This window comes from Solea solea, chromosome 1, assembly GCF_958295425.1.
Source record: "Solea solea chromosome 1, fSolSol10.1, whole genome shotgun sequence".
NCBI classification, from domain to species: Eukaryota; Metazoa; Chordata; class Actinopteri; order Pleuronectiformes; family Soleidae; genus Solea; species Solea solea.
The window spans coordinates 6,712,770-6,834,665 of record NC_081134.1 but is presented as its reverse complement, the minus strand read 5'-3'; the positions used below and the strand labels follow the sequence as shown (position 1 = coordinate 6,834,665).

Below are 121,896 nucleotides of genomic sequence, written 5' to 3'. Positions count from 1 at the left end.
CAAAAACTTTGTGGTGGAGGATTTCAAAGTGACTCACACACCAGGCCTTACACAGTTACACATTAGGCTTTAAATGAAACTTTACATGTTTATCATAGTGTATTACTGATTATTGTCTTGGAAGTCGTCTCTTTGCAGCCATTGTTGAGACAGTGGGAGTCAAAACATCCCAAGATTTTTCTTGGGATGTGTTGTTTGTGTTGGTTTGTGTTGTTATTTTGGAATATTTGATATTTTCACCCTGTTGGAGCTCCTTCTCGTCTCGTCTTACAGTCTAAATATGAGAAATAAAACTCAAAAGCTTAACTTTTTGTTGATCTCGACACGTTTAGGTGTGTTTAGGATTAGTGACGTCCGACTACGGTGGCCTTCACATACCAGAAAGAATGTTGTGCTTCAAAAAGCAAAATGCACACTCCGGCTGGTTTTTCAGGTTTGGGTTTATGCTTTTTATTGTACTTGTAACACTTGTACAAACATATTTAATGGGTGCTATACTCAATTTTTGCCAATAAACCCTTTTTAAAATGTTACACTTCAGGGGAGGAGGATGAGACCGGCAGTCAGTCGTAGTGATCACAAGCTGAAAAGATTGTCAACCACAGATTTATGTCAAGTGTGAACACGGTTACTGTGCAGCCACTAGAGAGAGAGAGACTGTGCAGTAAAGGAAACGGCAGTACCCATGAGACTAACAGACGGAAGACGGGAGAAAAATCAACAACACAACACAGACTACACACATGGTTTAACCTGGGAGTGAATGCTGTTGTGACGGGTGAAAACATGCTTATATGACGCTGCAGCGTGGAATGATGAAAACGAGTAAAACTGTCTGGAGGAAAATGTAAAATGACACATCAATATTAAATAAAGCTGCTTGTGAGAGACAGGAGATCATACGGTTTGGTTGTTCAGATGTTCTGACTGAGATGGGATGTCGATGCAGGGTGAGTATACAGGGTTAGGGTTAGGGTTAGAGGCTCCTGTTTATGCTGTTTATTGCTCATGCTCTGGGGAAAAAGACGTGTTGTCACTTACATGCTCTAAGAGGAGGCTGTGCACTTCTCAAACTTGAACTTCTAGCTATGGCTGTGACTCGTTTTGAGATAAAACATTAGGAAGAGTTTTTTGAGACAATGAGAGATGGCGGCGACGGAGTCTGATATGTTCTTTTGTGCCTGGTGTCACACGTGGGAGCCAGCTGCGTTGGTACCTGCTTGCGCGCGGCCATCTTCTTCCAACACCTGAGTGAACGCCTGAGCAGGGGAGGGGCTTGAATGGCGCTGGCGTCTCATGAAGGGGAAGACACTGAGGGGGAAGGAGAGAAGTAAGAAATCAACACCATGGTAGAGTGTTTCAAAGTGGGAGGAGAATAAGGAGGTAATGTAGATGTAGTGTCACCTTTTTTTGGTCTCCTGCGGGACAATAGCTCTGGCCAGCATGTTCTTGTACAGGTCAGACTTAAGATATCGCGGGTAGGAGTCCTAAACACACACACACACACACACGCACACGTTTGTACTTCTATCTTTTTTAAGACGATGCCTAACACCAACCTATAAAAGGATAGATTTGTTTTTGTTTTTTTTAAGTACAGTTGTGTCACTTCAGTAAATCTGAGAGCAGTTAACGAGCTTGACCTTCCGGCTTTTTAAGATATTGTAACTTAAACAGTCATAGATTTTATTAAGTGAGCCTTTTTTGTATAATCTGTATTTCCTTCGTTCCTACATAATGCATTAAATATCTGAGCATTGCAAATACAGTATAATGTAATTCACCAAGAACCAATTGTGCAATATATACAGCTTTAGTTACTTCCTGTTGAGTCCTTTTAAGGTGAATTTGCTTATGAAATCTTTAAGCCTCGCAACAAATTAAAGTGTTTGGTTCTGAAGACTGGGGGCATGTTAAGTTTGGACTTTCTTAAAGGACAAACACCACTGTGAATGAGTGGTTTTTGCCATAATTCCAATTCATACAGTAAATTTTTTTGTATGAATGGCACTACATAAAATCATATAAGTGTTTTACACAGGTTTAAATAGTAGGATTTGACCTAAACCTTTGGAGGTTATCAGGGTGAAGTGTAGAGATGATGCATGCATGGTTACAGATGAAATAACCCTGCTTTGAAGTGTATGTGATTTGTCGCGAATGGTCCGAGAGCAGACCTTTTTCATGAGGAAGTAGATGTGCATTTGTGCGGCATCCATAACAAAGCGATGTGGATGTTTGAGTCCCTCCAGAGTATGAGCCATCGTCTTGCTGTCAATGTTGACCCAGCGCGCAGCTCCGGGAGCCAGGAAAGCTCTGAATCACACACACACACACACACACACAAGAGGATAAAGGCTGGTCATGAACCCGGTGGTAAATGTGCAGGTGAGTGTGTATTTCTCCACAATTGTGCGCTTGTACACTCACTTGTACACCTCTTCCACTTTCTCTACGATCCTGGAACTTTCTCCATGTCTGATATTCTCACAGGCCTGCCAGAAACACAGGTTCTCCGCTGAGAGCAGAGAGTCAACGGGACAAACAGAGTGATGAGACTTTGAGCAGCATGGACGGCCTCTGTGGAAATGATCTCTCACACAGTAAAGTAAGGGTGGGTGAGAAAATCCCTCTCCTGCCATTTGTCCTTTACTGTCCATCTCACTCTTCTGTTTTTCTTTTCTCTCCTTTTCCAGTCTATTCTTTCCATCCACACAATAACTATATTACTTTTCCAATGACGCAGTCCTTCCATCGCTCACTAGTGGGACTGGAAAATGTCATGAGGGGAAATCAATTAACAGTTAAAGGGATAGTTCGATAGTAACCGTTTTTGTACCTGGACACCTGGGACCAACAGATTTTAGCCACTTAACAAAAGGTTCACCTGATAAAAGCTGTGTCAACATCTCAATAATATTGTCTGCTGCCCACAGCACACAGGAGCTAATCCCCTGCTGCATCTGTCAGTGCAAATGTAATATCTTGTGACTTAGGTGTTTGAAATTCTTTGTTCAAATTTACCGTAGTGACATAAACTTGGGGTTCAAGGTTTGTTTATGATCCCAAAAGGGCAATCCTTTGTTCTTACACCAGGTAAGGCTGGGTCAGATCATCGAAAGCTAACCCTCAGATATTTGAAGAGATTCATACTTATCTCCCTCACCGCTGAACTCTTTCTCCAGGTAGGTCATGAACTCCCGTCTCCCCATCACGTCATTCAGAAGCTCCCTGAAGCTGAAGCTCCAGCGCTCCACTCGCAGACGTGTCGGGGTCGGCACCCTGCTCACGCAGAAACACACACAAGCGCAACAAAAATAGCACTGGTGACACTAATGCCGGCGTTAAAGGTTGTCTCCTTTGGGCAGAAATGGAATGGACAATAATCATATAGATTTTTTTTGGGAATGTACAATAATAACAAGCCCCCCCCCCCCCCCCCAAGACAATTACATGTATTGATGGTTATCAGTAGCTGAAGAGGATTTGAATAAATTATGTAAAATTGTTTCAAAAAAACTAACTCAAGCATTTTAAGCATTTTACATGAATTGATACAGTAAGGGTGCTAAAAAGCTCAAACGAGGACAAAAAGTAGATTCCGTTTCATTCACGTTTACTGCAGTTTGCAGCTATTGTAATCTGTGTATCATGACGTGAGTGCTTACATTTCTGCGTTCATTGACCAGTGTGCAGAGTCATCGGAGATCCAGGGGTTACTGGGAAGACACCCTTGCATAATGGGATCATGGTTCTGGTACTGCTCACTGAAGTTCACAAAACTGCACACACACAGACACACACAGACACACACACACAACATTATTGTATTAGAGTTGCAGATCATGAGAGGTAATGGCCACTAATTCCAGCTTGCCTTGGGAAGAATCCATTAGTGGCTTTTACAGTGAGGGAACTAAGCCCTGTGTGTGTGTGTGTGTGTGTGTGTGTGTGTGTGTGTGTGTGTGTGTGCGTGTGTGTGTGTGTGTGTGTGTGTGTGTGTGTGTGTGTGTGAGTGTGTCCTATAGAAGTAAGGTTGAGTTCAGGCGGCGTCACATCCATTACACCTTATAGGTATCTGCAGATGTGAATGTGAGTCTGCATAAGTGCAACACTTATCATAAAACCAACACGAACCCCTCCAGGCAGATGGATGACTTGACACGATTTCTTCCTAGGCCCCTTCTACAGGCTTCAATCTGTAAACAAAGACAGAGAGCACGCGTACACACACACACACACACACACATATACACAAAGTGAGTTTTAAAAACACACACTCACTTAAAGTGATGGCACATGAATTCTGCATGATGTTTACCTCGCTTTTGTAGTAGTCACTGTTCTAGTTCTGTAAAGAGAAGTGTGATCACATTAGGTGACACCCTGACTGCTTTGCACATGAATACTTTACAGTCACATGAATGTTAATGGTAGAACACAGATTCACCCTGTCACTATGTGTTCAAACTGAGGTGTTCAATATTAAATCAGAAAAACTCATGACAGGGCCCTCAATGTACACGTGTGTCTGTAAATATGAATCCGCTGTAGCTCCCTTTATCACTTACTTTGAAACCATTGCAGCAGTAAGAGGCAACAAAAACAAGAAGCAAAGACAAAGTGTGATGTTTTATCAAATGAAATACTTCAGAGGGTAATATAAAACAGGAAGTAAAGGTTTGTGATGATGTCACTGACCAGTGTAACACGAGAGCTGAAGTTATTTGGTCTTTCTAGACCCACGTCCAGTATATTATGTGCTCCAGGCTGGAAAAATAATATACATAAAATAGGCACTGTAATAAATGTATGTTTTTCAGAGTGTATGTGTTCACTGTGTGTGTGTGTGTGTGTGAGAGAGAGAGAGAGAGCATGCTTTTATCCTTCCCTGAGCTTTCCACTCCAGTAGCTCTGACTTTTATTCCCTGGTTTCTTTCTCTTTCTCCATGCTTTTGTCCCTAATTCATAAGGACAAGACAAGATGGAGTCTCTCCGATCCCTTGGCCTCTGCTTCACCCTCTTCTCTCTTTCTCGCTCTCTCATTGTCCCTCTACAACACATGCAGTCCTTTTGTCTGTTATCTGAATGCAAGAATCAGATGAACTGCAATGTCATTAACACAACACATAATTAAGGACAGGAAGTGATGATTTTATCATCACAGAGTATCATCTCTCTCCCTCTCTCTCTCTCTCTCCCTCTCCCTCTCTCTCTCCCTCTCTCTCTCGCTCTCTCTCTCTCCCTCTCTCTCCATTTCTCTCTCTCTGCTGTTCAGCTGAAGCTTTTACCAGATGGATTAAATATTTTATGCAGGCACCAGACGGGAGTGCGGGTTAAGATTAGAGGAACCTCTGACTGTTTTATATACTCCAATATACACTTTTCTATTATTTTGTGTTATTTAACTGATAGGATAGTATAGTATAGTATAGTATAGTATAGTATAGCGTAGTATAGCATAGCATATCATTCTTCAGTACAGTATAGCATAGAATAGTATAGTACAGTACAATACAGTACAGTATAGTATAGTATAGCATAGCATAGCATAGCATAGCATAGCATATAATAGTACAGTACAGTATAGCATAGAATAGTATATGCTATATACTATATGCTGTACTGTAGTATATACTATACTACAGTACAGTATACTATAGTATAGATAGTATAGTATAGCAAAGCATAGCATATAATAGTACAGTACAGTATAGCATAGAATAGTATAGTACAGTACAGTACAGTATAGTATAGTATAGCATAGCATATAATAGTACAGTACAGTATAGCATAGAATAGTATAGTACAGTACAGTACAATACAGTACAGTATAGTATAGTATAGCATATAATAGTACAGTACAGCATAGCATAGAATTGTACAGTACAGTATAGTATAGTAAAATGGTGAAGCTTAATGTAGTATTAAATGAAATAGTACATTACAATGAGGTATAATGTAGTGTAATATACTGTATGGAGTAGAGTGTTAAGAAAAATGAATAAGAGCTGAATAGTGTAGAATTGTGAAGAATAAAGTAGACTACAGAGTAGAGGACTAGTAGATAGAGTGAAGGTGAACACACCTGTGGTCTGTTGATGAGCCAGTAAGCCTGCTCCTGACATTCTAGAACAATGCGGTCGGCCTTTCTCCTCTGTTTGGATGCTCTGAACATAAATCACACTGCCAGTGAGTGAGTGTGAGTGGAGGGTGGGGGTGAGTTTCTGAGGGGTGTGTGTGTGTGTGGGGGGGGGGGGGGGGGGGTGTCTGAACATACCTGAGTTGTTCTCTCGCCTGCATCACCACAAAGTCCCAGGTGTGGTTGATCCTCTTGTGCAACAGACTGTACCTCTCCTAAAAAAAGACAAAGAATGATGACAACGGCCTGTTACTGCAAACTTAACACACACACACACACACACACTTCCCTCACCTTTTCATATTCCATCAGTTCTCCTTGTTTTCTAATGTTCTTTTTGGCCAAGTAGATTGCTGACAAGAATAAAAAGCAACAAAGACAGAAATAAATTGAATTGAATTGATTGTTAAAAACCAGACTCTGACAAGTGAAAGTTTCTTGCTTTAAATGTTCTGAGATGCTTTCCTTACAGGCCCTCTCTTATGCCTTTGATTGACTTTTTTCTTACCATAATCTATTTCTGATGCAGGCCACCGGGTGCTGGTCCAGAAGTATGGAGTCTGAGAAGAACAAGTGACATTTTTATAAAATAGTGAGTGTCATGAAAGAGTGAGATGAAAGAGTATAGGGGCGACCCTTTAGCCAAATAAAGATGGGGGGAGCCAATAGGAATAGAAGGAACGTGTTCATGTAGGATGATGATCTGACCTGGAAGCGGTACGGCGTCTCGTCGGCACGTAACACGAGAGATCTTGGTTCCCTTAGAGGGTAAATGTACCCATATCTCACCAGCATCCCACCGAGGTGCAGAGCCTCTGAAGAAGAAGAGGTACACAAACTAATGAGGGGATTGTTTTCATCTCTCCAGGAGATCACCAGGGCAACTGAACATCTTTTTCAGATATCTATTAATAGTTCTCAAGTTGGCGTAGTGGTTAACATGTCAGAGGAGGTTCTCAGTAATCCAGGTCATAGTCTTTTTCAGTAGTTGGCTGGAGGCGACTGGACTTGCTTAAGGTGCATGACTTGAACAAGGGAGCATGAAGTTTGCATGTTGTCCGTGTGTGTATGTGTGGGTTTGCTCTGGGTTCTCTGGTTTCCTTCGACAGTCCAAAAAGATTTGGGGATTAGGCAAATTGGACACTCTAAATTGACCGTGTGAGTGGATGGTTGTTTGTCTCTATGTGACCTGTTCAGGGTGAATCCCATATTACCTCCTATGTCAGCTGGGATTGGCACCATGTGGAGGATAAGCATTAGAAGATTAATAAATAAGTTTAATTATTCACACATGTTTTCTTTCACCCTTTAACAAACTGTCAGGAATGATAAATTTGCTTTGCTCCAGTTATTAAAAAAAAAAAAAAGCATCACCAATCTTCAGCTGAGTTGTTCATGGGTCCTACTTTTTTTGACTGACAGCCACTGAAAAGAGCTGCATTTTAATCAGCACTCGCATCTGCTGACTGACTCTTCCTCTGCCTTCTTTCTCCAGAGGTGGAACCCTCCACAGGGACCTTAATCAAACCCAGGTCATCAGGGTGAGTTAATCAAACTGGGATCCTCTGGGGTTCGCCGCACTCCTGTTTACTGGAAACAGCGGACGGTCACAGACATCTCCGTCACGTCAGCGTAAGAGAAAACACCATATCCTGGCAACACATTGTGGCAACAACACACAACAAGCCGTTCACTGCGAAACGGAGAATCACTGCAGATCCATACAAAATCCTTCATCACATACACACACACACACACACATACAATGCACAGTGGGTATAAAAGCAGCCACTTACCCTCCTCACACATTCTGTATTTCTGGATCAGCCAGTCAATGACATCACGGCCTGCAGACAAAGTAACAGAGAGAGAAAGTTTCTTCCTCCATGCTGCAGAGCATGGGTTTCTCCCAAATTCACTCTTGCATTATGTATGACTGCTGAGGCAAACATTGGCTCCAGTGTACACGCACACACACACACACACACACACACACACACTACCTGTCATGGCGTGTGGAATGACAGTAATAAGGAGCCTCTGGTTTCTCATCTTGATGCCCATGTCAGGGTCCTGCATGGCCACGATCAGTTTCTCCATCTGTAAAGGGAACACACACACACACACAGATTTTCTTATGTGCTTCTTTATGTGTGGAATCTTTGTTTACAATCTTCAATACAATAATTTCTTATCCATAAACTGAAACAGTTTGATCTATTTAATTAAACTGTAATTATAAGACCTCATCAGCAGATTGTTAACAATAATTGAACAACACACACACAATATGTACAAAATAACACAAAACATTGTAATAATTCACTTGTTTTCATTCAGATACTCACTATAACAGTTCTTGTGTCATTCGGTTTCACGCAGGATTAAGCATGTGCGTTCAGTTTAATACACGACACCACTATTAATATTTCACCCGAAATAAATAATAATAATAAAAAATAATAATAAATAAAAAGCTTTGTTGACTTACTTTTCTAAAGCATGACATTTGCTGTCGGTGCCAGCCTCCTTTATCCATGGTGTTGATGGTCATCTTGCACGCTCTTACTTTGAGATCACACTCGACGGGACGGTGGTAAAGTGCAAGACAGAAGTGCTGTCGGGAGCGCGCATCGGAGAGTGCACCGCTGTTTCCTGTTTTTTTTTTTTTTTTTTTTTTTTAATTCCATCAAGAGGTCCAGTGACGGAGGCGCGCCCCCGTGTAGATTAGACAGGATTACAGTGTGCCAGTCACTTCATCATGAATTGTGTCTGAAATTGTGTATTTATTACATGTAAAAAAAAAAAGACAGCTGTTGTCTATCCGCGTGATATAGAAGCACATGAGCAAACACATGTGATTTTTGTCACATTTTATTCTGTGTGAGGCAAATTTATATATTTTTGACAGAACTGTTGTCTGAGTTCTAACAAGCTAATTTACAACATATAATAGTATTTATTTATTATGTATTAAATAGATCTAATAATAATATGAAGTCATTTTACTGGTAAAAACAAACAAATAAGCAATAAAAAACAACACAAACAACTTACCGACATGTGGGCCACCTCATCTTTTTACACAAAGATTCCAGAATTCTGAGAAAAAAAATCTGAATTCTGAGAAAAGGGTCACAATTCTGAATTTAATCTCAGAATTCTGACTTTAATCTCATAAATCAGTCTGTTTTATTTTTTAATCACAAATATGGCCATAATCCTCTTCTGTACTATGTCAGTGTTTGTTGTTTGTGGGTATATCATTATTAAAGCTTGTAACAGACAACAGCAAAAATGTATTAATTTTCCTTACATAGAATTTTATTTTGTTTCCAAATTGTTATTATTTTTTATATAATGCCTTAATACTCTTCCGTAGTGACGCATGCGCTCTTAGTGACCGTCTTTGTTGACATTTTTAACCAGCACATGCGCCGCCTCAATGAAAAGTCAACTGCTTTATTTTTGTCCCACGCTGGCATTCGTAGACAGGAAGTCGTTCCGCTGACGCTCTTGGGATCGTTCATAAGTCTCACCGTTAGATAATCTAGTAAGTATGTCATGTTTGTAAAATTAGAGCTCGACTAAATGCAAGTGTTTGTTTTTTAAAAAGTATTATGTGACAATGAAGAGAAGCGGGATCTGTTGCGGAATATACGAAAGCCTTTGTTTAAGCTAACCTTGCTAACACTAGCTGTAGCGGCAGCAACTATAGTTAACATCTACTTAAATGTGGCAATGTGTCTTTCGAAACACTTTATTTTATCGGCACGTTTAACCTTTACCTTTTCATATCAAGAAGGAACTTCAATAAAAACACAGAGAATACGAAATGCACAGTTAAAAGACAGGGCACGTAAGTTCCAGTGGCGTAACATGGAATTTAAAAAATCTAAAATATCTGATATATATCATGTATGTATGTACATATACACAAACAAACACACTATATATTTATACATACAGTATATATACGTAATGTAAACTTGTCTGTATGTTTGTAAATAATTTTAATACCACAGTTGTTACTCAGGAGCAAACCTTAATCTTTAAAAACATGTGCATGCCCTATTTTGTACTGTTCAGCCCACTAGTTTTGAAACAATATTTCAAAAAGTCTAATAATCTAAATTCTTGCAAGAATGTCATTAACCAGCCAGACGATTTTTTTGTGAAGCAGGAAATAGCATTGACACAGTTAACACGTTGGCGTTAAAAGTAGATGTTTTAAATTGAAGGCTATAAAAGTTGAGTCTGTGACATCGTGACAGAATTTTTCTTTGATTGCCAGGTGCTAATGGGTGACATTCGTCAGTCACTGCTGCCTCGGGATGTGCTGAGCGCAGCCAAGGAGCTGCTGTACCATCTGGACATCTACATCTGTAACATGGTGCAGTCTGGGAGACAGCCACCTCAGGTTGACTCCAAGACCCTGGAGCTGATAGAGGAGTTTATTCTGCATGCACCCAAGGACAGAAACACACCTGGCAGGGTAAAACATGATTGGTGTGCACAAACCCATACAAATACAAACACAAGCAGCCATTAATCTTTCTTTATTTCTTACAGAGGATGAGTGCTCTCCAGGAGCTGCAGCTGTTGGAGATCATGTGCAGCTGTTTCCAGGAGCAGAGTCGTGACACTGTCCGTCAGCTGATGTTCTCCGCCCTCTTCAGTCTCCAAGGCAACCAAGCAGATGAAAGCCGCATGGCTCTGTTAGGCAAGTTGGTCTCTATGGCAGTCGCTGTGGGCCGGATTCCTATCTTGGAATGCACTGCCACCTGGCTACAGGTGAGGATTTACACAAGTATACCTACTTAATTGTTTGATGTGAGAAAGTCTGTACTAAATGTGGATGTACTGAATATAAGCCTGTGGTTGTGTTTGTGTCCTGCAGAGAACGCACCGAGTCTTCTGTGTGCGTCTGGCACAGGTGCTGGTCGATGACTACTGCAGTATGGTGCCAGGCTCAGTCCCCACCCTTCAGAATATCCACAGCACCAGTCCACGCTTCTGCTGCCAATTCATCACTGCTGTCACCACTCTCTATGACCTCACGTCAGGTATTGCCGATAGTATTTGACAATGCCGAGTCCCAATCCGATACTTGTATCGTAAGGAGTAGCTTCCTATGAGCTAAACCAGCACTATTTGAACACATATCATTAAACTGCGACCAAAATGTTTTTTTAATATCAGAAATATCGGCAGAATCTATGCATTGTCATCATTTTCTTCTTTAAAAGCTAAATTATTTCATCATTATTTAATTTTTTTAATCCCATTTGTCATTTTAATATTCTTTTGTGTCTGTGTGTGTGTGTAGAGGAGCTCACCCCTCCAATAGAACTCCTCCAGATGATTGCGTCGTGGATCCAAGATGACCCTCGTCTGGTCCTCATCACCTTCCTAAACTCCCCCCTCTCTGGCAGTCAGCCAATCAGCTCACTCGATGTCACACCTTTAGGAGGGTTGGTGCGTTGGTGTGTTAAAGCACCACTGGCTTTCAGGAGAGACAAGAAGGTGGCGCTGAGCAGTGGCAGCACTGAAAATCACCAAGACGCTGGTCTTCTTTTCTCTGCACTTCATTTAAGTGTTTTACAGGTTTGTAGGGATGCACAATATCGAGTCATTCAACCAAATACAGAAAAGCCCCTTTCTCTGAGCCCTTGAATTAACATCACAGGCCCTCACAGAGTCTGTGAATGTGTGTGGTGATCACATCATGCAGGGCAGGCAGGGGCACAACTGAAAAGTGGTAGTGACTTGAGAGTTTAATGCAGTTCTTAAGTGAGCTATTTTGTGAACTATATTGTAAAATCCTAGGTCCTCCAATAATACAAACCAGTTTCCCTCTCCTGCTTCATGTAGGTCTTCATGTTGTTGCCAAATATACTCAATGAGAAGGGGCTTTTCGGCCGCCTGGCGTTGCTCCAGCTGGAGTCCTTGGCTGCGCTGACCTCCGACCTTTCCAGATTGTTGGACCAGGCTGACAAACATACGCATACCTCATCTGAAGACATGCACACATTGTCTCAGCTGACCCTGGACCGGCTGGCACAGGCCCTCCAGGTCGCCATGGCCAATAGAGCGCTACTCTGCTCAAGAGGTAAGTGTGTATGATAGGCGTGGAAGGGTGAAACTGGTACAGAGGAGGTGATTAGGGAAATAAAGAGGACGCATAGACTGAAGGCTTGGTTTATAGGCTATAAAGTGGGCGATGTCCTGGCTTGGTGCCTCACGCAAGTATGAAAAAGGCTTGAGGGAGTTATGGAAGGAACATTTGAGGATGTTTATGTATTTAACTTAACTTTAGCTGTAGCTTTTAATGTAATTGAGAAATAATGGACCAGTGAACAGAGCACCATTTAAAGAGATACAGGTTTAAGCTTCAACATATGGTTAAATAAGACACAGATTTATTGATGAGATGGTTTTTTTCCTGCTGTGATGTTTGATGACTGCTTTCTACGTGTCGTATTGTCTCTACAGAGGATCTGAGAGCCATTTGTTCCCGCCTCCCCCATAACAAGTAAGCGCTTTTTGGAGTTTTTTAAGAATACATTCACATCCACTGAGAACTTGTATCGTGTCTCATAATGTCACAGCTGAATAAAATAAAATATAAATAAAATGTATCCAAGCTCAGTAAACTAAGAATAAGGAGTAAGGTGGTTAAAGTTGATATCAGATGCAGAGGTAAGACATCATTTCAGGCTACTTTGAAATAAAATAAATAGGGATATTCTCAACCTGTTGTGAATTAGGTGCAGTCACAACGCACACAACCATCAAACTGTGTCACTTTGAGTTGCATTTTCACACATACTCATACTGTTTTTAAATGAATGCAAAGACCTCATTTCATATGTACACACTCAGTGCAAACCGTTTATTATATTTACATATAGAAGTCAACGTTGACATGAAATCCCATGTTAATCAGAACTGTTCTGCCCTGTTACGACCAGACCGAGGGGAAAACCTGAGCCTGAATGTGGAGACTCCCTTTTTCAAACTTTTAAGAAACTTCCAGCAACGCACTACAACACACCATTTGAAAGGTTTATTTAAAAATTAGCACAAACAGTCTGGCTGTGAGTGGTTCAAGGGAACTCCACCGCAGGACCAATCAGCTAAGACACCTGCAACTGCATATGTGAATGGGTATATAGAAATCTATTGTGCACCATGTACTTTATCTATTTCTTGTCCCATCATTCCATTCATATCTTTCTCCATCTTCCCTTTTTTTTTCTTTATGTCCAGTTTGCTCCAGTTGGTGCTGTCAGGTCCGGTGATGTACTACAACAACATCCACACTCCTCCGCTGGCCTTCAGCCCACATGCAGCTCATTCCCCCATCGCCGCACACCCCGCGCACCCTGCACACACCCCGCTCGCCACACACGCTGCCCCACACCCTCAGTATCCCGGTCAGCCTTTCATGACAGGGATGCCCTTTCCCTTCCGACCAAGCCACTAAATGAAACAGGGCCTGGCTTTGTTTGCAGACGTGTAGGTGTGTGTGTGTGTGTTGGTGTCAGTATTTTTGAATTTTTGTATGAATGATTATTATGTATTATAATGTTAAACATATTTGCATTAGAGAAGGATTGTTAGTCTTAAAATGTGTGTTTAATAAATATTTTTGTACTTCACTCGTAGATGCTGTACTTCATTCAACCACTTGTGGTCGCTGTTGTCAATGTCTGTGAACAGGCCCTCGTCATTTCAGGCCTTCATTTGAATTTTCTAGCACTAAATGACACAAAAACACAGCTGTGGTGTAGAATTAAACGTATGATGTGTAAGATTCACCAACAGCAGTTGGTAAATTTGCATGTTGAAGCTGAATATTCCCCCTCTCTCTTCCATTCTGACCAAAGAGAAGAACCTATGGTAGTCTTCAGTTGCCACTAAAACTCAAAAGGTGTTTAGTTTAGCCATTAACAACATGGTGGTCGAGCAATTCTTACATTTAGGTAATCGTGTGTACTATATTGTAATTAAACAAGCTTTTAATATTATAGTGCTCTTCGGGCACCCAGACTAACATTTGCACTAACAGAGGCTCATATATGAAGAGCGTGCAACTACCTAAAGGTAAAGTGTTCCATTACATCATCAAATACGTCAGAGTTTTTTGGAAACAAGCCCTGGGTGCCAGAGCTCGGCTGTGTTTTTGGGGAGATAGTGTATCGTTTCTCTGCAGCACAGTGGCAAAAGAAAAAAGGGTTGTTCACCCTTCCGCGGGACCTCATCTGCCCTCATCCAACACCAGAATTGCATCATCCACCGTGGTCTCTCTCTTCTACTTGAGCACTTTTGCACAAGTTATACGGAGGATGTATTTGACAGTTTGGTTTAAGAATCCCAATGGACATGATTGACGTACCAACAACAGCCTGCTTGTATTTATTTATTCATCCTTTACTTCCTCATCATCCACTAGTGTGTGTGCTGAAATGTTAACGAACACACTGACAGACCCTTTTGTGTGCTGTTTTTGTGTATTGTTAGAATGGTAATGACTCACTACTTCCTTCTTTTTCTTTTTTTTAGCCATCCATGGCTTGCGGTGTTGCACCTGTAACTTCCTCCTACAACACCAGAACAAATGTAGCTGCCCTGACCGTGTCACAACAACATATGAAGAACTTTACTGCATTTCATGTGTCACACATTACATTGTTTGTCACCAGTGCACTGTGGCTACTGTTGAAGGCTGATTGTGTATAAGATGCTGTCTGTGGGCTTTCTGCTGCAGAGCCAATGGGTGCGACAGTGATAAGGCTTATCTTTTCTGCTAAAGTGATGCTTTAACTGTTACACACAGGGAAGGTGACAACTGATAACATGTGAGTGATATGAAGATGGGATCCAAAGGAAAGTAAAAGCTTTGTTGCCGTTAAACCATACAGGTGGTGAATCTGTACTAGATTCAGTTTATTACCATTACACCTTCTGATATACTTTATTATTTCACCCTAACCTTACCAGTTGTGCAACTGCTCATGCATCTCTATTACTCGCCACGCGCCTCTTCTCTGTTGGATTTTCTTCGAAATATAATAGGCTGAACCCACAAGGCGCCAAAAAATACAGTTATAGTGATCCAGCCAATATTTCACTACATTTCAATTCATTTCGATTCCAATTATTATTATACTAAATATTTTCTCCGGCCAATAATATCTACACCTTCCTGAGGCACGTAATCATCTTTAAAGCTTCTGCAGTTTCTTCTGCGTATTTGGTTCGACCATCTACAGTCTACGGGGCTTTGGAAAACTGAGATGAATTTAAAAAAAACGTGCTGCTTGGAGATGGTTTTGTCTGTGTTTGCACATTTAAGAGGAAATCTGTGTGGTTCTCTGCTGGTGTGGGTTGTGGGGGTATGTCTGTGTCAGCAGCTGCAATAAAAAATTTTTTTTTAAAAAAGGCCAAGCACCAAATATAATCCACTGATGACTCATAAAGCAGACAGACAAAAACCTTCATTTTTAAACCCCAAAGCCTGATTGCTTGTAACAGATTTGCTTCAGATCTGCAGTCTTTTCACAGGTGTTTCATCTTTTTAGACACAAAAACAACGTATGGAAACCACCTGTGGTTTCGGAATGAAACAAGCAGCTGGTAATCTGTTTGTCTCAAAACAAATCTCTTTCACCTGGCGTCTGGAAATCATGTAATTTCTGTTGTCCTCTAAGTGAGTATATAGCTGCAGCATATACACAACACAATGTGTCATTAACAGGCCCATTTTCATCAGATCGTTCACCAGAAGAAGGAACCCATCTAAGATGCTAAATCCCAAGCTGTGGTTGCAGTGAGACCACCGTCATTTGCTTCTCAAAGAGAAAACCACTCACTCAGTTTACATATTTCAAAGCCTGATCTCATAATTGTCTTCAGCACAGTAACAAACACACCAGAGGCTTTTCACGTGGCTTATGGGGATTCACAAGCATCATGAGAAACGGAAGGTGCTTTTCTTTCTCATAAACAGCCCCCCCCCCCCAACAAAAACCCCAACATCTCACAGATGTTTGTGACCTCTATAATCTAAGATCTCTGTTCTACAACAGAGTGTTATAATACCCACTGGGTTTATTAACAATTTCAAACGTATCCGGCTTGTTTACATTCCTCAAAGACCAAGACTTTTAATTTGAAAAGGCTGAAGTAAGAATTTGACGATGTTCATGTATATAGAATATTTGGAGAATGTCCTTATTTTATGCAAAAACAGAACCAATCTATTTTACATCATGTTTGTATTTTAATCAATTTTTTTTACACAATGTCAGGCTTGCACTTAACTGGCGTCACATCGTCACCTCATGTGACCCTTGACCTGTAAACAGGGCAAATGTTTGAAAAGATACAGGGCACAATATAAGATTTCTGAACCATTTTCCTGCCATTTCTGTAAACCTAATATTATTTGTGAATAGTTGAACCAGCCACCCTTTGGAGCTGCAGCCTGCTGCACATAATACATCTTAAGTAAAATGCTTGAAAAATCTCCTTATTATCTCCATATTAATTCACATCATATCATATCAGAATTCGATAGGAGATTTATGAAGGAGTTCTCGTTAGGGCTGATTTACAATACCTTGTCCCTGGTCAGGCCTTTCTGTAAAGAAGGACATTATAAAATCCATGTACATGAGTTGAATTTATGCCAATAGCATTCTCAACAGTGTGATATTATCACATAAGATAAAATAAGATAATACTTTATTGTCCGTTTGCACAGAAAAGTGTCTTGTATTCACCATTCTGACATGCGTAGACAGACATAAGACAAAATCACACCCAAAATTTCCACAATATCCACTTTTACATGCAGTATCATAGTATACTTCCACGTGTTCTGTGAGTGAAAGTGTGCATGTGTGTGTTCTCGTGTATATTGTGTGTTTCTTACAGCACACACACCCACACACACACACACACACAGGCTGTACTGTGTGGGAAAAAAGAAACCCAGTCATTTCCAGTGAAAGTGTCCTGAGAAAACATTTCCTCTGCCGCTTTCACACAGTTGGAGTATTGTTATGGTGACATGAGTAGCGAGTACGGACTCTGTGGAAACCTTCTCGACTGCTGTGCCGTTCACCTCAAACGTACAGTATCTGTTCCTGAGTTAACATCTCACAGCTGAGGGAGTTATCCCTTAACCCTGCAAGAAGACAGTTCGAGCACCAGTGCATACATCAGCGCGTTAAGCAGTGATTATACGTCCTGGCTACGGTCTCTATGGTGATTTCACATTCTTGGCTTGGCGATGGCATTAAACTACAACAACGACTTTGCTGCAAAAAATATGCTTGTGAACTTTCAGGACTGTAAATCCTCTAAAGTGGGACTAATATCTCCAGGAGACGGCAGAATAAAATCCCATCGGGTCCACTGTTTAGTCAAGAAGAAGATATACAGCACAGGAATCATGGCTTTCTTGTGCAAGAACATACTGAACCTAAAGAGTTCATCAGAAACATTAGAAAGTAGGAATTGCAATAGTCTTTTTAGTTAAAAGAATACTTCACCAATTTGCATTTACCTTTATATTACTAGAATAGGGGTAGTATTTTTGAAAAATTATGCTTCCCAACCTCAGTTTTCCCTGAGTCGAGAAATGTCTTCATTCTTTTCCTTGTTACTTGCCCACCTGTGACACTTGGTCCGAGGCTTGAAACTACAACGCTTCTCTTCACTGGTTTCCAGTTCATTTTAGAATACAATTTCAAAAGTCCTTGATACTACTTTTAGAGCTTTGAATGGTCAGGCTCCTTGATACATTGCTTATCTGCTGCACCTTGTCTCCCCAAGACTTAATCTCAAGTCAGCAGATAACAAAGTATAAAACTAGAGGAGACTGTAGTAGCACATAGATTTAATTTGGAATGCTTTACCTCTCACATTGAGCTGCCTCAGTTGTGTCCACTCTTAAAAAAGACCCAAGCTTTTAGTTGAACACGGGCTTTAAATGATTTGTAGAATAGAATAGAATGTTTTATTTAAATAGGCAAAATAGTGTTCAAATAGTTCCAATACAAATAATACAACTGATGTGCTGTAGAGTGTATATAATAGCTCATTTATAGCTATTGCTAGTTTGCAACACTTGGTCCTTAGTTGGGCTTTTACTTGAACAGTATAATAACATATATACATGATCAACCACGTTAAAACTACACTAAAACACAGAACGACATGCTAGAATTACATAACACATTAAGATCTAGATGCACATACATAAGAACTACAAGCTAAACTACATTACACACTCTGTACTTTGGTTGTTCTTATTAATTTCTTATAATTTCATTGTAAAGCACTTTGTGATTTATATCTATTACTTAAAAAAAAAAAGGCATTGTATATGGCTGCCAGGAAAACACCTGTTTTGTAGGCCACAGCAGATGTCACACAAAATGTGGGAAAATTATACAGAGGCAAAAAATAATTAAAAACACAAGAGCTCACTCCATCCAATAACTGGTTTGCACAAAATACACATTACCCACCTGGCACCTGGTATAAACATACAATTACAGAGGACACCCAAAAGAGCAATTATGGGGACAGTAAGGCAACCTCACAATATTTACTCAATAATCAATAATTAAAAGTAAGAGTAAATAAACTACACTGTTAAACCAAGCATTAAAAAAAAAAAAAAAAAAATCACCTGTTTACAAAGATTTACTAATAATTTACCACCGGTGGCGACTGCTTTGCTCCTGCCTACCACCAAAGCCCAATCACAGGACTTGTTGATGTCTGTAAAACCCAAGAGGGATTTCCAAATTTGCACTTTAAGCTGACATTGTAAACGGAACCCAAAAGGTTATTACTATGAAGCATTGCTACAAGCAAAAATGGCCCCAGACATCTTAACTGGAAAATAAGAAAAATTGTGTGTCTGAGTCTGAGTCTGACCCTGGTGAGCAAAAACTAATCGGCCCACGATTTCCTTTCCTTCCCCACAGCTGATGTTTTCACAGCTGCAGCCTGAGGTGAATGTTCTTGTGTGGGTATGTGGGCACTGGGTACGTTGGTATGATGTTTGTTCTTGTTTCAAGGTGAGCAGCAGATGAAAGTCGCCAGTCTGTCTGTGACACATGGGGGGTTGGGGGTCATCCAAAGTAATCCTAGACTACATCCCAATCTACATTATGCTTATTTAAAATATTTATAATTTTCTTTTAAATCTTATATTCAAGGAGATGCTTTCTGCAGTCAATCAGACAGTGATATTATATATATATATATATATATATATATATATATATATACATATACATATATATATATACATATATGTATATATATAATATTAATTTTCATGGACAGCAATATTGTGATATATCAACCCAATGAGGACAAACATTTTTTCTGAATAACAAGAATAAGGTCATGCAGCAATAATCAGATTGAGACTAATAATCTGACTTTATTTGGAATACGCCATTATTTTGAGTATGATATTTACAGTTGCTCATCAAATATTCCATTCATATTCCTGTTTACATGTCACAGAGCCCAGTCTGATTATGATTAATGTCTATTATAATGTCTACATAATCTCATTATTCATCATTATTATTATTATTCATTATATTGAAATTTTACTTTGTATTGTGTCCTTTTTGCCGATGCATTTACAATAATTGTTGGTCTCAATTCAATCTACTTACATTTTTAATCGATCCAGTGGCTTCTTTCATTTTTAATCTTCCTGTTGCTGTGTTTGTTATTGAATGGAAACACCAACAAGCTAATTCCCTGCCTACTTAATCTATTTAACAATAACAGATTCTGATTTTGAATATGTTTTACTTATGTTTTAAAGGGATAGTTTGGGTTCTTCAATGGTGGCTGTATGAGGTATTGAGACATCATCAACACTAGGGCTGCAACAGGCGACCACTTCATAATCGAGTAATCTGTCGATTAGTTCCTCGATTAATTAAGTGCTTGTTTGGTACGTAAAAATGTCAGAACATATTGAGAAATGTTGATCAGTGTTTCTCAAATGTCTTATTCTGTCCACAAAGCAAAATGATTCAGTTTCATTGAGTCGTACAAAGCAAATAATCCAGGAAATATTCTCATTTAAGAAGCTTAAAAATCAGAGAAACTTGTTTTAATTATTGAAAAAACACTCCGATTAATCAATTATCAAAATAGTTGACAATTCATTTAGTAATCAATTTATAATCCATTCATCGAATAATCAATTATCCTCTCCATTAACCAATGTGGAACACTGTTCTTCTCCAGTGCAAACTATACTCCAGTCAAAGGAGGAATCTCTTCAGGAAACTTGGAGCAGAAGGGGAAACGCTTTTAAATCTGGATTCTTGGATTAAAACAAAAACATTGATGGATTATCTTCACAAAACAGGATTATACGAAAGGGTTTGATGAAGGTCTCAATAACAACCAGTAGGGGCAGCAATACGCCATAGCTGCGTCTAGCCTGCCATACTAAAGAAGAAGAAGAAAGGGATGGCGGAAGTGAGACAGAAGCCGCAGCCTATAAATACAAGCAGCGAACCAAGGGCACCGCCACCTCGTGCACGAGAGCGCAGCCGGCACAAAAAGCAGCGTGGAGCAGACACTCGTGTCAGCGGCTGTCACTGCAGGACTCGGTTAGTTTGAGCTGTGTTGAAGACAAAGGTGAGCGTTTTGTCCTCGATAATATCAGAGCTATAGCTTCGCTGGAGTTGGTGTTGCGTCATACCGGATTGAATTAACTCCGGTTAAAATTCAAAATGTGCGGGGAGGAACATAAACCTAGTGTTTTTTTGTATATATTTAGAGCATATGGTTATGACGTTGTGTTTAGCTCATGGCTGAGACTGTGTGCAGCGGTGGCGATATGTGCTCCCGGTGCTTTAGCATAGACGAGGTGTCATTCACTGCACGTTGCCTTTACAACTCAGCGCCATTACGACTGAAGCGGAAGTCACGCTCGGTAAGTCACTGAGTGACCGCCTGTCCTCCAAGGTAACGATGTTAGTGGACTGTTTACTGACCTTGGCGGGCAGCAATAATAAGCTGTCGCGTAGATAAGCGAAACACGCTATCTTCACGCTGTTAGACATCATACATGACCTGTAGCTTAGGCTCTGTCAACATTATGGTGACGTTATCGATGCTAACTAGAACATATGTCAGGGCAGGTGAAGTGGGCTATCTTATCTTATGTGATCTTCAATTACATTGTAGGTTTCAGAGAAAATCAGTGAAAGGCTTCCCTCAGTGTATCTGGATAATCACCCATTAAATTGACATTTTTTGTCCCGACATTTTGGACTGATGTCTTTTATTACATTCAAACAATACTCAAAATTGTTCATCTTAAATAAACATATTTGGAATAACCCTTATGCAGTGTCTGTATTTTGTGTCTGCACTTTTATTTCTTATATTATTTTAATGTAGAAATCAAAAAATAAATATATGAAATTGAAAATTAAAATGTGGGTGATGATACATTTTAATGCAACAGAACCTTATAAACAAAACTTTTAATAAATAAAATTCGCCTATCCACTAACGTTTAAGGCCAAAAAGCCCAGGAAAGGTCACTGAAATTCATCTATCGATCTTGAATTATGTTGCGCACACAGAAATGCGACCCAAACCATAACCTTGGAAGTAATGGAGCACCTATGAATGGCTTCCTCATATGACCACATGGTCGTCATTTTAAAATGTTGTTTTTTACTAAGAATAACTCCTTCAAATGTGCCATCTGATTTCCAAACACTGCTTTATGAAACATTTCACAGATCCAAGTTAAAACGTTATTGAATGAAATTGCATTTATTGCCCATGTGGTACAGTGTTAACCAAACCTTTATATCCTTATAAGATGACACCTTTTTTTTTTCTTTTTTTTAAGATGGCAAACCATCATGACCCAGTTCACTTAATTATATTTTGAAGGTTTGTGACATACTTTAATAATGTCAGACGAACCGCCAGAACCTGTAATCTTTATATGGCATCTTAAAGCTGACGCATGATTATCGTCTCCTCTACATAGTATACAACTGTGTTGCCTGCCATGTCTGCAATTCTGACTGCTGCTACTGTTTTTAAGAATACTTGTGCTGGCCTAGTAGATGGAGTTTGCCTGCCTCACTGTTCCACCTCTGGCTCAGTTTTTCATGAGCTTTTCCCAGTGTGACTCTCACATGATTTACCACTACACAATGCCTCCAACTCACCCCTGACCCCCTCTCCCCACACTCTCACCATTTCTTTTCATCTCCCACACTTTGCCCTTTTCGTTCGCCTTCATTTCTCTTTCTTTTATAACTGTCCTCTTTTTTTACACACACAATTTATTTTTTGTCTCCCATGCCTCACTTTTCTTTCCTCAGCAATGTTTTAAATAACCAAGATAATAAGCATTATAATCAGTCTGTTTCATTCATGCATTGCTGTGTTAATGAATACACAATAGTTAAAGTAGCTGTCCCTTCAGTTAACTGCCACATTTTGGGCAATACTCTACACAGGAAATGTGTGGTGCAAGTTTGTCAGCTGCAGGTTTTTTTGTTGCTCACTGGATGCGTGGCTCCAAGTAGCAAACGTAGCTCTAGCTGTAACAGGAGAAAAATAGTTCTATCACCAAGTAATCAGTGTGGCTCCTATTGGAATGAAGAAGTGTCCTGACCAGATCGACGCTTGATATGATTGAACCCGATTCTATTAAGTGATTTTATGAAATGTGGTCTCAGATTACTGCAGGTGACCTGAGGTGTTGCCAGGCAGTTTCAGTTACACACAACTGCAGTAAATTGCAGGTTGGAAACAGGTTAGGTGTTAAACAATAGAATAAAAGCTGTCAAAGATTGCAATAATTATCATTGTCATGTAATACTGTAAAGGAGAGCATAGGTAAATAATATTGTTTGAGGTTTAAACTACCCATATGTTTGTCCTGAACAGCAAAATAAGTGTGTGTTCACTCATTGGTTGAACTCTGTAACTGGTAGAGTGAACAGCACACCTCTGTAACTCTGAGTTTACAGCACTGATGTTGTAATATTACAATGAAAGTCTTCTTGCTGCAGCTTAAGTAAATAGGCTGAAGCAATGCTTTTTCTTCAAGGTTTCTTCAGTTCCAAGTAATTTGCATTGGAGGCATCTTTTGAAACAAGTTTGATCCTAGAAACTGGATTTGAAATCATACGTTGCTCACGGACTGTTAGCTTATTCTTGGGAAGTAGTTTTTGTGCCGTTTTTCCTGTCTTTCCTCTCCTGATTTGGCAACACGTTTTGTCACGTAGCCTTCATCAAGTTCATAAAAAAGTCAAATGGCCACATCAGAACACTGAACTGCAGTACATGAGTTTTGCTAAAATAGTAATAATGAACGTTATATGGTACATAAAATGTGTGTGTATATGGTACACTGGTTATAACTACACACCCTTAAACTCCTTCGTCAACAGCTTTTTTTTATTTTTTTAAACAGGTCAGGTCTGCCTGTGCCCTTCCCAGAAGGGTGTGACTCAAGTTCACTCTTACTATCTATGTTGCACACGTGTCTCTAAAATCATTCAATGGAGATACAGGTCCTACCCCTTGCTTAGTTCAGAGACTGATAATAGAGAATATATAAAGTATTTTCTCTTTGAACAATATTGTGCGTTTGTGTACAATTACACCAGTATATCTTTTTTTTATATGTATGTATGTGTATATATATATATGTATGTATATATGTATATATGTGTATATGTATGTGTGTGTGTATATGTATGTGTGTGTATATATGTATGTATGTATGTATGTATGTATGTATGTGTATATACACATATGTGTGTATATATGTATAAATGTGTGTATATATGTATATGTGTGTGTATATGTGTGTGTGTGTGTGTAATATATATATATATATATATATATATATATATATATATATAACACATATATATATATTACACACACACACACACACATATACATATATACACACATATATACATATATACACACACATATGTATATGTGTGTATATATATGTGTGTGTGTAATATATATATATATATATATATATATATATATATATATATATATATATATATATATTACACACACACACACACACACACACACATACATATACATATATACACACATATGTGTATATACACATACATATATATATATATATATATATATATAAAACACACACACACACACACATTTGTCTCCATATTCAATGGCTAATCTTATTATAGTATTAGCTCTGATAAGGTCTGGCATGTTTGGTATGTAAGATTACAGATGTAGCTCTGCCTGCCTTGGAGGGAATTTGGCTCCCCAACCAGCTAGTCCTGGCCTGAATCATTTCTAACATTTTTTTTTTACTAGTGGCACAGTCTTGATGCTAATCGTTTTCCTCTTCAACTACTTAACCCTGTTTGGTGAACTTCAGAGCAAAGTTATTGCTACATCTAGTTGGCCAAAAACAAAGATGTCAAATGTCCTAATGTTGGCGGTACTTATGTATGAGCTAAGTTAAGGTATGGCAAGACTCCACCATCTCTGCACCCTCATTTTCTTGGAGTGGAACACTTTATCTTTGCTGTTGGAGCTCAAGGCCATTTCTTTGGCACAGCCCTTAGGGTTCGCTGCCTGCCTGGTGGTTTGTGTCCCCTTGACATTTGTCCACACAAGCTATCCTCACGTGGTGTCCAGTTTAAGCTCTCAGTGGAGCTGGTAAAATGGACTGTGGGGCCATTAAGTGTTTTTGTCCTACACTGAAGCTGCAGAGCACACTACATAATTGCTGTTGGGAAAGCTTAAACTTTGTGGCTGTTTTTTTTTTTTTTGTCTTTAACTTTGTTCTGTTACTGAAGGCAATTTGCATAGTTCATTTAGCATGTGAAAAATAAATTAATAAAGCTGAATTGGACTACTCTTAAACTTAAGGGGTTTTGTTTTGGCCTAGTGGCAGCAAAGCTGCATTCTTAGTGACTTATTCAGTCCAAAGTTTAATGACATTAATCTCTGAAGCCACATACCTCTTGCATACAAGGTCACAAATTAAAAACTGAGTTTAACCTTCCTTGGCCCCTGATAAGATTTGGTGTGTTTTGAGAGGTTTTTGTCTGTTTTGTTCTTTTGTGAAGGTCAGACAGGGCAGGAGAGCAGTCAAGATTGCTCTCCTAGTCAAATCATTGTCTGCGCACCATAACTGGGATAAGGGTCTTTTAAGGGTTTCTTCATTCATGGCTCAAGACGCTGGCTCTTCATGACATTTTTTTGGGTGTCAACTTGCTACAAGGCTCTGGTTTATAACTACATGTTACTGCAGGCACTGGTGGTTTGCAGCACATATTTAAGAATACAGTAAGAATAAGTTATGCAATTAAATGTCAGTCAACACTGGCATGATGACCAGGCATTGGCCAGTCCTTCAACAGAAGTCATACGGTGTCTTTTTAATGCGAATGCTGCTTTGAGCTGACTCTACAACACTACATGTTTAAAAATTAATAAAAATGTAAACCTCCATTACCTCCATTTATCCTGTAGCTCTCGGACTGAGACTAAAAGCAAGCTACACCATGTGACCAGGAAGATAAAGGAATTGAAATCTCTTTTTTAATATACTCACAACTAGTCAGACTAACCATTTGGCTTTTCATAATCAATCAAATAAAGCAACATTCACGCCCTTCCGATGAAGTAGCATTGTGTTGCTGCTGGAATGGTAATGGTAGATACAGCAAGACTGACAGTTTAATCAGAGGGACAATAATACACCAAGATTGTGATACAAAGTAAGAAACACTGCATCTTGATGGAAGAGCAGCACTGTCTCCAGACTTAAACTTCATGTTGGAAAGATAATGAAAAATTGCATTTCAGGTTTTGTTCTCTAGGTAACCTGAAATGTCCTTTTCCTTGGCTTGTGTTTGGATCTAAAACTTGTGGGAAGCTAGGTATGTTTTCTTCTGCTGGTGTAGTTCACATGGTGTGGAGTCTGCATTGACCGGCACATGAGACTTTTTTTGTGCATTGAAACAGAGCAGTCTTTCTAATTGGAAGCAAAGGAAACCATAGTGTGTTTGGACAAGAGGTGCAATGTGGTTGTTGGACACCCTGATTCTAGAACATGAAGTCAAACAGTAGTGCAGTGTGTGGGTAAAAAAAAATCCATGCCTTCAGTTTATACTCAACTGTTCGTGTAGAAAACACTTCATTTATAGAAGTGTGGCTTTTTAGTTACCAAGTCTATAGTGTACCAATCTGATTTTTTTTCTTCTCTTTCTTTTTCAGTAACCAGTGAAGCAACAATGGACCAGGCAAGGTCAACGATATTCAAAATTGTAAGTATAACCAACATTACAACTTGCTTCAAGGGATTATCCCTCATCATAAGATAATTATGACTGACTGAAGCGTAGAACTAACCAAAATTGATTTAGCCAAATTAAAAGTGTAATCTTGAACTTGGAAAAAGTAATCCGATCTTGAAAAAGCTTTTGAAACATGTCATCTGAAGCAAAGAGGTCCTATGATCCAACTTGTGTCCTGTTTTTACAGTTTTAACAACAAAAATGCCTTTTTGTTTTTTTAAATCTTGATATGAAAATATCCTCATCACTGTTTTTTCCACCATTACAGATTAATGGGGAGCCACACTCCTACACACGTTTCAACTTGACACAAAACATGGAAGGTGATAACAGCCAGGTGGAGATGAAGCTGGCGTCTGCTGTGGATGAAGAAGGTGGGGAAAATGGAGTTGGAGACCATCTCAATCACAGCCCCTCTCGTCAACCTTATGTGGCTCAAAAGTTGGGACGCTCACCCAAGAACCTCTGCTTCTTGGCAGCTGCTACTCTCCTCATCTTTATCATTGGTAAGTGGGTTTGCTGAATGGCAATGCTATTTTATAGTATGCTTGTATCTGTACAAAGTGTTTTGTGGAGTTCCACAGGGCTAAACCTGAGATCCACTGCTTTTCTTTGTTTTGTTGTTTCCTTTGTACTTTTTCCTTATTGTCATTGACTATATTTGATGGTTTCTTAAAACTACTCCTCCTTTCAGGATACTTGATTGGCTACCTGGTGCATCGAAAAAAGGACTTGTCTCCCGTCACTCCAGACTTTTACCCTGGTGAAAAAACCTCTCCCATTATCCATGAGACTGGCGCAGCCACTCCTATGAACTGGGACCTTGTCAAAAACCTCTTGGCTAAAAAAATCAGTCCATCTAGATTGGATTTGGTCTTCAGGTAAATAAACCTCCACGTACTGAATGTAGAAGCTGCTGTGAGTTATTATTACTCTTGGAAAATGTCTATTTGTATTGTGTTGTATTCATTGGTTCCCCTTTTATCCCCCCCCCTTTCCCCCCATCGTGCTTTGTTTCCTCTTACTGTAGGAAGTTTAGTAGTTCCAGCCACCAAGCTGGTTCCACTGGTGATGAAGTTCTTAGGACCATGGTGGTGGATAAGTTCACAGAATATGGTATGAAGACCTGGACCGATGATCACTATGTTAAGGTTCAAGACCCCCCAGCTGCTGGCTCCAATAGAATTGTTTTCAAGGGCCAGACAGAGCGTCCAAAAGGATTCCTGTCCTACAGTGCTATTGGAACAGTAACGGTAATCTACATAATAAATTAAGATAAAGTCTTAAAAAGAAAAATAAAGTATAAAGTGCCCTAATTTTATTTTTTTGCCACAGAGTACTGTTGTGTATGCACACTATGGGCGGCAAAATGACCTCATGTCGCTGGCCAAGAAACTAAACATGAATGGCAAGGTTGTTTTGGTCAGAGCTGGTTTAATCACTTTTGCTGAGAAGGTGGGTGTTATTTTTTTATTTATTTTTTTAAATTAAATATGGCTTTAATATTATAAACTGATTATAGTGTATGAACTAAAATAACAACATTCTGATTTGTCCCTCAAGCTTCCCAACATCTGTCAGTTACCTTTTCCTTTTTCCTGACAGGTGTACAATGCTGCCAAAATGAATGCATCTGGTGTGTTGATCTATGCAGACCCCACTGATTTGTCTATGGAAGAAAACACTGAGCTCTTTGGACATGTGAGTGTGGATTTTTTTTCTTAAGTGATATGACATTTTACATGTAATAACATTTACTTTTGGTTTATTTTGGATTTTTAATACAAGAAATTAGACAATTTTAGATTTAAATTTTTTTTACCAGTGGGGCCATACAGTGCATGGAAGACACTGACTTACATTAAATGCATTGTTATTCATGAAACCAGTTTCATGAATAAGTTTACCAGGGGTGCGGTATCATGCTGGAAATGGGTAAAGTGGTCCTAAAGGGGAAACACTTGTAAATGCACAAAGGCATCCAGACATCAGTCATGCCATTGCTCATTCTGATGGTTGTGAAAATGATTTGAAATTTCGAGCAGGTTTCTTAAAATGCTCACAGAGTATAGTACATAGTTTAAAAAAAAAAAAAAAAAAAAAATCCTCAAACTTCAAATAATAGCACAGGATATATAAACTTAAAGAAATCGGTCTCCACACTGCCAGGACAATGAATCTGGAAAACAATGTTGACACTCTGTCACAGGTCCATATGGGTTCAGGAGATCCCTACACCCCTGGCTTCCCCTCCTTCAACCACTCCCAGTTCCCACCTGTCCAGTCTTCGGGCCTGCCAAAAATCCTTGCTCAGACCATCACTCCACGCATGGCCACCAAAATTATGAGGTACGGCTCAAACATGTTGTGAACCACCACGGAAGAAATGCTCTGAGAATGATGGCTTATAAAGCTTGCACAATGTTTATTATCTTCTAATAGGCAACTTGGGGGTCAGTCTGCGCCAGCAGAATGGGGAGGCGTCAACAAACTGGGAGATGAAAGTGATAATATTACTCTGGAAGTCAACAACGTTCTCACTGAGAAAAAGATAAATAACATCTTTGGTGTCATCCAAGGACTTGTGGATGCAGGTACAGTGAGATGTTCACAAGAGACACTGTGATCAGGAAGTTGGCTCACTGAAATGAATGCTTGTTATCAATGTCTTATAGTTATTTTGTGTTTTGTTTTTTTTTCCTGTTCTTTTTAAGATCGGTACGTGGTGATAGGTGCCCAGAGGGATGCTTGGGGCCCAGGTTTTGCTGCATCTACTGTTGGTACTGGCATCCTTCTTGAACTGGCACGTTCCATTTCTGAAATGGTGGAGTATGGTGAGTCTCAGTTGTCAGCTGGTGTTTTGATTTTATAATAGTGTACGATCTTAAGGCCGAGCACACTTGTTCCTACCTCATGTATGTAATAGAGAAGCTTAAGAAAGTCTCGAATAGGCTGACCTCTTTGTTGTTCTCTTTGACAGATGGATTCAAGCCAAGGAGAAGCATTGTCTTTGCGAGCTGGAGTGCTGGGGAATATGGGAATGTTGGCACCACCGAGTGGTTGGAGGTGAGAACTGCACAATGATTTTTGTTGTTGTGAAGTTCTCCATCTGCAGCTTTTAATGCAGTGATAATCCTGCTAAATTGTGTGTTTCTTTTTTGTATAAATAGGCTCATCTGACTACTCTGAACATGAAAGCTTTCACCTTCATCAACCTGGATAGTGTCGTTTCAGGTAAGTTACTGCCGTGATTGGAAACATTGTTAGAATTGTTGTTTAATTCATGTGGAGCTAAGCATATTTGAAGTGGCTTTAACTGGAATTGACTTGAGTGACAGCAGTGTATTTAATGGTTTTTGTCAACCACTTTAAAATGCACTGCTGGTAATGACCTTTATAGTTGATAAGCTGTAACTTTAATTTTTTCTCACCACTCCTAGACTGTAATCTCAAGTGGACACAGCCAAACAAATTGTACACTGCTTTCTTAACATGAACATTCAGACAATCACAGTTGGCTGCTAGCTTGTGTGTGTGATAAAATGTAAAACTATTTTCTGTTGTCAAAATCTAGTTATTGCAGCTTCAATGCTTTGCTATATTTATAGCTTGACTAAATGAAATTGTCTTGTCCAGGATAACTGACTGTAATTGTTCTTCTTCAGGTTATGGTAGATTCAAAGTAGCAGCCAGTCCCTTGTTGCACAGTCTGATTATGAGCACTATGAAAGAGGTAAACCCATAGCTAATTCAGAAAGTAATTCAGTTTTCCATTTGTGTCCAGTGTGTCCATTTTCTTTAGAATGTTTAAATTTATTGGTTTCTTTCCCAGGTGGATGCCCCAAATAAGGGTGGAACTCTTTTTTCAGAGTTCGGCCAAAACAACTGGGAGAACAATGTGTGAGTCTGACCAGACTGTTGTGTTCAGTGTTTTTTTTTTTTTTTTTCTCACCAGTATCACACCCACAAGAGATGTGTATAGGCTAGCTCTCATGTTCAGTGTTTTGAAAATATTCACAATTGAATCTTGTCTGTTTTCTTTTTCAGGTTGGAGCCTTTGAAGATGGATAATGCCGCATATCCATTCCTTGCCTTTTCTGGCATTCCTTCCATCTCATTTAGGTTCATGCCTCGTAACAAAGTAAGCCATCCTGCTATACTGCTAAAAGTAAAATAAATATTTGTGAACATGTCTCCATAACCCAGGACGACCTTGCACATGTTCACTTACAGGAATACCCCTTCTTTGGCACAATGCTGGACACACCCGAGAGGCTCAGCATGGCAACGAGCAGCCAAATTAATCAGCTGGCTGTACTAGCGACAAAGTTTGCCGGTTATATGGCATTGAAGTTAGTCCATGATCACCTGCTACAGATGGATCTATTGAAGTACAACGACATCATCCGTAGCCACGTGTATCAGATCAATGTGAAAGTCAGGAATATTAAGAGGGTGAGTGTCCAATTACATAAATATGCCAAATAATTTTGTATAACCATATTAAGAGCACATTAAAAAAAAAAAGAAACCATGTATTTTATTTTTTCACGCAATATTCAGTTGCTGCTTTGATTTAGATTTTTAAATTGACATATCTGGGCCCACAGATGCAGCCCCAGCTCTTTTCCAAGGCCTTAACAGTGCAGTGGTTGATCTCAGCAGCTGGCTCCTACTCCCGTGCCATGGAGAAACTGTCCAGAGACATTGAGCACACTGACACGGATAACATTGAGAAGTGCCGCCTGCTCAATGACCGCATCATGGCGGTAAGGTTTCCACAGTGTAGGAGTCATTGGCGATATTCTGTGGAAATGCATGTTGGCTCCATGTTGTTTTGTGAGAGATGAATCTGTCTGCACTTTATCTTTGAATTTTAGAAAACTGGAAAACTTTTATTTTGAACGTGTCATGCACACATTTTAACAAAAAAACGTATAGGGAAAACATACTGTTTCCCATCATACAATTACTGACTGATTTCTTAGTCACACCAACTTATCCTTAGTATACACTTATCTAATCCTACCCCCTTACCACTAGTGTGACTAAAACCCTTCTCTTGTCGTCCCGGTTTCTCCACTTCTGTAGGTGGAGAGGAACTTCCTGTCACCCTACGTGTCTCCTCGTGACAGTCCTTACCGCCACATCTTGCTTGGCTCCGACTCCCACACTCTTGCAGCCGTGTCCCAGCATCTCGATCACCTGCAGACCAACCACCCCGATGCAGACGCCGACTTGTTCCGCTACCAGTTTGGTCTGGCTACCTGGACCATCCAGGGCTGTGCCAATGCACTAGCAGGGCACATCTGGTCTTTGGGTAATGAAATTTGAGAATGAGGAAAAAGAAAAGAAAAAAAAAAAATCATCCCCTTCCTCCCTCCTTCATGGTTTGTCACTATATCACAAGTAGCAGTTTAAAAAACAGTGGGCTGTTACAATCCTTCAACAGTTAGTTACAGCTTTTTAAATTAATATTCTGAGAAAGTGATTTAAAAAAAGGAGCAGTCTCTTATTTACAATATAATTTGTCACACCTGTTCCGTTATTGTCAACTTTTCTTTGATAAGTTGCCACATCTTCCCTTCTCCCTTAATTCTCCATATAAACATGAAAAAAAACAACCTATATAAATGTGCATGGCCTTAACTAAAATTAGCGTAGGTCATCAACTCTCAAGAGTTGTATAACTCTTGAATACCACAAAATTCTCTGGTGCTAATTACGTCTACCTTTTCATTACCTGTATAATGTGGTAGAACTACTTAAGTTGCTGTGTATACCTTTGCATGAGAAGATGTAGTGAAAGTGATCCCTTTTCAGCACAGTATCAGGTCATAATCACAGGAATCACACGTTTGATTGCCAGCTTCAGATGGTAACAAAACATAAAAGGGCAGTACCATTCAATAAGCTGAGTTTCCATTTGTTTACCATAATAATTCCTGCTGGTGAGCCTCATGATCAAATTTGAGTTGGGAGCTCTAATTTATACTGTGCTGAAATCTACTGGACTCATTGGCAAAGGTTGAAAGATTAATTTCAAGTAATGCAGCATAAAACATACCTAGAATTAGGTGTTGGACAATCGGCAGTTGGCAGTGTGCAACACTGAAGCAGCATTCATCTTTTAAGAAAATTTCTAATTACATGCAACAATACAAAGAAGTCAACTTCCTGACGAGAGCAAATCTGTCATTCAGAAAAGCAAGGGAGAAGGTTTATAACAATGTGGCACTGAAATAAAACCGTATGTCTATTTATTATGTTATTTATTTATCAGTGGCAGGGATCACTATAAATATATTTTTTTTATTGCCTTTTATAAAAAAAAAAAGTAATTATCGGGAGCAGTGCCTTCCATAATTATGACAGTTATACTGTCGAAATGACAAAAGCAGCATCTGCTAAAAGATGTGTACATGTTGACTGACAGTCGGTATTGCACGAGTCACATCTGTCCATATCTACTGAACACCTCAAAATGGCATTTCAGCACTGGGTCTTTGGTGCACGCGTGCTTGTCTTTTATCCTGACATTATCGGAAGCAGTGTCTTCCATAATTATGACGGTTATACTGTCGAAATAACAAAAGCAGCATCTGCTAAAGCAAGCGTACGCGTTGACCGGCGGCTCAGCGCTGCATACAGAACAATTGCAGCCTTCCTCAGACATTTCCTCGGAATGATGAGTGATGTCCTGTCAGTGCTGCATCTCTGGTACATGTACTCGTCTTGCCTGACATTATCAGTAAGCAGCGTCTTACATAATGTGAAAAAAAAAGGTAATTTTTACCTTGTGTATGTATCGGAGGCAGTGCCCTCCATATTTCACTGTAGGGGTGGATGATTTTATTATCGGGAACAGTGTTTCCCATAATGTGTGTATATATTGCTACACAATGCAGATGCATCTTTTGATCCCCCTTCTATGATATTTCCATGGTAACGTTACCTCTGTCATTTCCTCTCAGACACGCTGCAGTCAACACCATCTGCTGAATAGATGGTGTTGAGATTTAACATTAAGTTATTCCCACTCGTCTCCTTAATGGGTTTTCTGTTCTGTTCTGAGTGTCTTTTGAGTTTTCATGTCATAATCATGTCTTGTTCTATTGTGAATGCATGAGGAAGAGGTCTTCAGCTTATATTGATACAAACATGTTTGGGACCACTGTGGTTAGCAGTGGTGTGGTTCATGATTTCCACGTAGCATGACCACTCTGCAATACGAGTGCTGATAACAATGGTGTGTTATTGTGAAAAGTACATTCTATCTTTTTGGTGTGTTCATTCTTAAGAGGTTTCCTTGTGCCTTTTTTGGTTTGTGGCTGAGTTTCTACATAAAGTACTTAAAAGGATTTAGTTTAGTTATGACATTTCTGTTTATTTTCCTGTTGTCTGCTAGAATGAAGTTACTGGTGTAAATGCCTGTTATGCTACAACACATTTTGATATAAAAGAAATATTACAGGAAAAAATTGGAGAAATCAGCATATGTGTGTTTGAAAACTACACTGAATATTATTGATGTGGTCTGCCTCCCTTTAGCTAAACTGCTAACACTGGTCAGGATGCCATTCATTGTTATGTTTTACTACAAAATGATGGCTGATGTTACACTATGCCTCACACTACGTAGTTAAGGCACCCACTTAAAAATCTTAACGGCCATCTTTATCTCGAGTGATTAATGTGATCTGCAGCAGTATAATGAGGTGTGTTTTTGAGGTTTCATTTCTGAAATTGGCAGCTTACTATACCTCAAAACAAAATTCTGAAATTGGCTGAAATTCACTTTAAGGAGCCATTTTTCATTCAGCTAAATTTGTATTTTCTTTAATTATTCAGATGTCATTTAAAGATGACCTACATAAAGAATGTTTGGAAACCTGGCGAAGCAATTGCATTTGTTTTCATATCAACTGTACACCCATGTTTGCTCTTTCTTTTCTGCAATAAATCAGTAAATCACAACATAACTGAGCTGTGGTTTATTAGTTCACATCTGTAACCTATTGATAAAATGTCACATTGTGGAGAGATGATCAATTTCAGTTTCAATAACCTACCAAGAATAGTCAAATCTTTGTCAATTTATATAGCCAAACATCACAAACACACTTAGCCTCAATGTTTGACCACATGGTGGAGGCAAAGTACATATAGTGCAATTTTAGCCCAAGTAAGTGATGGAGTGAAGGAAATCTTTATTGTAAATTTGAGGTGATCATTTCAGGATATTAAAGACTTTCCTTAAACTCAAAAAAGAAAATTGACTATACAATGCCACCACATGATGGAGACACGTTATAGTGCAATTTTAGCTCAAGTTAGTGATGGCGTGAATTCAATTCCACTTCAGTTTGACACGGAGGAACAAAAGTAACTCGTCTGTTTTGCACTACTGAGTAAAACAGCCGCACTCGTATTTAAATGTATATTAAAATGTGTATTCCACAAAACCAAAACACTCACCTGTTCGTTGAGGTTGCAGCCAGCGAGCGTAGTAGTGAGGCAAGCTTGTGGCGTGTCCCTTTAAGAGTGGGCTGAATGTTTAATTGTGTTGCAGAGATGTGATGAAGCAAAGACGTCTCACTTTGCTGCGAGTTCTTGTAGCACAGAACCATAAGCCCACAAAAAATAAGCTTTTGGCAATAGGACTTTGACCAAACGAGAATTGTAAATAAATACATGAACAACTTGAAAAAAGTCTGTCTGAATGTTGGTTTGAATCATATGTTGTGACAATCTGTAGCATCAAGAGGAAATGTTACAGTGCTAGTTTAATTCAGTTTAACTAGTTTTTGCATATAGGTACTGCTTATGAAACTTATGATTTATGCAAGGTTTGTATGGCCTTAGGTTAAGGTAAAGGAAATACTGTTAACAAAGAAAGTGTCTTATTCTGACTCAAGTCTTAATTGAGGAAATGTGTAAATGTTCAATTTTCAGTATTCTATTTTTAGTTAAATTCATTTGAACATGGCACAATGACAAGATATATTGAATGTAAAGAAACAAAACAGAAATTGTAGCAAAAATCTTTTAGAAAAAAATAACCATATACTGTTAAAGTTAAAGCCACAAAGAAAAATCAGTGTTGCTTCCCACATTAATGTTACTTTTCTTGGTAATTAGATTAATTAATTAATTAATCAGAATTATATATATATATAATTCTGATGAAATGTTACATGATTATTGGATAACAAATGAAAAGTAGAATGGATAATTACAGTAGTTTTTAATGCAGTGACATCGCTGAAGCGAAAACCTTCCAGTCCCAGCCAGCTTCGTGTTCCCGCACTGCAGTGACGCATCTTCCGCGGTACAACACGATCTTTGGCAGCACACTAGTGACGTCAGCAGCCTCGTTTAGCACTCTCACCCCCCGACAGTTAGTGCTCGTGCTACCCGCGCTGGTCCATTGAACCGTTCAGCTGTGGCCGCAGGTGCAAAGTGAACCCGCTGTTTTCCTGCCTTGCGCCGCGACCCTTCACGTCACCGCACACACACACACACACACACACACACACACCGTCAGTCACGACGTGTTAGTTTTGTAGCCTGTTCGCTGGAGGAGAGACAACACCGGAACAGGAGGTGACAACAAGTGACAGCAGCTGTGATTGACAGGTAGGTAGGCGCTCTCTCGCTGCACACACACACACACACACACACACACACACACACGTACATACACACTTACAGTAAACATGAATGAAACACTTCTTTACGTCTGTATCTCCATACTGAGTTTGTACTGTTGTACCGCTTGTTCGTGTCGTGGGACGTTGTGCTCTTCAGTTTGTGAGACTGTTGCTACTGTTGTTGTATGACGGGAAGCAGCCAGCAGGTGAGAGAGAGCTGCTGCTGTCCCTACCTGTGTTGAGAAACACACACTACTGCAACCTCACTCACTCCCCCACGTAACCTGCCCACAACATCTGCTTAAAAAGTAAATAATAATAATTAAATACACGAGGTGTAGGGCTGAACGATTTAATACATAAAATAAAATACATGTGTTTTTTGAAAGAAAGTAAATAAAATCAAACCTTGAATCCTGAAACTTTAATCTCAGAATTCTGACTTTATTCTGAAAGGTCTGACTCTCAGGAACAATGTATATATATGGAACGATAAATAGTTCACAATATAAACATATTTATGATGCAAAATAAATCTATTAAAAACAACAACAATAACAACTCAGAAAAAACTCATAACATTATAACCACTTGAAATTGATTGGTGGGCTACATGTGGCCTGCGGGCCGAGAGTTTGACGGTGCTTTTTCGTCGTATAGATTCAGAAATAAGAAATATCAACAACTACTTGCTAATGCAGGAGTGTCAAACATACGGCCTGCGGGCCAGAACCGGCCCATCAGAGGGTCCAATCCGGCCCACAGGATGAATTTGTCAAATGTTTCTTTAAAATTAGCATTGTCATTGCTAAACACCACACGGGTCGTTACTCGTTTTGTACATAGATCTATAAAAAATAGAATAATTATTACAAAAGCTGTGACTGTGTTAATTAATGTATAAGAGTACTAAGTACTTATAAAGTACTTATTTCATTCACTTAATAAATAATAGGCTTTGCCCTTAAGTTCACATTGTTTTTGTTTTGATTTTGATTTGACAATGATTAAGCCCTACTAGTACTGCAGCTCTGATTGGGATTAACATGACAAGCTTTGCAGAGCTGAAACAATTGCTCGATTAATTGATTATTAATAGATTACTAAATGTGAAATCTGAAATGTGAATATTTTCTTAATTTTTTTTGCTCAATATAACAAAGAAATCATGTGTCATCAAGTGAATCATTTTGGTTTGTGGACTAAACAAGACATTCAAAAACATAATTTCCAGGTTTGAAAAAAACTGATCCACATTTTTTTAACGTTTTCTGACATGTTATGGACCAAACGATTAATCGATTATTAGCGACAAAAATCATCACGGTTAATCAGGATACTGCGGTATAAAATGAAAAACAAACTCAGCAGGTCTTACTACTGGTACTGACATTTTAATGTAAAAATAAGCAGTCTCAAACCGCCCCAGTCTTTATTGTATTTTATTTTGAATATCATTTTTTCCTATACAAGTATATGGAGAGAATCACTCATCTATACAATCATCACTCCCACATTCTGTCATTTTAATGGTGTAATTAATAAAGTAGCAAATTAATGCAAAACAGGTCTTCCAATCAGATACAAAGCTAATATGTTGGCAATAAACATTTAATGAAGGTGAATGGACGTGTAAGGTTAATTGAGAGGAAACTGCCTGTTAGTACTGGCTTGGTGCCCAGGGAGCTATAGTGCCAAATATGGGCAGTACCAACTCCCAACAGGATGTCACAATCTGCGTTAGTGTTGCACCTCCTTCCTCAATGAGTTCCAGATCACTGAAAGATCACAGTTGATGAATGATGAGTCAGAACAATTCCAGCTATAGTTTATACAACAAGTTCAAGTCAGTAATTAAGAATGACAGCCAGGGATGAGATGTCTTTTCCAGGAAATTGTTCAGTGCCGCCGCAAGCTTTTCTTTTTCAGATAATCTTTATATCATGTTAAGACATAAACCAATAATGAATGTCTCCTGTAAAGTCAAAGTCTGAAAAAAAGGTAGAACCTCCACTGTTAGCTGTGTAGGTAGTACTTTATTAAAATGACGTTTTAGTGTATTTTTAAAACGCCACTATACACTTGCGACCTATACAACAATGATCCATGACCAATTATTATTATTATAATAACCTTTATTCAACCCATTGAGATGAAAAGTCTCTTTTATTAGAGTTTTCCTAGTGAAGACAGGCCACAGCACATAACAATTTCTATAAAGGGAGAATAAAACACAGATTCATGAAATATCAAAATATACATAATAAAATAGTCATCATTCAGTGATCAAACAGGACAACGTCTTTGGAAAATGTTTACAGCCATATTTGACTGAGTTTATTGAGCAACATCCAGCTCTTTTAATAGTTTTCGCAAATGATTCCAAGCAAAAGGAGAAGCAAAGTGGAGCAGTCAGCCTAATACATCAGAACATTTAATAGAAACACACCCTGGGAGGGAAGGGCCATAGTTTCCACCGTTTTAATTAAATATATAGGCCCATAGATAAGATGATGAACCCAAGTTGGCCTTGTACTGTAGATAAAAATATGCCAGTAGTTAGTTGTGGGTCTACAGGTGGATTAGTGCGACACACAAAAGACAATGATGTGTTGCTTTCCCTCTTCAGTGCATGTGTGTGTTTAATTAGGAAATGTATATGAAAAATGTAACATTGCATAAAATCATCACCACATGTTTGCACGCGAGTCTCGATTAAGTACCTCACACCTCTGTCGGTGTGCCACTACGTGACTTCCTGTCTTCTCTGATGGGCAATATTGTGTTTCACTCTCTTCTTCACTGACTGACAGAGAAAGTAGAGCTGTACTGTGCTGTATCAAATGACCCAACAAGAGCAGCTTCCCTTTGTCCCCTGTGAAGAATACACAGTAGTTGTCCTGGCCTGCCAGTCCCTCCCCTTTATACACACACAATAGCATGATTATTGTATATCATTCAGTGTCCCTGTAAATCTCATAACAACAAGATTAGTTAACAACCATTGTAGCTAAAACTAACACAGCCAATACCTGCCCTACTATTATACCTTATATCTTATTTTCATTCATGTTTTAATGTTCAGTTCTTGGCCTTGAAGCCATGATCTATATTAGTTGAGGTACTTCAGTGTCGACTCAAGTGATGGACCAATCAACCTTGTGCGACCTTAAAACACCATTACAGTTCAGCTGATGGTGTCAAACCAAACGTCCCTGTCTCCACAGACACCATGAGCATTCCTGTGTTAAATGGGATATAAAAACTCACAGTCTGATGTGTCCAGAGGACGACAATTTGCCGTCACGATTACCCTCACCGAATTATTGCAATTCATGATGTTATTATGATAATTCTATCATTTAACACAGATTTGAACATAGACAATTCTACAATTGAGCCTACTATGATTAATATTTGTATGCTTTCAGAAAATGTGCACAGTTACAGACAACTGTTCATTTTTGTGTACATTATCTGAAAGTCTATCAATACATAAGAAACTGAAAACTAAAAGTTTTAATGTATGAAGTATGAATGAAGATGCTTATTTTTTAGCGACAGCTCAATGGATAGCCTGTGACTAACAGGCTCGGAGTTGCTGTCTGTCTGGAACTCATTCCCCCAGGTTTTCCCTGTCGACATTAGATTGTGAGTATCTAAAGTTTATAATCTGACAAACGTTAGATACTTACAATTGAAACTCCGAGCCTGTGACTAGTACCTCCGGCCATTGAGCTGTCACTCCAAAACTTGAACCAAATCGCCAGAATCGCCAACCAAAAACCATGTGTATTTTCAAACAAATAAAATACAATATTTTTGAATGATTAAATTGATATTTTATTTGCAATTTGTGTATTTTGAGGCTCATTTTTTTGCATTTTTGTTCGCTTCGTGAAAAGTGTTGTTTGAAAATATTGACACAAGTCTAATTCGATACTGGTATACACATACAAATGCTCCCTCAACCAGGTCTGATAGATTTGCTTGGCAGAGCATACAAATAATGTCCTCGAACTTAAACAGAGGCAGAATAATAACAACAACGAAAGTCACCAAAACTCACAACCTCACCCCAGTGGCAGCAATCCACCATGTTGGAGAAAGCATGGCCTCAGACTTGGAGGTGCTGATTCATCCTCACTGCCCAGTAACTGCGTAATAGGACAACTAACATCACATTAAATCCACTCCTTAGAGAATATGAGTAAACACAGTTCTTTTGTTGCTCTGTAGCGGATTAGCTGACCTCACTTCTTGAACATGTAGTGTTTTAAGTGGCCTCTCTTCATAGTTGTGTGCATGCAGTAGTTTATTTTGGGCCTTTCGTACACTCTCCAGGGACAGGGTGGTGTTTGTTTGTCTTTATGTGCCATGGTGGGGGCAGCAGCCATGAACCACCTTCTCCTCCCTGTCCAACCCACGGACTGAGTGTTGCATAACAAAATGTAAAATCCACCGTGGTCACATGATGTCTCCCTCTGGCATGTTAACAGATTGCTGTCAATAGGAAAAGATGTTGCTAACTATTTTAGCTTCCGTTGCAAATACATGAGTGGTGCATGTCGATAAGTTAATGACATGCTTGGGTGTTTTTTTGTGTGATTTAAAAGCTGGGTTTGGTATGTTTGTTTACAGTTCATACCTTTTTTCAGCTTGTATATGTTTAAGTGTGTGTTTCTGTGGTGAATGCTAACCTCGCACTCTTCAGCTACGTACATAGTCTGTTTTCTGACGGACAAAGGAGTCATTTGTGGAGAGTATGGAGGGTGGAAGAATGGCTCGGTCTTTCTCCTTGTTGTGAACCTCTCCTCTGACACTGTAGGCTCCAGTCAGCTACTTTACTAGGTGGTGGGTGGACTGTGTCCGTGTGTGTCTGTGTGAATCGCATTGATTCATTCATACTGCCCTCTCCTGCACAGGGCCCCTCAGGCATTTCTACCCCAGCCCACAGACCTGGATTGGAACAATGTCAAGTTAAATTTACATCCAGCTTTGGAAGCTGCTTCCGGTTGCAGCTCAATAGGTTATTGATTCAGCAGGTCACAGTAAAACCAAAGTTTCATAAGTTTCATATTTTCTGTCTGTAGTTATCATTAATTAACTGTTAATCAAACATATCAGAATCCTACTGCGAGAGTGGTTTCACTTTTCAGTTTTGCAATAGTGTCTCTGTGGTTAATCCAGTTCAGGTGTTGTCAGCGCTGTGGTGATGTGTGTCGAGTGTGAGTGGGTGGATGGTTGTTGCTGAAGGCTTGGTAGTGAAGCAGAACGTCTCTGTAAAAGACACAGTTTCATTTGCCTTGAAATGGGACTTGAAATATAATTTCTTTGTAAGAACTCAAAAATCCACTAATGTGGTTAAACAATATGTTGGCTCATCATGTACTTACATTTTGTTTTGTTAAATAGAGAGTAGACTTTTTTTTGGAGATATCAGATCAGGATAACTGACTATTTTGTCTTTTGTTCTACTCTAGACTGCTGTCGGTATCTAAAGAAGAAGTAAGTCATTATTATCATCCTGAGAAATTACATAATTTTCTGTATAAACCTTTTAAACCTGTCTATGACCATGGATCAGACTCAAGTGGCAACTGGCTAAATCTGAACTCCTGTTTTGAAGCCTCCAGAATTGCGATGTTGACAACTGAACACACCAGGCTGGTGTGTTCGGGCAGTACCAGCTGTCAGTCATGTTTTGTCATGTCTTTATCATATATTTTCCTTAAAATGGGAACATAATTTACACTTTTTTCTGGAATAGATTATTATTGAAATGTAAAAATGCTTCTTTACTTTCTTTTTAGGCTATTAAATCTCACACTTTTTTTTTTTTCTGTTGTTGTTTTTCAGGCAGTTTTTTTCAGCATTCCAGCGGGGCTTGTATTGACCAATGGATGGAGATGAAATCATGGAAGTGTGAGCTTGTCTCGCAGTGCCATGGATTCTGGGCCTCATCTGCATGTGGTTGGCCTTATGTCATCAACCTGAGAGCAGCTTCTCCAGTGTCGCACAGGACCGTGGACTCAAACCAGGAGACAAAACCAGGTTCCTATAATTTAAATATTGCAATGATAATGTGTTATTGTATTGTATTCTCTACATGTTATGGCTGGGTTAAACATTTGTTCTGATTCATATTGCTTGTCATTTAAAATATCTGATATCAAGTATATTTTATATCTTGCAAAACCATGACTTATTATCTTAACTTCACCCTGAATATACAGATGTATGTTGTAAATGGAAACTTAGAATTTTAAGACTTGGTTTTTAAGGTCTCAGTGAGGGGAATAAGTGACGTGTGCGTGTGTATGTATGTATGTGTGTGTGTAAGTTATGCATACGTGAGATCATGCCACACAGTCGCCGTGTTTTCTTATGAGCAGGAAGCTCATAGTTTGCCTGAATGAGAGCTATTCACCTTTGAAATGCAGAGAAGCAAACACAGGGGATGACGTGATGCTGGTGAGTTCAGGATACTACTGTTACTGTTGCACAATCATACATTTAAAAACAGAAAATGGATGTGGGTGCAGTGGCTAAAATTGTTGCCTCATAGCAAGAAGGTTGCCAGTTTGGATCCTGTTCAGACCGATGGCCTTGCTGTGTACGTGGAGTTTGCATATTCCTCCCGTGTGTGCGTGGGTCCTCTCTGGGTTCTCCGGTTTCCTCCCACAGTTCAAAAACATGCAGAGGTTAATTGGACACTAAACTTGAGTGTAGGTGTGAGTGTGAGAATGAATGGTTGTTTGTCTCTGTATGTTAGCCCTATGATGACAGTACAGTACATATTTCTTTGTGTTTCCTTTGATAACTGGCCACAATGATTCCATTCTTTGGTACCCTTCCTTTGTGGTACCAGAGTAAAATGGTATGGTACAGTTAGACTGGTTTTTCTGATTGGAGAAAATGTCACTCCTGTGCGGTCTTTGTAAATATCCCATGGAAGTGAGGCAAACACTTACAGTCTATTCTCATACAGAGCTCAATGTATGAGAAACAAACCAATCAGGAAAAAAAAGGGTGCTGGATGTCCGTACTGTACCAAACCAAAACTGTACCATGATGGAAACAGAGTATGTCAGCTTAGATTGGCTCCAGTCCCCTGTCACCCTCATGAGATGAGATGAGATTCAACTTTATTGTCATTACTCAAATACAAGTTTCGGGTTACGAAATGAGGTTTCCAGAAGTGCAACAAGCAGAAATTGCAAGAGTATGTATATATATATATATATATATATATATATATATATACTGTATATATATATATATATTCAGCTTTTTATGACCATGATTTATTTATTTTCTATTCAATGGTAACCACTGAGGTTCATTAGAGTAGTGTGTGTGTGTGTACACACATGCATTTTGTGAGTAGGTGCACTCACTTAAGTTGTTTTGGTCCTCACAAAGATACCCATACAAGAACACACACACTCACACACACACAGATGATGAATGAGCGAATGCAGGTTGTTTTACTTATCAGTTGCAGACCATCAGCGTTTAGCTCAGTAAATGGCTCTATAATTGGAGCAGGGTTGAGGACAGGAGGAGTGACAGCCTTGTTAAAGATCCTTATCTCGTAGAACTGTTAAGGTCAGGTCAAGCCTCCTTCCTCTGCCACAGAGTATAGTCCTCGCTACAAAGGTCTGATGTCTGTCTCGTACTGTAATTAAACACACAGTATGTCATTTCTGCTGCTAACGGCCTCTCATTCAAAGCAATTACAAAGGACCTAGTTTGATGACGTTGGGCAGCACCGTGGGATCATGGGTACCAGATACTGTATTTCTTCTGTACTCGGGTGTTTCGCCCTGGAAGTTATAGCAAAGATGGTTAAGTGGATGACGTCAATAAAAAGTAGATGTTTTGGCTAATAATATGAAGTACATTACTTAACTAAATCTATAACATATTAACATTTGAATGCAGAAATGGTGCATATTATATCTTCAAGTGTAACTTCGACATACTTAATACCACTATTTGGAAAATAAAAAAAATAATCAAATAAATAAACAAATACTGAGTGTTTTTCATTTTCTTTTTTTTTATATGAGCAATGTTGGTGAAGATGTGACCTTGATGACCTTCCCCTCTTGTTACCGTTGTAATGTGAAGTTCTGGAAACTGCTGTTGGGTGGCGAAACACACATTTATATACACCAGCCCAGGTCCAATTTGTTTTTTCCAAAATATAATAATTGCCCTTTCAATAGAAAGAGAATAATTGGCATCCTGTGAAAGATACTATCCTAGTTTCCTACTCAGTTTCTGAAGGTCTTTGTGATTAACGGTTAGTTTAGGTTTCATAATGTGTCGTGATGTGAAGATACAAATGCCGTTTGTGTCCTTGAGTGATTCAGTGTCATGCAGGAGTAAAATAAAGAGTGATGGTGGGAAGAAAGTTGGGCAGAGAACGTATGAGGATGAGGCAAAAGGGACTTGAGTGGAGTTTGGGAAGGAGGGAGGAAGCTCTCAGAATAGAACACTGTCCAGTGACTGTGCTTTTTGTGGAGAGTGTCTCTAAATGCTTGGAGGGCCTGGGGGGCCCAGACTGACAGAGGAGAACTAGAAGGAAAGAGAGCCCGAGGAAACCTGTGTGTGTGTGTGTGTGTGTGTGTGTGTGTGTGTGGGTGGGAGTGGGGGGTGAGAGGACAGTGTTTTTTTAACCCTGAACTTACATCCGGCTGTCACACCATACTCACACCCCCATTGCACCAGACTTCTTACTCCACCATCAGTCCACTAGCAGACCAGTTTCCACATGCTTCTCTGTCTGTTTCTTCTCTCTTTTCTTAGTATTCCCTTCACCGTTGACTGCTGTTCCTCTTTCTATATTTTCGTCATTTTCTGTTCCCTCACAGAAATACAGAGGTGTTGCATTACCATCACCCCCGGCCGACAGGTGTGCTGTCTCTCACTTCCTGCTGTATTGTATGTTAGCTGGGTTGTTAACGCATTAGGTTTCCTGATTAAGTGACTCTGTAATAGATCACCTTGTGACACTGGTAACTGAGACTAAAAGACGAGAGCTTCTCTGAGTTTTAAATTTAAGTTCTGCTCTACTGTCTGAAAAATAAACCTCTCATAAACGACCAGTATGGACTTGTGACGAGCCCTGCAATCACAATCTGGCTCAAACTGAATATGGATCACCTGCACCTCATGTCATTGTTATTTCTATGAGCTCTCCCTCTTACATAGCCAATCTCTGGTTTTGTTTGGGTGTGTATGTGTCGTCAATCCAAAAGTCATTATATTCAAACTAGAAACTTTTGTAAAATGTCACGTGTCTGCCACCCGTGCATCTTTACTTCATAAAAGGGACATTCAGATATTTTAAAATCTGGCTGTTAGGCGATATAAACGTACAATTATATGATGATATTAAAAAACGTCTATGATAAAGGTATAGTGACGATTTTAGAAAATACAATAGTGAACAATGATTGATATTATGCGGCTGATCTAATGCATCTATTACCAGCAACAGTGGCAGCAGCAACAGGCTAGTGTCATGTGTCACCAATGGTGCGTTTCCACCGGCTCTACTTGCCTCGCCTCGCCATGCCAAGGCACGGTTTAAGTAGCGTTTCCACTAGCATACTACCTAGTACCAGGTACTATTTTTAGTATCTGCTCAGGCGAGGTTCCAAAACCTTGCTGAGTAGGTACTATGCGATGATTGGTCAGACGTCCCACACACAAATCAAGCCGAACAGCGCCGAACTGTAGATCACTTAAAACTACTGAACAATCCTAAAAACGTGGGTTAATCTCCAACAACTACCAGGGAAATCTCTATATTTAACAGAGGAGTCTGTTAAAGTGGAGTTTTTAGGGACAGCGCCGGCGTTCGCGAGCGGCATCACAGACCGCTGCCGCTGTAGTCTGTGGAGTAGGAGGCTGTACCCCCGAGACGTGTAGACAGAAATCAAGCCGAACAGTGCCGAATTGTAGATAAGTTGAAACTACAGTTTCACTCAGCTGTGCAGTAATGACTCCGCCCACGTTAAGTAGGTACTTTTTTGTAGGGGAGATGCAACCTAATCGTGCCGTGTCGGGCTGTGCCGAGGCGAGGCGAGTAGAGCAGGTGGAAATATGCCACAAGAATGACTCCCACACCACAGTCCATACAAAGAATACTGGCGATTCTAGCTTGCAGGGACACAGGAGTGGCTGATCCACTGCCCCCTCAACACTTGTTAGGTTCAATTGTGAATTCAGGTGTATGAAATCCCTTGTTCTGGTTTACCAGAGCAACACAAATGCCCAATAAATTGGCAGTAGACCAGCAGCTCATATGTGCTAATAGCTGGTTTGGCTTTCAGCTCTGCTTGTTTGGAGTGGAGAAGGCCATGCTGTGGACCCTGCATCACGCATCACAGGAGCGCCAACGCATAGATGTATTGTTTATATCAGGATTTCGATTTTTTTTAATCATGTAAATATCTCTTTCCTTTTATATATTAAGGACTCTACATTGACTTCCACTCATTTGGACAGCCTAAACAAAGGATTAAACCTAACCTCAACCATAACCATTTCATGCACAACCTTAACCTTAACCATAACTACTTTTAAATCTTAGCCCTAAACCTAACCAGTTCCTCAGAAATGAGGTTCTGTCACATTAGGACCAGGTTTTGGTCTCCATAAGGCCTACTAGTCCTGACAAGATCAGTGTTTATACCAGGAAAGAGGTAACATACAACACACACACACACACACACACACTTGGCTACAAGGTACAATGTGTTGTTTTCTCTCTTATCTCTGTTGTCTGCTCAGTCACACTCCTTCTGGGTAGATAGAGGAAGCCAGAAGAGCAGCTTACACATTGACCTAACTCTTACACTTACCACATGATGATGCAATTCATCAGTGTATGTTGCAGAGACTGTGTTGCCGCACGCACTTCCGTGCCCACACGTGCTTTTACACAATAAGAAAACCACATCAAATTTATTTTCATTTCACGTTGGACAGATATCTCAAAAACTCATGATCAAGTACACATCTACATCCACAAACTAGGGATTTGTTATGATTGAACATCCTACACAGTAATATCTACAGTATGTTTTTTTTCCTTTGGCGAGGGAGAGAGTGTGTGTGTGGAGTGAAATAAGTAAACTGGCATGTTTTTCTAACTGACAAACTAAAGGATAAACTGTTTGCATCACTTCTTGGGAGATATTTCTTTCTTCCAAAAATAGATTGTTTTTCTGGAAACTGTGCACACAGACCTACCAGACAATTATTAATATTTAACCTGGCGTTAGTTTGAGCAGCATCCTGCAGCGTTTTCTCTCCGCTGCTGAATCACTCTTCTGAATCACCTTCTCCAGTGTTAAACTTTATTTTGGAATTTGAAAGTTCTGTCTCCCCCCGCTGGCAGCTAGAGTAATTACACTGTTTGTGATTTCAGCAACATTTGCTTTCTTTTTTACTGTAAGCCTTCTTTGAATGGAGAGTTTTTGGCATCAAGTTGTTTTGGCTGCACCATAGTTGTATCCTATATCGTCTTAATGTTTCTGTGATTCCAGGCATGTGAGCTGAGGGGTAGAATGAGTGTGTATGTTTGCTACTCTTCTGAGGACACTACACTGACTTCCATTTATTTGGACACCCTAAACAAAGCGTTATCCCTAACCTTAATCATAACTAGTTCATGCCTAATTCTAACCTTAACTTAACCAGGTCCTCAGAAATGAGGCTCAGCTTCATTAGGCTCAAGTTTTGGTCTCCACGGGGACTACTGGTCCTGACGAGGACCAGTAGTCTTTGCTTAATATATGACGGGCATCTAGATGGCACTGAGTCAAAGAGAGCTTTACCTTCTGATGATTTGCATACCTCTTCACCTGTGACCTTGGCCCAAATGCACACACAGATTAAGTAGGACCCTCATCCCATTCCCCTGTTTCCCTAATCCTGTCCTCTGCTATTTTGCGTGGCCTGGTTTTGCTCCACAGGCTTTAGGTCACCCTCTTAAATCTCACCTGTTTAGCCTGCAGGGATGAGGGAAAGCCAACACCGCTCACATGCTCACGTGTCCCTTCAACACTTTATAGAAAGACAGCTTGAAAGCTGAGGATTATACAGCATAGGGGTATATCTATCTCTCACTCTCTCACATTCATTCAAAAGCAAACATGCATCCCTCTCTTTGTCGCATACCTTTGTTCACAGTGGACGTGCCTGTTCCCCTCCGATTCAGCTGAAGTGGAAATCTTTCTAGGAAAGGGGTGATATGAGAGGATTTGCTGAAGGATAATGTTTCCCCTGACAACTCCGTATGAAATATTGCATGTTCCATGGTGAATGGAAATCTGTAGGTTTGACTCTGTGCCCAGTCAAACTGGGGACAACGTTCAACTCGTATCACTTTTTGTAAGGTTCACAACTTTAGACATAACACTTTGCTCTGTAATATATATTGCAATTAATTTGGCTAAGCTTCAGTTCACTATTATATATAGTATGACAACCTATATTAATCATCTCCAACATGTTATTTTTTAATTGGCATGGAACATCAAAAACAGAACAATTATCACAAAAGATGTGGCGTTCGTAATAATAAAAAAGTGATAAAAAAAACAATAATTCCAATGAAAAATAATAGGTCCTTTCTGTAAACAATCTCTGACACTAAAACAGAAGATGGGATTTTTGCTTACGACTTGAGCATGACTGGAGGACGGTATGAACATATAAAATCATTGACAGTTAAGTATAGACTCAGAGTCAGATGGGCTGCATAATAAATATCCTGAATTGGAGCTTCTGCATTTTCAAAACAGTTAATAATTCAGCCCTAACCACCCACCCCAGGCCAGTGAGTCAATTACACCAACTAAAACACTTAATTAATAATAACAATAATAATAATGATAATAATACTACTACTAATAATAATAATCATAATAATGATAATTATAATTATCACAATTAATCAAAAATAATTAGATTTACACATACAGTTACAGTATACCCAATAATATTTATAATTAATACATTTTGATTTTTATAGCCTGCAGTTGTGATTAGGTGTATAATTCTGTTTATACTGGGCCTGGAAAATACAAGCCAGGACTACTACTAAGAAACATGAGAAACATTGCATTTTTTCTTTCTTGTCTTTATCGTTCATTATTATCATCAATTTGGGCACTTAATGGCTTAATTTGGCAGGAAATTAAAAAAAATATCATGAGGGCAGAGCCTTAATTCAATGTCAGGAAATTAGGAGAAAGCGTAACGACACACAAGAAAGATTTCCTCAACTCAAACCTTGTTTGCTGCAGTTTATGATCGACAGTGAGGAAGACACTGTACCTTTTCTCCACAGTCCACACCCTGACCACAGCTACATCAGCTTCCTCACTGGCCAATGACTTTTTTTTACTGTCAACAGTTTCTCAGGAATACTGACCTCAGCGCAGTAGTGTAGTCATTGGTCAAACGTAACGTCTCCTTTCATATGGTTCTGAATCATCTGGGCGCATGTCTGCTGTTTTTCACTCTCAGGTGAAGTCATCGGCTGAATCAACACCGCTAATCTCTGAGTAGATATTTGTGGTTGGTGTTGCTTCCGTGGCTTTTTAAGAAGAAAAGCTTTTTTGGTGTTGGTTGTTAAAGAGGATTCATGTGGAAAATCAGGTCTGTAACATATTTTAAGTTGAAGTATAGCTCAAGGAACATACTCTTAATATGTGAAACTTATTGAAGCTGAATGTAAAGATGCAGCATCTCCTCTAATTTTAATTTTCATTTCTCTTTACTGGTGCAATATTTGTGAAAACAAAATGTCTTGGATTTCAGGATGTATGAACTGGGAGGGATAGCACAACTTGAGTTGTGTTGACAGGGTAATGAGTTCTGGTAGGGAATTGCAGGGTTAGGAATGAAACCTCCGCTGCTTGATGTGGTTTTTAAGACGTCCAATTAAAAAATTCTTCTGTGTTGGATAACTTAGGATCATTGTGTTACAAATCAGCTCCGCAAACGTTTGCTCCTTGATGTCACTGTGCAAGCTACAGGATGTGACAACAGTTGCTAAATTTGTTTGTGTCTCATAAGGAGAAAGTAACCACAATGATGCTATCAAGAGTTCCTCTGGTTAGGCGTGATGGCTATAAGAGAAGGCCTGCACTTAAACATGGAGTTTTTCTGATTGTCTCATTAATCATTTTTAATGTGGAATTCCTGCATTTTTTGGGGCCCTGTGTTTATCTATGTGGGTGATGAATAGTACTCACGTGGTCCAGTAGATCGGGTTTGTATTTTCTTTGTATTTTGTGCTTTTCTAAAACCGTTTCAATTTTGAATAAATATCCAATTGCGATTGTTTTTTACTGAAATTGCGTTTTGCAATATGGTTTGTGATATCGAGAGGGAGTGGTACTTTTTGCATAATTATTAACATATTTAAAATGATTACTGTGTGATATCTGTGCACATCTGTGAGAAACAAAGATGTTTTCTTCAGTCTATAGAGTATGATGTGTATAGGTCAGGACAATATTTAATCTAAAATGGCAATATTTCACACTTTTTGGCTTTAAGACATACTTCGCCTCCTGCGATTTGAAAATGGCGGCCAGCTGTTTGTGATTTCTTTTTTTTGGTCAGCCTTATTTAGTGGTAGATAATATTTGACATCTTATTTATTAGCCCTTGATCCTCTTGTTAATACAGATATAACATATTTGCAATAAAGTTTCTGTAAGCGCCATGATAGACACACAGATAGATACAGTACACGTGACCTCTTCTGCTTTACTGTGAAATCTCAGCTTGATTATATTTCCACGCTATGAGCTCTATATCAACAGTAGACATCAGGGATTTCATCCTGCTCCTGTTCAAAAGCTTACTCCTGCCCCCAGAGTCGACCCACCAACAGTCGTAAAGAGACTGACAGGACCCAGGAGTCTGTATTTTAATCTTTAAGGACTTCAAATGCTCTTCGGGAGGGAGGGTTACAAGAACCACTGATGTTTGGGCTGGGAACTCTGTACTGTTACACCCACAACCTGTCTGATCTGCTTCTCCATGCCGTCCATCATGAGGAGAGAGAAGGCGTTTATATTTTTTACCAGGCTCAACTTTACCTTTCCCCTGACTCAAGTTGGCTGACAAAACCTCTGGGGTCACATGTTATAGTCCTAGCATTTGTATATTACAGGGTTATTTTTCCACATTCTAAAATAAATTTAAGTTATCAATAGGTGGGAAAAAGTGCATAACATGCAGTTATGTCACCGCCCAGTACAAAAACAAAGTGTGACAGTTGGTAGAGGATGTTAAAAATGTGGAAGTTCAGCGAGTCAGGAACATGTCGAAATACATCCTTATAATCTGCACGTCTACACAATGTAAAACCAAAAAAATCATGCAACAATGCCCTATTCTTATTATAGTGAACTGCCATAAAGCCTGTTATGGAGCATGTTGACTTCATCGGGGGGAGGTTAACAGCAGCATTTACATCACTTCAATTCATATCCGTTTGCATTGTTGTTATTTTATATTTTATAGTTCTTTGTTCTTTGTTTTTCTGTCTCACATGAGTGAGGGATTATATCCAGGATACTGAGCTTCAGTGTCTCTGAAACAAATTAGACAAAGTAATTTGTAATCTGGGGATGACGGCTCTTATTGACAGTGTGACCTTTGATGAACATGTTGCACTGAGAGTCTCTAAACAGCCAGAACTATACGGTCAGTTCTGGTTGTGATCATTAACTCATCTAAGAGCAGAGGGAATCATTTTCTGAACATGATCTTGCCATCAAGGATTGGTTATGTTTTATCTACTAGTCCAAATCATGCTCAATGTTTTTGTTTTATATCTGGTTTCCCCATTTACAGAAACTCCAGCTTGCACTGCTGTCCATTCCGTTTCTGTGAGACAGTGTGTAGACGGATAAGAAGCATTCTGGCAAAGCCACACTTGAAGCCTTCAAGCTTTACTCAGACATTACTGCACAGACTGAGCAGATACGGCTCATTGATGTAGGATTCAGATGTAATAAGTGGTTCATGGGCAGAGAATTTGCTGCATGGCACTGCCTGGTAGACGTCGGCACGCTAATGTCGTGTGATGAATTCAGTAATGCAGCTTTCCGTCTCGTTTGCTAGACATATCTGCATTATTGCATATTTTCTCACATGTGTGACAGCCAGCTTCTAGAGGAGCTGATTCAACGACAGAGGTGGGCAGAGGAGAGGCAGAGGAATGAGAGGGAAAATGCGAACGTTGCTCAGCAGGCTGCAAATAACTGGCCTGAGGACATCAACGGTACTGGAAAGGTGGTGGAGAACGAGGGACAGAAGAGAGAGTGAGCATGTGAAAAAGAGGGTCTATTGGAGGATGAGTTTTTTCTGTGGCTGTCATTAATATGTGTTAATGGTGGTGGTTATAGTCACACACAGCTTGGGAAAGACCAGGAGGTACACACACATGCACACGCTATTCTTTTATTCTATTTTCCTCTCGGTCCAGATGTCCTTCCAGCAATCATCCAGATGGCCTGGACACCCTCCTTATATTGGAGAGGTGCTTTTGACGCGCACACACACATTCACACAAAAATGCACAAAGCAGCATGGCCGTGTTTTTCTCCCTCTCAGAGGGAAGATTAACTCTCCTCATTAGGGCTCCCCCGCCTCTGGCCCTTGTCTCTCCTCCCCCTCCCTCTCCTGTCGGCCTGCATTGCTGTCATTGGCTGCTTCTGTCAGGACCACTGCTGACTGGAACGCTGTGACCACAGCACACAGGCGAGTAGGGAGGAGGTGGGATGATGGCTGATGTTGCCACGGTAATAGAGGAGGCGATCATTCACCAAATCATTGAGCTGGGGCTGAAATGGAAAAACATTGAGTGGAGGGGTGTGGGGTGTGGAAAGCGGGTTAGTGGGTGAAGGGCTGAACAGAGGAGTGCAGGGGGAAAAACAATAACAACAACAATGAGGGACAAGACATCGACTGAGCAACCAGGAAGTCCATTTAGGACAAAGCGGTGTTGAAAATCTTATCAGACAGATAGTCTGGATAGTCATAGCTGAGCTGCCTGTTCGATTGGACAGCTGCTCAAGATCTGTGGGTGAAAAAAATAGAAGCACACAAAGGAAGGATGAACTAAACACAGATGATGGAAAGCAGCTCCTGGACGATGGCTCCTCTTCTCTGCTGTGATATTTCACTCCTGATGAGAAGTGAGAGGAGGTAAGCTGGATGGAGTGATGCCCTGGGCACAGAAATAGAAAGAGGGAGTGAGGGGGGCATCGTTAGATATGAAAAGCATGCGTCAGCAGTAAGGCAAGGCGAACAAGAGCAGTCGGAGAGCGAAGTAGAGCAAGAGAGAGATTGAGGGTAGAAGTTATTGTCGTGGCATCAGATGGGACGACTGAAATAGAGCCTGACAGATTTGTCACCTCAAAGTGCCACACCTTGGCTGCTTCATCCTAATGCTCCATCCTGACTGCAGCAGCACTGAGGACCCACAATGAATTTCCTTGCCTTTCTGGACAATGAGACGCTTTGCACTTTGATGATTTGATGCAAAAAAGGGACCCTTTTTGAAACTACTTCTTTTTAACAAAGTGGAGGAGGAAAAATTGCTGCCTGCACAAAACAAAGTGAACATATGGACTCTGTTGATTCTGCGCCAAGAATGATTATCTGCAGAGGAATCAATTTGTGAAATCACTGGTCAGTCAGTGAATGTGTTTCCACCGTGTGAAAATGAGGAAAGCATTGTCTAGCCGTTATAAACAAATGCTGACTCAACCTTAAAAGAAGACAATGAAGGTGGGAGTCACAGGAATGGAGTACTTGCCTGAAGCAACACTGTTCTGTAAATGATGTCCAGGATTCTGTACTTGTCCTCTTAATGACAGCTGAGGCAGGCTGACTAACTGACCGACTGACTGACTGGCTCAGTGCGTGGGTTGCTCACTGACTGGAATTGTGTCTATCTGAGGACTTTGAGGACACCTAGCCCCGGGCAGATAGTGACTGAGTGGTAGCTCAGCTCCGTGCTCCATGATGGGGGAGACGGCAGAATACCAGAGGCTGCAGGAGACCTTGGAGCCTGATTACCAATGTCTGCCCAGTGATGACGAAGAGGTACACCTCTACACTTCATTTGATTACACTGCACTCGTCCTGCCTCACAGACTTTTCAGCAGGTTTTATGAATCCTGTCAATGGAAAATGCAACAGGGGTGTGAGACTCGCTCGTTTCTGCACTAGGTGTATGTGTCACTGCACAGAAATTCATTTTTGATATGAAAAATAATCGGTGTCTTTTGCAATTTGAATGCGCATTGTTTGTGCTTCAGGGTCTGTATTGCGGACTGGATCACACTCATGTCTTATTGCGACATTTGGAAATTATAGAGCACTTGATTTTCAATATATATATTTATATATTTTTCCTAGTCAACACATTTCTATATCCACTGTGTTGTTAGGGGTGGGAGTCGTCCGAGGCTTCACAATACAATATTATCCCAATACTTGCGACATAATGTGGTTCCATAATGTGGTTCCAGCAAAGTCTTCCACAGAAAAGGGCATGAACTACGAGGTCCTTCTTGACCACTCATTCCCAGAGACTGGGGACAGAACCCGCAGATGTTTTTTTAACTTTGCTGTGGACCATTGTCCATGTGAAGTTCTGTGGAAAATAAATGACACCTAAAGCACTGAGATCACCCTCCCTCGCTCTGTGCAGCAGCTCCTAGAACTGTACTGTTCAGAGATAAAACATGTCTATATGTGTCTATCTTTAACTGGATAACTGGAAATGTATCCATAAAATATTGATAATATACGTATAATATATAATATATCAATACAATACTATGCTGTATTGATTCTTCCCAAACCCTTTATATGTTATAGATTTAAAAAGTGATGGGAGCCAACTTATGTATTATTTTAAATCAAAACAATGCATGTTCTCCCTGTCTATGTGTGGGTTTTGTCTGGGTTCTCTGTTTTCCTTACACAGTCAAAAAACATGCAATTTGAGGATTAGGTAAAATGGACACTCTTCACTGTAAGTGTGAGTGTGGATGGTTGTTTGTCTCGATGTGGCCCTGTGATGCACTGGTGACCTGTCCCGGGTGTACCCTGCCTATCACCCTATGTCAGCTGAGATTGGTACAATGCCCCCGCGACCCTCATGTGGAGGATGAAGTGGTAGAAGATGGCTGGATAAAAAAACTTAATTGCAGCCTTTGCTGTTTGTATATTACAGTTTGAAATAGCATTTTAAAAACCATGAATTTAGTCTTACTATCACCTGTGTTTTTTCCGACTGCAGTAGAAGCCCAGAAAAAAGGCCTTTACAAATTGTGTAAATGTTATAGATCTAAGTGCTCATTCATGTGTCGCACAGAAACAGCTCTTTTACGCTTGTATGTCACCACCACCCTCCTCAACCAACACAACACACAGCATGTCTCACCCACGCACAAGGCCAGCCCCTGTGTGTGCCGAGTTATTGAATACAGAACCATGAGGTCATTGATGAAGTGCTGCAGAATGGGCACAGTGACCAAGTATTAGACAGTTATACCCTCTTGGGATGAGGCTTGCACATAGAGGCAGACAGGAAAAGTGACAAAAGACAGCTTGTTGTATTATTAATTGTTGCCTTGAAGTTAAGTTTAACATAATTCAATAATATGATTTAAGTTAACTGCTTTACTACTGTTAACATGGATGTTAAAACTCTGTATACATCGTTTACAGTGAATGTGACAGAATCCTATTAATGGTAATTTGATATTGATTTGAAAACATGGAACTGAAGGTAGTTTTATTTTGAAGTGCAGTAAGCAATATGTGGGTTTTCTGGCTGCATTGCTTCTTGTTTTAGCTTAACTTGCTGTTTACTTTTCCTGTTAGTTTTTCGCCTCTGTCATTATTTGAAGCTTCCATGACACAACACAGAGGATGATGTACCTGGCTTGAAACTCTACAAACTTGTGATATCAGTTAATGTCAGTCAGCATCCGTTTGCAAATTCAAAAGCTGAATAAACAAATTATTTTATGAAATATGAATGCATTGCAGATACATCAAAAAGTTTCCTCAGTGCAAGGAAACAAAAAACAAGCAAACACGCAGTCCTGCTCCCACACATTGTGAACCGTGATGGATCCTTCAATCAATGGTTCTAGAAAATATAATGACTGGATGAAAGGACATGAATGTGGACTGTCTGTTCGGGCTAAGCCGATGAACACTGCAGCTGTCCTGGTTGCTGGCTGCTGAATCAGATCAGTCTCTTCCTTCAGCTGCAACTTTGGGCTAAAAACAATGGTTTTTCGCAGTCTTGATAAAATACACATTACACAACGCTAACCCACCGCATACAACCATACCACCTCCATCAGATGGTTGCAGAGATAAAGTAAATGTGGTTTGCATTAAGGCAATAAAAGTGACAGGTTTTATGAGGGCAACCATTTCATTAGTGAAGCTGATCTGTTCCCACTATGCTTTTCCCCTATAGAGCATGAGCGGATTAGTGACACAGCCTTGCTGCTGTAGTTCCCATTGATTTAGTCCAGGAATATTGTTGATTATCTGTCATTTTTATGCAAAATAATAATTACTCACTATTTATCTTATTGTAGTACATGGCATGTCCTAGATTTTGGTTCATATACTGTTGAGTGTGTGTGTGTGTGTGGGAGGTCAATCATGACTTTTGACTGATATTTTTCACTAAAACCCTCCTTTAACCAGCTTTGGGGGATCAGAGAAGGGCTGGCTTAGGAAGGGTGGAGGAAATGCTGGCAAGCGTCGGTGGGGGTTGTTTTGGTTGTCTGGCATTATGCATATTAGGCCAAGCTACCAAAACAAGCTTTGTTGTCAAAAGGCAACACACATGTTGGGCTCTGGCCTAGAGTCAGCCTGTTTATATCCAGCACTGAGTTCCTTTCATGCCCACTGTCAGCTCTTCTCCCTGTGGATGCCCACCACATTACACCTCTCCTCTCCTTACCCTGTGAATGATAGGGGGCTGTGGATGGGATTTAAGGAAAGCATAAATGCCTGACTCTTGGCAGAGGGTTATTATTTGTGAGATCATGAATGACACATCTTTGTTTGTCTGTGCATGCAGGCCTCCGTCAGAAAAATCAAGTGTGTGTGTAGGAGTTTTGCTTGCAGAGTTGTAATAGGGATTATCAACATTTGCTTTTCTACTCCTTCACTCCAGTTCTCCAGTCTTTGGCATCAGACTCCAAACCACAGTTTGATGCTTTGCCATGAAAAGGTTACAACTTATTTTATAAATGCACTGGCAGTGTGTCCAACCGTATCCACTAAGCTTCGTTAATTCCCAGCATTGTACGTCAGTGTGAATCCACACAAAGTCATTGCGTGCCTCTGCATGCCTGTGTCTGTGTACAGTGAGCTTCATATTACAGAATCAATCTTAATGTACAGTATGAATGTGTGTGTTGCACTGCTCAGACATAATGTGGACCTCACAGGGAGCTACAATACATCTAGTGAGTCATAATACTTGTTTTGTGTGTGCACATGATGAAGGTGACATGAAATGTGAGATAGGAGCAGCGAGACATGCCTTCAGTGGCTGTCTCATTGTTACTGTGAGAGTCCAAGTGAATCTGACACAAGAGACTCCAGTAGTGCAGTTTGGAGACAGCAAGTGTTACCCTGGTTATTTTCTATTGATACAATTTACAGATGTCCTCTAAATGTCTCACATACTGATGGTAGGTTGCTTGGAGGCTACTCATGTCTCATGTAGCTCTGATAGGCATGTGGCCATATATTTGTAAGCCTGGTAAACATCAAACAAACAATACAGGCTTTAATTCTGTGTGAGAATTGGTGAGAAAAGTAAAACTGTAGTGTAAAGCACTGTGAGTGGTCAAGACTAGAAAAGCACTGCATAAATGATGATAAATGACCATTTATCATGAACAAACTGTTATAAGGAAAATAGGTGATAGACGTTACCTTACAGTAAAGATAATTAATATTATTAATATCAGATGGTGATGGTTCTCAGCTGTCCACCTGCTCAAAACAGGGAGCACGTTCTGAGCTGTACATATTAAGTGATAACACAGCTTACTCACTTAGGAGTTGGGGCCACCTAATGGTATCTTAGTGGAGCTGCAGTTTGACTTACTGACCATTAATTATATTGGTTTCATCTGGAGGCAGCTGAAAGCACTGTGACACATTCCTTTGATGTTTGAAATGCTCAACCATCAGTGATAGTTGACTAACTCTTCACTCCACTCAACTCAGTGAACCTTCCACTGTCACCTCCCTGTTTTCTTTTCCTGACCTCAATCTCTCTTCATTACTGTCTGCAGTCACCTTTTACACATCTGCCAAGTCTCTACAAGAATCAGTTGCTTATTCTAAGGAACGTGAGCTATAATATATGTTATGCATGAGTCATCTGTTTCATTGTCATAAATAAAATGTACCCTTACTTTTGGTGAAGATAACTTAAAATCTTGATTCAGAAGCCTGGTTTCATTTTACTATGAAATCCTCACTGATTTATAAGGTATTAATATATTAAGTTGTAAATAGAAATTCAGAATTTCTGCACTAATACACAATTACTTTAACATTCATAAGTGTATTTATGTGTTCTTAGACAGACGTACTGACCTTACTGCACACAAAGGGGTCTGTGATCTAAAGGTGGATGACTCAACAGCTTTACAGCAAGTTTACTCACTGAATGAAGACATCACACTGTTGCCAAGTGTTGTATGGCTGAGTCAGTGACAGACCATCTGAGGGTTGAAGTTTCTCCAGGTGATAATAACGTCTGTGATGCAAACTTATTTTGCAGCTTAGTTTCTTGACTTTTTGTCGTTTTAAGGACTTAAAAAAAGCGACAAATCCAGCAACCTTTTGAGAAAAAACGTAGCTATTTTCTGTAGAGGAGTTGAGTCACTATAATTGCACGGTGCCAATAAGAAGTGCCTTCCCTCCACAGATGAGACTGTATTGTGAATGTGGTTGCAGTAGAATCCTGTGTATGAAAGCACAGACTTAAGAGAGAAGCTAAAAAAAAATATGCTAGACAGAATGCAACTCCGAAGTGTCACGATTTTGTTAATTGTGTAAATGACTTCCAAGTGGAAATAGTTTTCAAACTTAAATTGAGGCCACATTACTATACTTGACCTATTCTCTCTTTTAAAAACAGCAGCATAATTGCCCTCCCTCACCCTTCTACTCCTCCCTTAACATCACTCCTTTATTAATCTTTTCTCCCCTCCCTACTCTGAGTCTGGCCAGCCTGTTGCATTTTCTTCTTTATTTGGTTCAGCTTTTTATTTCCTGCCTCTAATCCTCCAAAAATGTTATCTCTCCCTCTCTGCCTGACCAAACAAACACTTACCAGCTGCTTTTCAGACCCTTGGTAGTAGCGAGCCCCTGTCTCATCAGATAATATTCAGCATTTAGTTTCCTAATTTCACATGTTTGTGCTGTCTCTCTCTTTATCCATTGCTCTTTTCACTCTTATCTGCTTTTCAATAGAATGTTTTCTAGAGGAAGGACAGAGAGTAGATCAGACGATGGAGTCATGCAGGGACAGGAAAGAGAAAACAACAACAAGTTGGGATTTGTTGTCGTAAATAAGCGTCTGACTTTGATTAAAGACAGGATGGCAGCAATTTCTGTAGAACATGTGGTCGTACTATGTTGAAAGGGTTTCTTGGTGGGTTGGTTTCAGATCATGTATCTTCATTCACTACAAGGCCAGTGTTTTTTAGTTTTATGGTTTACTAAATGATGGCAGCACCCATATTTTTGGGATATTTTTGACTTGGCACGTCTATATTCAGTCTATGTTTGTACTTCTCTAGAACTTTCAAGTGAAAAATGGATTGTGTAATAGGAATACCTCTTATACTTTTTCATGAAATACCTGTAATTTTAGAATTAGGGCTGGGACAATATGCTTATGTCAATTCCTTTGTAATGGCTATTCAATCATAACACAATACTTGCATGAGTTAATAGTATCAATAATTGACATTTTCTTTCCCTTCTTAAACACCTGCAGCTGCCCCTGCTGTTAATAATGTTTGTCAACTCTAGTGCTTTAAGAAAAGCAAATAAAATGCTGGAGACTCTCAACTAGACAGCACAAATGTGCGCCTTCAAATGAATCACAAAAAGGCCTGTTCTGGATTGCAGGTAACTCCAATAAATTGGCAACTGCTACTTATAGCTGCTCTTCCATTTAGTATGATGCTTACAGTTCTGGGGCAGGAATAGATTTTAAACAATTATGATATATCTTTTTTCCCCACCCCTAATTTTAATCATAAATGTCATATATGTCAAATATCTTTACCATTATAGATAAAGAGATATAGACTGAGAGATGAGGAGAGGGGTAGTGAAAACGGAGGGTCTCTCTCTCTCTCTCTCTCTCTCTCTCTCTCTCTCTCTCTCTCTCTCTCTTTTTCTCTCTCTCTCTCTCTCTCTCTCTCTCTCTTGCTGTGTGTGTGTGTGTGTGTGTTTGGGGGGTTGCATCACAGGAAACAAGCTCTACTTCCTGCAGTTGAATGTAACCCTTTGGCCTTGGATCAAATGCTTCTCCGGCCTGAATACCATGAAGCCTCTGTCCTCTGCACCACGCACTGCTCTGCACTGCATGAATCGTCTCACTGCCTGCAGGGGGGGGGGGGGGGGGGACAGTAGAGCCGTGAAAAGTACAGCAGGAGGAGGTAGAAGAGGGGAAGAAAGACAGCAACTGAAGATCTAGTCAGAATACCATGAGAATATCAACTCAGCATAGAGCAAAGTTACATTATTGTTCTCTGAAACCACTGAGACACACATCTTGTTGTAACCTAACATGTGAAACCGGAGACACGAGCGTCGCAGAGAGCGAGTCCGCCTGACGGGCAGGTTATTGAATTGGGAAGAAGTTTCTCCTATTTTTAGCCCCATGCTCGATTTGAAGGATGGTAAACCAAACAGACAGAAGCTGCACGCGCAAAGACACAGAAGCAGACAGACAGACAGACAGAGAGAGAGAGAGTGAGAGGGAGGAAGGGAGGAAGAAGGAGGAGTGAAGTTCTACAAATTTGGATCACTGGCTCATTTGCTGTCTGAGGAGGACACATGGTTGACTGGGCAGAGCTGGGAGGCTTTCTCTGCTATAAACAGCAGCTCGTAATCACTCGACAGCCTGTTCTCACATATTATAGTACTCTTTGAGTGTTGTGTGGCACCTTGAAGTGCCACATGAATGCCTCTTTGCCTTCTTGAGGGAGCTGAAGGTAAAGAAGGGCCTTACAGAAGGATTGCCCCACCATGGAATGTTGCAGAACTGTGAACAGGATCGTAGGAAGTTTTTCTTCCCCCTCTTGGGTTTGGAGCTGTGGGTCTGGATCCAAGGAATGCGTGCTCTTCTTAGAATTCCCTCAGAGACTAGGAACGTCAAACTGGGAGGACTCTGGCTCCGGTAATAGTTTAAAAGACAAACTGCCAGCTCTGGGTATTTAAAACGTGCACACACTTTTTTTTTTTTGCACCTACATCCATCCAGACAAAGGGAATTCAGGATGCGACGCTTCGACAAGCTGAAGAAGTCATTCCCCTTCCTGGCACACTTTCATGTATACCGAGTAAGTCTGGTGTCTCTCTGATGTCTGCTGTCAGTCTACTAAGATTTGTTGTGTGGTAATATGACAAATGGATATTCATGTGATTTTCTGATGAAAATACAGCATTTATATCATGAATATGGTTTGAGGCAGGTGTGTGTGTATACTTGTATTTGTATTTGTTACCTCTTTAGGACCTTTTTCTGGCATAAACATTGACCTTGTCAGGACCAATAGTCGTCATGGGCATCAAAGCCTGGTCATAATGAGGCAGAACGTAGTTTCTGAGCAACTGGTTAAGTTAAGGGCTAAGCTTTGAATTGTGGTTAAGTGAAGGTTAGGGTTTGGTTAATGTTAGGAAGAAGGCTTTGTTTATGCTATCCAAATGAATGGATGTTGATGCAGAGTCCTAAGAAGAATAGATGTTCAAACCTGTGTGTGTGTGTGTGTGTAGCTGCATTGAGGCAGTCCTCTGGGAGACTTGTTGTTGTAGCAGGATGTTAGAGCAGAACTGATACAGGACATGGCTTCAGCCAGGAGCCGTGTGTGTGTGTGTGTGTGTGTGTGTGTGTGTGTGTGTGTGTGTGTGTGTGTGTGTGTGTGTGTGTGTGTGTGTGTGTGTGTGTGTGTGTGTGTGTGTGTGTGTGCGTGTGTGTGAGCGCACGTGCGCATTTCTCCACTACCATGAGGAATGAGTTCAGACCAGAGGCATTTCTCAGTTTGCACATCATGTTGTTTTCATATAAAATCCTACATCCTTCCTTACTTTCTGTGTAATATTTGTTTTTTATATCATTGTTTAAAGGTTAAAAGTAAAATAAAACCCAGTTAAACATTGGCCATTCATAAGTAAGATTATTTAGAGTCTTGTTTTTGGGACTTTTGACCCTGGTTGGATTCCTCAGACTCCTTCAAAAAGTCACACTTTATGTTTTCAACACAGCATGTCTCCTGCTGACCTCACACCTCCTCTGCAAAGTACATATTCTCATATTCATTCTTATCCAACTGTACAGGTCAAGATACAAGACCAAAATGTTTGACTTTTGACAATATCCTTAATATTTTTTATTCTCTAATGTTTTAGTTGACAATAGATTTGTGGGCATTGCTTGTTTATACTGTATTGAACAGCACCAGTGTTGGTTATAAGCCTTCACTGTTCACTTAAAATTCACAGAGAATTAACGTGACAGACTGAATGTATCTGACCTTTATAATCTCCCCGGCTACATTACATGATTATATAAACAGCTTAAAAGCCCATTTGAAACTCTATGCAAAAGACGGAGACTAGATCTGCAACTAATCGATTAATCTGCCGATTATTTTAACGATTAATCAAGTAGTCGTTAGGTCCATAATATGTCATAAAATGTTAAAAAAGGTTTATCCGTGTTTGTCAAACCTGGAACTGATGATGTTCTCCAATGTCTCGTTTTGTCCACAAACCAAAATGATTCAGTTTTAATGATTTCTTTGTAATATGGAGCAAAGAAACCAGAACATATTCAAAACAATCAGAAATCTTGTTTTAATCATGAAAAAAAGCTTCAAACCGATTAAACGATTATCAAAATAGTTGACAATTAATTTAGTAATCGAGTAATTGTTTCAGAGACTGACTTTTGTCCGTATTTTGAGTTCCTTTCGCCCGTCATTGTGCAGGTCGCAGGAGAACTTATGATTGTAGGGGCAGTAATGATCAGATGTCCCTCATCTTACTCTGAAAAACACTTACACATTGCAATAAAGCATGTAAAATTTTCTAAATACATTTTTTTAAATGTATTCTGTATTCTGTGCCTGATATGAAGTGATCACTACACAAGCAGTATCCCTTTCCTGTGGGTTCCCAGCATTCTGTCTTCTATGCTCCCTCTGAGCACATTTAATGGCAGTGATTCATGTCTCGGGATATTTGGGGATACTGTAAAATGCTGTCCCGTTGGTGAATGTTTTGTTATTCTTGAGCACAGCAGCTACAGCCGCTGAAGAGACAAATTACCCGACATATGTCTATGGATTTTGAACAGCGCAGCTTCCTGCCAAAATGGCATTGTTTTGATTCCAAGTGTTGCATGATGGCTTTGATTGATGTCAGCTACCAGAGCTCTATATATGATCTTTATCAGAATAGTCGGGAGCCAATCCTAACCACCTCTATTAATGGAAGTATGGCATCGTGTTGCGTGCAGCATCCATCTCAAAATAAGGTGTTAAATGCAAAATATATATTTGTCTGTTAAATGAGCTATGTATGTTAGTCACCAAGTTGACCAATAAGTATGATATAAGGGACTTAACACGTCGGTTTGCACCCCTCATACCTGAGTTATGACACTGTAATGGAAAAAACGCCCAAAAGGAAGCTGACTTTCGTCTTTGGCACCATCCAGTGAAGTAACACTTACATGACGACTGCCAGAGAAGTACCAGACTGCCATACTTTGCATTATGAAGGATAAGAGGACTAATAATTCTTTCCCATGGGTAGATTTACACTCCATAGATGAATATCTTGTACTTTTACAAAAATAGGTGTTGAAATCTCATCTGGGAACATCATCAGGGAAAATCTAAACTTTAAACTGTACTTATCATGAGCTGCAGCTCAAATAAACACGCCACATGGTAAGTGAGCTTAGTACATATTGGACCAGCCACATGGAGTGTAGTATCATCTTTCAGGGGTTGAGGGTCATGCATGATGCAGCAAACTGCAGAATATGGTGATGGATTCAAATGACTGCTGCTGTAGTTAATCCTAAAGCCAAGCTCTTACAGGTTATTGTATTACCGCAGGTTATTTTACGAACTATGTAGTAGTATCTGCTATTTCTGCTTATTTGTACTTCCAATCAAGGATAGGATTTCGGTCCAACATGAAAGAATGTTCTCACAGTGTGAATTATAACCCCTCGTGGGCTCAGAGAGTTAAAGCTGCACGTGTTGACATTGATAAAGTCGTATCAGCTAATCTGGCTTTATTTGAACTGCAATGAATTTGTATCATGATACAGACATCTGGCATAATCGTTGGGGAATGGGAACCCCAGTAGTTTGGCCTATGTCTGACTTTGCATCTAGAACTTCAGAAAAGACCCAGTGAACACAGTATATATCAATTCTTTAGGGTTTGCCCAGGAATAAGTCTGTATTTGTGTATGTGAGAAAAAAACAAAACCTCTCCAGCTTCTCAGGTCATTCAACAAGTAAAAGGAAGTGACCTTTAACCAAGCCCATTAAAAGTTTAAATGACAGAGAGGAAGCCTAGACCTCTTTGACATTTTCCTCTGGACTGTGTAACCTTGCCTCAGCCAGCACAGGAAGTTCCTCATTCACAGTCTAATTAGCGCTCAGTGGACTGACCTCTACACCCCAGAGCATCCACCCTAAAGTTCTCCCTGCAAATCTCATCGGATTAGGAATGCTTGTCATTTTTGTGTTTAGGTTGACTGACTGGTTTACTTCCATGTGAAGACCAGACGTAATAACCAGAGAGCAGCAGTATTATGAGCTCTTGTACTATCTAAAGTAGTTTTCATTTAGCTCAGTTCAAGTTCAATCTCTGCAGAGTTTTGTGCTACTTTCAGCGTGTTACAAGAAGCAAACAGTGATGGATGACATTTAAGCTGGTGTGTTTTGTTTTGACGTGGAAGATTGATGGTCTGATTCCGTCCTGTATGGAGGCATGTAGTATATACTATATATATTGTCGGGGGTTTGGAGCCTCCCGTTTGTCTTCAATGACACTTATGGACACCAGATGTGCATCATTCCTCTCATGTATATCTGTCTATACTGAGTCTCTGCAGTACGGCTGCCAAAATACAATACAATAGCGGCCCAAGTGGTTTATTAACATCCATCCATCTTCTACCGCTTTATCCTCCACATGAGGGTCGTGGGGGGAGCTGGTGTAAATCCCAGCTGATAAAGGGCGAAAGGCGGGGTACACCCTGGACAGGTCGCCAGTCCATCACATGGCGGTTTATTAACACCTCAGTGAAATAGGATCTGTGTAATCATACCTAGTATGCAGTTGCTTGTTGGCTCATTGACATGAAGGACATGCAGCTCATGCTATATTTGTGTGTTCTGTTTATATGATGCCATATGTCTACCTGCTCAGCACATGGACTGTAAATGTCAACATCTGAGCTAAGTAGATATTTTATTGTGCTGTAGAGTACCGAGTGCACAATGGCTCTGAGCTCAGTGACATTAAAGAATGGGCGGTTTGTTGCCCAGTGGCTTTCTCTCTGGCTGCACTTTGCAGATTTTGGAACAAAGCTGTAAGAAAACGTCAAAGAAACACAGAATGGTGAATGATTTAACTCTTGTTTCAATTATATAGTGAGTACTTGCTTGTTTTGCAGAAACTGGGCAGTAGCATGCAGTGTGAAGAAGGCACAGAATGGCTGCTGGAGCTGCTGATGGAGGTGCAGTTGCAGCAGTACTTCCTGAGGATCAGAGACGATCTTAACGTCACACGGCTGTCCCACTTTGACTATGTCAAGAACGAAGACTTGGAGAAGATTGGCATGGGTCGACCTGGTAAGACTGTGTATGTTTGTGTGTGTTATATTGTGCTAATGATATACTGTAAATGGGCAATATTTATAGCACTTTTCTAGTCTACTTTTGCCATTTACCCATTTACACCCATTCTATCACACATCTTTCATATGCATCCACACACTGGGGGTTCATTGTCTTGCCCAGGGACATAAAGACATGTAGACTACACAAGGCTGGGAACCGAACTCTTGATCTGGCTGTTGAAAGATTATTTCTACCACTGATCTAATGACTTAATGACTACCATACCGCCCCAGTATATTACAGTCATTTGTAGCTGCACTGGGAGAACATGTGTCTTCATTACAGCCGTGTATCTGTCACTCACTTCAGAAGATCAGTTCATGTCCACTGAAAAAACAGAAACATACATTTTGTGACTTTGATTTATTGCTCTGCTTGTTCCACAGTGTGAGGAGTGTTTTGGCATTGCAGTTACACACAGGAGCTTTAAGACTTCCCTCTTAATGAACCCTTGATTATGTTAATACCTCAGGAGGACACGTTTAAACAATTAAAAATTAAATCCCCATTAGCTTTGTTTTTATTACTTTGGATTTATTGTTGAGCCAGTTAAGGTATATAAAGACAATCAACCCTTCTAACTGTACATCAACAAAGCCATCTTGCATTGAAATAACTTAGTTATAGATACAACATGATACAAACTGCAGGAAAGAATTACATATTTTTTATTATTTAAATCGTCTTTGGGAAAAATGATTAGGTGTGTGGCATCATATTCCCTTACATTATTGTGTTAGAATAGTCATGGCAGCTGTTAATGTAGCATTAGTGTGAAGCTCTGTTGTGCAAGACTCACAGAGCCACTCGCATACCTGAACACCGGCCTGATAATACTAATCTTTATCTGTGGATTGGTTGGCTAAACTATAACAAATATAATTTGGTGGAAAAATCATTGTGAAGTTTTGGGAATGTCTTTCCTTTCACTGAAGAATCATAACTAGGCAACATTTGTCTCCTAAAAGTGCATGTGTTTGCTCTGATAAACTGTCATATCCTTAAATACACAATGGGACTTGAGAACAAGCCGAGAAATAAAAGCTAGCTTTAATAAATTCTCTCTTTGCTATTGTACAGGAGGAATTCTACCTCTATATACTAACGCCTGATGTACTGCTTTTGTCTGCACTAATGTCATTTCGAGCAAAAACCAATATCCTTAATATCATTGTAAAGTTAGTTGTTGATTACGAACAATAATAGGTGACATGTCTTTTGTCTGTGGTGTGTTTGTGTGAAGACGATGGTAGTAGGAATGTTCTAAATCCAGTTACTGAAACCCCCCAGGGCCTCGGCTTCAGAGTCACTTAAGATTATTGACACCCACTTGTCTTTTTCAAATATTTTCTCACATTTCTCTTCTCTCCTGTTTTCCAGACTCTAAATCCTTTTTCCTTTCTTTCTTTTTGTCCCAATCAGATATGACGACTATTAGACGATTAGAATCCATGATGGTTTATGACGGATTACTTTGGCAGGTGTTTATGTCTTAGCAAAATACTTAATTAGGTTTTAAGATAGGAGTGGTTTCACCTTTGAGTATGCATATAGTAATATATTTATCAGTTCTTATGTCATGAAAAGGCATTTGAACATGGACTCGAGTCATAGCTCCAGTCTCGTTGCACATCATTTGGAAATGGCATTTCACATAAAGCTGTTCTGAGTGTTCTACTAGTTTTGGGTGTCAGGATATTACCATTATTTGAAATGCTATGCTGTACTTCTCTGAACTGATCCTACTGGACCTGCTAATGCCAAGTTTGTTCTCTCCTTTATTCTCATGTTAAAGGGCAGAGACGATTGTGGGAAGCTGTGAAAAGGAGGAAAGCCATGTGCAAGCGCAAATCCTGGATGAGCAAGGTAACAGATATAGATGATATGTACTCATACTCACACACACACACACACAACTCATTTATTATGGTACATGGTATGCTTGACATTATGTCGCCACGGTGGTGGTGTCTGTCTATCTGTCACAATGTGGATACACTCATGAGGACACAATGACGCAAACATGGTAGAAATGTCTCGTTTTGACCGCAGACCACTGTATAATCACATTGCTCAACAGCTCAACAATTTTTAGCAACATTGGTACAAGAATGAAAACATCACCATGTCTGTTTTAGCAGCACTCAGTGGTAATAAATGACATTTGGTATTATACATTCATAATCATCCTCAAACAAACCATCAATATGGAAAAACAAATATGAATATGTCTATGGAGCGTGGCTTGCTGCCAAAATGGCGTTGTTTTGTTTGAGTTTTGCATGACATTAGTTCAGATTAAGGGTGATGTCACAAGAGTAAAATCCCATCATATTGTGTCAACTTTTTCTGTCCAGTGTGAAACAGTTTTCTGAACCAATGCAAGAGTTAAACATTTGGGGAAAGAGGTCCAAATGACTTCTTGACTGGTCCTGTCCCTCACAGAGGTGTGGGTATATTGGAAACATTCCTCTCGAGAACAAGACGGCTTGACCGCTCACATGAGCATGAGCAGCACGTCCACATTAAGACGCAGATAAACACATAAACACACGGGTCAAGTCACAAGAGCGGGTGACACGCAGATTTGGAGCATGTATCATTCACTGAAATGTTGTCTCTGGAAGTGTCAAGCTTTTTAGACATGTAACCGTGCACACCCACTACTTTCTTACACAAACTAACACTTAAATAACAAAACTTACTTCACACAGACACACGCACACATACGGTACTGGCAACATCTGCTCTATGCTTCACACTTTATTCCTCTGAGTCGTGTGTGTGCTCAGTGGACGGTGCTCGCCGTCTATAATTACACCTGTCTGTTTCAGCGTCTGGCACCATCTTCAGCTTGAGAAATCTGGTTCCTCAGCCTGCTCTCTCCCTCTCTCTCTGTCTGCATCTGTGTGTGTGTGTGTGTGTGTGTGTGTGTGTGTGAGAGAGAGAGTGTGTGAGTAAATGAGAGAGAGAATTTAGAGCCTCCTATTTGAAACCCACTTACCACACAGTGACCACTGAGAGATGGTGTTTTTAAAAAGGTCTGCAGCATTATGTCATGTCTGGTCCAGTGTGAATGTGAAACCACACACCCCGCTCTACTGTTTATATCTAGCCAGTCAAATGTGTTTGGCAGCAGGCATTCATTCATTCACCCCCTACTTTTCACTGGGGATACCATTTCACATTTGATTCATTCATTCATTCTACTTTTAATCAAAAAAAAAAAAAAACTTCATTATTGTATTGTATTATATTGTTAGATGTCTGTTTTGGGAAATGCTAATTTAGCTTTGGATACCTATTATCTTATATCAGCAGCATGACTATGTGCATTCCCATTCCCAACAGTCTTATTTAGGGTGTCTAAACAAAGTGTCCCTTTGTTGGTTCTGCAGAGCAGGGTGAGTGTACATATTCAAATTTAGGATTTGATAGCAGCGAAAGACACACATAAACACACACACACACACACACACACACACACACACACACAGTGGTTTTGCATTCTTTGTGTGGACTCTCATAGACATAATGCATTCCCTAGCCCCTTACCCTTACCTTAACCATCCCAACTAAATGCCTAAACTTTAACCTAACCCTCAAACCAGGTCTTAATCATCAAAAAGCCTGTCAAAGTTGTGTGGACCAAGCCATAATGTCCTCACAAAGATAGGTTTGCTTGACAATTGGTCCACACCGTTTAAGACATGTAAACATTGACTAAATCAAATAATGAGTACTTCCTAATAGCTAAGTCATTTCAGCTGTGTTGAGAGCACTTAGTCAGGTAATAATGTGTGCGTTTCGACTGCATAGCAATTAGTTATTTTGAAAACATCAGCACTTTGGTCTGTAAGCTTTTCAGTCTTTTCACTAGACTGTCCCATCTTTATGTTGTAGCCGTCATATAATGCAGCAGGTTTAAGTGAAGTTGTTATCTTTAAGCAAATCCTTCAGTGTAAGCTTCCTCCTTGCTGCCATTTAATCACAAAATAAAAGTAAGAATGTGGAAAACGGAATATTTTCTCTGCCTGATACTTAGAGCTCTTGTTGCTGCAGGACTACGATAGTGTGTGTAGGAAAGGAATGCAGGCGTGAGCGCATGAGTTTTTGAGTCTTATAAAATGGAAAAGAGCAGCTGTTAAAGTGTGGAAATGTAAACGAGCCTCCGTTGTCCTCGCTCTCTGTCCACCCACACTGTCCAGTGCGGTGTCTCCTGAGTACAAAGTGACCAGGCAGACATCTCAGTGCAAGATTAAACTCAGATGTGGTCCTTAATGTCTCTTTCAGTCACAGAGCAGCTTCATTAATCCAATATTAGTCTGTGCTGTGGTTTAATAGCAGTATATATCAACTCTTTACCGTGGCTCAGGAGTTAGAGCTTTTCTTTTCTTAAGTGTCTCAGGGCACAGAACTAATTGATCCTGGTGGCTGTGCCAGCATCATGTTAATGGGTGTGAATGATGTGCTGTATAATATGTGTGTGAAGGAATGATAGCAAAACTTAAGTGTTAAATGGTTTTTAAGTAATTACTTTTTTAACTGTCATTAGGATTCTACACTCTCAACATGTTTTACACAATGTTGTCATAATATTTCTCTTTACACTGGTACACTCTTTGCCAAGATGGAAGTTGAGTTTCTTTGCATTCATCTCTTCCTCTGTTTCACTGTAGGTGTTTAGTGGGAAGCGCCCAGACGGAGGAGACTTCCCTCAGCAGGGCCAGCCAGCCTCCTCCTTTCGAAAGCTGTCTCCCACGCCTCCCCTGGGCCTGGGAGAGGGAGTCCTGGCCACACAGCCCGGTGGTGGTGCTCTCCTTGATGGGCAGCAGCAGACTCTGACTTGTCTCATCCCTGAGAAGGACTTGACGTTGTTTGAGAAGCTTGGGGACGGATCTTTTGGTGTCGTGAAGAGAGGAGAGTGGCTGACACCTGCAGGGAAGGTGGTGAGAAGACCTACACTTTCAAAATGACTAGACTCTCATCAACAGGATTTGGAAAACTGCTGTACTGCTGCTATTTTTGCAGAAGTTGTATTGATGTAGGAATAAGTAAAAGCATCATAGTGAAGTTTGTGCTGAATTTGATTAGAAATGGTAACACTGACTTTAAAAGTCACACTATGACATGGTTTTACTGTGTTCCAGCTGAATGTAGCTGTGAAGTGTCTGAAGACGGATGTGCTCAGCCAGCCTGACGCTCTGGAAGACTTCATCTGTGAGGTCAATGCCATGCACTCCCTGGATCACCAGAACCTCATTCGCCTCTACGGTGTGGTGCTCACACACCCAATGAAGATGGTAGTGGACACACAGATAAACACAAACACAGTATATGTACAGATTTAGATTTAGATTTAGATTTAGCCTCTAGACTTTGGTTCTCTGAACTCTCAATAACACAAATCTTACACAAGTGTTTCTCTCAGACACAGGAGGGAAGATGAAAGACAAGATAATAAGGACTGATGTACCGACATTGCTGTTTTCAAATCTTTGTTAGAGTTTAGTTTGTGCCAACATCTCTTTCTAATCTTCTGTGTCTTTAAGATCTGTTGTCATCCATTCTCTTTTTTCTTATTACACCTTCTTCCTTTTGTTTTTCATGTCAAATTGCAACCTTATCACACTTTTCTAATTTCTTTTACTGTTCATATAATTCACTTTTTATTTCACTTTTATTTACTTAGAAGTCACATTGCGATGTTACAAATGACGCATCAATTAGCAGGGTCAGTTAGCAGCATCATTCATGCTGCTAACAACAACAAATGATATCAGAAAATGATAAGTAGAAAGAGAACAGATGAAGAACTCAGAGGTCACAAAAATAAGGAATTAAAGAAGCTACACGTCACATTAACTGTACTAATGAATTCAACTTAATTCAAACTACTTTAAAGAGATAAGGAATTTAATTTAATCTTTTCACCCACTCTCTCTTCATGTCTCCCTGTGTTGTGTAGGTGACGGAGCTGGCCCCCCTGGGTTCTCTGCTGGACCGGTTGCGATGTGTTCATCCACAGGGTCCAGTGTTGATCCACACTCTGTGTCAGTATGCTGTACAGGTATCGTGTGGCATGGCCTACCTGGAACAGAGGCGCTTCATCCACAGGGACCTGGCAGCCAGGTACGTGAGGGAACAGAGAGAGCTGTTTGAGGTGGACTAACCAAATCCACACGTGTATTCATTTATTTTCTCTCAGGGTATTTTTACTGGTATGTTGAATTATTTATATTGCTTTTCCTTCTACTCCACCCAAACATTTACTGGCCATTATAGGGAGAGTTGGCACACAAGTAAAATGAGTCAATATTTGGCTGGCTGTGCTGGGTGGTCCAAGTTCTTGGTCTTTCCCAAATAAGTCACTTTCAGTCCAGTGTTGACAGAACTTAAACCCTTATCTTAATGGCTGGTAAAAAAATTATAATATATATATATATATTGTTTTATTAGTCCTTTTCATATCAATGGACAATTTCTCTTGAGTCTTGATGGTTGTTATTTTGTGCTAACATATTTGAGAGGTGTAATTAAAAACTGTTTTGTTTAAATGTAAAAATGTTGTAAATATTTCACCCTGTTACTTCAGGAACATCTTATTGGCGTCAGTTCAGAGAGTGAAGATCGGTGACTTTGGGCTGATGAGGGCGCTGCCAAACAACGATGAACACTATGTCATGCAAGAGCATCGCAAAGTTCCTTTTGCATGGTGGGTGGACTGACGGAATGACACAATAACTGAAGTTGTTGTTGGATATAATCCCATGGTTTGAGTTAGAGATTAGTTTTTATTTAAGATGTCAGTAGAAAAATCTGAAAAGTCAAAGTATCTTTTCTGTCAGTGACACAATCTTACTCCATTTGATATTATTAATATACACAAATAATATATCTTAAATTAAAACCATTTGAAATCCCTCCACACATTTGATTCAGCACATTCCTAAAATAAAGTGCACATGCACTGTGGATAATTGATTTATGTAGTTTTGCGATCATTCTCCTTCAGGTGTGCCCCAGAGAGTCTGAAGACGAGAACGTTCTCCCATGCTACAGATACATGGATGTTTGGAGTCACTCTCTGGGAGATGTTTACACATGGTCAGGAGCCTTGGGTGGGTCTAAATGGAAGCCAGGTAAGCACACACTGAAATATTAAAGAACAATCATCACAGGCAGAACCACAGAATTAGTCGGTTTTTTACTTTTGTACTGAAATTGTTCTCTTTTTTTTTTCTCTTTTATGGGAAAAACTTAATTTCAGATTCTGCACAAGATTGATAAAGAATGTGAACGCCTCCCTAAGCCAGAGGACTGTCCGCAGGATATATATAATGTCATGTTGCAGTGTTGGGCTCAGAAACCAGATGACAGACCTACTTTTCTCGCCCTCAGAGAGTTCCTGCTTGAGGTAGGGAAGTTATTTGGATCAGTAATTGTGTCAATTAAGTATTAATATAAAATATACCCCGGTAGCACATTCTCCAGTCTTCCCTAAACAATGTACTGCTGCCTGAATGGGCTTTTAGTGCCATCTAGTGGACTGACACCATAGAAGAATCTGGACCATCTAAGCCAGTTAACAATATGGCTTTAGTTACTGTATATTAAACGGACAGCTCTATTTTTCAGACCATGCCCACGGACATGTGTGCCCTTCAGGACTTTAATGAGCCTGACAAATTAATGATCCAGGTCAATGACATCATCACCATCATTGAGGGAAGGTGAGTAAGAGTTGTTCAATTAACCTACATCGCAACTTCACTATTGCTGAAGGGTTTTTTAATTTAAAAAGAAACATTACATTTATTTCACAAGAATACAGATATTTCCCTAGAGTTTGCATTTCTGTTCAACTAAATTCAAAGTATCCACATCCTCACTATCTTTGTTCTTTCAGGGCTGAGAACTACTGGTGGCGAGGTCAAAACAAGCGTACTCTTAAGGTCGGACAGTTCCCCAGAAATGTGGTGACATCAGTAGCAGGTTTGTCAGCTCACGATATCAGCCGGCCACTCAAGAACAGCTTCATCCACACAGGACACGGCGATACCAACCCTCATCGCTGCTGGGGCTTCCCTGATAAGATTGATGAGTAAGAACTAGATAATTTTTTTCTTTTCTTTTCTTTATAAAATGCAACATGCAACTTATGAAATGCCACAGTACAATTATTACTCATGTAAGAATATGTACTAGATTGAAGTAGTACCAAGCTCTAATCAGTAGGTGGCAGTAGGATATCAGTTGAAACACCACTGTTACAGTGATACATTCACTAGGCTCTCTTCACAGAAGTCTGTCCCTCTCTTCCTTCCAGGTTGTACCTCGGGAATCCCATGGATCCTCCTGATGTTCTGGGTTTAGATCTCAGTGCTTTTCGACCCGCACAGCTACCAGGACGAACTAAAAGTAAGCAAGGGTGCAGTTAATAAACACTGAAACTATGCCACAGTCATGATCATTATGTATATATATATATATATATATATATATCTATATATATATATATATATATATATATATATATATATATATATACATATATATATATATACACATATATATGTATATATATATATATATGTATATAATTAAAAAATAGGCATTCTTAAAGACTTTAGACCTTGTCTAAAATCAAATGGTTATTGTTGCACTAGTGAACCCAGCACTAATTTAGCTCTTAATACCGATGTTATCATTTAAAAGTCAAGTAAGATCAGAGTTTGTGTTGTAATGGGGATGGACTAAAGATCTTCAACCACTGCCACAAATGTGAACCACTTGTCAGTCAACTACAGAATGACTTCAGATTCTACTTCTACATTTACTACATGGATCATTGGCTTAAACTGGTTAAAAGATCATGTTTTTGTGAAAGGATTACACTTAAACAGCTTGCATTTCTTATTTCTTTTTTTTTTAACACTTTACAAGCTTTACTTTCCTGACATTCGCTCCCTGCTTTTTCTAATCTTTTTTCTTTGCTGCTGTCATTTTTTCCTCTCTGTTTCTTGTTTTGCGGCGGAATCTGTTTTTATTTCTCCAGAGGATCCTCCTCCCCGCCCTCCTCAGCCAGCAGTGTTAATCAAGAGTAAGTCTGGTCTCTCAAAGCACCTCTTCACCCATTGCTCCTGCCCTCTCTGTTCACTCCTAGCTCCACTTCTCAAAGGTACATTGCATCGTTTCTGTCTGTCCTTTGCCTGTGTTTGCAGTGACTTACTCTATTGTTATTTCTTAAACATCATTATTTCCCCATCTTTCCACCCTTGTGTTACTCTCATAGTGGTGATGCTGTGCATTATAGGGCTTACTCCAAGTCCTTTTGGAATACATCCTGTGGATTACCACAGAGCCCTGATGTCATTTCTTTCTAAACCTTTTCAGCAAATTAATTCAAGTATTGTTTGTGTTTCCAGAGCCGTGCTACGATCCAGTCAATGAGGATGAGGATCTTAGCGCTGCAGGATTAAAGAGATTATCACTTCGGAAGACTGGTTCAGTAAAAAGTTTAAAAATAAAACCCTCTGCATGGGTTTCGGGTTCCAAACAGGGGATTAGCCGGACTACAATCTCAGGCCACAACCCCAACAGCGAAGTGTCCCTTATTGACTTTGGGGAGGAGTTCTCTCCATCCACACCCTCCCCCTCCCCCGTGGTTGAAACTCAGATCCCCTCCTTGGCAAAATTGGCTTTGGATGCAGAAAACATCATGGACCGGACTCCTCCTCAGAGCCCCTCTAGATCATTGCCCCGCCCCCTTCATCCCACACCAATAGTGGACTGGGATGCACGACCACTACCCCCGCCTCCAGCCTACGATGATGTAGCCCAAGACGAGGACGATATGGAGGTATGTTAGGAGGTGATTTGTTATTTATTGATTATCTATTTTCTGTTCTCACTTTGCAATATAGTAGAATGTATTGACAATAGAATGACCCCATTCAGACCTGGTATTAACATCTGACCTGAGATATCCCAGTGACAATTGGACAGCGTGAAGTAAAACTGTTGACCTTGTGACCACATGTGATTGGATCTGGCTTCACCTGCTCTTTATTCAAATACTCATTGTCGTCCTGTCACAAGAACAAAATTATGTTCCTAACAAGACTGACCGTATAGATGTGTCTACATGTGCAGGTGCTCCATAAAGAGCAAGTGAATTAAAGCACTATTGACGCTGCTTTAGCATTTTAACAAAGCCAAACAAATCAAGTGCAATCAGTGTTAATACTGTGGTGCTGGCTATAAACAAGACAACATATGTGTGTTGATAAGTGTAAAAAACTTTAGATCAGATCTGAAGACGTTTTAAAGATGCGATACATACGTTAAGTCCACTAACTAGTGCTGTCCACATGCGATCAGAACACTCAAAATGTGTGTTCAGGTCATATTTTAGCAGGTTCTTTTAGATAATTTCAACAAACATCTAAAATCTTCCTTCCTCACAAAGGTGAGCTCCATTAACAGCTCAGAGCAACAGCATGAAGAGGAGCACAATGATGTCCAGACCTCAGATGAGACCAAAGATGCTTTCTCCTCTGAACAGAAGGTGCAGATAGCAGCTTTTGTCTCCCGAGCTTCTGACAGACCAGGCCTGGAGGACAACCTCTTTCTACCCAGCAAGCAGAGCCAGGGTCTGTCGACATCCTTCTCCCAATCCATAGAAATCTTCCAAGAACTCCAGCAGGAGTGCATGAGGAGGCTCAACGTGCCGGCAGCAGTCGCTGCTCGGTCAAGCTCCCCGTCCCAGACCTGGGCTTCATCTCCCCAAACTCCTCAGACCCAGGAGGGAGACCAGCAGATTGTCCTCTCCTCCAATGAGGACAAACCCCAAATCCCTCCACGTGTTCCTATCCCCCCTCGCCCGATAAAAAGGGGCGACTACACATCTGCCCGCTGGTCAAGGGATCTCTCTCTGTCCCCGACACCAGCAGACAATACAGAGGACATTTCAGGTTCAGATCAGAACCGACCACCTCAGATCCCTCCTAGGGACCCTTTGTCCCAGTCGGGCTCCAGGACTCCTAGTCCCATGGGCCTGTTAGTGGGTTCCCCCCAGCAGAGAGTTTACTCTGTCAGTCCCACTGCCATGCAGGTTCCTCCTATATCCTGCCCTCCCCAACACACCTATGGCTCCTACCTCTCCACCTCTCCAGGTAAATTCATGCCTACCACACACAGCTTTGCCTCAGATCCCAAATATGCTGCGCCCAAAGTGATCCAGGCACAGGGGAAGGATTCCACCAGTAAAGGCCCGTGTATTCTTCCCATTGTACGCGATGGACGTAAAGTTAGTAACACCCACTATTACCTCCTGCCGGAGAGGCCGCCGTACCTCGACCGATACGACCGCTTTTTCAGGGACGCAGAGAGTCTTCCTGTCAGTGGTCTGGAAGAGAGACATGTACGGCAAGCTAACACTGCCACTGTCAGACCCATGGTGGTCAACAGTCAGACCGTCCAGGGACATGCCCAGGGACATGCCCAGGGACAGGGCTTCATTCAGCCGGGTGATATGAAGGCTAATTTCTCGTCCAACAATAACAGCAGTCTGGGTGGACCACGGTCAGGGATGAGGACATCACTTAGCCTCCCTCGCGTCTGTTCAGACGGGCTGACAGCACCAGTGGTCACTGCCTCCTGTACCAGGACAGATGGAGGAGGAAACTCAGCTGACAAGGTCAAAATGGTAAGGTCAGAGATATGTATTAAACTTCTGTTTTTTTAAACACAAAACTGTTTCTGGTAATTACAGGGGCTTGCTTACGTCCTCGTCAGTAGTGTTATTTGTAACCTTCAAGTAATATTCATTTTTAATGCTTGGAAACCGATAACTTGTTTATTTAACAGCATACGGTGTACCTCGTGTCTGTGTGTGTTTCATATTCACGATGAGGGATTGCTAAGTGAGGGATTTAAAAGGCCTTTCACAAACAATAGTGTTTAATTGCTCATACCTCTAATGACTGGACAGCATATCCCTTTCCTGATTTAAAGCCAGTGTGTGACTTTCCTCAGACTGACCCCAGTTACACACGACAGCTTTAAAATCATTAATTGAACAAAACTATGAAGTAAAGCAACTTGAATCTTTACTTAGAGTCGTTTGACTAATTCAATGTTTTATTTTATTAATTTCCGTTGCAAAGAAAAAGCACAAAGACGCATAATGAAAAATGTTCCATTATTCTTTGAAGAGAAAGATTTTGTTCATCTTTTGCTGAGAACTTTATTTAAACAGTGAAAGGAACCTGTGGAATTATTTTTGCTTACAAATCAATTTGGCCACATATTGAACCAGATTGACGCTGCAAAACACCAGAGCTTCTTCATTGATCAAGCACTTGGCATTTTATAGTGGACACATTTGTGCCTGCACACTCTAGCGGGAATTTGGGATTATCTGTAAATTGAAATGAGTTCAATGCAAGACATAGACATGCAGTAAACACAACTAGCAGTCATACAAGTAACAGGAGCGAATATTGTTAGGACAGGTGTCAAATCAGCACAGTAGCACTTTTAAACCTCTTTCTATATTAAATAATTCCACTGCTGCTAGAAACTCCCAACACACGCAGGATCACTGTAGTATATCTTAAAACAGATTTAGTAGAACTCAATCTTATTTAATAGATTTTGTGAGAAGACCAGTAGTTATACCTTTGGGAAATGCAGTGACGCTTAAATCTCAGCACATTGATTCCTATCAGGGTATTTTTTAGGTCAAAGTTCATGGAGAAGCTCTGCTATGTGCCAAAAATATAATTTGAGCGTCAGTTTATAAAGTGCATGAATGATTTATGTCAAGTTGATATTGAGGAAGGGATGCATTGATTTGGAAGGGAGCACCAAGGTTCATTAGCAGGAATAAGGAAGTGGAGAAATCCATTGTCAGATGTTGCAGAGACTTACACTGTTGTTGTGTGAAACAGGTGCAGGAGGCAGTTCACGGTGTGACGATGGAGGAGTGCCAAGCTGCCCTCCAGAAGCACAACTGGAACATCCAGAAAGCTGTGCATTACCTGAAGGTGAGACAGCTGGGAAATGTGTGTGCACTGCAACTGATTCTTTTATTTCAATTAATTGATTAGCTATTTGGTCTATAAAATGTCCTTCATATGTCTTGTTTGACATTTGAGATATACTTTTCACTGACATAGGAGGAGCAAACATTTAATGTTTAAAGGACAATTTACTTGCAGAAAATTAAAATACTACGCATAATTATGTTTGTATACGTGTACAATCGCAGTAATGTACTTTTGACGGAGGCCGAAAATCTAGTGCAGCCTTACCCAACATGTGCGTTTCGTGTTTTGGAGTGAAAGCTTACTATGCAAATGAAGGACTACATTCTCTCTGATATGCTTAGGCCAATGTAGTTCCTTGATGTGGTTGGGAAAGGTAGTGTTAAGAGCTGAAACAGTTAATCGTCAACTATTTTGATAATTGATCAATCGGTTTGAAGCTTTTTTCATGATTAAAACAAGATTTCTGTCTGTTAAGCTTCCTAAATTAATTAAAGTCATTAAATCTTTCACAATTGACCTTTAAGAAGCTTGAATCAGAACGTGTTTTACTCTTTTATTTTAAATTACACAAAACAATACAGTGATTATTATAATGTTGGTCATTAATTAAGTAATTCCCAATTCTCTCAGGTACACTTGTGCACAGTTTCACAAACATTGCACCAGTTCACCAGAGCAAAGCCTCTGTGAAGTGGATTATTATGTTGCAGCTCTGCAGTTGTTAAAAGGGAACTAAAGTCCTCAGTGGTAAATGGTGCTTTGCTGCAGAGTGGCCCTTAGAGATCCATTTCAATGCATCTCACGTCAAGCTTGAGTCCATATTTATAAAAACCTTTTTTTTTTGTGCTCGATGTAATTGATATGATAGCGGCAACTCTTTTCATCCTTAAGGGAAAATCAAGCCATTACTGCTGCAATGAGCCAGCTAGAGTCACGGATGTGTCTGAAGCTTCCTTCAGTATCTTTTTAACAGGCTCCATCTGGGGAAACTGAGGGGGACGGAAGATGTGAGTGGAAGGGAAGCTGAAGTGCTCGTAATAGTTGTGCAAGAAAAAAGAAAAATGCAACCCAGAGGTTTCAATCTGAGCAACAGGACAATTTGAACAAAGACATTTAGCTCCTTTGAAGAGTGAAGTCATTTTACAAAATGATTACTGCTGCAAAAACACTCACATTAAGGACACTGACTCACATTGTGACACCTTTTATAGTCCCATCTCTTTCCTTCTACCCCCGTCCCTCACTCCAGGCCTCTTTGTATGATGGTTTGATCTCTTTTTGTGGCTGCAGGTGGAGCAGTTGTTCTGTTTGGGTCTGAGGAGCAGGCTGGAGTGTCTAAAGCTGCTGGAGATGTGTGACTGGAACTTGGAAGTGGCCAGCACTCAGATGTTAGATAACTATGGATCCACAAGGCAGAGGTACAGTAACTGTAGTGCGTAACTTTTAAATATAAACACATGTCTGTACTGCACACAGGAAGCGATTTGTCAAGACAGCTGGAGGCAACAGCAGCATTGCGCTAGTAAAGTGCGATGACTGCAAACAGGTTGGAGTTTGAATGAAAACACAAAGTTTAAGAAGTGAATTCTACTGCTCAAGAAACCTGGCGGTTAAGCAGTTTGATGGGACAAAGACTTCTTGTCTCCACCTGCCCCTGCACTGCTGCTGTATAAGCACAAACGCTCCCTCAGACAGGTCTGATGGTTTTGCTTTACAGAGCCTGTTTTCAGGTGAAGGAGCAGCATACAGACCGTAGCTTCCCACATAGAACAGAAACTTTTAACGACTGCACAGAAAGAGAACTTATGTACTTTCAGCCTCTAATTTACATTATTAATCTCGTACGTGGGATTTTGTGAGAGGTAACACTCGTTGGGCACATTTCTAAATCTGCCCCATATTCTGACATTGGATTAGATTTGACACATCTGTTTTTTGGGAAACACGCCATTAAAATCTACTGCTGGTTATTTTCCCTCCTCCAAACATAGTAATACTGCAGCTTATTCTAGAAGTTAACAGCACACCCAGTGTGATGCAATAAGATTACTCAAGTTAATGAAGCATATTTGGCTGGGGGAATCTTTCTGCTTCATTAAACTATGGAAAATATTGTTTTAACACTTGAATAGTTGAATTTCTCCTGCAAATAAATGTAAAATATAATTAAATTTAGGATTCCGGCTCCCATAATTCTCAGTCTAACCTACATTTCCTTTCTATTTGCAGACGGTGACAGAAATCTCAAGCTGCTGAGCTCTGATTAGAACTTCATCCTCGGAAAAACATTGTGAATGAATAACACGAATCTGCTTAGTTATGGCTCCATTCATGCTATGAAATGAATTTATTTTGGTGGCAAAAAGATGAATTTGCATCATATTTTTTGGTTTGAAAAATATGTCATTGTTGCACTTAGAGACGGTCGGTTTCAAAGTTGTGAAGAGGCATAAAAAAAAAAGGCACAGATTCTGCTATAATTACACTGATGATCGGCTGCAGAGAAATACTGATTCACAGTCGAGTTGGGAGTGAAGCTGACGATGAGTTGACGAGCACAATGTACACATTAGCACTTTCTAAAGAGGTATTGTGTCAGAGTTTGCCAAGCGCTTGCACAGTTTGACTGAAAACTGGGATCTCATTTACTCGTCATTGTCCTGAACTGTGTACTGTACACGTAGACCAGTGAAAGTTGCAGGTGCAGGATCTGCATTAACACTTGAAGCAATTGTTCTCAAGATCAGTGTGTATAAAATAAGTTCTATTTCACTGTAAAACATCAGTCCGCCACAAATCACGCAGCTAATATTGAGGTTATTTTGCAGGTTATTTTCCTGTTGACTGTTATCAGGTTTGGGAATATTAGTATGACAATTTTCCATGACTCTGTGCATTTTGAGGTTCAGTAAAGTTAGTTTTAACATAGTAATGCACACTGTGTGATGGGAGTCAAAGGTCAAGCGAGTCTAGAGAATTGAGCAAATTAATTCAAGAATTCAAGACTCACCTCTGTCTCAAATGGTAGTATTCCCATTATACACTTCAATTAATGAGACACTTATTGTCTGTATTTGTGAATATATTAATATATTTTAAAGACAAAGCTCAGTGATAAGACTCATTTCCATTATCGGCTATGCCAATAAAATGACTTGAATATAGATAGACTTCATCTGAACTAACTTTGCACAAAGCCCTTTCTAAAATCTGAATCATTTTCTAAAACATTCTGGGTAAACAAAGTTATTTTTTCCCACGTTAAAACACAAGAGGATCTCAAACTAAGCAAAAGTGAATTGTTCAGCTCCCCTCACTCAAGCACCAAAGTTCACTGTGGAAGATCTCAACTGCTATGAGGACATTTTTACGTAGAAATGTCATTACAGAAAACCTGCAGTGGAATAAGAGTTTAGCTCAGTGCAAAGTAAACCTGTACTGGAGCTGCTGTCCAAATACTTTACACCACAAGAACTGCTCTAAAAGTTAAACCAATCTTAATTATCTTTGTGCAACTGGCCTCTGATTTCTATTTCTGACTGTATATTATAGTCATATACCTTAGAGTACTGTATTTCCTTAAATACTTTTAACTACCTTTGCCCTCACAGAACTCCTGTGCACCTGCTAAAAAACTCCTTATTGTTTTCTGATATTGGCAGTTCGTAACACTGATGTAGTGAAAGCTGCCTAATCATCACTTACACGGTGTTGTTTTGGTCAACAGCTTCTGAAGCAATATTTCACAAAACCTTTCTACATGTCAGCTGTGAATGAACTCACTTCTGGACGTAACAATATTTCTTCTCAGTGTGGAAAACACAGACACATTTAGCTTGTGACAACTCTTCTGGAAGAAAAAAGCAATTTAAAAAAAAAAATGCATTGAAATCCACTTTTATGTGGTCGACCAAATGCTGAAAGCAGTGTTTAGCTTTGGTCATCACATACGATCCCTGTGGTGCTGTTTTCTATAGCGTAAAGCAACTAACCACCTGGTACTCATCTATTTAATTACCATATAAAGGTCTATGGCCATATGTATGCACTGGAGTTGCTCCATACTGCTCAGGACGGACTGGAATGATTGCAGAAAGCCAGTCGTCCCTTTTCTCCCGTGTGCAATAAGGCTGCTGTATAACCTGTGAACCCCCCGGTCTGTCTGTCGTCAGTGCCACACAGTCATGAAGAAGCCCAGCTTTCAGCTTTCGTCTCTGAAATGTCGTGTCCTGGTAATTAAATGCACAGTTTTCAGTGTAACGTGTTTGGTGATTCAGTTTCCCTCCCCCTGTAGGATGAAGCTGTCCTCAAACACTGGTCCAGAGTCAGTTTTTTTTTTCCCATATTGCCCTCTGGGGTTTGTGTTGGCAAAGCTGACTTTAAATCGGTGTGGAAGGACAACTTGAAGTGAGAGCTGCCTCTCGTCTGTCCGTGTGTTTGTCTCCATACCAAGCTGCTGTATCTGTATTAGAAGGACTGAACCTCATGGTGTTAAGATCGACACAAAGCAATATTGTGCTGTTGACACCGATGTTGGAAAAAAAACCTCTGTTCAGTTTCGTCTTTGTTTTATCACAAACTGTATTTTTGTTGTTGTTGTTGTTGTTGCTGATTTTCCTTCAGACCAACTTGTCATTTCTTGCAACTTTGTACATGTTTGCTCCCCAGGATGTGGTTCATTTTAAATGCCGACCGTACAGGTGGTTTTCTTTGTTTCTCTCCTCCTGGGTTAATGGAAATGTTTAAGAGAAGTCAATGCTGCCAATTTATAAATGTATTTTTTATTAAAGAGTTAATTATTTTTTACCTCTTTTCTGCTTGACATATCTTTTTTGTGTGTGGTCACCTCAATTGTCTCTGTCAGTGCTACTTAAATAGATATACACTGTACCATCCCAGGGATGAAGACATGTTGCACACATGGTGAAATCATGGAGAGTCCATAGCCACTTAATTAGGTACACATGTTTAGTCACGTAGACGTGGTCAAGACGACGACCTGCACAAATTGACATCAGAATGGGCAAGAAAGGTGAACCAATTAACACTGAGCGTATTGCAAACGACATATTTGTTGAAGCGCACTTTGCATTACCATAATTAAGCCACGGTTCGTGCTATCGGAAATATTCCGCTGGTTTCTGAAAGCTGAGAAGTTGCATGTCACAGCCAACATGTGGTTATTACAGTTATTTCACTTGTGTTGTTGCAGGAAGCCAGCGAATCAGCGTCTTTGTCGCCAGAAAGGGAAAAAGTTGTAAAAACGCCTGTACATAGTTTCTATTTTTTGGCCTGTTTTTGGACATTGAGACAAAAACAAAATTATTTAAATATTTTTATACTGTGCAAATTTCAAATTTAACACACATCTGGTGTTCATGTACAACTACAGTGTTTTTATTTAAGTAAAACTCTAGTTTTTCTTCAATTAAATTGTTAATACACTTTTTTTCTGGTTAAAAGAAGTGATAAATCATCAGCTCAGCAGCCTACCACAGGGCCACCACACACACAGGTTTACACAGCTGTTGGACACTGCATTGACTTCCATTCATTTGGAGAGGTTAAACAAAGTGTTATCCCTACCGATAACCTGATAACTATTCAAATCTTAGCCCTAAAGTTCGTCAGAAGTCAGGTTCTGCCTCATTAGAACCAGGTTTTGAGCTAACAAATACAAGTGGAAACACACACACACACACACACACACACACTGGGAAGAACATGCAAATGACGGCACCACTGTGCTGACTGCTGAACGATAAATCATTCAAACCAAAAATAATACATGGATCACACTGCATTGAAAATCATTGAAGCTGTGCGGTGAATGGGCTGTTGCATGATAAACAACTTTATACGTAATAAGCTGTCAAGCTGCGCCTCTGTGGTCTCTGTGTGATATGACTGATCAATCAGAATCAATGAGGCCGCGCTTGTATTTGTGATCATCGACGTTCCGACGAAGCAGAGCCTCGGTCCGCTCAACACACTTCGAGTGACCTTCGTATTGTGTGTTCATATCGTCCACTAAAACACTTTCATAGTTCCCAAATTGTCTCTGATGTGCAGCAAATTGCTGGCTCATTTGTTCATTGACCAAATGGCTGGAAGAACATTATCACCAATAAAACAGCAAAATAAGAAAATATCCTCGAGAAACAAGCGTAGAATGGCAAAGACTGAGGAGCCACTGAACCTTCAGTCCCAAGAAAACAAACATTATTCATTGATTTTCTTCATGATTTGAAGAACTTGTGCGTGTGAGAGCCACTAGGGCCTCCATTCATCTTACTGGCATGTTCATGTGTGTGTGTGTGTGTGACTACCATTACTCAGTCCGTAGTCAAATTATTTATGCCTGCTATTCTTCTTGTTTTGGGCAGTAGAGTAGTGGGTTCACAGGAATCTCCAGAGAAATCACTTAAGTTTCCATCCAGAGAAGAGTGTCAATAAAGTCGTAAGAAAAACAAAGTAAAGCTGCCAATAAGACTCTGCCATATACCGTCTGGATAAGAGAGTCCTCCTTTATTTAAATGTGCCTGCAGTTTGCTTTATACAGTACCATTTCTCTCCGGTCCCTTTTTTCATTTCGCCATTTCCTTTGTTGTTGCGAGTCGAGACTTCAGCTCTGAGCAAAAGCACATCTCTAAAACTTAAGAACAATTCTTTGTCCTCTCTCTACCTCACTGCTTCTAATTTGAAATGATCCACTATCCCAAACTTTCACCGAAACAAGTGGCTCCTCACGACAAGGGACTTTTTAGATTACCAGGAACTCTAGAGGGGCAGGGCTGTGTGCTGAAGGACACTGATTGGTGGAACACAAAACAAGATCTTTAAAAGAAAACAAGTCCAGGAAAAGCTAAAGAATCTATAAGAAGTTCCCCCGTACGCCATGAGCCTGATTTCAATCCATTTTCCACATTTCCTGGAAATGTTTTAGTGAAAAAGGGGCTATTGTGTGATTTTTTTTGAAAGTCTGCTCACCTTACTATACTTATGCAAATTAAGTGAAGTGAAGGATGTGACCCACATTGTTAGAGGTAGTTTTTTTGTTTTTTTGCATGTTGGAACAGCATAATGAACAGAAGGTGCTGTTTTTTATGTGCATTTTTGATTTGCACATTAAAAAACCAGACTGGAAAAAAAAACTGATCACACTGGCCAATCAATGAAAGGTAAATTTGATGAGAATAATGGAAATAGATTGATGTTCTGCATTTCACTGCTGTGAAACAATAATGAAAGAAGCAAATATCACCACAATAAACGATGGTTGAGCAGCAACAAAACACAACGATACGTCAACAACTACAGACGTTTGTTGTTGTTTAGATCAAGTTGCACCTTCTTGTTCCTCAGCTGTGATGAACCAAACTCAGCACCGTCTCCTGCGCGTCTCGCTGAACTTTTCCCTCCGTGTTTTTAAAAATTCTTCCAAAACATTCGACACAGTCGAGTAGAAAGCTGACTGTAGTGATGTGTGTGTCTCTTACTGTGAATCCTTTGATATTACGCTATAATTTGACCCTTTGTGAGTGTAAGCACATTCATTGTTGTAACATTAGAGGAACAAGGCTGCAAAACCATTTGACATTTATTGTTCTCTTGATGTCGTCCTATGACCGTGTCCACGCGCTCTCCTCTCTGGTTCTTCAATAACACAATGATTAATGACATGTGGGGGAAGAATATCCCATTGTCTCCTTACATACGACCACTGGAGTGAATGAATCATTGTTCTTACTGTTAATGATAACCCTTTGTCCACGTGTCCCCACGTGGCTGTAGATAATTACAGAATGATCTAACCTTTCCCACCGTTACCTAATCTAATTCACCGCCTTGTTTCAATACACGTCGCACAAACCTTTTTATTACACATACATATTAACTCCAGTGACTGAATTCAACTGAAATTCAATTTAAAATTCATAAAAAAGATGTCCTTGCATTAGACATAATGGAACAGGAACATGGGAAACTCAGCTGTGAAAATGCTTAAAGAGGGTTGTTATTGGGTTTATGAACGACTGTCTAACTGCAGGTACATCATCTGTATTTACACCCCCCCCCCAGACATCCACTCATGGAGATAATTGGATTTCTGGGGGGGGGGCGTGCACACCTAGACATAATGTCCAGAACAGGTGCATGTGTGTGTAAGACTTAATTATAGGTAATGTATAATTACACGTATTATTTCTGACAGACAAATAGCCAGAGAAGCACAGTGTGTGTTTTAGTGACAGTGGTGTGATTTAAATCCCATCTGAGACATGAAAACCAATATCTGGATGATTTCAATTCTCTAATTGCAAATGATAGGAAGGTTGTCATTAGATAACACATGTTTCAATGGTAAGAAGATTGGAACTAAATTGTGGCACTTAAGCTGCCATTTTTAACAAATCAGGAAAAAAAGCTGCACTCCAATTAAAAATTCAATAGGGTTCTAAGGAATAGGACGTATTCAAGACACCGAAATGGGTTAAGAAAGTTTCAACAGTGATGTTGTCCAAAATGTGACAAAAATGTCATAGATAAGTATCTCGTCTAAAATGTCGTCCAAAATGTGAAAAAAAGTCATAGGTAAGTATGTCGTCCAAAATGTGAAAAAAGTCATAGGTTAGTATTTCGTTTAAAATGTGTCCAAAATGTGACAAAAAGTCATACTTCAGTATGAAAAAAAAATTCATGAGACAACTGATAACACTGAAAATAAAGGACATCCAACATTGTTGTACACACAACAATAATCTATTTTTAAAGGGCTCTGAAGCCAAATGCAACTTGTAATTATGGTAAAAGATTTATTCTTTAATGACTTGCCACGAATATTACTGATAACTGAGGTCAGTGCCTTCTATCTTCTCCATCTTTTGTGTTTTATTGGCATGTGTCATTTAAGATGACTGTCTCCTTTTACCTTCATCTAACTTACGCTCAACTATACTATGACTTTTTGACCGATTTTGGACGACATACTATACTATGACTTTTTTGACCGATTTTGGACGACATACTATATTATGACTTTTTTGTCTCATTTTGGACGACATACTATACTATGACTTTTTTGACGGATTTTGGACGACTTACTATACTATGACTTTTTTGACCGATTTTGGACGACATACAATACTATGACTTTTTTGACCGATTTTGGACGACATACTATACTATGACTTTTTTGACCGATTTTGGACGAAATACAATACTATGACTTTTTTGACCGATTTTGGACGACATACTATACTATGACTTTTCTTTGGTGACTTTGGACAACATACGATACTATGACTTTTTTGACCGATTTTGGACGACATACAATACTATGACTTTTTTGACTGATTTTGGACGACATACAATACTATGACTTTTTTGACCGATTTTGGACGATATACTATACTATGACTTCTTATGGTGATTTTGGACGACATATTATAATATGACTTTTTTGACTGATTTTTAACGACATACTACATTATGACTTTTTGTCTCATTTTGGACGACATACTATACTGGGACTTTTTTGACCAATTCTGGACGACATACTATACTATGACTTTTTTGACCGATTTTGGACGACATATTATAATATGACTTTTTTGACTGATTTTTAACGACATACTACATTATGACTTTTTGTCTCATTTTGGACGAAATACTATACTATGACTTTTTTGACCAATTTTGGACGACATACTATACTATGACTTTTTTGACCGATTTCGGATAACATACAATTATATGAATTTTTTGACCGATTTTGGACGACATACAATACTATGACTTTTTTGACGGATTTTGGATGACATACTATACTATGACTTTTTTCGGTGATTTTGGATGCCATACTATACTATGACTTTTTTCGGTGGTTTTGGACGCCATACTATACTATGACTTTTTTGACTAATTTTGGAAGACATACTATACTATGACTTTTTTGACCGATTTTGGACGACATACTTTACTATGACTTTTTGACCGATTTTGGACGACCGACAATACTATGACTTTTTTGACTGATTTTTAACGACATACTATATTATGACTTTTTTGTCTCATTTTGGACGACATACTATACTATGACTTTTTTGACGGATTTTGGACGACTTACTATACTATGACTTTTTTGACCAATTTTGGACAATATACTATACTATGACTTTTTTGACCGATTTTGGACGACATACTATACTATGACTTCTTATGGTGATTTTGGACGACATATTATAATATGACTTTTTTGACTGATTTTTAACGACATACTATATTATGACTTTTTTGTCTCATTTTGGACAACATACAATACTATGACTTTTTTGACCGATTTTGGATGACATACTATACTATGACTTTTTTGACCAATTTTGGACGACATACAATACTATGACTTTTTTGACCGATTTTGGACGACATACTATACTATGACTTTTCTTTGGTGACTTTGGACAACATACGATACTATGACTTTTTTGACCGATTTTGGACGACATACAATACTATGACTTTTTGACTGATTTTGGACGACATACAATACTATGACTTTTTTGACCGATTTTGGATGACATACTATACTATGACTTTTTTGACCGATTTTGGACGACATACAATACTATGACTTTTTTGACCGATTTTGGACGACATACTATACTATGACTTTTCTTTGGTGACTTTGGACAACATACGATACTATGACTTTTTTGACCGATTTTGGACGACATACAATACTATGACTTTTTGACTGATTTTGGACGACATACAATACTATGACTTTTTTGACCGATTTTGGACGATATACTATACTATGACTTCTTATGGTGATTTTGGACGACATATTATAATATGACTTTTTTGACTGATTTTTAACGACATACTACATTATGACTTTTTGTCTCATTTTGGACGACATACTATACTGGGACTTTTTTGACCAATTTTGGACGACATACTATACTATACTATGACTTTTTTGACCGATTTTGGACGACATACTATACTATGACTTCTTATGGTGATTTTGGACCACATATTATAATATGACTTTTTTGACTGATTTTTAACGACATACTATATTATGACTTTTTTGTCTCATTTTGGACAACATCCTATACTATGACTTTTTTGACTGATCTTGGAAGACATACTATACTATGACTTTTTTGACTGATTTTGGATAACATACAATTATATGAATTTTTTGACCGATTTTGGACGACATACAATACTATGACTTTATTGATGGATTTTGGATGACATACTATACTATGACTTTTTTCGGTGATTTTGGACGCCATACTATACTATGACTTTTTTCGGTGGTTTTGGACGCCATACTATACTATGACTTTTTTGACTAATTTTGGAAGACATACTATACTATGACTTTTTTGACCAATTTTGGACGACATACTATACTATGACTTTTTTGACCGATTTTGGACGACATACAATACTATGACTTTTTTGACTGATTTTGGACGACATACTATACTATGACTTTTCTTTGGTGACTTTGGACAACATACTATACTATGACTTTTTGACCGATTTTGGACGACATACAATACTATGACTTTTTTGACTGATTTTAGACGACATACAATACTATGACTTTTTTGACTGATTTTAGACGACATACTATACTATGACTTTTTGACCGATTTTGGACGACATACAATACTATGACTTTTTTGACTGATTTTAGACGACATACTATACTATGACTTTTTGACCGATTTTGGACGACTTACTATACTATGACTTTTTTGACCGATTTTGGACGACATACTATACTATGACTTTTTTGACCGATTTTGGACGACATACTATACTATGACTTTTTGACCGATTTTGGACGACCGACAATACTATGACTTTTCTTTGGTGACTTTGGACAACATACTATACTATGACTTTTTTGACCGATTTTGGACGACATACAATACTATGACTTTTTTGACCGATTTTGGACGATATACTATACTATGACTTCTAATGGTGATTTTGGACGACATATTATATGACTTTTTTGACTGATTTTTAACGACATACTACATTATGACTTTTTGTCTCATTTTGGACGAAATACTATACTATGACTTTTTTGACCAATTTTGGACGACATACTATACTATGACTTTTTTGACCGATTTCGGATAACATACAATTATATGAATTTTTTGACCGATTTTGGACGACATACAATACTATGACTTTTTTGACGGATTTTGGATGACATACTATACTATGACTTTTTTCGGTGATTTTGGATGCCATACTATACTATGACTTTTTTCGGTGGTTTTGGACGCCATACTATACTATGACTTTTTTGACTAATTTTGGAAGACATACTATACTATGACTTTTTTGACCGATTTTGGACGACATACTTTACTATGACTTTTTGACCGATTTTGGACGACCGACAATACTATGACTTTTTTGACTGATTTTTAACGACATACTATATTATGACTTTTTTGTCTCATTTTGGACGACATACTATACTATGACTTTTTTGACGGATTTTGGACGACTTACTATACTATGACTTTTTTGACCAATTTTGGACAATATACTATACTATGACTTTTTTGACCGATTTTGGACGACATACTATACTATGACTTCTTATGGTGATTTTGGACGACATATTATAATATGACTTTTTTGACTGATTTTTAACGACATACTATATTATGACTTTTTTGTCTCATTTTGGACAACATACAATACTATGACTTTTTTGACCGATTTTGGATGACATACTATACTATGACTTTTTTGACCAATTTTGGACGACATACAATACTATGACTTTTTTGACCGATTTTGGACGACATACTATACTATGACTTTTCTTTGGTGACTTTGGACAACATACGATACTATGACTTTTTTGACCGATTTTGGACGACATACAATACTATGACTTTTTGACTGATTTTGGACGACATACAATACTATGACTTTTTTGACCGATTTTGGATGACATACTATACTATGACTTTTTTGACCGATTTTGGACGACATACAATACTATGACTTTTTTGACCGATTTTGGACGACATACTATACTATGACTTTTCTTTGGTGACTTTGGACAACATACGATACTATGACTTTTTTGACCGATTTTGGACGACATACAATACTATGACTTTTTGACTGATTTTGGACGACATACAATACTATGACTTTTTTGACCGATTTTGGACGATATACTATACTATGACTTCTTATGGTGATTTTGGACGACATATTATAATATGACTTTTTTGACTGATTTTTAACGACATACTACATTATGACTTTTTGTCTCATTTTGGACGACATACTATACTGGGACTTTTTTGACCAATTTTGGACGACATACTATACTATGACTTTTTTGACCGATTTTGGACGACATACTATACTATGACTTCTTATGGTGATTTTGGACCACATATTATAATATGACTTTTTTGACTGATTTTTAACGACATACTATATTATGACTTTTTTGTCTCATTTTGGACAACATCCTATACTATGACTTTTTTGACTGATCTTGGAAGACATACTATACTATGACTTTTTTGACTGATTTTGGATAACATACAATTATATGAATTTTTTGACCGATTTTGGACGACATACAATACTATGACTTTATTGATGGATTTTGGATGACATACTATACTATGACTTTTTTCGGTGATTTTGGACGCCATACTATACTATGACTTTTTTCGGTGGTTTTGGACGCCATACTATACTATGACTTTTTTGACTAATTTTGGAAGACATACTATACTATGACTTTTTTGACCAATTTTGGACGACATACTATACTATGACTTTTTTGACCGATTTTGGACGACATACAATACTATGACTTTTTTGACTGATTTTGGACGACATACTATACTATGACTTTTCTTTGGTGACTTTGGACAACATACTATACTATGACTTTTTGACCGATTTTGGACGACATACAATACTATGACTTTTTTGACTGATTTTAGACGACATACAATACTATGACTTTTTTGACTGATTTTAGACGACATACTATACTATGACTTTTTGACCGATTTTGGACGACATACAATACTATGACTTTTTTGACTGATTTTAGACGACATACTATACTATGACTTTTTGACCGATTTTGGACGACTTACTATACTATGACTTTTTTGACCAATTTTGGACGACATACTATACTATGACTTTTTTGACCGATTTTGGACGACATACTATACTATGACTTTTTGACCGATTTTGGACGACCGACAATACTATGACTTTTCTTTGGTGACTTTGGACAACATACTATACTATGACTTTTTTGACCGATTTTGGACGACATACAATACTATGACTTTTTTGACCGATTTTGGACGATATACTATACTATGACTTCTAATGGTGATTTTGGACGACATATTATATGACTTTTTTGACTGATTTTTAACGACATACTACATTATGACTTTTTGTCTCATTTTGGACGAAATACTATACTAGGACTTTTTTGACCAATTTTGGACGACATACTATACTATGACTTTTTTGACCGATTTTGGACGACATACTATACTATGACTTCTTATGGTACTTGTATTGCTTCCTTTTTTGTTGTTATTTGTTGTTGCTTTCTCCTATTGTTGTTGTTGTTGATTTATCCTTTGAATGTGTATATTTCTTGGGGAGGTGCTTCTTATAAGCCCATGTAGGGTTTTTTAACCTCTCCTGCACTTATTATTCTTCTTCAATTTCTGTTTTTTGTATTGTCGTTTTTTTTATGGTGCAAATAAATAAATACAAATAAATACAAATGGTGATTTTGGACGACATATTATAATATGACATTTTTGACTGATTTGTAACGACATACTACTGTATATTATGACTTTTTTGTCTCATTTTGGACAACATCCTATACTATGACTTTTTTTACTGATCTTGGAAGACATACTATACTATGACTTTTTTGACTGATTTTGGATAACATACAATTATATGAATTTTTTGACCGATTTTGGACGACATACAATACTATGACTTTTTTGACTGATTTTGGACGACATACAATACTATGACTTTTTTGACTGATTTTAGACGACATACTTTACTATGACTTTTCTTTGGTGACTTTGGACAACATACTATACTATGACTTTTTTGACCGATTTTGGACGACATACAATACTATGACTTTTTTGACTGATTTTAGACGACATACTTTACTATGACTTTTCTTTGGCGATTTTGGACGACATACTATACTATGACTTTTTTGACTGATTTTGGACGACATACAATACTATGACTTTTTTGACTGATTTTGGACGACATATTATAATATGACTTTTTTGACTGATTTTTAACGACATACTACATTATGACTTTTTGTCTCATTTTGGACGACATACTATACTAGGACTTTTTTGACCAATTTTGGACGACATACTATACTATGACTTTTTTGACCGATTTTGGATGACATACTATACTATGACTTTTTTGACCGATTTTGGACGACATACAATACTATGACTTTTTAGACCGATTTTGGACGACATACAATACTATGACTTTTTGACTGATTTTGGACGACATACTATACTATGACTTTTCTTTGGTGACTTTGGACAACATACTATTCTATGACTTTTTTGACGGATTTTGGACGACATACTATACTATGACTTTTTTTAACGATTTTGGACGACATACTATACTATGACTTTTTGACGGATTTTGGACAACATACAATACTATGACTTTTCTTTGGTGACTTTGGACGACATACTATACTATGACTTTTTTGACGGATTTTGGACGACATACAATACTATGACTTTTTTGACTGATTTTGGACGACAAACTATACTATTACTTTCCTTTGGTGACCTTGGGCAACATACTATACTATGACTTTTTTGACCGATTTTGGACGACATACAATACTATGACTTTTTTGACCAATTTTGGAAGACATACTATACTATGACTTTTTTGACCGATTTTGGACGACATACTATACTATGACTTTTTTGACCGATTTTGGACGACATACAATACTATGACTTTTTTGACCGATTTTGGACGACATACAATACTATGACTTTTTTGACTGATTTTGGATAACATACAATTATATGAATTCTTTGACCGATTTTGGACGACATACAATACTATGACTTTTTGACGGATTTTGGATGACATACTATACTATGACTTTTTTCGGTGATTTTGGACGCCATACTATACTATGACTTTTTTCGGTGATTTTGGACGCCATACTATACTATGACTTTTTTGACCGATTTTGGAAGACATACTATACTATGACTTTTTTGACCGATTTTGGACGACATACATCACTATGACTTTTTTGACTGATTTTGGACGACATACTATACTATGACTTTTTTGACCGACTTTGGACGACATACAATACTATGACTTTTTTGACCAATTTTGGATGACATACTATACTATGACTTTTTTTACCTATTTTGGACGAGATAGAATACTATGACTTTTTTGACTGATTTTGGACGACATACTATTCTATGACTTTTCTTTGGTGACTTTGGACAACATACTATACTATGACTTTTTTGACCGATTTTGGACGACATACAATACTATGACTTTTTTGTCTCATTTTAGACGACATACTATACTATGACTTTTCTTTGGTGATTTTGGACGACATACTATACTATGACTTTTTTGACTGATTTTGGACGACATACAATACTATGACTTTTTTGACTGATTTTGGACGACATACAATACTATGACTTTTTTGACCGATTTTGGACAACTTACTATACTATGACTTCTTATGGTGATTTTGGACGACATATTATATTATGACTTTTTTGACTGATTTTTAACAACATACTACATTATGACTTTTTGTCTCATTTTGGACGACATACTATACTATGACTTTTTTGACCGATTTTGGACGACATACAATACTATGACTTTTTTGACCGATTTTGGAAGACATACAATACTATGACTTTTTTGACCAATTTTGGACGACATACTATACTATGACTTTTTTGACCGATTTTGGACGACATACAATACTATGAATTTTTTTGGTGATTTTGGACGACATACTATACTATGACTTTTTTTGAGAGATTTTGGACGACATACTATACTATGACTTTTTTTGACCGATTTTGGACGACATACTATACTATGACTTCCTTTGAAGACATAGTATAATAAGACTTTTTCGGACAACATACTATGTTTTCCAGAAAGACAACAACACGGTTGCTTTGGATGGGACTTGATCTCACAATCTTTAGTATGGGAGACCAGTGTCTTATCCATGAGGCCACTGGGGAAAACTCTGACTCTCTAACACATTTTGTTTTTGTCACACTTCTAAAGAAATACTATCCTATGACTTTTTTGACTGATTTTGGTCGACATACTATACTATGACTTTTCTGACCGATTTCGGACGACATACAATACTAGGACTTTTTTGACCGACTTTGGACGACATACTATACTATGACTTTTTTGACCGATTTTGGACGACATACTATACTATGACTTTTTTGACTGATTTTGGACGACATACAATACTATGACTTTTTTTGGTGATTTTGGACGACATAGTATACTATGACTTTTTTGACTGATTTTGGACGACATACTATACTATGACTTTTTTGACCGATTTTGGACGACATACAATACTATGACTTTTTTGACCGATTTCGGACGACATACAATACTATGACTTTTTTGGACGACATACTATACTATGACTTTTTGACCAATTTTGGACGACATACTATACAATAACTTTGTTGACCTATTTTGGACGACATACTATACTATGACTTTTTTGACCGATTTTGGACGACATACTATACAATTACTTTTTTGACGACATACTATACTATGACTTTTCTTTGGTGATTTTGGACAGCATACTATAATATGACTTTTTTCAGACGACATACTATATTTTCCAGAAAGACAACAACACGGTTGCTCGGGATGGGACTTGATCTCACAATCTTTAGTATGGGAAATTTTGGACGACATACTATACTATGACTTTTTTGACCGATTTTGGACGACATGCAATACTATGACTTTTTTGACCGATTTTGGACGACATACTATACTATGACTTTTTTGACCGATTTTGGACGACATACTATACTATGACTTTTTTGACCGATTTTGGACGACATACAATACTATGACTTTTTTTGGTGATTTTGGACGACATAGTATACTATGACTTTTTTGACTGATTTTGGACGACATACTATATACTATGACTTTTTTGACCGATTTTGGACGACATACAATACTATGACTTTTTTGACCGATTTCGGACGACATACTATACTATGACTTTTCTTTGGTGACTTTGGACAACATACGATACTATGACTTTTCTGACCGATTTTGGACGACATACAATACTGGGACTTTTTTGACCGACTTTGGACGACATACTATACTATGACTTTTTTTTGGTGATTTTGGACGACATACTATACTATGACTTTTTTGACTGATTTTGGACGACATACTATACAATTACTTTTTTGACGACATACTATACTATGACTTTTCTTTGGTGATTTTGGACAACATACTATAATATAACTTTTTTCAGACGACATACTATGTTTTCCAGAAAGACAATAACACGGTTGCTCGGGATGGGACTTGATCTCACAATCTTTAGTATGGGAAACCAGTGTCTTATCCATGAGGCCACTGGGGATAACTCTGACTCTCTAACACATTACCTTTTTGTCACATTTCTAAAGAAATACTATCCTATGACTTTTTTGACCGATTTTGGACGACATACTATACTATGACTTTTTTGACCGATTTTGGACGACATGCAATACTATGACTTTTTTGACCGATTTTGGAAGACATACAATACTATGACTTTTTTGACCAATTTTGGACGACATACTATACTATGACTTTTTTTGAGAGATTTTGGACGACATACTATACTATGACTTTTTTGACCAATTTTGGACGACATACTATACTATGACTTTTTTTGAGAGATTTTGGACGACATACTATACTATGACTTTTCTGACCGATTTTGGACGACATACAATACTAGGACTTTTTTGACCGACTTTGGACGACATACTATACTATGACTTTTTTTTGGTGATTTTGGACGACATACTATACTATGACTTTTTTTGAGAGATTTTGGACGACATACTATACTATGACTTTTTTGACCGATTTTGGACGACATACTATACTATGACTTCCTTTGAAGACATAGTATAATAAGACTTTTTCGGACAACATACTATGTTTTCCAGAAAGACAACAACACGGTTGCTATGGATGGGACTTGATCTCACAATCTTTAGTATGGGAGACCAGTGTCTTATCCATGAGGCCACTGGGGAAAACTCTGACTCTCTAACACATTTTGTTTTGGTCACACTTCGAAAGAAATACTATCCTATGACTTTTTTGACTGATTTTGGACGACATACTATACTATGACTTTTTTGACCGATTTTGGACGACATACTATACTATGACTTTTCTTTGGTGACTTTGGACAACATACGATACTATGACTTTTCTGACCGATTTTGGACGACATACAATACTAGGACTTTTTTGACCGACTTTGGACGACATACTATACTATGACTTCTTTGACCGATTTTGGACGGCATACTATACTATGACTTTTTTGACCGATTTTGGACGACATACTATACTATGACTTTTTTGACCGATTTTGGACGACATACAATACTATGACTTTTTTGACCGATTTCGGACGACATACAATACTATGACTTTTTTGGACGACATACTACACTATGACTTTTTTGACCGATTTTGGACGACATACTATACAATGACTTTTTTGGTGATTTTCGACGACATACAATACTATGACTTTTTTGATCGATTTTGGACGACATACTATACTATGACTTTTTTGACCGATTTTGGACGACATACTATACTATGACCTTTTTGACCAATTTCGGACGACATACAATACTATAACTTTTTTGACCGATTTTGGACGACTTATATACTATGACTTTTTTTTGAAGACATAGTATAATAAGACTTTTTCGGACGACATACTATGTTTTCCAAGAAAGACAACAACACAGTTGCTCTGGATGGGACTTGATCTCACAATCTTTAGTATGGGAGACCAGTGTCTTATCCATGAGGCCACTGGGGATAACCCTGACGCTCTAACACATTTCCTTTTTGTCACATTTCTAAAGACATACTATCCTATGACTTTTTTGACCAATATTGGACGAGATACTATACTATGACTTTTTTGACCAATATTGGACGAGATACTATACTATGACTTTTTTGACCGATTTTGGACCACATACTATACTATGACTTTTTGACCGATTTTGGACGACATACAATACTATGACTTTTTTGACCGATTTTGGACGACATACTATACTATGACTTTTTGAATGACATACTATACTATGACTTTTTTTGGTGATTTTGGACGACATACTATACTATGACTTTTTTGACCGATTTTGGGCAACATACAATACTATGACTTTTTTTGGTGATTTTGGACGACATACTATACTATGACTTTTTTTGGACAATTTTGGATGACATACAATACTATGACCTTTCTGACCAATTTTGGACAACATACAATACTTTGACTTTTGTGATCGATTTTGGACGACATACTATGACTTTTCTTTGGTGATTTTGGACGATATACTAAACTATGACTTTCTTGACTTTTTTGACCGATTTCGGAATTTTTTGACCGATTTTGGACGACATACTATACAATTACTTTTTTGACGACATACTATACTATGACTTTTCTTTGGTGATTTTGGACAACATACTATAATATAACTTTTTTCAGACGACATACTATGTTTTCCAGAAAGACAATAACACGGTTGCTCGGGATGGGACTTGATCTCACAATCTTTAGTATGGGAAACCAGTGTCTTATCCATGAGGCCACTGGGGATAACTCTGACTCTCTAACACATTTCCTTTTTGTCACATTTCTAAAGAAATACTATCCTATGACTTTTTTGACCGATTTTGGACGACATACTATACTATGACTTTTTTGACCGATTTTGGACGACATGCAATAGTATGACTTTTTGACCGATTTTGGACGACATACTATACTATGACTTTTTTGACCGATTTTGGACGACATACTATACTATGACTTTTTTGACCGATTTTGGACGACATACTATACTATGACTTTTTTGACCAATTTTGGACGACATACTATACTATGACTTTTTTGACCAATTTTGGACGACATACAATACTATGACTTTTTTGGACGACATACTATACTATGACTTTTTGACCTATTTTGGACGACATACTATACTATGACTTTTTTGACCGATTTTGGACGACATACTATACAATTACTTTTTTGACGACATACTATACTATGACTTTTCTTTGGTGATTTTGGACAACATACTATAATATGACTTTTTTCAGACGACATACTATGTTTTCCAGAAAGACAACAACACGGTTGCTCGGGATGGGACTTGATCTCACAAACTTTAGTATGGGAAATTTTGGACGACATACTATACTATGACTTTTTTGACCGATTTTGGACGACAAACAATACTATGACTTTTTTTGGTGATTTTGGACGACATAGTATACTATGACTTTTTTGACTGATTTTGGACGACATACTATACTATGACTTTTTTGACCGATTTTGGACGACAAACAATACTATGACTTTTTTTGGTGATTTTGGACGACATAGTATACTATGACTTTTTTGACTGATTTTGGACGACATACTATACTATGACTTTTTTGACCGATTTTGGACGACATACAATACTATGACTTTTTTGACCGATTTCGGACGACATACTATACTATGACTTTTTTGACCGATTTTGGACGACATACTATACATTTCCTTTTTTGACCGATTTGGACGACTTACTATACTATGACTTTTTTGACCGATTTTGGACGACATACAATACTATGACTCTTTTGACCGATTTCGGACGACATACAATACTATGACTTTTTTGGACGACAGAGTATACTATGACTTTTTTGACTGATTTTGGACGACATACTATACTATGACTTTTTTGACAGATTTTGGACGACATACAATACTCTGACTTTTTTGACCGATTTCGGACGACATACAATACTATGACTTTTTTGGACGACATACTATACTATGACTTTTTTGACCGATTTTGGACGACATGCAATACTATGACTTTTTTGACAGATTTTGGACGACATACTATACTATGACTTTTTTGACCAATTTTGGACGACATGCAATACTATTACTTTTTTGACCGATTTTGGACGACATACTATACTATGACTTTTTTGACCAATTTTGGACGACATGCAATACTATGACTTTTTTGACCGATTTTGGACGACATACTATACTATGACTTTTTTGACCGATTTTGGACGACATACAATACTATGATTTTTTTGGACGACATACTATACTATGACTTTTTGCCCGATTTTGGACGACATACTATACAATGACTTTGTTGACCTATTTTGGACGACATACTATACTATGACTTTTTTGACCGATTTTGGACGACATACTATACAATTACTTTTTTGACGACATATTATACTATAACTTTTCTTTGGTGAGTTTGGACAACATACTATAATATGACTTTTTTCAGACGACATACTATGTTTTCCAGAAAGACAACAACACGGTTGCTCGGGATGGGACTTGATCTCACAATCTTTAGTATGGGAAACCAGTGTCTTATCCATGAGGCTACTAGAGTTATGAGGCCATAACTCTGACTCTCTAACACATTTCCTTTTTGTCACATTTCTAAAGAAATACTATCCTATGACTTTTTTGACCGATTTTGGACGACATACTATACTATGACTTTTTTGACCGATTTTGGACGACATGCAATACTATGACTTTTTTGACCGATTTTGGACGACATACTATACTATGACTTTTTTGACCGATTTTGGACGACATACTATACTATGTCTTTTTTGACTGATTTTGGACGACATACAATACTATGACTTTTTTTGGTGATTTTGGACGACATAAATCACCATAAATGATTTTGGACGACATAAATGACTTTTTTGACTGATTTTGGACGACATACAATAGTATGATAGTATGTTTGTAGTTAACAGATGCTGATGAATTCAGAGTATTCCCTCATCTCAGTCATTGTCACTTTTGTCCCTCATGTAATCTCACAGACACAGTAGGTGACATTTTTAATCACCAACCAACAAACATCCATGAACACCTACCAAAAGAATAAGGTAGAGGAGAAAAACATATTACACTGAGCAACCTCTTTGTTCAGGTCCAAACAAAACCAAACAAAAGCGCATCCCCCTGGGAAAAATTTGTATTTTCCTGATCTCCACAACTTGAATCAGGTTCAAGGTTGCAATCAAATGCAATTGAAGTGCTATTTTCTTTTATGGCATTTTTCTTAACAAATGTTACAACGTGCTTAGCAGTCAAATCAAACCTAATCAAATTATTCAAGGGATTTGCTCTTTTACGCAGAGAAGGGAAAGAAAGAAACCCAACAGATCACACAATGAGCAAGCACTATGAATCAGTGGAGAGAGAGGAAATAACCACAACCCTTTTATGGTTTTATGGTAAATAGGCCTACATTTGAATGCATGTCAGACAGTGCCAGACAACGGGAATGTTTTCCATCAGGTGTTGTGGATTTGTCTGTTGAGCTACACGGTGTCTGTACTGTCATTCAAAAAGTATGCCAACAATTTAGCTTTGTTTTTGTTTCTACTGCATCTACTCGTGTCTTTTCCTTTTCTAGACAATTCAACTATTAAATTCAGTTGCCATCTAGCAACAACATATGAAAACGGACGTTTCAATGAGAGGCACAAACTGCAGAACTGGACACCACACATTCCCAGCAGTTTTCATTTCCATGAATTTGTGCTTTTACATTTTCTAACCCCCAGGACACAGCTTTCAATCTCCTTCTTCAGCATTTTGCTAAATTAAGTGAACATTTTCCCTGAAGCAGTTCTGACCGGGCAGTTATTAAGATGAGAATGAAGTTATGCTAAACCAACATGGACCCTAGAGGACACTGAACAGCTCAGAAACTGCAGAGGTGATTCACATTCCCACACAGTGGCTCTTATACGACGATTCCACTGACAGCTGCCATCTCATGAAAAAGAAACAGAACAACAGTGTCTCCTGAATTATGAAACAGAATCTCCAAACTCTCCTGTCCTGGTAAGCTGACCTCGGTCAAGACACTCTAAATGTCTAGCACTCTCCTGGCTGACAGGGGCGCAGACCTGTTCCACAACTTTTACAATTTTGCCTACACTGCAAAAGAACGAGTGGATGTACCTGCTAAATGGGTCACCTCTTTGTCCTGGAGTACAGAAGACACTTAGGTTCTCTGCTGTGTGTCTGAATCATGTTTGTTTACTACACTGGTGACATTTTCCATGATCCGTCACTGGCGTTGCACTCTCTGACAGTAAGGGAGCACTTTGTTTACCTAAAACCAGGTTCTGGCCCCAAAAAGTTTTTAGGTTGACAATTATATCACGAATGACCTCTGATTGATGGTTCTTGGTGGACGTCACCACTTCCTTGAACAAATTCCATCTAATGATGACCGATGTCCAATAATTGCTGCCATGCAGCCTCTCATCCCGGCCTGTCAGATGTGCTGTTCTTTGTCCTCTTTCACCCTGTTAACTTTATTTTCTAATCTGTGATTTCATTTCATGGCATCAACTTTAACGTCAAACACCGTCTGAACCTTGGGGGACACAGCAGTCACCGGCTCAGTTATTGCAAAGCATGCTCCTTCTTCTTCTTCTTCTTTAATATTCTCACAGCAGAGGACATGCTCCAGAAAAAAAATTATTTCAAATTCTGCCGTCTTGAAACATTTAGGTACCATCTCTCATAACTTAACTTCGTCTATCGATTTAGAATGATTCAGATTCACCAACATACACAAGCTGGTGAGTTTAAACTTGGCAGGTGCACAAGTGTCACATATGTCAGACAGACAGACAGACAGACAGACAGACAGACCGAGGGCTTTACCGTTCCAAACTGTACCGTATTCTCTTTCTAAAATGCATTTGTCAATAAATACCTCCAACAATTACATTTCTATCCCCAAGTGAACAGCGTGATTTAATTTCAATAAAGGTAGATTCAGGAGAATTAGATTAATTGTCTTGAGATCATTTCTGTTAACAAAGTGGAAACTACTACACATCATAAAGAGAGAGATGCCTCCCCCATTTCTCATTTCCCTTGTCCGATGAATGCCTTTATAACCAGATGTAATGAGCCCACAGACTCATTTGGTGACGATTATGTCACATGCACTTTAGTGTCACGTTGTACTGAGGCGGCAGGGTGGAGGGCATCTTTTGTCCAGATAATTGAGCCGACGTGACCCCTGCTCCCTCTTATTAACCGCTGCTACATCTGTCAACCACTACGGTTTGTAGTTCACCGTGATAACGGTGGCAGATATGTTCAAGATTCATTTCAAACGTTGGTGAATGCGTTTTTGATTTGACATCAACCTTGTAAGAACAGCTGCTCAGTTTGGCTTGCAGCTGATAAAAGCAACAACGCACTGTGAACCAAACTGTAGCTCACAAACAAACCTGGACCAGATTTGTTTTTATTGTTCAACTGAAGTGATTTTTAAATGATAAATAAGTGCCAATCCTGAAGCTGTGGACAAAATAATCAGCTTGTTAATCAGTTGAAAAATCATTAGCATCACGGTCACTAATAAAGTAAATAGTTTTTTATACACACATACAATAAAAAGTAGTAGGAAAAATTAATAAATATTAATATTAAACCTTCGGAACATCACAGAAATAAATATAGATCAAGGAGCAGAAAAGAAGTCTAAATGTATGGAGCGCTTCCTTTTTACATTATGTTGTTACACATACGTATATATACTAGATTAATAAGATACTAGATAATACGAGATTCATTCATGTTTTGCAGACACATGCACGCACACACACACACACACACACACTTCTGTGCCGTTAATCCATCATGCTGATACTAGTAAAGCTTGTTATAAAGTGGCTGAGAACAGAAGGAGGCTAATGAGACGAGGGTAAGAAGCAAATTAGTTAGTTATCAACTAACTTTAAGAAAAGATTTTGTGATTGTGTTTTTTGTCCATGTTATTAAGGCATTCCTGTTCATTCAGTGACAAAGACGTTCAATAACAATTAAGTATTACACTTGGAATGTTCTTATTTTGTACACTAAGCACTGAAATGAAAATGAAAAAATAAATAATGAAAATATGTAAAACATAATGACATGGCCTGAGTCCATAGCTTAAAGCGAACATTATAAAACTTGTAAAGCGTTGATCATATTTTGCTGCTGCAGGATATAAAGTGAACAAAATGAAGCAGATGGCGGTTGTTGAGGACATCGCTTTGTCAGATACAGTCTACGAACGAACTATCATGAACTAATCAACCAACTCCCTGTGGCTCAGTTAAACAGAGCAGAAGAGATCACGTGTGGCCAACTGCAATGTACTTTCTCAAACTTGTACAACAGCTAAGAGTGAAGAACAGACCTAAGAGACAGACCGATGCAGCAGTTTTATTTATCTACACTGGGGGTTTTTCTGTATCACAGTTTACGTCACATTATTGCAGTGGTATTTCACTTTGGTTGCCTGCAGCACAGAAACACTGCCACAAATATTGGCCTTCTGCAGCCATGCCACTGGTTTCAATTTGAAATTATTCTGTAGTCATGCTGCATCTCTCTCTCACACACACACACACACAAACACACACAAACACACACAAACTGTGTAGGTGTGGAATACAAGTTTGATTTTTATGGCTATTGTTTTACACCTTATAAAAATCCCCCGACACACACAGGCTCACACACACACATTTGCACCCTCATAGACATAATGCATTCCCTCACTCCTTACCTTAACCTTAACCATAACCTTTACCCTTCAATGGAAACACCTGCAAGTACTTTGTCTAATTACAGTCATAATTGAAATAATTCTGTGTGCAGTGCTGGGATGTCAACGGAAGACATGAGATCAAATCACACAGAGACTAGTGTGGAACTGATCAGCTTAATAGGCTGAACTCATTTAACAGTGGTTTGAATGGAAAAGATATTAGTTCAATATCAAAAAGCCAGCATGCTTCACTGTGCACAGACTGTAAAAAGCATTTTAGCTGAGTCATGTTTGGGCTGTTCATTTCTTGTTTTTGGGAGAACAATATTTGTTACACAGTTGGAGAATGATGTCTTTCAAATGACTCAGCACAAATGTGTTTCCTTCATACAGCTTCATACGTTCATAAATAGTCTAAAATGACTGTGCCAGACTAATATCGGTATCAGTAGATACTGGAGTTTGTGATATCGGTACAATAAAGTGGTATCGTTCCATCCCTAATTAAAAGTTACACACTACACTGCTTGGATGCTCAGGTCACTACACTAACAGGACAGACCTCAGACATTGGTGCCTTGACCATGTTACAGTAGCTCTGGTATCAATCAGCCTATATTTACTGTACTTTTCCACCCACATTACTAAAAGCTCAATCACCTGACTGTGTGCTGTCCGTCACTTCTGTGCTCCTCCTTCGTTCTCATCGCCCCATTAGCACTATGAACAGCCATTAGGGAGGCCTGGGGCTGCTGGGTAAAAACACTGAGCAGAGCTGACAGCAGAGCAGGAGGATGGAATACACAAGAAGGACGAGAGCAGAGAAAGATGTGCAAGTGTAAACTGCACGGGCACATGTTGCCATTTAGACTTTGGATGTTGTCAAGAAATGTTTCAGTATAAATAAAAGACACCGCACTCTACATCATGTTCTGTTGACCGATGCAGAGTTTGAGCTCTCCAGGAAAAGTTTAAGGACCAGAATGTACTGTCTCTGCAACTTTTTACACTCTGACGACTCAATAGAAAAAGGATGAGACATGTCAGGAGCTGTGCCAGCCGGAGTCTGATGATAAATAATAAATGTAAATGATGATGGAAAATACACTTTTACCCTTTCTTCCATCTCTAAATTGTTATTTACTTGTTTCCAAAAAGTTATATCAGTCATCAGACATCTTAAAAAGTTGGATCATCTGTGACTTACACTCTATAAACTGCTCTTTAACACAAATATCTCATAAGCCAATCACATGGCAGAAGCTGGTGACCTTGGCTAGAAGACTGAAGTTCAAACCATGGGTGTCAAAATTGAAAAGAAAGGTGATTTATGTCACTTTGAACATAGCATGGTCGTGATTGCCAAACTGTCTGAGTAGATTTTCCCACAGAGAATGAGCCAAAAAATTAAAATTGAAAATCGAGTTTCTGTGGGCAAAAATGCCTTTTTGAGGCCGCCGTCTAAAATATGGCTCAAACACACACATATGCCATAGTTAGCATAACTTCTCCTCAAAGTGGAACAGTGACGGGAGTGTAGAGCTGTGAAAGTGCTTGAGAAAGGCAATCTGCAGTCCCACCATCAGACGTCAGGAATTCTTTTTGTCAGGTTTGAAATGTGGCCATAGAAACTTTCTGCGAGAAAAAATGACTCTTCAGTTGAGATGGAGGGCCACGCAGTAGTAACGGCTGTATGGGTGGTTCCCATGTGCATGTATTTGCATGCTAATAACAAGGAAAACTCATATGCATTTTTGATGTGCAATCACCCAATCAAACGTTTTCACCTTTGAACATGAATAACTGATAACTCTATGATAACTCTACAAATGCAAATGTCATTTTTGACGCTTGCTGACTCCATCCTTTTGAAAAAAAAAAAAAACTGGAACACAAAATACTGAAATTAACAAGTTAAAAAAAAGGTAAACTGGTTTCTTCTCCCTCTTTGCCCTTTCACTTCCTCAGACATGAAAGACTTCCATTTCACCCATGAAAGATCAATAATTTGAAAGAGATAGCTTTCCTATTTTCTATTATGAAGTTCAACATTCAGTGCAGACAGCTCACCTTTTCCATCAAAGGGTATAGGGAGGGTCAAAGCACACAGACATCTTTTGACAAAAATCTTTTTGGTAATGACTTCACACACAAGGAACGACTGACTGAACTCTGAGACATGAAGACAGACGCTGCACTGACTAAGCAGGAATAACAACTTTGTACTGACACAAACAGAAAGAGTCTTAGAATGTATTGATAGAATCCAGCACGACTGCTTCAACAAAACTCTATGTACGACTGCTACAGTCTATGATGCACATAAAGTTTGTGCTGGTATGTTGAAAAACTATTTTCATTTTATGAGATGACAAGAGGCAATATTCAGCAACGTCTTAATTCACCTTTTACAAACATATGCACACTGTCTTGTGGCGTACACAAGCAGTCAAAAGCTGTTGTTATTCCATTTGTCAGTGTTTTGTTTTCCGTGTGTATCTGTTTAATATAAAGTAGAGATAACCAGCAGGATGCTGTTGCCTTGCAGTGTGTAAGCGTGCAACACAAGCATGCGTGTTTGTACAAACAGGAATGTAAAGTTGTATCTCCTGCTCCATTACATTTGCGCTTGCTGTGATTTTGGTGTTGGTGTTCAGTGGCAGATACTATGATACAAACCATTATTACAAAACCTCAAACACTTTAAGAACATTTGAAACTTTTTTTACAAACACATTTACAAAATGCGAAAGTGAATGTACCAAATGTGTTTTTTTTAAAAAAAAACACATTTTGAGACAAGAAGTAGTAAAAATCTGAAATCCGTGGCTCTTATTTTGAAAGCCAGGTTGAAAGGAAGTGGTGTTATGTGAGATTTGCAGCTGGTAACTGGTTTGCGACTCTTTTGTTTATAGCAGTACAGAACAGTACTGGTGAAATTAGTTATTAAAATTGTGTGTTTCACATCTTGTAAATTTGCTTTCGAAATTCCCTTTCCGTCAGAATAGTGTCTTGACGTTCTTTCTGTAAGGACTGTGATTGTGACATTTTTGAGGAGATTTGTAAAAGTGTTTCCTGTTTTGTAATAATGGTTTACACTTCCAGGCTACTGTAAAAAACACATAAATAAGGGGGCAATAAATGGTCAAAATAGGGAATGATGAATGTTTTCAGTACAAATTTATTTGTCAATTTGCCCTGAGTTTGTAACAATTTATTCTTCTTTTGTTATTTTGTGAAAAGGCTTCTGTAAATTTGCGATTTATACAAGTATTTTTAAAAAAAATAGTCGTCACAAAGTCTCAATTGAAGCATGTAATGTTAATATTAAAACCACTCCAGATTGCACATGATCTGTGAGGCTGTAGAGTGAGTCACTTGTGAAGCCTTGAGCTGAATGATTCAGTCACTTTCTCAGCATTGATTATTTAAAATGACTGCCCTGCCCATGTCTTCCCATCATTTATCTCTTTTACTAACACAATAATCCAATCCAAGGTGAGGTTGGTCACCCTCTGGAACCTGCACACAAAATATTGCATAGTCTATTATTAGAAACAAAAATCGTCAATCAATAGCTGAATTGCTTTACTGACCCTGGAATGTATCGACAAAGCAAAAATTTATTTTATTTATTTAAAAAATAAATAAATACAAAACTGCCTAAATACTGCTATTTAGGTAGTTTTTTTTTTTGCTATGCTTGCATTATGCTCAAAAATAGTAATATAAATACAATACACTAAACAAAAATACAAATGCAAAATAAAATGGGTTTGGTTTTGCTCCTATTCCTTTTCTCCATGATTCAAGATTTCCTACATGCTTGTTTCTCTTAATGAGATTACAACTTTACTACAATAATCCTTGGCAGGTTTATGATCATTGCACAGGTGTGCAATTTTTGTTAAGTATATATAACCGACATGAATGAATAGCTAACATTACAAAACAATCTCCATTTGAAATATCTAAGAATATAGATTTTAAAGGGATATGCAGATTGTAACCTGTGCTCTGTGACACATAATTGTGTGATTTTTGTGGCTACATAAATAAAAGTAGCCCGGCATGAACAGACCGACAGACAGAGAAATAGTACAATCCTCACAGCCATAATACAATGTTTCATACCTTCTGGCAACTGCAGAAGTTCCCCCCTGGGGTGCAAAGATCCTTGGCTTGCAGTCAGTGAACACGCGCACATCTGGGCTTTTTCATGCAGTGTCACATGGGAAATGTAGTGCTCAAGGTTAAAATACATAGGAAGCACTGTACACACTCCCAACATATCACAAATGCCATTCTGAGCAACTTTTAAAATGTTATGAACCATAACAGGACAGTAAAACTCCCTCCACACAAAATGACATTTATTATAGATGTCGCTTTTAACACACTCTTTAAAAGAGAGACAGAGAGACCAGAGACAAACCTCCATCTTATATCTTTAACAAGACAGATTGATATAACGTGATAGAAAGATGTCGTAGAAAACATTTCAATATTAAGACAGCTAAAAATGACAAGACTAATGTATGTTTTGTTGAAAAGAGTACTTACACTAGCCAAAACAATTCTAACACTCTTTTAATTTTTTGGAAGCCTGATAGTGACTAATTTCATCTGTGTTCATACGTATAGCATGAATTTTGGCAAGATTGTATTAGATCTTGTTGTTTCCAGCTCGGATACTACTGCGGGGCTAACTGTGTACAAACAAGTGTTACACTCAGACCGTTAAATACCAAAAATGTCCTATTGAAACCCATTCAAACTGCAATTTGTTTTTATCTCACCTCCATTAAAGCATATTGCATTTATTTTATTATGTCTGGGTGAAAATAAAAAAAAATCTACTTTGCATGTCGTATATTAAAAAAAAAATCATCTAAAAACATTATGGCATCATGACAAAAACCTGTCATTTAAAGGGTTAATTTTTTTTTATAATTAGGTCAGATATAGGTGAAAAAAATCAGCTCAATGAAAGTAGAATATAATAATGAATAATATTTGTGCTTAGTGGTATGAATGTGATTAATATAAGGGCCGTCACTAAGGGTTAAAGTATGTCTTTGTTATTGTTTTGATTTAGAACAATAACAATATTGATATTGCCCTTAATTATGCTCTGATAAAGTAACTTTTACTGCTTGTACTTCTAATATCCTGTTAAACCATGAAAACAATCCAGGAGATAATACCATCCATAATATTGTTCCCTAATATCAAATGTCGTCCTCCTCAAGTTCACTTTATTAGAAGTGATCATACACTGACTGATATAAATCAGCTCTTCATATCTGGGAAAGAAAACGATTTACAATTTTAATAAAGGATTTTAAATAATCTGTGCCAGGCTAATGGGTTTGGTTGTCTCGGCTTTCGGGCTACGAGCAAAGAGCTGGATGATAAAAATGATCAATCTGCTGCAGTTAAACATGTGTTGTGAAAGGTTTCCGTATGAAAAAAAATACTGTTTTTATTCTCCCTCAAGGCTTTGTGGGTAACATCTAAATAATGAAAGACGCTTTCATAAAGATCCGTCTACATCCATGTTCCTAATAAATCGCTACATGAACACATTCAAGGTATATTCACACTGTATGTGATGCAATTTTCTGGAGAGCATGGCCACCTGTGGAGAATCCAGCGATATACACATACAGTACCCACGAATATGTATTAAAAAAAGGATTGAAATGTGACAAGCTATCTGCAGAAAAAAAAAGATCATGGAGTCTGTTGTGGACGCAATGAATTTACATATTTGTTCATGTTGTTCTGCCTTACACAGCATGAGGTGCCTCTTCATCACACACACACACACACACACACACACTGACCTCACACTCTGAATAAACATGTGAAATAAATATCTAATTTGAGAGGTTTTTACCCAGGAGTCCTTCCCCACAGACACTTTGATTAATGGCCTTATGTTTGCTAGATGTGGATGTCTTTGTGCCTGTACAATTGTGTATCTGTGTGTGTGTGTGTGTGTGTGGCAAATTACAGAGGTTGTCACCACTCAAGACCCTCGCCCCTCCATTAAGCTGTGTGTTTTTAAATTAAACCTAGTTCTGAAGAGTGGCCACGCTATTACTTATTTACATGTTTGTCTCGGGTGATGTATGAGAAAAGAGGAAATGTAATGCATGTACAGGGCTATTCTCCCATTTAATCAAATAAGAGAAAGAGGAGAAGTTATGCACTTAGAGTTAAAGGCATTAACTGGTTACATTCAAACCATTGTCATACGAGTTCACATGATGCTGATTAAACCTATCCGCTCCACACAAATGTGCACTCTGCCATGCATATTTGGGACATGTCACAGCTTGTTATTTTCTTAATTTAGAACATGTTTAATCACAACTCTCTGCAGCACAGATCACTTCAAATCCTAGAGATAATTTTAGGACGCTTTACAGCTATAGCTTTTCGAGGAGATGCTGCACATACAGCGTGTTTAAGAGTTACTTACTGATTTTCAGTCACTTTTAGGTCAGGAGACCGTGGGGGATGTTTCCAAAGCTTTGGCTCATGTTCCTTAACACTGTGGTTCGTCTTGCATTTTTACATTGACTCTGAATCAGGGTCCTGTTTTAGAAGAAGCCAATGACCTCTTTGTGTGTTTTTACATTGCTGAGGTAGCAGGTCCATCATGAGATGTCTGATTACACAGTGCCCCCCCCCCCCCCCCCCCATTACTGACATAAGTATCTTCATCCATCCATTTTCTATGGCTTTATCCTCCACATGAAGGTCACGGCACTGGTGGCAATCCCAGTTGACATAGGGCAATAGGCAGTGTACACCCTGGACAAATTGCCAGTCCATCACAGGGACATATAGAGACAAACAACTATTCACCCTCACACTCACACCTATGGTCAATTTAGAGTGTCCAATTTACCTAATATAGTAAACATATTACATGTTTTTGGACTGTGGGAGGAAACCGACATAAGTATCTTATGAATTAGAATTTTAAATTATTAAAATTTTAGTGAAAAGTTACCATTCAATGAAACTATCCAATGTGTAACATACACAACACACTGTATATAGACATTAGAGAGTCCTTTCACTTTCTTGTTGACTTTTTTTTCTCAGGCATTACATAACAGAGAACAGAACGCAGAGAGAATAAACAGAGTCTGGCTCATTATGAAAGCCATTAATGTAAAAGCTATTATCAAAACCACTGTTGATCCCTTGGGGCCAATGTACAGTTGTCTCATCAATTTGCAGGTTGCAGTTCCTCTCAGCGTCTCCGACAGCAGCTCAAAGAATAATAAACACCCCTTGTACAAACTGTGGAATTTGTTGCAGTGATGCTGGATTCTTAATATGGTCCGATGAGTTGGATGATGGCTGAACAATGGGAATTCATAAAGGAGAGCACCACTGCAGGTGCATGTGCCAAAGTGTTCCTTGGTGGCTCTGCTGAAATGTGTGTTTAATGCACAGCTCCCACAGTGAACCATTACTGCATCTGCTGTTTGACACGGCTCCCTGTCGCACCCTGGGGACAGATGCACCCAATTAAAGGGAACTTTGCGCTGAGTTGCTCTCAGGGACGAGTGCCTGGTAGACAGTGACAGGTGGACATGGGGGCCATGTTGGATTTCAGCACATTCTCTCTGGTGTACTTTTTTTTTCTTAAGTTATAAATAGAGAGCTTATAGTGTCAGAGTGTTTGCACATGGGATTTCTTGCTTCATGTGCCAGATGTGAAAGGAAAAGGAGCATGATCTATGTGTGTGTGTGTGCTTGTATTCCTCATTCCTCAGTAGTCCTCATGGGGTCCAGAACCTGGTCCCATTGAGGCAGAACCTTATTTCTGAAGTTTAGGACAATGCGTTTGAATTAAGTTTAGGGTTAAGCATTAACTGGTTATGGATGAGGTTAGGAATAAAGCTTTGTTTAGGCTGTTCAAATGAATGGAAGTCAACGCAGGGTTAGGAGGAGTGTCATAAGAACAATAGCTGTGTGATTGTGGGAGGGGATGTTTAGCTCGTGTCGCTGTTATTTATAAATACCTCGCCGTGTGCATCTTCAGGGCTGATGTACCTGTCACTTGCTGTGACAGTGAATAATGAGCTGCACTCAACTGTGCATTTCACTTACTGGACTGACCACATTTCATGCCCATTTGCAGGTTAATAATTTTGGTATTATGGTAAAGCAAATTAATTGTGTAATTCATTTTTTAGTGTATTTTTGATGGACAGCTATGTCTCACAATGATATGTACTAGTAAAAAAAGATGTTACCATCAGAGGAAAAGTAGCATCATTTCTGGTCCTTTGAGCCTTACGATAAGTGCAGATTTGGCAGGATTATTTCATAGTGTGTGGAAATGAAGAGAGCTGAGACACAGCCACACTGTGTGCAGTACTGCTGCGTACCAACATTCATGGTTACCATATCAGAATCACGCTCACTTGTGTGGGGGTTGAGGACTTAATCAGTTAGTTCCTCTGAAGGCCGCTATGCGTGAAAGAATATATCTGAGGTACATTATCCGACTTCCCACTCCCTGCAGTGCTCATGCATCATGCACATGTCCGATCCCCTCAAGACCCTGCAACATCTGATTCTTCACACCTAGATGGCTGGTATTGGTGGATTGCTGGGTGGTGATCAATATCAGTGCATATCAATATAGTGTGGATGAATGGTCGGCAACATGCAGCAAACACACACACACACACACATATATTTTGATGATCCATTGGTGTGTGTTGCTTCTGTTAACATAATTTATCTGGATTTTTCATACATCCACATTGACTTGCTCTCAAGTTAAATGAACATTTTTGCCCTTGACTCCTATTATCTTGCTGGTTGTTCTATGTGCCTCGTGACAAGAACAATTGATTCCCTAATAGAATAAATCTTTATCCTTAGTCGCATGATAGAGTAACAGACAATTATTGTCTTTTTGGTATTGTACACAGCAGTAAGCTTTAATGGTGTCAACTGTAGCACCTACAGCAGGAAACACATGCATGTGAATACTTTATTGTTATAGGATCAAAGATATGAACCAGTATGGTGGCCGACAGGGGCAAATGCACTGCAGCGACCCAAAACACATGCAAGAGGAGAAACATACTCCATATTCACAAAACACGGCAATTTGTGGTGTACAGGACAAAATATCAACACACTAACACACTACTTCTTCATTTCCACCTCTTTTCCTGTCGTTTTCTTGTCCGTCCTTTACTTTCATATTCCACTCTAACAATCCAAAGTCTTAAATCTAACATCTACAGTGTTTTTGCTTTATTTACCCAGTACAAGTCAGTTTGGAATTAGACTAAAATGAGATTATATTATAAAATGTCTGCTTGCAACTACAGTAAGTGACCAGTCACCTATCAGCAGTACCTATATTGCTTTGTTAATGAGAGAGGTCAGAGGTCAAAAGAGCTTTCAGCTACTGAGGGAGAGACCAATAAAAGCTGTCAGGGTGGCTGTGGTTACACTGATGAGCACTCTTTGCAAGTGTGGTGAACAGAAACACAGCACAGGATTCGTTCAAGCTTGAGGTAAATGGTCTACACAACAAAGACCATGTCAGGTTACACTCAGCCACTGAGAACACAGGACAGATGATGACCACATATAAAATAAAAAGGAAAAAAAGGACTAATTCATTTAGTTTGCTGGGTCACTCTAACCTGGTGGTAACAATTTATTGAATAGCCACCAGTGGGTGTCCAAAAAAACAACTCCATTTAAATCAAAGGCTTCTACTACTTCTCACTTCATTTATGACATCAGCAAACAAAATGTGTTACTTTGCAAAGCAACTAATATTGTAATATAACTTACTATTTTGCTGCAGATGGAGTTTTGGCGTCAGCAGCACAAATCCACTGACCCAACCTGCATTGCATCAACATTTTGTGCTTTTCTTGACATACACTGGGTCAATTTTTACCAATCAATCATGGTATGAATGCCACAGTCTATCTGAGTGTTGATATTGACTAAGTGCATCCCTTTAAGGGTGCAAATGGATGCCTCCAGCATGGTAATGCACTGTGCACAAAGCAAAGCTGCTTTAGACCAGGTTCAGTGAGTAACCTCAGCAGCAATCTGATTCAAATCTGATTAAAATTGACAAAACAATGGGTAGGTGGTAGGGTTTTGGCAGTATGAGAACATCTGCAGAACAGACAGTGTTTCCCATTAATTATCCACACCAGATGTAATAGGTTGATTCTCTGTTATTTACTTACATTTCTTCAACAGATCCTAAGTTCTGATAAGGCGAAGAGTAGCTCACGGACACTCAACCACAAAGGGAACTTTTCTGTTGCATTAATCACAAAAGTAAAACACGAAATATGACCCACTCTCACTGAAAAGTCAGTTTTGTGGAAAGCAGGTTGATGTCACTCACAGTCATGCGCCTAAAGACCTGAGCGTGAATGATTGCTTCCTAGAGGTATAACCATGGTTTTAATTTATACGAAAATGACTGGAAGGATGTGGAGCAGAATGTGGAGTCTTGCTTTCAGCCTGCATCTCATTCAAAATGACAGACTGCAGTGTGCAGACAGAGGAGAGAAGTGTGTTTTCGGCACACACACTGATAATGTGTGAGGCTGAGGAATGTCAAGTATTAATATTTCATCAACCTATGTGACATTCCATTGTGTACCATCTCTCTGTATGACTCCATAAGTATTTGCTCTTATTTTTCTCGGAAGTAAATACCTTGAAAATATAACTGTCTCTCCGGTTTGAAAATTCTCTCCTCAACTGCTTTCCCTCTAATGCTCAGTTGCCAAGTTGTTCAATGTGGTTTTCCATGATTAACGCATAACTACACTGAACTGGAGGGAAACTAGTTAAAATGGATAAGTTGTGTTGTTTTTGTGAAAAATGTCAGCAAAAAAACTAAGAAGAAATTACCTCATAATGAAAATGCACAAATACTAGTAGAAAAAGCCAGAATAAAAGTATAGATTTTTTGTTCTTTTAAAGGCATAATCAGACATTTCCTTAGAATTAAATTATGGTTATAATACCCAAAGCTTTTAAGCCAGAAATCTGAATTCCTCTCACTGACAGGTGCTTCATGTTTTTGTTTAGCTGTATTTCATTCGTTCCCAGAGTTTTATACTTTGACCATTATTAATCCTACCATAATTTATGTTTACGATGTTATCAAATGCACTCTACCATATAACAGTGATATTGTCATTTGCGATTCATGTCCGTAAAACAAACCATTACATTTTAACAGACGTGTTACATTTTTTTAGTATGCTGTAAATGACAATATAATCTCGACTGAGTTTTAGTCTAATTCCAAACAGACTTGTAAATAAAGCAAAGACACTGTAGATGTTAGATTTAAGACTTTAGATTGTAAGAGTGGAATATGTAAGTAAAGGACGGATAAGAAAACGAGAGGAAAAGAGGTGGAAATGAAGAAGTAGTGTGAATTTATGTCCCACAGTGGAATATAGCAGATATTGTAAAGCATATACATTTTCTGCTGAGGAGTTGAAATTTGCCTGTTACCAACTCTAAATCCTTTTTGATGCAGACACACCAAATCCAATAAGTTAAGCCTCTTTGCCCTCTTAAATTCATATTTCCATTTATATGCCAAGACAATTGAATATATGGTCATTCATCATCTCTCTCTGTGGGATTCTTTCCATCAAAAACACCGACTAGTAAACAATAGGTGATGAAAATAACATCGATTCATTTACAAATCTGCGTCATGATTTGATCAACTCTAAATGGAAGAAACAAGAGAACTGATGAAAAATTAATTTTCAACAATTCTGTCAATAGGACTGAAATAAAAAATCTGCTCACACACACACACAGAGAAAACAGTAGCAAGACCCAGATGGAAGGACACGTGCATCTGCCTCCGTAATCACCAGTTTCATTTTCTGTGCCTGCTGTGTGGTGAAGAGAGTTGCGAGATAGGCTGAGAGAGGGTAATTATCCTGCTGCACCGCTCCAAACCCATCGGGAAGAGTGGTATTCTAGACAGGAGTGTGCGTGCTTGTGTGTGGTTCTCCCTGTGTGTAGGTGTTCTTCTTAGATGTAAGAAAAGGTAATCCATAAAGTCTATCCCTCTCCAGGTTACGCTTTTCACATCCATTGTTTTTCAATTATTCCTCCTCCTCCTCCTCCTCCTCTTCCTCTCCTGTGTCTGCCATTTCTGCAGTTATTGGCGAAATGGCCTTTTATTGCAATCATATCAGAGTGAACGTCATGGCTATAGTGCACCAAACATTCACTGGAGGGGAGCCACAATGCAACGAGGCTTGAACCGTGTTTCCATTATGCCGTCTAAAGTACAAAACACAACCGCTGCTTTTGATTGCCCACCAAAACACCCAAAAAAGAAAAATAGAAAATCGAAATTTGATCAAAATCATAATACGGCTTACTGCAATTTCAAATCGCAGGAGGCGCAATATTTGTTAAAGCCAAAATATAATTTTAGATGAATTATTTTCTTGATCTATACGGAGCATCTTTGTTTCTCACAGAGCTGCACAAATATCACACATTTAAATCATGTTTTTCAAATGAAAATGAGAACAATGATGTAAAAATGAGCAATCGCAGACGCAATCGCAGTCAAAATAATCGCAAATAGACTCTCACCTTAATCACCACAACTAAAAGCCAAACCCTAACTCTTAACCTAACTCTAACCTGCAACCACATGATGTGACCAAATATTAACCGTTAGCCAATAAATCTAAATGTCCTCACAAAGGCAGGTTTCCTCACATCTGTCGATGTGTCCTTGGGTAAGACACTTAACCCAACGTCGATCCTGACTGCAGCGTGTGAATGGGCATGAACCATGTGTGATAGAAAAATGTGTCACTATAGAAGTGCTGTATGGAAAGTGGGAGTGAATGGGTGAATGGAAAAATTGTAGCGTAAAGCAGCTTTCAATGGTCACCAAGACAAGAAAAGTGCTATATAAATACAGACCATTTACACACACACTCACACACACAGAGATATACTGTTAAAGCTCTATACTCATATTTTTGTACATGTACACTTTTTTTGTGTTTTCTTTGAAAACCTAAACTAAATCAAATCTTTCTTTAGACACACCTGATGTCCACATTACCCCGGCGTCTTTAGATCCCCAACACAGATACATTTAAAAATGCTACTGGTGTTTTAGTATCGACGGGCAGAAATGGTGACATTGAACTTCCTGCTTCGTCCTTATCAGCCACCATTTGACTATCAGCTATAAATGAAACATTACAGTAACACTTACTTTCAGTTTGGGTTTCACAAACAGAAATGCGTGTCCTTACCTTTCAATATTGTTGTTTCTTGTTAGTAATGCGTTCTAAAAACAAGTTAACAACCACAGAATTAGGCTTCTTGTTTCCACCAGCGTTCACATGTCCAGTATACCAGAATGGTGATGTGATAAAATACGTTTTTAGGTGTATTAATATGGATTCTTACTGAATATGGAGCTTAAAAATCTTGTCTGGATAGTTTTCTGTTTTTTTTTTTTATCAGAAAATTGTATGGAAGTATGGAAATATGTTTTAAAAAAAGGAGGTCACACAAAAGTTAGAAGAATAAGACACTATCACATCTTTGACAAATTGTCTTTTTTTGTCCCAATGCCATATGTTGATTATGCTACTCCGCCAATTCTCCCTGTCCACTCCATGCACCTGACCAGTCTCGCACCGTCTTGCCTCTCGGCTTTCAAGTGCTGCTATTGATTCCTTTTGTCCTGCTGATGTGTCGCTTTTCCATTAGCAGAGTCATTTTGTCTCTTTCTGACAGGCGGGCTAAAAACAAGTCACAGCTAAATGACAGATGCAGAAGTCCTCACACTAACCACAGCCCGATCAATCACACCAAACATGTCATGTACATGAGGAGAAGAAAAAAAATAATCCATGACAGAGCAAGACCATGTAGACTGGATAAAGGTTGATTGATCATCACCTCACTTATTTTTCCTTTGCCTAAACAGCAGCTAGACCTTTTGTGCGTATCTATTTGCACACTGGGATGAGAGCTGGTTGTGAACTACCTTTCTACAATTCTTTTCACCATCCTTTGTCACCACAAAGCCCTAATAAACCTGGAAACCATGTTAAAACATTCCACACAACAACGGCAAGCCCAGTGTTTACTTGTAACCTTTCTTTCTTTGTTTTCTTGCTCACTCTCCTCAGGTGAATTTCTGATATGTTAAAAACAAAGGAGTCTGATGAATGACTGTGACCACGTATGCTGTTTCCATTCTATTCACAACAGCACAGTTAACTACAATGGCCTCCCTGAGGGATTACAGGTGAAATGTCCACCATCAAGTTAAAAGAAAAGTGCTTTATCATTAAACGAATAAAATGACTCTTGCATTTGGTTATATCCCTGTGGAAAAGAAAGAAAGAAAATGTGCCTAATCATGTCATTTATAACGTCAGTAAACTTCTTCAGTAGACATCCTGAGGAGCGAATGGTCTCAACCACTAGTGTTGGGTGTTCTTCAACATTGTAAATGATGTTGTTGTGATTGACAGCTGGTATTGGCCAATAGGAGCGTGGTTTGCAGGTGAGGACTCTGAGGTGAGGTTCATGGGTAGTGAGGCACAGATTTACAAATTCATAATATCAGTGTTGTAATGTGAGTACAAATACTTTCTTACTGTACTTAAGTACAAAATTCATGTCATCAATTCATTCATCAGTACTTTTTTATCTTTTATTTATATAGAGCTTTTCTAGTCTTGATGAACTGCTTTACACTACAGTTTTGTCATTCATCCCTTCACATGCTTCATCGTGGGGTTAAGTGTCTTGCTCAAGGACACATGTAGACTTAGCAGAGCCAGGAATTTAACCCACATCCTACCAGTTGAATGTCAACTCACCCTACCACTGAACTACCATGGCTCAATCCTAACTAATCACTTTTTTAATACTTTTACTTCTGACACTTAAGTACATTTTATATCAGAAAATTACTTTTGATACTTAAGTACAGTAAATGTCATATACTTTAAGTCTTTTACTCAAGTAATATTATAAAAAGTGACTTTAAACTTCTACCACAGTCATTTTCTGGAAAGATACTTAAGACTTCAAGAACAAGTATCTCTTTTAGGTACTTAAGACTGCATGATATGAACCCAAAAAGCGTAGCTTATTCACTATTAAATTG

General features: G+C 38.9%; 4 protein-coding genes across 15 annotated transcripts; 3 read left to right on the top strand and 1 right to left on the bottom strand.

Moving 5' to 3' along the window:
- Window positions 1-435: 435 nt before the first annotated feature.
- rgs11 (regulator of G protein signaling 11) lies at window positions 436-8,751 on the bottom strand. The gene is made up of 17 exons (XM_058636097.1): window positions 8,634-8,751; window positions 8,146-8,242; window positions 7,939-7,989; window positions 6,851-6,957; window positions 6,651-6,702; window positions 6,437-6,495; window positions 6,281-6,357; window positions 6,089-6,170; window positions 4,702-4,770; window positions 4,322-4,345; window positions 4,138-4,199; window positions 3,669-3,782; window positions 3,167-3,282; window positions 2,431-2,518; window positions 2,178-2,316; window positions 1,405-1,487; window positions 436-1,311 (listed from the first exon to the last, which is right to left on the bottom strand). Exons 1-17 carry the CDS (start codon window positions 8,694-8,696, stop codon window positions 1,188-1,190), a joined length of 1,407 nt encoding a protein of 468 aa, XP_058492080.1. The 5' UTR covers window positions 8,697-8,751; the 3' UTR covers window positions 436-1,187.
- An 856-nt stretch (window positions 8,752-9,607) lies between these two features.
- ints15 (integrator complex subunit 15) lies at window positions 9,608-15,536 on the top strand. Of its 5 annotated transcripts, XR_009240924.1 has the most exons (10): window positions 9,683-9,699; window positions 10,437-10,637; window positions 10,715-10,936; window positions 11,043-11,208; window positions 11,472-11,749; window positions 12,017-12,254; window positions 12,638-12,677; window positions 13,415-13,667; window positions 13,814-13,946; window positions 14,711-15,536. XR_009240924.1 is itself a non-coding variant. In XM_058634542.1 (9 exons), the coding sequence occupies exons 2-8, from the start codon at window positions 10,443-10,445 to the stop codon at window positions 13,629-13,631; spliced, it is 1,356 nt and encodes a 451-aa protein (XP_058490525.1). In that variant the 5' UTR covers window positions 9,683-9,699; window positions 10,437-10,442; the 3' UTR covers window positions 13,632-13,667; window positions 13,814-14,097. The 5 variants fall into 5 exon arrangements, 4 of the variants coding, with proteins under 4 accessions (XP_058490406.1, XP_058490607.1, XP_058490525.1 ...); XM_058634542.1 differs by lacking the exon at window positions 14,711-15,536 and having other exon boundaries at window positions 13,814-14,097; XM_058634423.1 differs by lacking the exons at window positions 13,814-13,946; window positions 14,711-15,536 and having other exon boundaries at window positions 9,608-9,695; window positions 13,415-13,806.
- A 5,149-nt stretch (window positions 15,537-20,685) lies between these two features.
- On the top strand, window positions 20,686-34,541 carry tfr1a (transferrin receptor 1a). Its single transcript, XM_058646223.1, has 18 exons — window positions 20,686-20,845; window positions 26,480-26,529; window positions 26,828-27,065; window positions 27,254-27,440; window positions 27,590-27,812; window positions 27,895-28,014; window positions 28,165-28,260; window positions 28,769-28,908; window positions 29,002-29,153; window positions 29,274-29,393; window positions 29,540-29,625; window positions 29,730-29,793; window positions 30,225-30,292; window positions 30,392-30,459; window positions 30,607-30,700; window positions 30,793-31,014; window positions 31,170-31,328; window positions 31,651-34,541. Exons 2-18 carry the CDS (start codon window positions 26,497-26,499, stop codon window positions 31,891-31,893), a joined length of 2,313 nt encoding a protein of 770 aa, XP_058502206.1. The 5' UTR covers window positions 20,686-20,845; window positions 26,480-26,496; the 3' UTR covers window positions 31,894-34,541.
- Window positions 34,542-35,916: 1,375 nt separating this feature from the next.
- On the top strand, window positions 35,917-82,433 carry tnk2b (tyrosine kinase, non-receptor, 2b). 8 transcript variants are annotated; one of them, XM_058645939.1, is made up of 20 exons: window positions 35,917-36,198; window positions 41,696-41,720; window positions 42,072-42,266; window positions 66,274-66,451; window positions 68,295-68,365; window positions 71,179-71,448; window positions 71,650-71,802; window positions 72,468-72,631; window positions 73,095-73,214; window positions 73,515-73,641; window positions 73,770-73,916; window positions 74,138-74,232; window positions 74,409-74,603; window positions 74,829-74,920; window positions 75,558-75,680; window positions 75,928-76,361; window positions 76,971-78,209; window positions 79,456-79,551; window positions 80,845-80,972; window positions 81,784-82,433. In XM_058645939.1, the coding sequence occupies exons 4-20, from the start codon at window positions 66,289-66,291 to the stop codon at window positions 81,788-81,790; spliced, it is 3,624 nt and encodes a 1,207-aa protein (XP_058501922.1). In that variant the 5' UTR covers window positions 35,917-36,198; window positions 41,696-41,720; window positions 42,072-42,266; window positions 66,274-66,288; the 3' UTR covers window positions 81,791-82,433. The 8 variants fall into 8 exon arrangements, with proteins under 8 accessions (XP_058501922.1, XP_058501835.1, XP_058501570.1 ...); XM_058645852.1 differs by lacking the exon at window positions 41,696-41,720; XM_058645587.1 differs by lacking the exons at window positions 35,917-36,198; window positions 41,696-41,720; window positions 42,072-42,266 and adding an exon at window positions 52,877-54,371 and having other exon boundaries at window positions 71,179-71,445.
- Window positions 82,434-121,896: the final 39,463 nt, after the last annotated feature.

Coding starts and splice junctions, on each gene's coding strand:
- tfr1a (XM_058646223.1), top strand. CDS start 26,497: ATGGACCAGGCAAGGTCAACGATATTCAAAATT. Junction 29,154..29,273: donor CCAAGGACTTGTGGATGCAG/GTACAGTGAGAT, acceptor GTTCTTTTTAAG/ATCGGTACGTGGTGATAGGT. Junction 30,460..30,606: donor AACAACTGGGAGAACAATGT/GTGAGTCTGACC, acceptor TTTCTTTTTCAG/GTTGGAGCCTTTGAAGATGG.
- tnk2b (XM_058645506.1), top strand. CDS start 54,288: ATGATGGGGGAGACGGCAGAATACCAGAGGCTGCAGGAGACCTTGGAG. Junction 75,681..75,927: donor CCTAGCTCCACTTCTCAAAG/GTACATTGCATC, acceptor TTGTGTTTCCAG/AGCCGTGCTACGATCCAGTC. Junction 76,362..76,970: donor AAGACGAGGACGATATGGAG/GTATGTTAGGAG, acceptor TTCCTCACAAAG/GTGAGCTCCATTAACAGCTC.
- ints15 (XM_058634542.1), top strand. CDS start 10,443: ATGGGTGACATTCGTCAGTCACTGCTGCCTCGGGATGTGCTGAGCGCA. Junction 10,638..10,714: donor ACAGAAACACACCTGGCAGG/GTAAAACATGAT, acceptor TATTTCTTACAG/AGGATGAGTGCTCTCCAGGA. Junction 11,750..12,016: donor TTCATTTAAGTGTTTTACAG/GTTTGTAGGGAT, acceptor TGCTTCATGTAG/GTCTTCATGTTGTTGCCAAA.
- rgs11 (XM_058636097.1), bottom strand. CDS start 8,696: ATGACCATCAACACCATGGATAAAGGAGGCTGGCACCGACAGCAAATG. Junction 6,496..6,650: donor TGCATCAGAAATAGATTATG/GTAAGAAAAAAG, acceptor TATTCTTGTCAG/CAATCTACTTGGCCAAAAAG. Junction 6,358..6,436: donor AACTGATGGAATATGAAAAG/GTGAGGGAAGTG, acceptor GTCTTTTTTTAG/GAGAGGTACAGTCTGTTGCA.